Source organism: Lytechinus pictus, chromosome 1, assembly GCF_037042905.1.
Source record: "Lytechinus pictus isolate F3 Inbred chromosome 1, Lp3.0, whole genome shotgun sequence".
NCBI classification, from domain to species: Eukaryota; Metazoa; Echinodermata; class Echinoidea; order Temnopleuroida; family Toxopneustidae; genus Lytechinus; species Lytechinus pictus.
Window position 1 is genome coordinate 14750422 of NC_087245.1, and position 131380 is coordinate 14881801.

At 35.8% G+C, this 131380-nt stretch overlaps 8 protein-coding genes across 11 annotated transcripts; 5 read left to right on the forward strand and 3 right to left on the reverse strand.

Moving 5' to 3' along the window:
• The first annotated feature begins 5686 nt into the window (after window positions 1-5686).
• LOC129257969 (stromal cell-derived factor 2-like) lies at window positions 5687-21127 on the forward strand. Its single transcript, XM_054896422.2, has 6 exons — window positions 5687-6156; window positions 9629-9744; window positions 11744-11826; window positions 14253-14392; window positions 16688-16769; window positions 17499-21127. Exons 1-6 carry the CDS (start codon window positions 6066-6068, stop codon window positions 17644-17646), a joined length of 660 nt encoding a protein of 219 aa, XP_054752397.2. The 5' UTR covers window positions 5687-6065; the 3' UTR covers window positions 17647-21127.
• A 1622-nt stretch (window positions 21128-22749) lies between these two features.
• LOC129257978 (tau-tubulin kinase 1-like) lies at window positions 22750-31304 on the forward strand. 3 transcript variants are annotated; one of them, XR_010293034.1, is made up of 9 exons: window positions 22767-23072; window positions 23767-23884; window positions 24591-24714; window positions 25270-25348; window positions 26404-26486; window positions 27183-27239; window positions 27895-28032; window positions 28720-30321; window positions 30505-31304. XR_010293034.1 is itself a non-coding variant. In XM_054896439.2 (8 exons), the coding sequence occupies exons 1-8, from the start codon at window positions 23049-23051 to the stop codon at window positions 28934-28936; spliced, it is 837 nt and encodes a 278-aa protein (XP_054752414.2). In that variant the 5' UTR covers window positions 22750-23048; the 3' UTR covers window positions 28937-29959. The 3 variants fall into 3 exon arrangements, 1 of the variants encoding a protein (XP_054752414.2); XR_010293036.1 differs by having other exon boundaries at window positions 22769-23072; window positions 23770-23884; XM_054896439.2 differs by lacking the exon at window positions 30505-31304 and having other exon boundaries at window positions 22750-23072; window positions 23770-23884; window positions 28720-29959.
• Window positions 31305-32081: 777 nt separating this feature from the next.
• On the reverse strand, window positions 32082-37772 carry LOC129262187 (nuclear factor 7, brain-like). The gene has a single exon (XM_064096830.1). It carries the CDS (start codon window positions 37344-37346, stop codon window positions 36570-36572), a length of 777 nt encoding a protein of 258 aa, XP_063952900.1. The 5' UTR covers window positions 37347-37772; the 3' UTR covers window positions 32082-36569.
• A 1327-nt stretch (window positions 37773-39099) lies between these two features.
• Window positions 39100-50005, reverse strand: LOC129258015 (monocarboxylate transporter 4-like). Its single transcript, XM_054896473.2, has 5 exons — window positions 49662-50005; window positions 48926-49149; window positions 47142-47288; window positions 44532-45446; window positions 39100-42184 (listed from the first exon to the last, which is right to left on the reverse strand). Exons 2-5 carry the CDS (start codon window positions 49137-49139, stop codon window positions 42042-42044), a joined length of 1419 nt encoding a protein of 472 aa, XP_054752448.2. The 5' UTR covers window positions 49140-49149; window positions 49662-50005; the 3' UTR covers window positions 39100-42041.
• LOC129258025 (uncharacterized) lies at window positions 39328-56784 on the forward strand. Its single transcript, XM_054896483.2, has 7 exons — window positions 39328-39534; window positions 48933-49099; window positions 53245-53345; window positions 53584-53854; window positions 54257-54343; window positions 54827-54964; window positions 55218-56784. Exons 3-7 carry the CDS (start codon window positions 53265-53267, stop codon window positions 55487-55489), a joined length of 849 nt encoding a protein of 282 aa, XP_054752458.2. The 5' UTR covers window positions 39328-39534; window positions 48933-49099; window positions 53245-53264; the 3' UTR covers window positions 55490-56784.
• Window positions 56221-103358, reverse strand: LOC129258005 (gamma-2-syntrophin-like). Of its 2 annotated transcripts, none has more exons than XM_064096840.1 (18): window positions 100423-103358; window positions 92905-93045; window positions 84274-84303; window positions 83882-83938; window positions 79406-79463; window positions 78763-78806; window positions 71927-71968; window positions 68666-68750; window positions 67292-67374; window positions 66804-66952; window positions 65968-66097; window positions 65651-65689; window positions 64923-65039; window positions 64474-64545; window positions 64032-64184; window positions 63168-63260; window positions 62281-62391; window positions 56221-61567 (listed from the first exon to the last, which is right to left on the reverse strand). In XM_064096840.1, exons 1-18 carry the CDS (start codon window positions 100639-100641, stop codon window positions 61445-61447), a joined length of 1746 nt encoding a protein of 581 aa, XP_063952910.1. In that variant the 5' UTR covers window positions 100642-103358; the 3' UTR covers window positions 56221-61444. The 2 variants fall into 2 exon arrangements, with proteins under 2 accessions (XP_063952910.1, XP_054752440.1); XM_054896465.2 differs by lacking the exon at window positions 100423-103358 and adding an exon at window positions 95767-95992.
• On the forward strand, window positions 72443-73796 carry LOC135153580 (uncharacterized). The gene has a single exon (XM_064096859.1). It carries the CDS (start codon window positions 72495-72497, stop codon window positions 73707-73709), a length of 1215 nt encoding a protein of 404 aa, XP_063952929.1. The 5' UTR covers window positions 72443-72494; the 3' UTR covers window positions 73710-73796.
• Window positions 74747-75549, forward strand: LOC135153582 (uncharacterized). Its single transcript, XM_064096872.1, has one exon. The coding sequence runs from the start codon at window positions 74831-74833 to the stop codon at window positions 75464-75466; it is 636 nt and encodes a 211-aa protein (XP_063952942.1). The 5' UTR covers window positions 74747-74830; the 3' UTR covers window positions 75467-75549.
• Window positions 103359-131380: the final 28022 nt, after the last annotated feature.

The window sequence follows — 131380 nt, forward strand, 5'->3', positions numbered from 1 at the left end:
CGACCAGTTGCTTGATCTCGCCACTGATGCGCTCCCCCGCCATCTGACCTCGTATGGCCGTCATCGAACCTTCCATGGGACGGGCATAGTTGGGGTCGTCTTTGTCCAGCTTCGCCCTGGTCGACGCCCCCGCCCATTCTGAGAATGGGTTGATGAGTTGTTTGTTCTTGTGCTCGTTCTCAACGTTTTTCCATTTGGCTATCCTACTGCTCAAGCTCCCACCCGACTCTCGATCTACCCCGTCGTTTATGTCGAGATCCATGTTTAGATCAGCAATCTAGCTCCTTTTGATGCGTAATACTATCTGCCAATGATTAGAAATTTGAAGAAATACATATTTAATGAAGAAAATAAAACTACAATCGAGGGAGCCTCTAGGGAAGGCACAAAACCAGGCAGATTTTCATAGGCGGATCCAGGGGGCGCCGACCCCCCCCCCCCTATTGGCGGAGCAAAAAAAAGGGGGGGGGGAGAAAAAGAAGGGGAAAGAGGGGAGAAAAAAGAAGAGGTAAAATAAGACGAGGAAGACGAGTGAATAAAATAAGGTCAGGGGAAGACTTGGAAAAAAAAAATAATGTCACTATAAAATTTTCGCTCGCGCTTCGTGCTCGCATTGCCTGTTCGATGAAAAACATATCTGCTCAATAAGCTGATATGGAGCCCCGGGTACGGAGCTTAAGATATTAGTTTTGAAATCAATATACAAAACATATTTCAGCTCAGATATCGAGATTTCATTATTTTGTTTGCTTTGTAAAATGTCCGTTTTATGGTGTAAATATCAACATTTTCAGCTTGCGCTATGCGCTCGCGTTATTTGATTTGCCAAGTAACTATTGTCTTTGTGTATTCCACAAAGTCCTCAAAATATCCCTTTTCAGGTGTCTGATTGTCAAAACGTAGACCTATGAGCTTGCGCTAGCTGTTCGCTTGCATTTTGATTGGTGAGTTGACGTCTATATTAATTCTCAACTACTTAAAATCCCCTTTTTTATGGCAGTTTATCAAAAATTTTGGCTCACGGTTTGCGCTCGCATTAATTTTTAACAATATATTAACCCATGCATCCTATTCAAAATTACAAAAGTGCTTAAAATGTCCAGTTTTCAGGCCTCAATATCAAAAAATTTCACGATCTCATTAGGCTTATATTAGATTAATAAACATAACATGTTCATGAATTCCTAATAACTAAATTGTCTCTTATTCAGAATGGAATATCGACAAGTTTCAGCTCGCGCTTAGGAAGAGAAATAGGAAAATATTCGTCGCATTATTAATGCAAGAAGATACCAAATTACGCATCCTTTTCCGTGATTTATAAAACATGAATAGAGTGTCCAGTTTTTAGGTCTGAAATCTTTTTTTTTTCCGCTCGCGCTTCGCGCTTGCATCAACAATTATTATTGTTTAGTTATATACCCATCCCGTTCATGATTACAAAAAGTGCTTATAATGTCAATTTATCAACAAAAAATCGGAATATCAAAAATTTTCAGCTCGCCCTTCGATCGCGCTCGCATTATTAATCGTTGAAACGTGTATCGTCTTATAATGTCGAACTACATGCAAAAAGTCCTTAACAGGTCCCTTTTCGATCAGACCAGAACGAATATTAAAAATTTCTGCTTGCACTTCGTGCTCGCAGTAATTATTAGTTACATACGCATCTTGTTCAGGATCACAAACATTGCCCAAAATGTTTAATTTTCAGGACAAAATACATGAAATTTTTCCCATACTATCTTTTTTTAAAATAGGGCTCATGAGATTTGTACACCTTTTTATTGTTTTATAAGAATAATAAAGTTAAAGAAGTAACTGTTAGGACTACCCCTTCAAAGAAACAATCAAAAATCAACTTTGAGCGGCCGATCGCGGAACATATGCTGGGTGAAAAAAAAAATCGGCCGCCCTAATTGCATGTATGGTGCCGCCCCGTGAACATAATACATAAATGTATACTTTAACTACCCTGCATTCACAGTACAGCTGGACTTCACGTGTTTTGTTGAAATCATGCAAGTTTATGATCACTATAAAAGGGCACCAAATTTCATTTTCATTATCACCATTATATATTGCTTTCATTATCCTTGTAATATTTTATAATTATTATTATCATTATCAATATTATTATTATCATCATCATAATATCATCATCATCTATCATCATTTTGATTACCATCATCATCATAGGGCCTAATCATCATCATCACCATAATCATATAATTATCATCATTTATTTGTCATTATGATAACCAATATATTATCCTCATATATTACCCCCTTTATTATGATGATCATTGTTTTTAGTTCGAATCAAGGCTCTAAATTAATCATCACCCATAGTCATTTTATTAGTGTTATTTTATCATATTTTGACCTATACTATATGCAGACATTATTAGGCCTATCCCAGGATTAATGGTAATTATCACTCCAATATCACTAATCACTTCAGTTCAAATTCATTATTGCGTTCTTAATTTTAGTCTTATATTCTCGCATCTCGGGCCTAAACGTCAAACTGGCTACACATCGATCACAATATTGCAGTATTATAGGCATACGATGGCTCATTGGCATATTTATCCCTACCAACTATTTTTGTCCGAGGCAACTTAACTCCACTGACTGTGTCTAACAACACGGAAACAAACATTGACCTATCTATCGACTGGATCGAAAATTTCACAAACAAAATAACGCGCTACATGGCTTCTTATAGTTAACCCAAGCCAGTGAAGTGTCAGCTGTGAACCAGTGAGAACTGGTTTTCTAACAGAACAATAAAACTAAGAATACGTACCGTATAAGGGGGCGTGTCATGTCGTCGATGATGACGAAATAAGCAAACATACACAGCAGAACGAAACATTGGCAATCTAAAGTTTGACGATTGCTTGTGAATTTTTTTGTTTTTAGTAGTATACAAAATGATATATTTTTGCTATTTGATAATTGTAATAACATTTTTGACTTCATAATATTTATTTTGTTATTCTTCAATATATTTAAAAGTTACAATATCCCTTAATCATAATGATCATTATTCAGTATTATTCTTCCTCAGATTGTTCGTCGATGAATACACGACCTTGGTGACGAATGAGAAAATGCGTGTACGATAAACGAGAGAATATCACCGCTAACTATGTTGGCACGATTTTTCTTCCCACCATAGATCGTAACATGAGGACGGGTGAATGCCACTTCTAAATTCCGACTCCCACCCCCTTTCTGGATCAAATTGCGATATACTTGTAGGCATACTGACCTCCCCCCCCCCCCCCCCGTGAATCAGAGGCCCCGAAAAAGGTCTCTCTCTCTCTTTCGTAAAAAGGGTGATATATCGTGTCTTATACTCCCCTTACAACAGCGAAAGTCGTATTGGCAAACCCATGCAACCATATCGGTTTGCCAGACCTGTGATAAATCATTGTGGGGACGCTGAAACGGGCCTAACGGGGCCGGGGCGGGAGCCGGGGGTGGCTGGATGGGCTTCAGCCCCTTTTTTCCAAAACCGTGTACAAAAATGTAAAAATTACCATCATTGTTTGCATGGTCAGAAGCCCCCCCCCCCCCCACACTTTTATAACCGTTCCGCGTTGTGTTTAGGGCACACTTTGATTCATTTTTGTCAGAATATTATAGCGCGAACCCCGAATTGAACTTTTACGACCGTATACCCTACTCCTTGGTCATACAAAGACACATTAAATTCTGAGTGTTTGTGGGCAATCCTACAATAATGGCAATGCGCTAGTTACGGTACAGATCGACCTGCATGGGCCCCGGCTCAAAAATCATTAGATAATTATTACTTGTATCATGTACTTATTTTTGTCACCTTATACTCTTGATGAACTTGTTTGCTTTGCCAAACATTATTCCTACAAGAGTCTTATAGCTTGGTATCATACGAGAAAGCAAAGCGAAACAAATAGCGTAGACCAATTTGTCGTTTGTGACAAAAATGATCGCCACCCAAAACCCGCATAGCAATGGAGAAAATGTGACTTTTAATTGCCCTTATTACGTGACATTGAAGTTAAATTTTGGGGGAATCTTGAGACGGCGGCCCAAAAGCCCGCAAAGTGTGGTGCTCATTCAATTGAATTATCGAAACCTAACGGACATCAAATCCACTGTGATTTTAGAATTTGTGTATATTTTCCCATAAAGAGCCATACGTTTTAGTTTTAAGAAATACAGTTTTTTCCATATAGAAAGTCACATATCCATTAAGTTACCGGCCTAAACCCTATATCGAGGCCGGGGTATTTTGGGATCATAATTATGGCTGGCGGGGGGGGGGGGGGGCTCCCCCCTCCCTCCCCACCTTGAGATTTCTATACCATCGATCGCGCAGTCGCGCCGAGGATTGGCACGCAGGTTGCCTGGGACATAATCTACAAAATTCTATATTAATTTATTTCATACGAGGAGAATAATATTGATTATGCTAATTTATGCGTAATATGCAATCATACTTTTCCCCTCTAATCATCCCTAAATAAAGCTCCAAATGTTCTAATATTTGGTGTAGAAACTCTTTGTGATGTTCAAATGAACGTGAAAAATATCGATATCAGAAAGTCAATTTCTTGTATTGTATTGGGTTATATGTATTTTTCAAATTATTTCTTTGTTTTTGGACCTTTTGTTTTTCATTGTTTTTCGATGAACACTTTGTCGGGGACTCTTTTGAGATCATAAACAGCATAAAATAAATCAATTTAAACCAGCAAAACTAGAAATAATCATACATTTATGATTTTTTGTTGAAAAGGCACAAAGTGCATTGACTTTGTAAACGAAATCACGTTTTTGAGCAATTTTTGGTCTGACATTAATTACAAAATGTTGCGTAATTTCGGAACCGCCGCGTACCCGGGCGTCGCAATTTGGTCTCAAAGAATGCACAAGGCTTGAGAGTAAAAAGTCAAAAAATTTCGCGCGGCTAAACTATTACGCAAATCGTTGAGGGGGGGGGGCTCCAAGGCCCCACCCCCGGCCTAGATAGAGTTAAATGAGTAGGCCTACCTCGGGGCCTATACCCCTTCCCCAACCCTCTCAATGCCCAAGGGTCACGATCGTCATTTTTTTACTGCTTCAGATAATGACATATTATTTCATTTCCATTTCAGTTCACCACCGACCGTGGGGGTCATGAAAGGTCGGGCCCCGTCTCGGCCCTGATTGATTTTATGACAGTAGTACATCAACTGGCATGTTCCATCACTACAGATCAGTGGTCCCACTCATGATGTACAGATGGAAATTGGGCTTGGGGCCACGCCCCCTGGGCCCCACCGCCCCTTCCCGCAATAATGATGCGATGACGAATAAAGAAAAGGGAGAGAAAATAAAGATTAGGAAAGGGAAGCAAGAAGTATATTATTTTCTAAACATTAATTGTGTCAAATTTTATCAGTATTAGATTTTGTGTTTAAAAGGGATCTTTTTTTTTAGTGTTCCTCTTAGTCCTAGCTTGCAAGCATAGGTGGCGGAAGCGGGGGGGGGGGGCGGGGGGACGTGTCCCCCCTAAATTTTAGGTGGGGGGACGATCCCCCCCTAAATTTTTTGTTGATAACCTTTTTTTTTTTTTTTTTGCTTGTCAATTTTTTTTTCCTGCGTCTCCCTAAAATTTTTGGTTAATAACCTTTTTTTTTTTTGGCTTGTCAAAAAAATTGTGTGGTCCCCCCTAAAATTGTTGGCTTCCGCCGCCAATGCTTGCGAGGGCATTCTTCTAATTTTGCGGGAATTTAGATGCCCAATGATTTAAAACCGTTATCACTCTCTTCTCCCCAATCTCTGGTAGGAAAAGAAATTGGTCATAAACCGGCCTGCCAAATCCGGAAATGTACGTACAGCTGTTTCATTGGTCGGATCAAGGGGCTGGTCAATAATACACATGTGTGTATCGGACTGACTCGGTTGCGAACTCACCGCGATCTCCTGACATCTCTCGCCTGACCTGGCCGCCTAGCCTGCACCTGAGCAAGCCAGTACTCTCTGGACTGCAATAGGGGCAATTCGGGTTCCGATATTCGAGAACGATGGCGCCGTCTTTAACAGATATTCTCCGCAGTGTGCTAACTGTATTTTGTTTGTTTTCAACAGAAAATAGCAGATCATGGACAGAAGCAGGTAATGAGATAGAGAAAGATGAATAACAATGAATCTGTGAGTGTGAATGTAGGCCTAGCCCTAGGCTAATTTGTAAAAAAAATTGGTGATGCCGATGGATGGCTGGTGTACTGACTGTTGACTTGTTGTCGATGTTGGTGGGCCCTGCTTGGCGTACGTCTTAAGTATGATCATGATGATTTATGAATTGAAGTATGATAGTTTAGTTTACTCCAAGTTCCAACGATGTTGTAGGACTAAGCCTGTTCATCGATCGAAAGTAGAATGTCTATTGCTGCTCTCCTTCAGACAAAATTAGATGCGCTACTTATGTGGCAGGAGTAGGCCTAGGCCCTAGACAGGAATAACCGTCGTTTCTGGGGATTTATTCAACAATTTCTGACATTTTACTGTAATCCCCATTTACCGACGGTAGGGTGTACGTGTGGGCTCGCATGTGTTCTCATTCCCTCCCTTTTGTCAATTCACAGTCCAAAGTTTGATGTAATTTTACACATCGAATTTACAATCTAAGGATGTATAAACAACAAACTTTTAAAATTTGATATTCCATTAACAAAATACTTTAAACGATATAGATGAAAAAGGCATGAAAAATATACTTTACCGATGTTTAATTGGGTTGAACACGATAAAAATGGTCAAAATGGCAGCCAAACTATAAAATATTTACAAACGAACGTCAACAATCACGAATGTGATATCGATATTGCTTTCGATATTATACGATCTGCTCCATATGCGATCGAAACCGAAGATAAACGATACTAGTTATACTAGTACTAGTACTAGTTATAATCGCGATATATCGATTCGAGACATTAAGTTAATAACGATAATGACGTCATTCAAGATGGCAACTTGCAAGAAAAACCGTCAGGTCAGGTGAAAATGTCTTAGATGACAGATTTCTCAATCATCCAGAGGATTTTTTTCAATAACTCCGGCCCAAGGTATGCAATTACTTAAGTTTTTTATATTTCCCTGATAATGGAAACCATGAAACTTTCAATTTTGCTTAAAAAACAGTTTTAAATCGCGATCTATAAAACGCTAGTTCACTATACGTTGGCTGTAGGTACGGGGCCCCATCCCCTTCAGTCTATGTATGGTGAGTGGAGCCAACGTAGTTCAGCGGAACAACCAAAATACAGAGACTGAAGCTTTTGGTCTAGAGTAGGCCTAGACAGCTGGCAGCCGTCTGTTTCGAGGAGTTTTTTAACATTTTTTTTTTTTTTAATTTCTCCTCATACACAGACGGCTCGCTAGCGTGCAGCCACCATTAGGGAACTTGCAATGCAAAATCCCCCCGTCGGGGCTCTGCAATTTTTGTCTTTAATGAGTAAAAATTTTGAAAATTCACGCGACCAAAATGCAAATTAATATTCCCTCTTGGCATCAATTGCCAAAAAACCGAGAAAAATCAAGTTAAAAGGAACAAAAACAGTGACTTACCTCGGCTGTCGCGCAAATTCACTTCCCCGTTTTATCCGATCTTAAGTACATAAACATATGGCCATTGAGTCCCCTGTACAGATCGCGCTAGAACTTTGGTCTCTGTATTTGGTGAGTGAAGCCAACGGAGTTCAGCTGAACAACCAAAATTAACAGAGACCGAAGCTTTTGGTCTAGAGTAGGCCTATCGTACTCGTACTCGTAGACACTAAGTCTAAGACAGCAAAAAATTCCATGAAAAGACACGAGAATGGAAAATCACTCAAAATCATAGGCAATCTTCTCCCAATGCTTATCCAGTCTAGGCCTATTCTTAAATGCAATCACTGAACAAGCAGTAACTACATTTTCTGGGAGACTGTTCCACACATCTATCACTCGAGTCTCGGTTAGCAAAGAAAAACTTACGCACATCAAGACGCGAATATCTTTTCTCTAGGCTAGCTTTAAGGAATGACCATGTGTTTTACCACCATTTCTCAGACAGAAAAGCTCAGAACTTGTATCATAGTAACCATGCAGATATTTGATTGAATATGAAGTGGCGAATGATATTGCTTGCTAGAAGTAGAATACATGTACTATCACTACTATGTCTATGTAGATGCTTGGCGATGTCAGGGCTGTCAATATTGCATAATAGGTTGAGTGTGAGACTGATCAGACACCCATCATAGGTCAATGATATTTATAATTTAGGCAGGGGTCAAAATGGTTGAGACTTGGTCTTGAGAGACATAAGAAAGGCATACCAACATGGCCAAGGAAACAAAATTTTAGAGTAAGAAAGGACCAAAATGAATGAGATGAGAATGAGGCCTTGAGGGTGTGTTCAATGTCGGTTTCTAAATAAAAACTGCAACTTGAATCATCAGATCATGATTGCAAACGCTGTCGCTACAAAACACGGATATAACAAAGGGTGTGTTCAACAATGTCCTCCATTCCCTGTTTTAAAAGTAAATGTCTTTCAAGTCACTAAAGTGACTAAACCCTATTTATATTTGGAAGAAGATTTAACAGTTAGATCTAAATGAAAAAAGATACGATTGGATATGCGATCAGCTCAGATTTTACGACCTTCAGCATCGTGAATGTGACATTGAGTGATTGAGAGCAAAGTGGCTCAGTCGGTAAAGCATCTGCCTGTCGAACCACGATAGCGAGCCGTCTGTGTACGAGGAGAAATTTAAAATAAATAAAAAATGTTTAAAAACTCCTCGAAACAGACGGCTGCCAGCTGTCTACATAGACGCGTGCTATGTCACACTTACAGTGGAAAACACTCCGTCCCTTGGATAGGACGTTAAATGGAGGCCCCGTGTAGAGGAGAGTCGCCACCTTTGCACGTTAAGAACCCACTGCACTATTCGTATAAGAGTATTAAAAAGGAAAGTTGATTTTGAACTTTCGCCTTTTTGGACATGTTGGTTGGCGTTGTCTGCTCTCTGAGTGGCAGCTTTAACCTGAAGCTGATGAAGCCTCCTGGCTATGGCTAGGTGTCACATAATAATCTAACACTTTGCTGAACAGCCTGCAGGTTATGGCTGTCTTTGCTTTTTATGCTAAATGTCAGTAAAAAGACTGCAAAGAACATGTAACCACTGCCTATTGATACACTCAGTCTTGTGCTAATTCTTTTTTTTTTTTTACAAATGTCCAGTTGCAATTTTTCATAACGAAGAACCCGCAGCGAATCCTGGTTGACAAAAAAGCAACAAGAACAAGGGGTGACACAAGAATACTTACATACATTTTTAACCATTTTTTGCATTTGGTCCCTTGCTCTAGATGCAAGATTTCTGGCATTTATGTTGTAGACGTACATCCGACTTGCACCATACTGTTGATGGGAGTTTAACAAAATTTCTGAGACAAAGTAGGGGGGGGTAATTTTTTAATATGTCAGTGCCAGTTAACGAGTTCATTGAAAGAGTGATGGTTTGCCCAATATCTCCAAACGTTCGTTCTTTTGAGCTCTTTTTGAATAGTGTTTTTTTTAAATCTCTCTTTACAGCACAAATGGAATACGAGTATGTGACCTGTGGATCAATAGTAAAGCTTATCAACCAAAAATATGGTGCCAGATTACATTCACATGATATACATTATGGTTCTGGAAGTGGTCAACAAGTAAGTATGATAACCTGAAAATTATTTTGGTGACTGAGGTGGGAATGACATTCTAAATCAATTTCCAAAGTGATCTCTGGATTTAATTTGAAGGACAAGTCCACCCCACTGAAAAGTTGATTTGAATAAGAAGATAAAAATATACGAGCATAACACTGACAATTTCTTCAAAATCGCATGTAAAATAAGAAAGTTATGACATTTTAAAGTTTTGCTTAATTTCACAAAACAGTAATGTGCACATCTTGGTCGGTATGCAAATGAGACTGAGTGATGACGTCATCCAGTCACTATTTCTTTTGTATTTTATTATATGAAATGTTAAATGTTCTAATTTTCTCATTGTCAAGTGAAACAAAGATTAATTCCTCCCTGAACATCTTGAATTAGCATTATTCTAATATGGTTCAGTCAAGTTGGCCTTTAATGTCAAATCTGTAAAAAATGAAATATTTTGTAATTCAGACAATTAAAAAAATGAAATAGTGAGGGACATCGTTGACTGTCTCATTTGCATGTCACTGAGTTATGCATAACTGTTTTGTTAAAAATAAGAGTAACTTTAAAATGTCAAAAGTTTCTTATTTTACATCAGATTTTGATGAAATTTTCAGCAATATGCTTGTTTTATTTTTCTCTATTTATTCAAATAAATATTTTTCTGGGATTGACTTGACCTTTAAAGAAGATACATGTACTACATATAGGTTGGACATTCCAGCTTTTGATATTGTTAAACGTGACAATATTAGCAGACCTGGCGCCTAGTATTTGTTTTTAGGTGCAGTGGTGTTGCTGTCCATCAGACATGTAGTGTCTTAAATTTAAGAAACAAAATAAAATATGGGACAACAGCACCACATAACAATACATGTATGAATCTACATTTTAAAATATCACATAGTATTATAACTTGATTGATTGAATTTACAAATAAAAATAAGTTTTATTTCATAAATTATGATTGTTTAGCATGGGTAGAGAAATCACAAAGTCGATGATAGTATGCATGCCTCATTTATTTTCTATTGTGCATCTGAAAACATCACTTTAACACATAACAGAACTGAATAAGTCAGAAGTACAGTTCATCTCATGATTAATTCTTTAAGTAGAATTGTAGAATATAAATCTAAAAGTGTTATGAACATAGTGCAGCCTGTCTTTAATGGCTTTAATATACTATCTGAAAATTACTTTCCTGTCTTTCATAAATGTTAGCATAGCATGGCTAGAGGAAGCAAATTTCTTTATGATATCTAATTTTGTTTATTTCCTGAAACAAAATGTCTATTTTATTTTGTTTACATTATATATTTGAAACCATCATTTATACACAACAGTACTCAGTCCTGTCACACTATATGTACAGTACAGTTCATCATTAGATTAATTTCAACCACCCGTAGCAAGATTCTTGATTTATGTGGAATATAGATTAAAAATATGTTATGAACATAATACAGCCTATGAAGCACTTGAGGCATGTGTATGTTCTATCATTATTTCCTGTTATGAATGGCTTGTCTTATTGAAAATGAAATGTGTTTGTCAAAATAATTCAATTAGCTGTAAATATGAATTGAATCTACATGTATAAAGGAAACATATCCTCTATTTCCTACATGAAATCAATATGAAACGACTTTGCCATAAGCCTAATCAATAGATTGGCTGTATGTGGCATGTATTTTAGTTCTTTATTGAGCCATTAACTGAGCACACAATGTGTAGGTGAGAGTGTGTTTAATAGGTTAATGATTAATTCCATCATTGTGCAGCTTCAAAGTTAATTAACCATTTAAAAAAAAGAGTTGACCCCCTTGTTGATCTGATAATTATTTTCTCGCTGTTTAGTTGTTAAATGTATTTTCCTTTCCCTTGTAGTTGTACAAATATTTACTTGCACATAATTTTGCAGCCTGTAGGTAGCCATGATTGCTGTTCTGCTTTTCCACAGATCTAATCTAAATGTTTCTGTCCTATTTTCTTCTTGTAGTCTGTTACAGCTGTCGATTCAACTACTGATCAAAATAGTTATTGGCAAATAAAAGGCAAACTTGATAAGAATTGTGTTAGAGGGTAAGTAGTTATGGAGTATTTTCTTTTCAGTTTAACTTTTTAGATTTTTATTGTGATTTAAACCCTTTTTTAAATTCATGTTCCCTTTTTCTTCAAATTAAAGATATTTATTTCTGCAGTTCACTAGGTTATGATATGAATGACTTGTATGAATGCTGAACTACACGTAGATCTATATTAATCTCATTTGGGTATTTGGGGGGATGGAAACTTAAAACTCTTCCTCTGAGTGTTTCTTATTATTTGGCAATGTTTTTGTATTAATATCAGTACGTTGAAAGGGTCTACAAATTAGGATTATTTGATGTTGAGAGAAAGAAAAGTGGATGTAGGAGCTTTAAAAAAGCATTGAAATTTAGACAAATTTCAAGAAAAAAACAAGGAAATAAATGTAGGAGAAAAGAGATACTAGGCCTGCATGCATCATAGTGTTTAGTGCATAATCTGCACATCAAGTTCAACCCAGAATATTTTAATTTTCTTTCATTTGGTGTGTTGTAACTTCATTTAAAACCCAAGTGTTATCTTCCGAAATCTACAGACACCTTTTCTTAACTGTGAAGTTATAGGAAAAAATTTGGAATGTGATGATCAACGCAACAAAATTCAAAGCTTAGACAAAATAGAAAGAGGCTGTTTGGGTTTTCAAGGATCAGAAGTTCAATCTTTCAGGGAGAAGTGATTTACCTTAGAATAAGCCTCTTTCCTAGGATAAATTCTGTCTTCCTGTAGTTCTTGGGTCCATGAGTTCACTCAGGTCAAATGTCTGCTACATGTCGTTGATATTACCAGTGAGGTTTAGCTTTACATGTATATCGTTAATGACTGTCGGGTATGATGCTCTTAGAGCCCTTCAATTTTTACCCTGGCTTTAGCATCTATAGCTGCTAATTGATGTACCTTACTTTTGATTTTCAAGGAATAAATTCCTGCCAAGGTCCCCTTTCACCTTGGTTACGTGTAATAAATGGAGGTCAATCATGCCTTGCCAAAGTGCATGTGAATTCTGTACCTTGTGATCTATGTTCTAGTGACCTACGTGATAGGGCCATGATAACAGATATATGGTATGACCAATACCAAATGATAAATATCAAGTGACCTGTACAAACACACTCCTCGATCTCATCTTGGGACAAACACTGTTCATAGGGTCTGAAGCCTTTGAATGACCCCCCACTGAATAAGGCACAATAGCACCTATGATAATAGGCATTGTCTGGGTTCCTTTGTGTTATCTTGCTCCTATTTTGGAGGATGGTCACATGTACCTCCATGAGTGTAGTAGACATGAAACCTTTTATGCGCACCTGGACCAGGAGTGTAAACATACATGTAAATGTATGCACACACATGTGAGTGTATGTGCATGTAGATCAGGGATTCACACATGTTATTGATAGGGCGAAATGTACAAGGATAGTGGATAATAGCTCTTTCTGTATTGGCTGTGTTACATAATACATGTATACATACCAAGAAAAATCTGCTATTATCATCTCTAGGGTTGCATAATATTTGTGATGGGCAAATAGTGATAAGGGATTAAAAGTCTAGTCTTCATGGTTGTAAAGTCATGTAGGGCCTTTTCACACGTGAATCTTGAATCATCTTTTTTGTAATGATTATTGTAATTGTTAAAGTGATTAGCGTTCGTTATTCTAATCATGTTCTAGTTTGGTTTCACACGTGCTAAATATTTGATATTAAAGTGATTGGTTAACATTGGTTTGACTTTTAAAAAATCTGAGCTAGAAGGTCACACTTGTCACCTGTGTCTGTGATATGTTACAAAAATGAAGCCCAGAAAAAATTGCATTCGAAAAAAATTATTTAGTGCTTCAAAAATTGAAATATAAAGTGACCGAATCATTCAAATTCTGATTTTTTTTTACCTTGTGAAAGGGCAGTTAGTGAACCTTCTGATCATAGATATGAAGGGGCAGAGAATGTTTCTCTAAAAAAGTTTGATCTGCTCGATGTTAAAACTAGAAAAGATGGGGGGGGTGGTATAAGAAAAGGTAGACACAGGTAGCACAGTATTGAAAATCTTAATTGAATGGAAAGGTTACACTGTCACACACATGAAAGCAGAAAAGGGAGACCTAGTCTATCTCAAGTTTTAAATGAGATATGAAGTATTCAATGATAATATTTGGATTCAATTCAAGAAATGGAATTAAAATTCATGATAATTGATTATTTACCATACGAAATTAACCATGTTCCATCTGTGTTTATTTGCTGCACAATCAAGAGTCTCCTCCTGTTTTATGTATCTTTATTTCAAAGCAATATGATGTCAAGTTTTTGTTTAAATCATAAATCTGTAGCTATTAAAGCCGTTGCTTTTCATGTGGAGGTATAGAATATTAACCATATTATCATCCTAACCGTTTCTCCCTCTTTATTGTATCATTGATCAGAGAACCAGTTAAATGTGGAAGCACGATACGACTTCAACACATAGCAACCAAACGCAATCTTCACAGTCATCATTTCCAGTCACCGCTTTCATCAAACCAGGAGGTTAGCTGCTTTGGAGAAAATGGGAATGGAGATGAAGGTATGCCTAATTAAGACCTCATGAAAAAATCTGAATGAAATTTAAGAAATAGACATAGATGAGTGTTCCAATGATCTTATATTGCACATTTGACGAAAAATAAATGAGGGAGCAAAAGAATTTGAGGAGAAAGAAAGGTAGTATGGTGCCCTATCAGATTTACTCTATAGCTTTATATTAATAACAAAGATAGCGACAGATATTCCAATACTCGCGATTCCATTGTTTCTTGAAAATGTCATCTACTGATGGCATCTAGCAACCCAAATCTTCCAGGGTCTTAGGTGGGACCTGGACACTGGCCATAAGGGTTGAGCTGTCCATGCTCGATGTCACTTGCAAATGCTCCCTGATTCTAATTTCCAAAAGTATGCATCTCTCTATAAAGATGACCGGAGTTTGTGGGAAAAGATAACTATGCCTAAATGACATGTACATGTAGTTGATACTAACAGACATTCAATTTTCATTTGCATGATACCAATTTGGCAGTGCAATCGAATAGAAAAGAAAACTTGTCCATACCCTTCCAATGTTTGGTTGTTTCATAACCATATTCTGTTTGGAGAACCATGGAGAGATCCATTTCTGTTTTGTCTGAATAATTTTATTAAAAATCCATCATGTGCAGAATGAAAGTTCAATTATTTTTTGAATAATCATTAATGTTTTCCAAAACATTGCTTTATTATATAAAACTGTTGTCAAAACTCGACATTACAGGGCCTGACCTTTACTTTTTTCTTAGGGAGCCAGCCGGGCTCCTCAAGCACTTTTTTAGGGAGCCCGCATGGGTTTTAAGGAGCCCAAGTTTATCCCTTTTTTTGGAATAATACTGGTCATTACCTATTAAAATATTAAAGCACACCATCACGATACGTTTTTTGTTTAATAATCACCAGCACCAGTTGTATTTATTCAGGGTAAATCAGATTTTGACACCCCAACACACTTAGACACCGGTCACAAACACATAAGTCAATGACTTTTTTTTTTAATTTTTAATGCCCCCCCCCCTCAAAAAAAAAAAAAAAAAAAAAAAAAAAGGAAATAAATTAAATACATAAACAAAATTGATTTTTTTTTCATGCTGAATCATGGATGTGGGTTGGTGTGTGTTTGTGTGGGTGTGACTGTGCGGTGGACTTGGATATACATGTATATGTTAAAAAAATTAATTCATCATCTAATTTCTACTCCAAATATTGTGTTTATATCAGTACAAAAACCACACAGGCTAAGTATGTCACATGTAGGCACATGTTACATGTACATGCATGTACCCTAACTTTTCCTGCAGTTCTTTGAAAACGCAGATCTCCACGAAAATTGCATTTTTCTATGGGGGAGTCTAAATTCGGTGAAAAAGTATTCATCAATAACTTAAATATATATCACAATGAAGAAACCATCCAACTTTATTGGTAGTTTAAAAAAAAAAACCTGAAATGTAAACTCTATCTGAAACAGAAAATCACCATCATTGAGGCCTTTACTGACCGAATTGTCCCCCAGAGCTCAGGCAGAGAGAGAGAGCTCCGACTTGCACAAGTGTCAGTGCGTGCGTGAGTAAAATCCGACGGCCTCCTAAAATCAGATGTTGCCATGTTTGATGATTTACTGTCTGATATTTACCCCCTCCCTTGAAAAAATTAAACAAAAGATTTTTCAGGAATAATTCACTACCGAGGTAAGTTATTTTGGATGTTAATAGGCGCCCTTTTGACAAGCAGAGCCGAAGTCTACATGACACAGAATCGTGATATCCCTAAGGGAAATGTGTGCATTGGAAATTACACACGGCGTAAATGATAATGGACCCCTGTACATGCAACTGTTTCTCGCACCGGTGTAGCCCGATTCTTTTTTCCATAGGTACCATGTGTGTGGAAAAACGTGGTACAGAAAAAAAGACGCAGCTAAGCAATTTGAAACTCGCTATTTTCGCTATTTTCAAGGTTTTTTATGATTTTGAAAACATAATTTAGACTTATAAAGCATGGATTAGTGTGCTGGTAAGAAATTGCTTTTTTGGTGGCTGGTACTAGAAAATCTTAGGGAGCCCACCGGGCTTTTTCAATTACTTTCTAAGGAGCCCGCAGAGGTTTTAGGGAGCCTTTTGCCACCGGGCTCCCGCTAAAATCGAGCCCTGCATTATCACTGATCATAGAGGTAGAACTTGAGAAATTGCACCTATATTAGCTTTCTCAGCTACAATGTAAACACAAAAGAGATTTTTTTTTAATGAAAATTATTGATTGATATATGTATTTCTTGTGTATTCATGTCTTGTAGGTGACAACTGGGCAGTGGTATGTTCTACGTCAAGCTGGAAGAGGAATGAACTAGTTAGATTCAAACATGTAGCCACAGAAATGTAAGTTGTTGTTTTTTCTACTTATCATAGGGTTCCATTGTAAATAAATTTTATACATACCACCAGAAAAGCTGCAAAAGACTTCAAAGGGTGTGGAGATATTTTTTAAAATAAAAATGCTTGTCAGTTTTAATTGAATTTCAGCACTTTTAAGAAACACTGACCTGTAATGCTCAGAACAGTGTGTTTGATTATTGGCATTATGTTTTTTGGTAGAACTAAATCAGGAAAGATATTCATGTAAAGCATGTGCATTTATTGAGAGGTTTTTCTGGTTTCCCCTCAAATATACTTTACACACACACATGTACTTACATTATCATCAAGCCTCTTCAGACAATTTCCTGTGTTACCATTGGAAAAAAATAAATAACCGGACCTACATTCCAAGGAAGCCAATCACAAATTGTGTGTACTGTCAGAGACTCATGTATTTTTTATTGATAGTCTTGATTCATATATCTTTTTCTACAGCAGTGATACAATTTTCAATCATTTTCAGGCCATATGTTTCAGCTTTATGTGTACATCTGGGATGATTTTGAGTAGTTTAGGGACTTCAGCTGATGTCAATCAAAGTGGCTGCGGCACTTTGGTTTTCATTTTGGAGTGCCACCATTTACAAAGGTCATTCTTCTTAGGTGACCTCCAGTGAGCAGCCTATATATACATGTATATACAGCTTAATCTGTATTTTAATACAGAGTTTATTCTTCTTTCAATCTCCAGTTATCTCAGTATGTCAGGGCAAGTCTATGGTAGACCCATCCATGGCCAGAAAGAGATATGTGCTTTATCATCACTGAGCAATGCCAACCAATGGAAGGTTGGGGAAGGCATCTTTGTCAAGCCATCAGAAAGTTTCAGAGCGAGCTAATGGATATCACAGATTCTATTCAAAAGACTATTGGCATTGTAAGAATTATTTGGGTCAAGAAATTTGATTTCTTTGATGAACAAACTGTCTTTAGATTCATAAGGGCATGAATTCTATTTATGTACTCTTAACCTAAAAATGTGATTAAATCTAAACATGCCAAACTTACAATTTGACGCTACATAACAAGGATTTGAAACAAGGATTTTTGGTGAGGGAGGAAAAAAATTCTTGAAATTGAATGTATACAATTGACTTTGCAAAAACTGTGGCATTTGAGGAATGACCTCTGGATTCAGGTTAACATTTCAGATCAATGGATCCTAAAGATTTTGTCTTTTATTTAATCAGGGTCATGGGAATATTATGAATTTATAGAACATCTCAATACTGGTGCTTTATGTACACAGCATTCTCTTCTTCTTTACCCCGCCCCCCCCCCCTCTTATGTATTACTCTGCTGCATTTACAACATTTGCACAACTTATGGTTGCAGGGATAGAAAGTTTACATTTTTGTTTTTTCATAGCATTTTAAGCTATAATGAATTGTTTCCTAGTTTAATACAGAGAACCAGGTCATTTTTAGAAAAATTATGTGGTTTTGATTATTAGGAGTGAGAAAAATATTATCTCTCTGGTTGGCAAGCCAACACCCTTATGCCAAATAAACAGTAAGTGGATACATGTACTGTATGTTGTCTATGGAGAAGTTGTCCCCATGGTTTATGTCTGGCTGTCTCCAGTTTTCATTGGAAGTACTAGTAGAAACAAAACCTGCTTCATGGTGAACCCTTCTGATGGTGTTGAAATCCTAATGAAAACTGACACTAGAGAGTAAACCGTATATAAGAGGAGTATGATTGTTAATGATTCAACAATATATGTGTTAGGTTACCAGATGTCATTCAACATTCGACATTCCTTATCTCGTAAAATTTCTATTCACCACACATTACTTATTTTTAATGTTCATTATATTCTTAGCTCCTTTGATTATTCAATATTGTCAGGGTCTTTTCGAAAACTTTTGACATCCATTCCATAGAGAGTAGCTGTTATTTTGCAAACAAATGACATCTGGGCTAGTGTACAGAAAAAAATGATTCAACCACTTTTCCTGTCTTTTGACCTGAAAATGGTATCTTTCATTCCTTTCATATGTCATTTTAATTCATTGATTTCAAATATTTTACTACTTTTCCGAATTGAATGCTAACGTGTAAATATTCACATTAGTCAAGTTTCTTTCTTCCGAAGGCTTTACTACATTATTAAAGTTTAAGTATGTCCTATGTATTACATCCCGACTCCCCATCTCTCGCTAGTTATATAGGAATACATTATTATTGATAATAATAATCTCAAGTCCTTCTATTTCTCAGAATGTTTAAAAAACAGGAGAAAATGTACTTCACGATCAATTAGCCAATCAAAATGAAGGTTGCCACTGTTTGCCACATGTAGTTAACATCGTTTGCAAAATGACAGTTTTGTGAAACTGGTCTCTGAATTGTCCCTTGTCCCTGATTGGTCACTGGTGAGATATATGGTGTAAACGTGAATCGTAAAGTTTTTACTAAATTACTGTTGCAATTTGAAAGATCAAATTTGATTACTAAGGTAAATTAATGTATGAAAATTGTTTCACCTATTTATATAGCAAAATATTCAACTTGATTCTGTTCTCATAATCACATTCACTTTTGCCTTCAAATCTTGCATAATTCATGTTGATTTGGTTATATTTCTTGTCTATCAACGAACCAGAAGTCTACATACTTAGCACAGTGTGTCAGGTGATGAGATTGAGAATGGTGTTAATGCACTGTTCAGTAAGAAGGGTGTTCAGGTTCGTGTAATTATGTTGTGTAAATATCACTGTATATGCTAGGCACAAAATATAAAGGTTGGTGTAAAGGTAAACACTGATGTTTGACTCCATGATCTTCTGTGTTTTAGCTCTATGAAAGGTGTTAACAAGTGTTGTACTTTGATTCTCTCTCAAGCATGAAAAAGATGAAGCAAAAGGATATGAACACATAAATCTAAACTCTGGTGCTTCAGTGTGATGTTAAAGTTTGTGTCACTTGTGTGATGAATTTTCAATGCTTGTATGGAACTGTGAAGAGATGTATGGTACGGTACTGGAGGAAGTCTTTTAATTTCTTAACCAGATGTAAGAAACATGCTATTTAGTAAATTAAATATGATTTCTCATTTTCAGTCCATAAAGTCATTTCAAATACACCATTCCTAGCATAACTATTTTCTGCATTAGATGTACATGTTATTTATGCTTGACAGTAATGTCTGTACATTGTACTTTGTAGAGTGTAAATTACTTTATTTAACCTCTGTCATATTATTTTGCCAAGGAAGATGAACGTTATTCGGACAACACTTTGTGTACCCAGATGATACCCTTGAAAGTATGAACTAATAATTTGTTAAACATTTTATTTCAACAATTTGGTTCATCACATTGGATATGTATCAGTATAATTATGTCAGTTATCACCATTTTTGTACATGTATGTGGTAACAAATGAACATTAGCAGTAAAAATTGAAGCCATGGGGGGTTGTCTATAAGCAGTGACTATCAAGGGGCATTCACGCATTGCCGGTTTAGATGGCGGGGAACGGCATTTTGTTCGAGTTGGCCAGTTTGTTTTACAATGGGTTACATGGTATGTATTGCTATGTTAGGCAAGCACAAGTCAAAAGAGATTGCAAAACTTTGTAAACCACCAAAAGCGAATTGGCCAAACTCTTTAATTAAATACTCCTATTGCATCCAACTTTAAGGGGGCATCCCGCCATGAATCGCCATCTAGACCGGACATGTCTGATCGACACTAAAGAATATGAAAACCCTAAAGGATATGAAGAGTAAAGTCTACATGGACTTTTGTATTGTAAAATTCCTTACATTTATTTTTTAACAGATAATATTCAAGATTTCTATCAGTGTGAGCCCTTTGCTTTATTTATTTATGCATAAGCTGAATGATTAAGAATTTATTCATTAAGAAAATTTTTGTCAAGACAATGTAGGAAAGGAATGTATGGAATACAAAAGACCATTTACAGCTTCTCATCATTGAAAAGGCATTTCATCATGTGAAATAAAAGGAACATTTGAACGTGTTGCTATATGATTCACCTTTTTTCGCAAGTATGCTGTATTGTAGAAAGTATTTTAAAGTGTTATTTAGAATCACTTATGTTGGAGGGTTTCTTATAAATATTAAATCACTTTCATAGGGCATAGTGCCAGATATATGCTATCAGTTATGGATGATGTTTCAGTACATAATGAACACTTGTCTATCTTGAATTTATATAAAAATGGGGGATTATGAAGTTATTTTATTGTTATTGTGCCTTCAATGTGATAAATTTTGTCTATTTGTTTCAATGATTTTTATTACTGCAAAGATAATTACATTAAATCATTAACACGTCACATGAAGAAAAGTATTAAATCTTTTTTGTTTTGTGATGGTAAACATTGTTATTCGGAAGGGGGAGTGCTTAATAATGTGTGATGTGATTGCTCAGGAATTGTAATGGTTTCAGTCACAGGAGAGATGTCATGGGATAGTAAAAAGAAGGTGTAAAATTGAGGATAATCAGAGAAAGCATTACTATAGGAACCTTTTTGCTTTTCATGTTAACAATGTTAGTGGATTGCTATGGAAGTACATCATTAAACTTCTCAATGTTCACTTAATACAAAGTTGGGGGAAAGAGATAAGGTTAAATTTCATAATTGCACGAAATATTTATGAATACGAAAATGAGAGAAAGTGAATTCATAAAGCAACAGGATTTAAAGAACAAGAGTGATAATGAATGATGAGGATTATTCCTTTACATCATTAATCTTTCCTGAAAGTGACCTTTCTAATACTCTGCTCTATTTCATTACAACATGGTGAGGGCACTTTCTTTAGTCGTCGATCCTAATATAAAATATTGACGAAGCCAGTGTTTTCAATGAACAAAACTCCAATTACTAGGAATGTTACTGCAAAGGACAGACTAGAATCATCTATAAGACCTATACACGTAAAGAAAATACTTTTATATTAACTAATGGTTTCAGCTTAAAATTCCAAACAAATAAAATAATGAATTACCTGGTGGGCATTTCATAAAGCTGTTAGCAAGATATGAACGACTTTACGAATGACTGGTGACCCTAACATCAGAGATTTGGTTTACCGGTATATCATAATAAAGAGTCATCAGTCGTTCGTAAAGTCGCTCATAACTTACGAACAACTTTGTGAAACACCTGCCAGACCAAAATTCTTCAGAAAATTATCTTAAAGGGAAAAAAAAATAAGAAAAAATGTTGGTGAAAGTTTGAGGAAAATCAAATTAAAAAAAAAAATTAGTAGAATTTGTGACATCATATGCGAACAGCTTCCCATGTAACGTGAATTAAAAAGTCAACTAAAGTAATTTTATCAAAAAATGAAAATGGGTTTTATTGTATCTTCATTATATCAATAAGCAAATTATTTCACACCCTCAACTGAAAGAAGAAAATTTTCAGTCATCATGAACCATTAAAAAAAATTATTTTATATGACATAACATATGGGGCAGCTGCTCGTATATGATGTCATAAATCAAATAACCTAAAATTTTAATAACTCTTAATCTTTATGGATTTTCCTCAAATCTTCAGCAATATATTTTTTCTGGTATTTTTCTAACAAACTTATCGCCAGTAGGGTAAAATTCCCCTTTAAGAGACACAGATCCGAAGCTTCCTGTTTGAAGATGATTGATAGATACGATTGAAGATGAACCATTTATCATATTAATGGGCTGCTTATTAAAAGAAAGTTAAAGGGGAGGTTCACCCTGACAAAAGTTTATTGTAAAAATAATGAATAGCAGAAAAAGTAACAAAAATATTGGTAAAGGCTTGACGAAAATCCATTGATTAAATACACAAAAGACTTTTATATATATTATGTATGACACCACACTGATAGCAAATTGAGTGTGAGTGTCAACTAATTAACTGTAAATGCACACCGAAAACGTTATTAATATATGCAGACGATCGTGGGACCCTCGACAGTGCGGGTGAACGTACGTGAGTGCGTGGTAATGATTTGTTGGAAGCTCAATCAAGCACCTGTTTCACGATCCGGCTGAAATCAATACTGCGTTGCTATGGCGCGCTACCAACCCTATTGTTTACGTAGCACACACGCGCTGAATCCACCAGCCTGACTTACCGTACAACAACACACAGCACAGGCTAAGGAAAAGACACGCACAACAGACAGAAAAACACCGGAAAATCCTTCGCGAAGTACATAAATTGGGGGAGATATCTATTAATTTCTGAAACTTTAGAACACTAAGTGTAAATATGGCCGACCAAGAGCAAGAAGAGGTATGTATTAACTTTTACAGTGAGTTTTCTTACGTACAAAAAGCAAGTCTTGAAAGAAAGAAATAAGTTATTGAAGAAGAAATTACTCATTTACTTATAAAATATAGTGTTACATGTACTAGTTGTCTAGTAGTATATACAAGTAATCTCAGGTATACTATTGCTGAATACTCCGCTGCTTCTTATACTCAGACAGATATTCATCTCCAAAGAGAATAAACCTCAATTTTGAAGAAATATAGATCTACAAGCAGTAGGATCGATCTGTATTCCAATATATATGCTTCCGAATAATTTGAATATACTTCTGTAAATAAGCTCGGAATAGGTTTGGTGTTCCTTGAAATACATGTGTAGAGATCTACATGCAGGCTATTTTGAGATGAAATGTATGGAAACTGGCAGATTTGTAAAATAGTCCTGAATACAGACTTGCATTTAACAATTGTATATTCTCGCACATTTCCTTAATACAACACATTCTTTTTAAACATACCTAGAGGTCTACTTATTTTATCTTACACCATTAAAATGCAAATATAATATAAATAGATACTTGAATTCCATTCATATTCTTAGGATTTTATTGAGATGAATCAATTCAAACATAGTCCATGAAATATTCCCATAAATCTAGTTCCTTTGTGTTGTATAGTAGTATGAAAATTTATATCCTTTTTTTTTACTTACCAAGCAGGTTAGTCAACAACAAGAAGAAAAAGAAGAACAAAAAGAAGAAGAAAAGAAAGAAGAAAAAGAAGAACAAACAGAAGAAGAAAAGAAAGAAGAAAAGAAAAAAGACAAAAACAAAGGTAAAGAAATCAACTGTGTTTTCATGGGCGTCAGTGCAGAGGATTATCTTCTTTTTTTTGGGGGGGGGGACGCATTAATAGATGTTCCCCATAAAAAAAAAAAAGGTAATCCTTTGCACTGACTTCCATTAGTGTTCTGCATTTCCATGGTAGAAATTAATGTTCATTTTAAGATGTAAGGTACTGAACATTAATTTGAAACTTACAGTGGATAAGAAAACTAGATATATTAAAGGAAAGTGTCCACTGTCAAGTTAATACATTTATATGTTTGGCAAATTACTACAAAGGTTTTTTTTCTGAAGTTCTGTTATTGCTGATTTTGTCCGTTTCTAAACTCATGGGTATAGATCCAAAATGCCATAGAACAAGATGAAAATTAAGTGAATTAAAGCATACTTCTCACCAGTCAAATGAAAAAAAAACTAGATTTAAAAAAGTAGAACTAATGCAAGTATTTCCCACAGAAAAAAAGGAGGAAATTTGTTATTACCGGTAATACAAAAAGCTGAATCTCTTTTCGCAAGAGGTATATACATGTAGGTACGCTGACAAGGTGGACAGATGGTGGTGGTGGGGGGGGGGGGGGGGGTACATACATGTATTCCACTGGATACCTTGCTTGCAGTGTGATGTCTTTTATTTCTAGCACTTGCACTTGCAGTATAGGTTTAACATGGAGATTCCTTTTATTTCTTTATTTCAGAGGGAGGAAGTGATAAAGGATTAAGCCCGAGAGATAAGAGAAACAAAGCTTTCATTGCCGCTGAGTTCAATAGGTTGAGAGAGAGTTTGGATGTAGAGAAGACTAGAATAACAAAACCAGAATGGTGAGTTGTTTTATTTCAAATTTTATCTACCCATCAGAAGTATTATATCAGTATTTATATCTGTATTTGTAAAGTTGCTGAATTTGTAAATGCTTTGAAAATGAAATGATATTCATTTTAGTTAATACCCTATTTTTGCATGTCTCTGATTAGAAACAATAGAATTGAACATTAAGCAAATTTCAAATTGTTATTTTAGTTTATCATAGTAAATGTTTGAAAATACAAAGATTTCTGTTGTTAGCAATGAATTTAAAACACTATATTAAAAATGTAGCTTTATGAATGAAGTTGGTCTATAAGAATGGATTCTCGTACCAGTTTCTATCTTGTTTAAAACACAAGAAATATGTGTAAGCTATAATTCACCATCATGGGTGTAGTGTTACATTTGCTTTAAAAATTTGTTTAAGAAAAATTACTGCTCTTTAAACTAGCATAAAACAATGTCTTGGGTCATGTAGACTTACATGTACATGTATGATTTTGCTAATCAGATGTTTTTCTTGATGGGTTGACTTATTATTAATTTTTGTTTCTAATTTACTCCTACAGCAAAGAATATTCCCCTTTTATCTGGACAAGTTTAGAACCTTACCACAATACATACACAGTCAACTATCTTTTAGATTATGTAAGTATCCCTTATCTTCCATCTTTTCTAAGATAAAGTAATATACACCTGTAAAGGTCTTTGAATAGGTCTCTAATTCTTGCCCAACATAAATATTTTGATATTAAGGCACAGTAACATAAGCTGTGTCATTAATTAGCAGGAATTCTACTTGGCATCTTTTCTTAACAACTTTTCTGCATTCCCCATTATTGTCAATTGATGCTGAAATGGGAGAAATTACAATGATGTGAGTGGAGTCGGTTTCTTGTACAAAGATGTTGCTTTGACTTTCATAAGGAGCTGAGGTGTATTTGAACAGGTCGCTTTGCAGTATTACAATAAAAATCAGAATCATATTGAAGCCAATGCATGTTTGAAATACAGATTTTTGCACATATCATTACTGTACATTTATATTGTGAATCTTTAAATGTCAGTTTATTTGTTTTGCTTATTTATGTGTGTTTGAACATACAAGCTCAAAGTTTGCATTGCCAATAATTCATGAAATATATGAACACGAAATTTCAGCTCACTCAATGAAGAAGAAAAGTTAGTGAAAGAACTTACATAAGACATAGGCAGATGCTAAAACCTTGCATCTACATAAAAAAGATTAAATTATCAGGAGAGTAAAAAAAAATGACTGCAATATGTCATGGCCCTGGGAAGCAGGGGTGCTGTGTGTATTATTTTCTATAGGCAACACCCCCATGAATTCTTGGTATTTTTTTTTGCCTGTCAAATTTACATCAGCACCCCCAGTTAAAAAATTGTCCATAGGGCCCTGCAATATGTGTAACACGTATAGAATTAGGATAGTCTGCCCTTTGACTTGAGGATATACATGTCACATGTACATGTAGTCAGGATATGGATAGGACATTGATTCAAAATAATAATTTTTACCAATTGTGAAAAAGATCGATCATTAAAAATCAAGCTTATATTAACCCATCAACAATGAATAAAATCAATTTCTACACTGCAATGAGAGTCATCGGTATACATGTTGCTATATCAAGTTTCCCAAAGATTTAAACTGTTTTCTATTTTGAATTCCCTTCTGATAGCCTGAGCATGTTCAACATGGGTACATCACGCGGAAGACAGCCATTGGCATCGTCGACCCTGAAGTCTCTCATAACATGGATGTGTAAGTCTGCAACTATTCAGTTTCTTAGATGGCATATTTTTTGTGTTGAAGTATTTCATACTTATCTCTTTCCATTCCCCTGATACATCAAAATTCTTTAAACGCTTTTTTCCGTAAACTTGTGTTTTAAGCTTCGTGTAGGAGAGTTAAAAGATTAATACCTTTGTTTTGCATTGTTATTCAGGAGGCTAAAATATGTAACCTCTGTACTTAGCCAGGGGGTGATACCCTTGCCCATGCCATAAGTGTTTCTGGGATATGACCATACTACCCACAATTTCATCTTTTTCTATGCTCAAAATCTTTCAATTTCACTTAAGAAATTCAAAAGCACCCTAATGACAAGCTCAGTCGCTTTGCTGTTCACTCACTTTCGAGTTTCTTCAAATTTTTTTACAGGTCTTGCCCGTCCCCCCGCTCCCAGGAAAAGAATTCTGCCTATGGCCATGTTTTGATGGTACATGTATTTACACATGTCAGGACACACAGAATGTTAGAAGAATGATAATGCCATTGTCATGCAGTCAGTATTTTTACATGTTTTTAATAATCTGAATTACATGTATGTTTAAAATTGTTATGCTACTGTACTTGTAAATGATAACTACATTATTTTGTATGTAGATGTATTTTTTCACTTCAATTAGTTTGATTGTTGGTGATTTTTAAAATTTATTTATTTATTTCTTCCAATAGATCATTAGATGAGGTTCCAAAGTCCAGTCCAAGATCACCAAGGGAAGAGTATGATGTGTAAGTATCATGTCCAGTGCCAGGAATGTCTATGCATGTTACGGATGGGGGAGGGGTGGAAAATGATGAAAAAAAGTCCAAAATAATATTCTCATGCCAAGTTTAGTGTTTATATTGTTTTCCAATGCTTTTTAAAACATTTATATGCATTGCATGTTATGAATTTTTTAAGTTGTCCAAATTTTTAAGGAGGGGGGAGGGTAGAAGTAGTAGTAGTAGTAGTAGTAGTAGGAACAGTATTAGTAGTAGTAGTAGTAGTAGTAGTAGCAGTAGCAGTAGCAGTAGCAGTAGCAGTAGTAGGAGCAGTAGTAGCAGTAGTAGTAGTAGTAGTAGTAGTAGTAGGAGGAGGAGCAGCAGAAGCAGCAGTAGTAGTAGAAATGTAGGAAGAAGGGAGGAGCAGGAAACATTCTTCATAATAGTGGTGGTTGTTGCTGTCACAGTAGCATTAGTAGTAGAAGAAGCTGCCATTGTAGCAGTTCATGGTCATATGAGTCATAGTTGGTGTTGGTCATGGTCATCGTACAAGCAGTTATAGTAGGAGGAGTAACAGCAGTGCTGTAGTAACACAGTAGTATTGGATGTGGTGATGGTAATTGTCTTTAGATCTGTTCTAGTTTACTTCATGTAATATGTCTTATATTTTCATTAATTCCAGACCAAAGATCCAAAGAGGAGAGAAGGCCAAGGCAGCCAAGGGAAGTACCAGATTACCCCAGTGGCCGGTCGTCAAGTATAACAGACCATCTATGGCCAACGAGAGGCAACTGAATTGGGGCGATGTTCCCAAATTAAGGTAAGCCTACAACATCATTCGTTTTTTGATGGATCCTAACGGCAGTGGATCCAGCAGTTTCACACGACTATTTCATGGCCCATATTGTTTGTGCACACTGGTAGGCCTTGCAAATGTGTTGTGTCTAATCAGGTTGGATCTGCTTCTGCTGTCAATATTTTATTCCACAAATAAGTACAGTGAAATTATATTGAATTTTGTTCATATTTTTCTTGCAAATTTTGTATTTATTTTTCTTGCAAGAAGTTAAAATTATTGCATTGCATGATCAGGAGAATTATGAATATATCTTAGGAAATGAAATGTACATGTATGGTCCTTGCATGTGAGAAATGTCTGTTTTTAGATCTCTTCTAACTAAATCTGATATATCTTATTGGCTCAAATGTCTTTCTTTGAATGTTTTTTTATGCTATTTTACTGCATGTTTGTTGTCTTGCCTGACTGCCAGATTGTAATGTCCATCTCAAGACTGATATTTATCCCCTGATAACTGTAAAAGTCCAACTGAACAGATTTTATGGAAGATTTTGTAAAATATAAAAGTGACAAATTTCTTTTTTTTTCTAAACTGCATGTAGGATGTATGTATGTATCCCATCATATTTGCTAATGCACAAAATCATTATAAGTTTGCAGTATGGCATGATAGACTAAGTTTGTGTATTCATTGATTTATCATTTTAGAGAGGACCTGCACACGAAGTACAGCAGTAACGCCCAGGACAGAATGAAATATGACTCTAAGCGGACCAAGCATGACTGGTATCGGATGGATTTAGCAGAACTCAAAGACATCAATGAAGTCAGCCGTAGCCACATGAAAATAACCTGCCACGCCTACCTAGGGACCTCAGCGGGCTCCAAGAAAGCCATCGCCTCATTGGCTAAAGTCCTTGAATGAAACTCTGATCGGCCAATCACACGAGCTGTTTTATATATATAAAGACTCTTTTAAAATCCTGTAAATAGCTGGAATATTTTATTAAAGGATTGTATTTTGATGTCTCTTCCAAATCTTGTTTCTTACCTCAAAGGTGTCTTCATGTTTCTGGCCGACTGAAACGCATTAGAGAACACTAGTGGATCCAGGATATGGGGAATGGGGCAAATTAGCTGCGATTCTAAATTTGATGAAGCTTTATGAAACGCATTCTCAAAGCTCATCCCTAATTTACTCTCCTTTCACCAATAGATGCCATTTTCTCTCTTTGCTATGGGCGTGTCAATCGGGGGGAAATTCTTTGACCTGGATCCACCTCATGTGAATCAAAATTGGGGTATACATGAGATTGAGGCTTCAATATATAGATATCAAGGTCAGAAGTGTGGTCTCACAGCAATTCAAAGAGCCTATGTGACACTGGTTGTCAGCAGTACAAGTCTTCTGCTCCAACCAACTGATAAATGCCTTGCGTGAGGATCTCTTGTTTGGAACCATCACGATACTCCAGTTCAGTACTGTATAGGAATCCTGTTTCACCTATGCATACCAAAACCTGGCTAGTGCTTGCCAGACAGACAAAATTTCTATTTGGTATACTGTATTCATTTATGTAAGACTATGCAACTTTTCTACATGTGTAGAACAATAATTGTACGGATATTCTGTATTGTCTTCAATTCTTATGATTTTTGCTTTAATTTTTTTTTTGGGGGGTGCCTGGAATTGTTTTAGTGTTGGCAATCGTGAGTGTGCTGGTAAAACTTGCCCAAAGTGATGTCGTAAGTGATTTTTTTTTTCCTTTCAGAGAAGCAAACTACAGTCTCAATCTCACCGGAGAGCTGCATGCAATGTCAAGGAAATCATATCACTTTGAATGCTACAACCACCTAGTATGTTGTCAAAATGGGACTTTGTAAGAAACTCCCAGTTTGTATTCAAGTGTTTTTGTTCTTTCTTTTTTTCTTCTGGTGGGGGGGGGGGCTCAAATTGACTCATAATGGGTCATAAAACAGCAGCTGATCAACAGAATTCACAGCTTATTTTAAGGTTGATAATATTAGTGGATAAATAATCTTTTCTTCTGTGGAAATTTTAGAGATGTCTTAGAGTAGTTGCAGCCACTTCAGGATCTTGATGCAGTGTTGCACATATTTCAGATGACAATGAAACATATATGCTTCCTTGGCAAGGTAACATTAAACATACAATTGTGTGTAATCACAAAAAGTCTGTAGCAAACAAGCATTTACGATCAATTATAAATGTTAATTGTATATCTTTATTTTACAGGGTCCAGGGGGCCAAGGAATTGTCTCAAGTTTTATTTTCATTTCAAATATGGCGTACCTGGGATTTTTCACAGGGGGGGCAAAACCGTCCGCCAAAAAATTTGACAAGCCCAAAAAAAAAAAAAAAAAAAAAGGTCTTCAATCTCGTCAGGGGGGGCAGGGATACGTCCTTTGCATGGGTTGTGGCTCGTGAGGGGGGCAGACTGCCCCCTCTGCCCCCTCCCCCCCCCCCCGTAGGTACGCTGAAAATTCTGAAAAATTTGTTTTTTAACACATTTCAGAAACATATTAATTTTAAACACATTTGTGTATCAAACAATTTAATTTAAAGGCATTTTATATATTTCATGCACCTGATTTTTGCAAACCCCTCCCCAGTGTGTGAATCTATAAAATTCTCAAGTGTTCTTTTTTAGAGAATCATTCACAGCACATTAAATTATGTGTATGGTGCTTTATATGACATGGGGCTTGTAATTTGATTTCTTCCAGTTGAAAAATATATTTGTTTTGGAATTTTCTTCTCTAAGTTTTCTTCCATTATATTCATTTTTGTTTAAGTTTGAATGTCAGTGTTTTTAAGCAATATTGATAATACACTGGTGTCTTCAAATTGAAATCCTGTGTTTTCCTTTTTATTATCATGTATAATACTAGAAAGACACATTCCCATCCAAACCATTGTTCTTACTACATTGTTTTGCTTTTTTTTTTATTACACTTATAGCTTTCATTCCAGATCTTGTGTATAATTATGTTCCTGTATTTTTTTTTTACTTCAATTTTTGTGATTCTTGAAAATGTATCATCCCATGTATGAACTCCGTCCATTTCATATTTGGGTCTTATGTCACAATATTATCATGTGGTTAACACCGTCCATACTGTTTGTACTGGTATTCAAGATGTATAATGTTTTAGAAATTGTTTGCTAAATATGTAATGTGAATCGATGAAGTATTGATGTAGCATATTATATGAATCCATATTTAAATATCATGTTTGTTGGTAAATTCAATTTGAAAAAGATTTTGAAATTGATTTATTCTTTTCTTTTGTTGTTGAAACATTGTGTACTTTACAAAGATTTGGTTGTTGGGTTGGTAAAGCTGCTTGAAGAGAGAGCTTGAATGATACTGCAAGAAAAGAAAAGGAAGTTGGAGATGCAAGAGATTAAGAAAATGTCTTGTGCTTATGTGTGATAGAGATACCGAGAATGTAATTGTTCTGTAGAAACGGAGGGCGCTAAACGACGGAGATACAAAGATTTGATAAAGTAAGGGGAGGGAGAAGGGCAGTGGGTAATATTCATCAGATAAAGAAACCAGAGAAAAAAAAGGTCAGAACTTACAACGAAAATCTAAAAAGTGTGCCAGCAATTTATGCCATTGGCCTAAAAAGAAGAAGACCAACGCCCATTATCACAGGGGCACTTGTTGACCAGTGTAAGCAGGTTGTCGGATGACTCGGTCTTGTATCATCAAAATAAATACAACGAATTTCTTTGAATATCTGACCAACTGTACCTTGTAATATATTATCTACTTCAGTTTGTGTGTGTATATATATAAATATATATTGTTTTTTTTTGGTATATTACACCTTATCGAGGAATGTACTTTTCAAAGATTTTTCTTTCTATGCCAAGAAGAAAAGAATGATTTAACAATATTGATATATTATACCATCGTCAATGGAATCATTAATACATTTTATGTGCGATTCCTGTGATGTTTGGTCATGTAGGGGACACAATATATGATAAGAAGAATTAGGAAACAGAAAATCAAATAATACAACTCTAATAATGAAGGAAGAGAAAAAAAGGAAACCCTTTATTATGTATCACTAATTTTTACATGTTCATAGTTATTTTCTTGAGTAATTATGTAATATTAAATCTCCGTGAGTGCAAAATAGATAATGAAAACGATAATAACAACACAAAGTATAATAATAGATAATAATGATAGTAATTATTATCATAATTATAATATGATGAACCCGTCAACTTACTATAACTATATACAAATTCTATCGTTTGAACATGATCAATAATTTATTATCATACCAAAATATAATTTAATTCAAATCAAACGTATTAGGCTCAGTTATTATTATACAAGTATCAACTTTATCAAACACTATATACAGTGGATTATTACTATCATTAATTTAAAAACAAAAATCAAGATACCAAATGAATTGAAATATTCATAAGATGATAAAAGGCATACAATCACCAAAGTTTTATAATAAAACTGTAAAGATAACGAACAACAAGTTTTTCAAAATGAGTATATATGCATATATATATATAGACATTAAATACAAAGACCACCCGACAACAAGATCATATTGATACACAGATAAAATCAAATAAAAGCGTTCCACTAAAAATAATTAAATCTCATGAAAATATAAAAGAAAGTTCTGACATTTAAAGGATTATTATCATACAAAATGGTTTAAAGCGCAACATATGTGCAAACGAGAGAGAGTATATAAATGAGACCACACGCTCGCTTTTTCATTTCATTTATAATGAATTTCATTTTTTTATATTTTGTACATCTCGATTGACTGATAACTAGTTGAAGTATAATGGTAAGTTCGCCTATTCACAGAGCGGTCAAAACCATATTTTACATCGAATAAAGAAAAACTAAACTATTTCATACCATAGAATACAAAAGGAATATTAAGCGTTTGCGCCAACTGTTCTCTCATTTCCTATTACCGCCAGAGTTATGCAAATTAGGCAAAATGTCATAACTTTCTTATTACATCCGAATTGGAAGATATTATATTGAGCTTGATCAATTTGTTCTATTTTTATTCCGATAGCTGTTGGGGTGGACTTGCCCTGTAAAAAGCATAATGAAATAGAGTTTATGATGGACACACATTTTCTGAATACATATTCAAACACATGGGTCAAAATACAGACGATAATCTCATGATGCAACAAATAATAAAGTTTATTGATCTAATACAAAACAACACACGAAAGAAATGAAAACGTTGAAACCAAAGAAAAGTGAAGTGTATTTTTATGTAAATGTGAATTTGATGTTTGTTTAATTGTATATTTACATGGAGTGTTTAGAAAAACAACTATATTATTCTGAATCATTTTAGAAATGGTTTGATCAAAATCTACATTCATATTTCTGCAATGTATTTTGCATTTAGAATGGAGCAAATTTGTATTACTAAATAGAAATAATTACGATATCATATACATATCTTTTTTTAATCGCAAGGCAAGCCTGGTGACTCACTTTAGTTATTGAAAGCTCTTATTGATATATCTTGAATAAGGCTATTTGTTAGGAACATAAATATATATGCCCGTATTCTAAAGTCGGGTTTTACTTAAACCCAGGTTTAAAGTTGTGGTTTAACTATGGAAAGCCATTTGTTACATAAATCTATAAGACTAGAGGTTCAATGTATCAGCTCATTTGACTCCCAAAACATTATTAACTGCCTGGAAAGGATAAGTATGACAGTTGTCTTCACCATTAAATAATTAGTAAAGAACACAGTAAACATGAGAAGCATTCACTGTAAAAATTTTTTTGAAACGTTTGCCTTCCCATAATTTTAGCACAGAGTTAGACCACGGTCTAAGTTAAACCCGACTTTAGAATAAGGGCCATATAGAGTTGAAGCGCAAACAAATAAAATACAAATGTCTAAGAATGCCAATCTTTTTTATATCACCATTGGCCAGTCACCGTTACGATCAAATGCAACTCCCAATATCACTTGCAAATCAATTTTCAACCAATTATTAAATGCACGCATAAACTACCTGCTCTTGAATTTTTTTACTTACGTTATACATCTTCCTATATACAACGGGCCCTATAGGGCATCATCTTACAGACAGTTACGATAGATTAAAACAAATTCAAATTGACAATTTTATCCATTCCTAATACATCGGTCACATTTGTTCTACGGCGGCCGTACGGCGCGGCGAGTCGAAAACAGTCGTTATAACATTTTTTGTACCAGCTAAATATAGGTGGTTTGAATAAAAATGAATAAAACGGCTGTTTTCGACTCGCCGTACGGCCGCCGTAGAGCAAATGTGACCAAGGTATTAGTGTTCACTAAACAATTATTTGTGATCCATCCCAGCATTTGAGTTTGATTTGATACGCCAGAACTCTTGGTGAGACAGGCACATTGATCACCATAATCATTAAATACTAACTTGTAAACTTTCTCAGCAGCCATATCTACATTCTATTTCATATGCTAATTCTATCAAGCATAGCATGCAGTTTATATACATTAGTGCTGTAATTAAATTTTTTTTAAAGTACTTAGTTGTAAATCTTTACAATCTTCAATCTTGAAACAATCAAGTATTGGCATTACATATAACGTTACAGAACAGATGAATATACAAGTTATTTTTGTATTTTTACAAGTAATTCAAGTCTATATCCATGCGTGTTAATCGGTGTTTTTTCGGGGGGGGGGCTAACACAAACTCTTTTCTCTGTAAGGGATTTTTTTTAAGTTTAGGAAGGGGACAATACTAATGAGTAAAAAAAAATTAAGGGGGGCAGATATGACGTAGAGGGCAAATTTATTTTTAAAAGGTTTTAAAGCTGCGAGCGAGCTGTCTATATCAAATGTACATTAATTAACTAGCCTTCGCCGTAAAGTATTAAACCTTTTGCTCATGCACAAGGGCCAACAAATTTGAATATTCATTTATATCCAAATTTACTACTATGCTAGGAAGAAAATGCAAAGAGTGCCTGCTCCCCGTTATTAATTTTACTTTAAGGGACTCGTATTCCTATTATTGTAAGTCTATATGGACAATGCAAACATTAAATTCTTTTCTTTCTTTTTTTTTACTATTAGAGTACTTATTTAAATTTTTAAAATGTCAGTTAATCCTTTAAGATGAATTGTTGACGAGCACTCAAATATATTCTGCGAGATTCTTTCTTGTCATTTGATAGGTTGAGTCATAATTAAAAATGATCCGAAACATATAAGGAAAAAAAATGTTTCTCAAATTCGGGGGTTGTGTTATTATGTAATATTGGAGATAGTCACCTGACCATTTCCAATCAAATGTCAATTATCTTGCTGTATGCACTGGACTGAGTCTCGGTTCATAAGATTTGTCATCAGAATGTTGTGTTATAAACAATGAAAATAACTGGTATCAACCAATCACATTTAAACATTTCAGTAGCTTTCAACAGAGAAATCGGTACGATGTTCAAGTCAGTCACGACCTCAGGGGCGGCGATCCTGGGGGGGGGGGGGGGGGCGAGGGCACATTCCCCCAACTTTTTGAAGCACTGAAAAAGTGCCTTTTTACACAAGAAAAATGTCCCCTCATAAACGTGTACTGTGCCCCTTTCACCTGAGAAGGACCAGATTTATATGTTAGCAAGTGCCATTTCTCGTATCTGCAAATTTTTACCCCAAAATGCCCCCTCAGGAACGTAATTTCTTCCGCTTTTACCCGAGAAAGTGAGAGAAAGTGCCAAATTTTTCTCGTTAGTGCCCTTTCTCGAATCAGTGCCCCTTTTTACCCAAGAAATTACCCCTTTACCTAAAAAGGACCCGTTTTATGTTTGAGCAAGTGCACCTTGCCTTCTTGTAAGTGCCCTTTCTCGTATCAGTGCCCCTTTTTAACCAAGAAAAGTGCCCCTCACGAACGTGTTCTGCACCCCTTTTGTACTTGAGAAGGACCCGTTTTATGCCGTTTGCAAGTGCCCCTTGTCTTCTTATAGGTGCCCTTTCTCATATTTTCACCTGACAAGGGCCCATTTTTAACGAGTGCCCCTTTGAAACAAGAAAACAATATTCTAATTTTTATATTTTACTACTTATGAAGGAAAAAAAACTTGTAAGGAAAATCCTACGTGCCTTATTAAAGTTTCATGAGTCATGTGAGTGGGGTAGATAAACATTGGCGTACATACGGGGGGGGGGTCTTGGGAGGCTCTTGCCCCTCTCCAAATTTTTCACGACCAGGACAAAAAAAAAGAGAATAGGAAAGAGAAATGGGTGAAATATGATATTATTTTCTGAATATTAGTTGTCAAAATCGATCACAAAATTGGATTTTCGTTATTAAAATGTCAACATTTTTGCTCGCTCGCTCGCAACCTCTCATAAATTTACGTGATACGACATATCTAGCCCCCTAATTTTTTTTAGCTCATTACACCACTGTAGATAATTCATTTTTTCTTTGTTTCAAGTGTCTTTTTCGAAAGAAAAGGTGCCCTTTTTCCCTGTGCCCCCCACTTTTAAGTTCGCTCCGCCGCCCCTGAGTCACGTTCCTCGCAAGCAAGTTCAACATCTTCAATAGCTTTGAGTAACTTGGTCAGACTCTCCTGATTCTCATTTATCTGCTTTTCTTTGGCATCATAGGCTTGTTTAGTCTCCTCCTGGACCTTATCCAGGGCCGCGTGGACACGAGCACGATGCTCTTCGATGTTCTTAATCCCGTTCGGGTTTTCCTTAATTTTGGCCATCGTGGCCCTGAACTGCTGCATGATGTCACCCACCTTCAGCCGCATGTCTTCCTCGATATCATCCACCGAAGGATTAACAAAGTTGATATTCTTGAGGAGCTCGTTCAACAGTTGTATCTCGTGGTCCATATACCCGGACTTCTTCTGATGGCTCTCCAAGCATTGCTTACACATGAACTTCTCACAATTTCTGCAGAGATACTTCGCCAGTACCTCAAGCTCGCAAGTATCGCATTTGACAGTCCGCTGCTGAGGTCGTCGCGACGGCCCTCCAGATTTTCCGTAGAGGCCGTATATGAAATCATTAAGGGCGTGGTTGGACAAGAGTGCATCCACTCGCTTCCTCTTCCAAGGTGTGAGCTTCCTACAGACCGGACACACAATGTGATTGAGTTGATAGTTGGCCATGTCGTATCTTTTCAGACATCTTCGACAAAAGCTGTGACCACAACCGGTTAGGAGCGTGGCGTCTTTGAAGATATCAAGGCACAGTGGACACGTCAGTCCCTTCGTATAGCTATCACTAGAACCCTGTTTGCGTTCCGCCATGATGTATATACACGCTGTAACAACTTCTACTATATATTCAGGTGTTCAGATAGAAACACTGTTTTTACTATGAATCAGGGAATTCCCTGTTTGTGATTGCACAATCCAGATACGAACTTCACAGTGAAATACCTATAAACCTCAATAATAACTTATGAGAGATCACTCCGTCAATACTCTTCAGTATGTCCGACCGGGTAAACAGATAATGTATCAACAATGAAAGATCAGTGAATCGAAATCAAATATGCTGTTGAATAGGCCTTTTTTTCAACGAGAACACACATAAACAACCTTGAGTTATATTCTCCTGTATATACGTACTGCGCAATGTTGAACTTGTGAAATATACATTGAATGGTATGCGCACTTGACCCGGATCTGAATCTCATCGCTCGGGGATTCCCCTAAATTTCAATCGCACTGAACAGTGAACATATATATTTATATATAACTCACGGTATGTATTGGCAATTCGAGTTTTCACTTCATGCGTGAAATTTATGTTTCAATAATGATAATGATGATAATAATGTTTATAAAAAAAACACAATCAGTGATGATGATGATGATGAAGATGGTGATGATAAATGAGTAAATTATACTTAGAGTAAAGATATCTTTTAAAATTTACAGCTTTTTACTGCAGTATGTAAATCCACGATTTATGTCTTCATTTACTTGGATAAAATTAATAACGTTAGATTGTTTAAAACTACATTAAAGTAAGATATCAATTATTAAGTATAATCAATTCTTTTTTTAAAATATAATTTACGTTATAATATAGCTAGCATATAAAAACTGATAGTAATGACATTTATTTTACCACCGCATATGATATTAGGACGGGTTGTTTTGTCCTTCACCAAACTGTATATTTTTTATTACTTTGTATTTATTTTGTGAGTATTTCCCTCTCATTTATTCATTCTTTTTTCATTTGATTATCTGTATTTATACTTTGTTATTTTGTTATTTGTTGTGTTATCTATTTCTTGAGGGGCCCACATTGTACAAGCATTGCTTTTTAGTGGGTCCCTCCATTTCCATCTAAATTTAATTTCTATTGAAAAATAGTATATATATTTAAAACCTACAATGTGTTGCCCAAATCGTCTAAGTGTTTTTTTTTTTTTCACTACATATGTATAATTAATTTTGTTTGCAACGGATACAAATATTTATGTTTTATATATGGTATACAATTTGTTTTTGTTTGATGGAAGTGAAATAAATGAATTTGAATTTGAATTTGAATATTGATTGCATGGAAGAACAGTGCAATAATGGGAAAGCGGTATTTTTTTAATTCATAATTAGCAAATAAACACTGTTGATTATCAACAATTATGCAGGGCAAATATAATACCAAGGTATTGGTATGTTTTGCATAAATCAACAACATTCTCTCCCTGTCTTTCTCTCTTTTCACTCTCTCTCTCCTTTTGTCACTTTTATTCCCTTTATTTACCCTTTTCCTTCCCTCTTCTTTACATTTTTTTTTCTCTCTCTTACCCCGTCCCCCCTCTCTCTCTCTCTCTCTCTCTCTCTCTCTTCTCCCCACCCATTCCCTTCAATTCTCTTATTACTCAATTACATTTAATCACCTTGTAAAAATATGGTAGATAGATAAAACATTTCTGTTTAAGTACCACCCCCCCCCCCCGAATATCAGCACCACTGGTATAAGATATATTTCCAATTCATTTGTAATTGCAAATTATTCTACAAATAATCACACCCTGCTTTTCAGTCGAGTTTCCCAGTTTATTAGGAGATATTCGAGATTGGATGAGCGACTCCTTTCTCATCACCTAAGGATACTTATTGACAGTTTCATTGTTAGACCAGCTGAATGTTCTCATTAAGATTTACTTAATCGGCATTGGATCTTGATTCAATCAAAATCGCATGGAATGTCCATCTATTATAAGACCTTGCTTCAGGTACGCCAACAAAAGATGATATATGCACTGACATAGTAACGCATCTGGCTCGTTGCACAATCCATCGTAATTGCTTTCGTACTTCTTTTTAAGCCCCCACCTCCCAGTTACGGCCGCCATTACCTATATAGTGCACTGAAGTAAAATTCATCCAGAGTCGAAGCGCCATGGTGTTGTTGATTCTCTTCTCTTAATCAGAGAATAATTATTGTTGGTTCGATTTCTGCTCAAGGAATAAGGTAAAGCCTCTTTTTCATTTCGCAAAATGATGTTATTGCTTTGTCAGTTGATGGGAGGGTTTAGCTAAATTGAAATGCAGTTTTACGTTAATTTTCGTTTACCGTCTTGTGAAACAGTTTAAAAAAACGTCTTGAGTTGATTTCCGTTGTACCTGCAGTAAGTACACAGGGTTCCACAGATATTTTGTAAATACTTTTTCATCTTTTAATCAGTTTTGTTAATACACAACTTTGCATTGATGTGCTGTTATGTTAAACCCCTTTGATCTTTAATCAGATTTGTTCATACACAATAGACCAGTTCGTAGTTACTTCATGGACAATTTAGGTCAAATGACTTTTCATTTCTTTCATTATGATAGGCAGATTTCAAAGCAAGTTATTACGTAAGCATGCCTTACATAGCAGGATGAAGAAATTGAATAGACCAGATGACTAGAATAGCACTTCAATGAACACTTTATGAAAGTATTTGTTGCATTTCTACTTTGAATGCATATTATAGCATGTTGTACAATGTACCTGGCAAACTGTTTACCAGTCGTTCGTGGACACATTGTTTGTTTGTGGATGTAAATGAAAAACACAACTCAAAAGAATATATGAATAATCAAGACATAAAAGTTGGTGCTTATCTCATTAAATTTTAAACCACCATGTCACTTTAGTACCAACGGCCTTCCTTTTATGATATTGCATTGCACTTCAAATTGCCGTTTTACATGTATGTCACATAATGACACAGTGGTTGCTAGACTTTGTGTCAATTGAAAGTTGAAAAAAGTGCAGCATAAAGTAGAGAAACTATCATGTATGCCAAGCGGCGAGTAACAAGATAAAAAGATACTGAATTAAACGTCGTGTATTATCAAATACATAATTTATACATATGCAAATGTGAGTTAAATATCGAAATATGCAATGAAATGGGGGGGGGGGGGACTAATTCCCGAACGGAGTTTCAGCGAAAGATCATGTATGGTTTACGGTGTAGGCCTATACTTGATTGACCAGATAATCAAAACTACTAAGCTGGCATTTCTTATAAATATGCCTATACAGCTTTAACCAAACCATATTTCTGACAGTAAACTATTTATAAATGTACATGGAATCATCTTAGCAGTTGAAAACATCATTATCAAATTTGATATGCTTTGAAAACTTTGAAATGTAACAATTGAATTCGTAATCGTTATTGAACAAACAACATCTTCTATCCCTTCAAATTTAAATTATACTACTCGTTGAATTAAATGAATTATTTCATTCAAAATTATTTCCTTCATGCCTACCTAAGTGAAATATAGTGCAATATGTTCACATTTTTACAACTTGAATTTTTAATCAAATGTTGAAATGTCATCTACCATCTTTTCTATAAAAAAAATCATACAAAATATAGTATGTCTATTTTATGACTCCATATTATTGTGTTATCGAAGTTTCTTTTTTTTTCTCGAAAAACTGATAATTTCAATTTGGTAATATAGTTAGGGCCTAGTTAGTGTTCTTGACTCACCAAACAATCCAAGCGTCACTTATACCTCGTCTTCAATGTATTAGGTAACCTCAATTCATCCTTGTTAGTATCATAATGATAAAGATCTAACACTAATTTTGATTGCATTGTAAGTGTAGAATGTGAAATAATAGTTTTGAAATAAAAAAAAATGAGGGTTTGAAAGTTCAAATTAATTATTTCAGAACTTTGTATTTATAGTGAACAGATCATAAGTCGTAGAGTCCATTACACCACACAAAAACATTAATTTGTTTTACGACGTCAAATTACTATGATGAAATCTATCTAGGTTTTCACATCTTTAATTTGATGTGACCTGCTTCGAACCTATGGAAAAAATGTCATAATCAGAATAACAACAATGCTATGAAATAATAATCTAACTTAAAAATAATACTTCGATATTGGATATTTCAATATTGATCACGTTACAATAAAGAGATCTATGCCGCCGTATGACTACACCAGATGACCAATTGAATTTAGTTTCATTGAGGATAATAGTATATTCTCCCTTATAGGTATAAAACCGAAATAATAATAAACTGGACAAAGATCGCGCCAAATCCAATACATACGTGGAGGTGCCGTGACCGAGTGGTCAAAGGCGCCCTGAAAGTCCGCGGTTCAGTCCCCGGCCACAGGCCCACAGCACCTATGCCCTTGAGCAAGGAATTTATACGACAGTGCTCTTTCATCCTCTTTTTAGTTGAAATGCTTTATGCATTCTTGGTAACTAGGTATGCTCATTGGTTTTTTTTAGAATAAAATATATTTAGAGAAAGTATTCGTAGCGACAGCATAGCAGTCATACGACAGTCCACAACAATCAGTATACTAAATTGCCTTTCCCCCGAACTGGAGGCTATTATTAAAGATAATTCATTATCAGTTTAATGTTCATCTCAAGTTAAAAACATAAAAAAATAAAACACATGATTTCCCAAATCAAGATGTACAACGTGTGCGGTTGCTATCCATTTCAATCTCCGCTCGACGAGTTTGCGGCCATTCTCCTGCGATAGGCGACATAAAACATCGATGTAGTCATCGTGTTTAGGACGAATACACCTCCTAAAACTAGAAACACGGTAGTGAAGGATCGACTGGCATCTTTTATGAACCCTGCATGTAAAGTGAAGTGACATTAGAAGTGTAAGATTGTTATTCAAAGGGGAAATTTATTTAAATCTATTTATCTCCCCCCCCATCTTTTACCATTTCTTTTACCAGTGTTATGGAAGCAGGAAAATACAAAAGGAGCAAATTCTGAAAATTCTGGATTATGGTTTTGATAGATGGTATTATTATATTTTCTTATTTGGCGATTTTATATGGTTTATGGCAAAGGCCGTCAACTCTGAACTTTCTTCAGTTTCACTGTACGTGGACAAAAACATCAATCCATTTCCTCATATTTTCTTTTTCTCATGTGTATTTCATTCGAGGGTACTTAATATGTTGTGATGGTGATTGTAGTGATGTTTTACCTGCTTGCTAAGAAATCAAGACTGCTTGTAAGCAAGCAACCAAAGGACAGAAAGCGTATTATCCTCTCTGAGTGATATGATAATGAGGGTAAATGCTTTATCAAATGACACAAGCGCATCAAGAAGGATCGAGCCCGGGTAACCAGATACCAAATGAGCTATCACGCCTTCTTAACCTAGAATTGGTGCGCTGTAGGAACTAGGTAACACTGATTCATGAGAAATTAAAAATAATGAATATCAGTAATTTGGGTTACTGGGATTGCGTGATTATATTTTCATCTTCTTATTAAAAAGATAAGATGACAAGGTTTGAGGATTTATGAATTTCAGCTTCTTCCTCAAAGGATATTGGATGACGAGATATATGACATCTTTTAATTTCATCTTCTTAAATCAAAAGAAATAGGATGCCGATATTTAAGATTTTCGAATATCATCTTTTTCCTCAAAAGAAATTGCATTACGAAAGTTGATATTTAGGAATTTCATCTTCTTAATTCAAATGAAATTGAATGACGAGATTGAGATATTTGCATACTATCTTCTTAATTAAAAGAAAATTGAGTGACGAGATTTTAGATCATTGAAATTCATCTTCTTAAATCTAAGGAAATTGGGGGACAAGATTTTAGATCTTTGAATGGCATCTTTCTAAATGAAAGGAAACCGAATGACGAGAGCTTAGATCTTTGGAATTTATCTCCTCGAATCATATGTTATTGAAGGACAAGATTGTAGGTCTCTAAATGTTCATTGAATGTCGAGATTTGAGATCTTTAAAATTCATCTTTTGGCTCAAAAGATATGGGATGGCGAGATCTGAGACCTTTTAATTTAATCTTTATCCTCAAAGGAAACTGGATGGCGAGATCTGAGATTTTTAATTTCATCTTCTTCCTCAAATATAAGTGGATGGCGAGATTTAAGATCTATGAATTTCATCTTCCTCAAAAGAAATTGGATGACGAGATTTAAGATCAATGAATTTCATTTTTCTTCCTCAAAGGAAAATTGATGACGGAATTTGTGAGCTTTGAATTTCATCTTCTTCCTCAAAAGAAATTGGATAACAATATTTTATGTTTTCGAATATCATTTCCCGCACAGGAAATTGGATGACGAGATTTTGAGACCTTTGAATTTAATTTTCTTCCTCAAAGAAATTGGATGACGAGATTTTTTATCTTTGAATTTCATTTTTTTTTCAAAGAAAATTGGATAACAATATTTTAGGTTTTCGAATGTCATATCCCTCAGAGGAAATTGGATGACGAGATTTGTGATCTTTGAATTTCATCTCCTTTCTCAAAGGAAATCTAATAACAATATTTTAGGTTTTCGAATGTCATCTCCCTCAAAGGAAATTGGATGACGAGATTTGAGATATTTGAATTTCATCTTCTTCCTCATATGAAATTGGATTGCAAGATTTGAGGTCTCTTCCTCAAATGAAATTTGATTGCAAGATTTGAGGTCTCTTTCTCAAATGAAATTGGATTGCAAGATTTGAGGTCTATGAATTTCATCTTCTTCCTCCAAATAAATTGGATGACGAGATTTGAGATCTTTGAATTTCATCCTCTTCCTCAAATGAAATTGGATGATGAGATTTGAGATTTTTTAATTTCATCTTCTTCCTCAAATGAAATTGGGTGACGAAATTTGAGATCTTTGAATTTCAAATTTTTTATATCATCTTTTTCCTCAAAAGAAATTGCATTACGAAATATGATATCTAGGAATTTCATCATCTTAATTCAAATAAAATTGAATGACGGGATTGAGATCTCTGCATGTTATCTTCTTAATCCAAATTGAATTAAGTGACGAGATTTTAGATCATCAAAATTCATCTTCTTGAATCTAAGGAAATTGAATGACGAGATTTGTGATCTTTGTATTTCATCCTCTTTCTCAAAAAAAATTGGATAACAATAAAGTAGCATGTGAGCATATCATAATATCATCAGAGGATTTACCTGACATGAAACCGCCAATCATTCCTCCCATTCCAGCCAACAAACCCTGAAGACCAGCTGCGAAAGTAAAGTTTTCGGGAGCGACAGCATACTTTGGATAGGCAGACGTCGAAACGAGACAGGTAAAGAGACACCAACCTTGAACAAATGCCACAGCGCCCATCTTGGGAAAGGTATTAATAAGCGGATCAAGCAGAAATGTAATTGCTGTGATGATGTTGAAGGCGAGCGATATGACTATGGCGTTGCAACCAGAGTAGATCAACGCGATGTAAACCAACCGTCCCACGATACCCCCTGCACCGGCTAGAGTTGATAAGAACACCGCCTTTGAGCCTGGGATACCATGCCATTCGGCCCTCGGCACCAAGAACAGAACCCAAGAAGTCAGTCCATACATGGTCAAGAAAATGGAAGGAGAAGAAACGCACATGAGAGGTTCTTTTATGACTATGCAGCTCTGAAGCCATGATCTGAATTTCTCTCTGGTTGTATCGTGACTATTTTCAAGGTCCGCTTCAGGAATTAGATGTCGGTCGTCTCCATCTTCCATTATTTTACGATAAGAGTGTGTCCGCTTTCTTGACTTCGAGGAATAACTTGTAGATGGCATTTCTTCTATCAGAATCACTGTAGGCATCTCCTCTGCCTCCTCATTTCGATTCTCTTCTATACCATCTGTGCGATTTCTTAAAGCAATGCTCGCTGGAATGGCGTGCAAACTAAGACCACCTAAAATGACCATAGCTCCGACGTAGCCATATGCGCTAAGAGCCCTCTCCACAATGTAAGGTGCAATAAGGGCGCCGGTAGTGTTACCCATGTTGGCGATTCCAGCAGCCAAAACGTAACTCTCTTTGAAATATTCGTTCAGCATGATTTTCGACGACAGGTAACCCATGGACAACCCAGTGCCTGGATAAGAAAAAATGAAAGTTAGGTAGTTTTAAGTAGACATTATCGAACAGGATACACAGTTGTCATTGGGACCACTTAGATTCTGAAAATAAAATATTTCAGGCATGCTTTAAGACGGCTTAGAAGCGTTAAGGGAGATAATGGTATTATTAATATTCGTCCAGTAAAGTTTAAATTTGTCATTCTGTCATCCATAAAATACACATTTTTATCATCACATCTTTCAGATCGATATCATGATATACCCCTTGGCCCAATAAATGAAGAGTTTAGTTGCAAAAGGGGTTAGGTCCACTTTGGACCATTCCGAGAAAAAAACATGTTTTTTATTCTCACTTATTGCAATATTCTTATGAGAAACTAAATTGTCATGATGTACTACCCTATCATGTGAACATAAAATTGGGTATAAAAGAAATCTACCTGTCATCAATTTTTTTCTATATATTAAAAATACATCATTGTGGACCTAACCCCTTTTGCAAGTAAACTGAAATGAATCCAATCTCTTTTGATTAAAAACAAAGATTTTTCTTTGCCACTTTCATTCACGTTTTCATTTGAATTTCAAATTGTCTTTGGTATCATCAGAGTGACAAAAAATTTAGAGGTTTAGAGACAGAAAACAATAAAATATATGAAAAATTTACCTAACCCCTTCTGACAAATGAGTTCTTCAGAAGAGATTAGTTGCAAAAGGGGTTAGGTCCACTCCAAAAAATCATTTTTTTAATTCTCCCATATTGCAATATTCTTATGCGAAACTGAATTTTCATGATGCCCTAGCATGAGAACATAAAATTGGGTATAAGAGAAATCTACCTGTCTTCATATTTTTTATGATATTCTTCTCCAAAAAAAATCTGTGTGGACCTAACCCCTTTTTGCAAATAAACTGAAATGGACCTAACCCCTTTTGAAAAAAAAGGGATTTTTCTTTGCGATTTTAGTTCACTTTTTAATAGGAATTTCAACTTTTCTTTGGTTTCATCTTATAGAGCTACTAAAAATCTATACATTAAGACATAAAAATTAAATTTGATGAAAAATGGACCTAACCCCTTTTACAAGTGAGCTCTTCAAATACATCTATTGCCGCAGAGTAAAACAAAAAATCTGTTCGTATTACAACTAGTTGCCGGATCTCATCGACATAAAATGATATACTGGTACCCATGATTGGAATCCGTTCATCTACAAGATCTAATGTTAGAAGAATCTCTTACATCGTTAAATGGGTTAGATAGAATATGGGATAGAACCTCTTTGTATTTTTTTCACTAGAGTAGTTATTGTTCTTGCCTTATGCAGTATATATGTTTTTTATAATTTTACTGTAACCATGTCAATCTGCCTTCAATTAAAATGTTACATGTGGGAAGCAGTGCTATAGTCATATCTGACTGAATTTTAGAAAGAGTTTACACACAACAGCCTGGTTTCAGAAGGTTTCAAGCATCAATAGACAAGCCATTGAGTAGCAAGAAAGGTTCGCCTTTCCAACCCCTTGCCTTTTTCAAATTTTTTTCGACGCTACCGTTTGTGGGTACCACTGAACATGCCTAAGAATGCTTGAGCAGACACGGGATTTGAGAAACAATCCACCGTGTGGTGGCAATGGCTTGCCCTCTCCAGCCCATTGTCCTAAACATTCCGACGCCATTGTCGATATGCAAAGATGGGAGGACCTACCTGTGATTGCAAGACTCAAAGCAAGTGCTGGAATGGATGAGATCATCCCACCGGTCACAAGACAAGCGGATGAGAAGATTGCACCGAGCAGAGCGCACATCCGTGGTGACATCCAACCCTTATTCAAGGTATAGGCAACGATCGGACCTGTGATATCGTGAACATACGCAGCGATTGGATGTTAACTCATAGAAAAAGAGCAAATTGTCAGCTCAAACTTCACTCTTAAAATCAACCAATGTTTTGGTGAAATTGTGTCTGACCATCATCATGATCATGGGGGAATCGCCAAGACTCAAGATCAACCCATTGTCGTGTTAACCAACAGGCTGGTAATAATGACCATCATATTGGCCATGCAAATGTTGTCAAGTCGGAAAATATAACACTTTCGTAATTTTGTCCAAACCATTGTAAGAGTATAGCCTAAATAATGGGCGACGTCTGAGTATTTGCTCGGGGGAAACGGACATATGTGACGAATTTTTTTCTTCAATGGCATGATAAGGGTATTAAAAAATATTCACGACCAAACCTTCTTCTTCGTTTTTCTTCCTCCTTTTCCTTTTCTTATCCCTTTCCCTTTTTTTATACTACTTGATATATCGTATGGGTTTTTACCCCCTTCCTATCACTTCGAAGAAACCCTTTGCGCCTGGTATTTGGATGGGGAGAAAAGAATACCACTGTCCAACAGGTCACTAAGTATCATTCTCAGATAAAAAAAGTATCGCTGTTGTATTGTTGCAAAACAAGGCCATACATAATTTTCATGGTCTTCAAAAAAATATCTTAAACAATTGAAATAATTTGACTACATCATGGAGACATCGTCCCTGACCTCCCCCCCCCCCCCCCGATGTTAGTAACTGCAAGAAGAGGAGTGACTCTTTTATGATCCTATTGTCAATCTTTATTTTTCAAATATTTCGAGTTGAGAGAAAGACACATCTTGATATTCTTTTCTGATTTGTTTCGGTCGCATTTCCCCATATACTTCTTCGTTTCCTTTTATGAAACGGCTTACCTTTGTTTTCACCTTTATTTACCTTAATGTTTTTTGTATCGTTGCTGCATTTTCTTATATTTTACTCTGTTCTCGCCCTTCCATCATTTTCCTGTATTACTGTAAATCTAGTTTTCTGTCGTGTGCATTTTTAACATTTTGATAAAGAGTGGTAAACCCTGTCTACTAACGCTAGAAATAAAATAAAATATAAAAATGGAGAACAAAAGCACACCTTAGTGTGTTTGTGTGCACTACGCGTGCTACTTCTTGCCCAAGACGATAACTTAAATAAATGATCTCATTTGTCTATATTTTTTTACAGAAAATTAAAAAAGAAGGGCTCTGTGCTGGGAAAACCTTCCATAATTATGCCACCACTTTTGTTAAGATATGCTTGGGTAATTTTATTGTTTAATATGATATTGTGGTTGATGCTAGCGCCAAATAATAGGCCTATTCACCTTCTGAAGTTCTGAATGAAAATCTCAATGGGTGCTTTTTTCTTTGAAAATATACTTCCAATATTGAGCATTGCTTTGTGATATCACGCTCTCCAGGCCACCCCTTTCTTTGTCTGTCTGTCTTTCTTTCTGTCTTTCTCCCTCTCATCCCCTCCTCCTCTCTCCCTTTCTCTTTATGTCTGCCTCACCCCTCTCTTATTTCAGTGAAAACTTTTGTAATTCAGTTATACAAGCCGCTATCATATTATCAAAACCTCAACAAATCAATTAGAATTAACTTGAATCGAATTTAATTGAACTGAATTTATACTCACTGGCCAGATATATGAGAGATGACGGGAGACTGCACACGAAACCCAACGTTTTTGCATCGGTTTGAAGAACCACTACCATGACAGGAATCATAACTCCGAATGATTTGGAGATCGAGACATCTATACAGCTAAATGTAAACTTACTGAGGAGAATGGCGTACCTCCATTTGTCACGTGAGTCTTCCATTTCTCTCCCCGTCTTCCTTCCAAACATACACACAGAGCTATGGTGAACAGAAAATAGATCATAAACAGTATACAAATATCATAAATACTTATACTTTCGTTATCATTCTAACTCCTCTTCCTCCTTCCCCTCTTCCTCCTCCTCATCCTACTACTACTACTACTACTACTACTACTAATTCTACTCTACTACTACTACTACTACTACTACTACTACTACTACTACTACTACTACTACTACTACTACTACTACTACTACTACTACTTCTACTATACTACTACTACTACTACTACTACTACTACTACTACTACTACTACTACTACTACTACTACTACTACTACTACTACTACTACTACTACTACTACTACTACTACTACTACTGAAACAACATATATTGCTACTTGCTACTATCACTAAATCTTCCATTTGAACTCGATTGCTCACAAGCAGTTTTTAAGGAATACTTATCGGAACTGAATTAAACTAAATGAAAACCAATCAAATGATAGGAAATAATCAATCCAAGTTAAATCTCAAAATTCAACTTACCAATTGCTGACTTGATCAATATATACCAATGAAGTATTCGTCTAACACAAAAACCACCTTAATATACACCACCATAATACACGTGTCTTTTCAATACTACACCAGCATCTCTACAAATCTTTATTCAAACAGGTGGGCGTAGATGTTGAACTGTTCAAATAAGAATATATTTAGTCACACAACCGGCACGAAGCTATAAATTCATGATATTTCTTTCATAAAAACTGAGTATTTGACCCTAGGCTGTGTCCTTGTCTGGTTGTGGTTACCATATATAATAGGTAAATATTCATGGAGCTGCGTCAAAGCTCTATGCCTTTATTAATATTTGTTGTATTGTGAATGACGAATACACGAGATTTGAGGGTGGAATTTGTTAGACTAACTCTAGACTGACTAATCTACAAATCTCGTGTTTTTGTCATTCAAAATACCACGATATTCATGCTAATTAGGTGGTCTGTCTATGACAGATCACCTCTTATGTTTGTCCGAATTTTCTTTCTTTATTTTTTATTTCTTATTTTTATTTCCTCCATTTCTTGTGGACAGCAAATCACAGAAAGTTCATATTCAATAATCATCAAAATATCACCACATATCAACATCAATAAGACCTCAATTCTGCAAGAATCTTAATGTCATGACGTCATCATGACGTCATCTAGACGCCATTTTGTAAAATCACATTATCAATCATATCTCCATTATCAATTATCAAAAATAAATCAAATTCACATGACATAAACTTCAGATCAAGGGTCATCAGGTCATGTCATCAAAGGTCACCTGAAGGTCACGACGCGCGCGTATGCGCGCGTCAAAATTTTAAAATGCTAAAAATCACTTTTTGACCAAAACAGAGTACGTTTTACGTCATTTTAAGCATTTCAAAAAATTGCGCGCGCAAACGTATGCGCGCGCGTTTCCGCGCGTAACGCCTTGAATGCAACTCAGAAACACCGTTTTTTTTATTTCATTGCATTGATCATATAATTTTGAGCAATTTGATACCTTGATCAACCTTCTACGACCATTAATAAGGAAACTAACACCCGTTAAAGTTTGCAGCACGTGTGCGCGCGAGCTCTCACTATAGGCCATATATGGGCAAAAACATGCCTATAGAAAATCCGCTGTAGCTCTTCAGAACGCATGGGGACCCCCAATTTTTTTTTCATATTTTGATAGAGTATGAACTAGAGATATAATTTCATGTCTCATTTGACCCTCAATTATATTATGACGTCATCAAAATGGCGTCGGAATTCAAAAAATCCATTTTGCCTATTATGACGTCATTATAATTATGCAAATCTTGCTCTAACTCCGTGAATATTGGTCAATTTTCACCCAATTTTTGATATGTTGTAGCTTAGTTCTTACTCTTTCTGAGTTATTGCCTTTATTTTTCATTTTGATAGACAAATCATCCTCAAAAATTGCAAATAATAATGGCATGTCATTTTTACTCATTTTGCGTGTAATCTCTATGGGACATGACTTTTTCTCAAAACTAGATTCTACATTCTTCTATTTCGTAAGCCATATCTCCAATTTTTGTTGCTAGTTATCCCTGAGCTTTTAGTATGTTGTAGCTGAGATTCTAAGCTTTCGGTTGCGTTTCCTTCATTTTCCGATCAGATGTCGGGATCATGCCCGTAATTCACTTGCAAGATTGGATTTGAGATTCTGGTGTTTTGCTTACGTGTTAAGTCTATGGGAAATATTCTAGCTCAATCGGTTAGGCGTCAGACTTACTTCTCATTCCATCATGCAGGCAGGGGTTCGAGTCCGCGGGTGAACATGATTTTTTTTTTTTTTTTTTTTTTTTAGCTATCTTGCCCACGATCAATTATAAGAATTCTAACAAATAATAGCTAAAATATTGCAAAATAAAACAGATTATAATTACTTTTTTATATCATATCTATTTATCTGTCTGTCTATCTACCTACATGACATATCTATCTCTCTGTCTAATATATATCTATCTGTTTGAATATGTCCCTCTCTCTCTATCTATCCATATGTCTGTCTGTCTATCAACCTACATTGTATATCTATCTGTCTGTTTATCTCTCTCTCTCTCTCTCTGTCTAATATATATGTATCTATCTGTTTAGATATGTCTATCTATCTATCCATCCATCTGCCTGTCTCTATCTATCTATCTATCTATATATCTATCTATCTATCTGTCTGTCTGTCTCTCTATCTATCTATCTATCTGTCTATCTATCTATCTATCTATCTATATGTCTGTCTCTCTATTCATCTATATGTCTGTCTCTCTATCTATCTCTGTCTCGATCTCTATCAATCTATATGTCTGTCTCTGTATCTATCTATATGTCTATCTATCTATCTATCTATCTATCTATCTATCTATCTATCTATCTATATATCTATCTATATGTCTGTCTCTCTATCTATCTATATTTCTGTCTCTCTGTCTATCTATATGTTTGTCTATCTATATGTCTGTCTATCTATCCATGAAGCTATCACGAGAAGGAGAACCATCTTCCAATTTCTCTCTTAATCCTTTGTTATCGCTTCCTTCGGGCGAAGGAACGATATCTAACATCAATTGGCGAGCCGCCAGGCGAAAGTTAGAGCCCGCTTACATAACGCGATAGGACCACGCAGCATGAAGCTATTACGAGATAGCTCGTAATAGCTTCATGATATGTCTGTCTCTCTATCTATATATATGTCTGTCTATCTATCTGTCTATCTATCTATCTGTCTGTCTCTCTTTCTATCTATATGTTTATATATGTTTTATTAATATAACCACCAATCATCTCTCTATCTATCTATATATCTATATATCTATCAATCTATCTCTCTATCTATAAGTCTGTCTCTCTATCTATCTATATGTCTGTCTCTCTATCTATATGTCTGTCTCTCTATATCTATCTATATATGTCTATGTTTTATTAATATAACCACCTATAATTTATCTCTCCATCCATCACTCCATCCATCTAATATAATTATCTTTCTTGTATGTATCTGTTTGATTATGTAAATCTGTTTGTCTATCTATTTTTCAATCTAATATCTGTTTAAATATTTTTTTCCTGTTTATCTATCTATACGACAGACCACCTAATTCGTCCGCATGACGAATTAAAATCTAGTTGTAAATTCATTCCTAACTTTACGATCAGTTTTTGTGAAATACATCCCGATGAGCTAGACGCCTATTATATTCACTGACGTATTTCTTCACCTGACCCATCACCCCTTTCCATACAAAAGAGAATGTTTGTTTAATCATCACCTAATGAGGTATTTTTTTTTGTTAGCAAAAATATTGCAAAGAAACACAAAGGCGTCACTTCATTGTTCACAAGCTTGCTTTTGTCTCATGTTTTGAATTGAAACCTGCTACCTTAGATGGTACGGGAAATACACACGAAACATTTATACTATGACCTTGTTTCCGAAATCATTTTCAATAGTTATACCAAGTTTTAATAGTTATAGGTCTAGCTAGACAATTAGCAGGGGAATAAGAAATAAATAGCCCGTATGTGTCTTTTTTGGTTTTTGAACCTTTCTTAAATAGCACTAAAGTGAATCATTACCATGATTTGGGACGATAAAAAAGGAATTCCTGCAAAAATATCTGACAACGGAGAAGAGGAAAGATTGGACAAAACAAACATGGTAAGTGTTTCATCTGTATTCAATCTGTTTCGTACCCAGTTATGCAGGTGTATTAGTTTTTGTGTGATTTATCAGAGATTTTATTTGAAATAAATAAATTGTTGTCTGTTTTCTAATTGCCAACACTTGTAAGGATGCTCATAATTCTTGATCGTGAAAGTGAACGCAGAGACAAAGAGAATCAAACTAAGAAATAACCCTTTCCAACCCCCCAAAAAACATCACCCCCCCTCAACAGGACTTACGTCATCAGCGAAGCACCGATCCTGAGAGCATCTCATCCATCGAGGTAATAGGTATGGCGTCGATGATAAGTCATAGGGGCTTGAAATCATGGGACACGACATCATCGTACAGCGTTAGTGTGGTCAACGGTAATGATGATGACGTCGAAAGGGAACATGATAAGTGTAATTCGTTGACAAGAAGACGAATTCCTCGGTGGGTTTTCTGCAGTGCTCTGATTGTTACATCGCTTCTTGTTGCAACTCTTCTTGTTACTCTCTCGGGTAAATATTGTATTTCAGGTCATCCTAAAATTCATCACTGAGACTTATCAATTTCTAATCAAACTAATAAAAATTCATCATAAAGAAATTCATCAGTTTGGGCAGAAAATAGCAAGGGGATTGATTCATGATTATTTTCCGAAATACCCCCCTATTTTTCTGTATCTTTGAATGTAACTTACCTCCCCCCCCCTGCATGGGGGATTCATGGTCTTTTATAATTAGTGGGGTTTATGGAGAACTCAAGAAAATTAGAATAATGTGGTATACTAAGCATTGAATACATCAGCATATCTTATTATTATTTTATTTAAAGGGGTTTACTTAATGGCACTTTTGTTTTTGAAAATTTTGAATTTTGAAGTATTACTTTTGTTCATGAGTATTATTGATATGTTTCAGTAATACCGATGCTTGGACTTGAAACAACAACGATGATGACAATGACGACGCTGAACTCGATTAATACTCCAGCCGCCATTGTAACAGGTATGCGTATTGACTTAAACTATAAGACCTTGATGCTGATCTCACTTCATTTCATTCAAATGTATGAAATAATGATACATTATAATATATTTAATATATATATTTAATCGTAGAATTCAATATTCATACAATAACATTACATGATCGTGACAGTAAAACACGGGGAGGAATCAAATGCAAGGTGCCGCTAAAAGGCGCTAAATACATTTTGAAACTGAATCCAATGTTACTACCTGATTTTGAAAATTTAAGTCCTACCGAATGTTTGAGAGGAACTGCATATTTTGGTTTGTATATTTTCGCAAAGACTATTATTATGGCAATGTCTAATGCAGGCGGGGGTAGCTGCATCGTTGGTAGAAGCCTATATACAGATAGGTCCAATTTTTTGGTGTGATATACAGATTGTTTTACTGGTAATTATGAATGTCATGATAAGATATGGTACAATGTTTGCTGTGTAACTCCATATTTCTTTCTTAGATGAAGAAGCAAACGCTTGTTTATCCGGCGAGTTCTGGTGTGGTGATGATACTAACATACCCGAGTGTATACCAGGCGAATGGCGATGTGATGGAGAGATCGATTGCACAACTGGACGAGACGAAAAATATTGTGAAGGTAATGTAGAACCAATTTCTTGCTCTCGCACTTCGGGCCCCTAAAGCATTGTTTTATTATTCATATCATCACCCATTTACAATTAAATAGAAGGGGAATGTTTCACCAAGTTCTTCTTGTATCACAGTCAAGTCGCTCTGTGTTTGATCTCAGATATATCATTCTCTAGCCCCCCTCCCCCATACACCCCTCCACATCTCTCTCTCTCTCTCGCTCCTTCCCCTAATTCCAACACTTTCTGTTCTGATTTCAGATTCTTCTGTGATCACCAACACGACTAAGGAGCCACGCCCATGCGTCGCATGGCAACAAACTTTCAACGAATCGTGTGGAGGGCAGAACTCATCGGCGGGATGCGTGTACATCCCTCAATGCCATGCCGACGGTTCGCGATGGACAATCACCCAGTGTACGTCGGATCGACGGTCGTGTTGGTGTGTAGACCAAAACGATGGGCGTACTATAGCTGAGACATTCACTGGGGTAGATGTGTTAATTGATGGAGAAGTTCTGGATTGTCCGTGATTTAAATTAATAACATTGAGGGACAAGTGAGCCTGACTTCTGACTTTACCTTAAGACCTTAAAATTCGTATCTCATATATCATCCATAATAATAAGTCTGGTTTACCTTCTAGAGACCCCCCCCCCTCCACACACACACACACACGAAGATCTCATGATACCTAGGAGAAAAAAGTTCCATGTAAAGATTACTTTCAATAAGGGATAACTCTTTAAAAAAAAAATCATCCTGTCACAAGGCAACTGTCATAGCTAGGTCACTAGTTCAGAAACATCAATCCATGTAAGAAAATGTAAGTGTTGATATGTAGGTTTGCTAGGACTTCAAGCATTGTCCCCCATCCTCTATGGAGTGAAGAGGACGTTTCTCAGGAAACCACTTGTCAGCTTTAGAGATTTCAATCCCTCATTTTAGCAGTTGGGGAATTTTCATTTTGATTTTGCTTTTCACCATTACATTTTAAACTTGGCCTACCATTTTGAAAAAACTCTGGATTTACCACTAGTCTTGCCAAACCACCAACGGTCCCATCACAAGTCAATTCATAATCATAGGGCTAAATATTGAAATGGTAAGGGGGAAGGAAGACATTTCTTAACCATTATGGCACACCTTGCTTTTATCTATCCCCAACTCTCAGATTTCTTGCCAATGTATTTTTTCCTTCAAATAACACAACACAATCTTCCATTAAATCAAATTCATCATTAATAGTCATTGTCAAACAAGCTTAAAAGTTTCTTCCATTTTTATTACAATGAAAAGTGATTTACAGATCTATAGCTGTATTATCCATTGCATCTTCTTGGTGCATCCTTCACAATATATTCATCAGTGTTTATAAGTTTAAAAATACAAACATACCTGCATTTTCTCATAAAACAGCGATTTCTCAGAGCAAAATTTTCACACCTACATAGTGCATGGTTTATTTCCTACAAATCGTGGCCATGATTTACGCAACAGCAAATATAAATTTAAGCTTACTAATAGTTCACAAGCCAATAACACATATTTGAATGTGAAAAATCTGGTGTAAAATGTGATTTAAAAGACAAAGTGAGTAACATCAATGTGGATAATTGTGGGAACTTCATAAAAAGTAAATGACTTTTTCATGGTTGTCAAAGTAGATCAAATTTGAGTGCAACATGCATTCCACCAGATACAATAGACCAGTCTTCATGGAAGCTGATAAGTAGCTAGAAAATGTGGCAGAAAGGAAGACAGGGAGGGGGGAGACGAGAGAAGGATGGAGAAATTAAATTACAAATTGTGGGGGGGGGGTATTGTTTCGTAGACAGAAAACGAAATGAATTGGAAACAATTTTAACAGGAAAGCATATCAACAAAAAAGACAAAATGAGTTTTTTAAATGTTGAGTTGTTAGCAGAAAATTGAAAAAGAGAAATCTGAATTTAAAAATTTATATTCAATGGTTGAAACTTGCAAGATACTTCAAGTGTTATTCAAACAAGCAGAATACGTGTGAAAATTTGAGAGAAAGAGAGAGACAGGGAGGGGTGGGGTTGGAGGTGAGGAAGAGAGCTGCCTTTGCATTGTATTCATTCAACAGAAAATTTGCATTGCCGATACATAAAAACATTTGATTTTTACTCCATTGAAGAGATTAGAAGTTGTGACACAAGTTTGTTGAGGTATGTATGCAAATAAATTATTGAAAATATTTAAGGAACCAAAACTTTTGACAAATAAAGAATACAATAACATAAACACATATATACACAATGTCATTTAACATAAAGAAGCATGATGTATGAGAATACATTTCTATGAAAGCTACATATAAATATATATATAAAATAATTTGTAACATAAAACTAAAGGTAGCAATGAAGCCTAACATACATCAAACTAAATAGGTGGGAACATACATCCATACTTACAAACATACATATAGCTAAAACATAATAACTTAGCACACTTTAAAAAGTCCAGTAGAGAAAAGCACTATTATTGGTAGATATACATCTGTCCCTGACAATATATTCCTACTTTCTGTATATAATCATTCCGTAATTATACAGATAGTAAAACCTTTCTATTGAATATTCACAAGCTTTAAGTAAGCTGCCTCATAATTTTTCAATGCTAAATGCAATGAGATTTATAAGAGTGGTAGTAACTAATTAGGATATCTAATTTTGATTATCAATATCGCCTTCCTATATTAATTTTGTTATACTTGTGATAATCATGAAAACTTAGTTAAGTACCAGTATGAATATTTCAAGCTTTTATCAGTTGCTAATGTGAATTTTCAAGTCTATTATTTTAAATGGGATAGTACTGCGGAATATATATAAAGTAATGTTAACATCACTTTTTCCCTTCTCAATATTCTGTTAATTTCCTTACAAATCGGTAGTTTAATGACCTTCAAGAAATTAGTAACCAACTGGGCCCATTTAAATAGAAATTTAATTAATATTACAACTTATTACATTTTTTGCATGCAGTCTGCCATAGATTTATAAGAGGGCCCATCAATATTAATCCACAGATTGGAGTATTCTCATTATCTTCATAATCCTGCAAAAGCTTTAAAACGTTTAAGTATCCATACCTAGATTGAACAATTCAAGTTGTGATAACAAACATAAAATGAACTCAAGAAGAACCAATGGAATGACTTCACAAAAGCTTAATAATAATAACGGTATATTTACCCAGGGTAGCCATTTCAGTTCTGAAAACTGTTCTCCCAGCTGGCCCTGCAATTATTATTACCCGGCTAAGCTAGGCTACCGATTCAGGTGCACACAGTTTTTTGAGGAATTACTTCCTGCTGGTACCCATTTACCTCACCTGGGTTGAGTTCAGCAGTGTGGATAAATTTCTTGCTGAAGGAAAACACGCCACGGCTAGGATTCGCACCTAAGACCCTCTGTTTGAAAGGCGAGAGTCAGAACCACTAGACCACGATGCACCCACTGCTTGTATCTAGAAATTAGAAATATGTGCCAAAGAGTTCTGGTAGGAACAAAATAAATTAAGTGTTTGGTACATGTAGATGAGTCGTTTTTAATTATAAACGTGCCCACATGTGCTCATCTGTGTTTGCTATATTCAGCATACTGGCGGTCAAGCTATATATCATTATTTTAAGTAATTTAATTCTTCTAAATTCATTAATACCAAAAATATATAAATCACATTCAGTCAAATCAAGCCACTAGATAAACAAATCCCTCAAATTATCCTGCAACACACGTCCAATTGTGAACTAGATACACGGCGACCTACATGTGCTTCAAGACTTAAAGTGTCAGACAGTTCATTAAAACCACTTTGGTGAAATAACATTCTTCTGTACAGTGAATAGTATCAAAACAATGAATCAACTTTCAAATAAGATCACATTCACATGATCCTCAAATGTTACAAGTGTGCATATCAGTAAAGATACCGTGAATAACATGTCGCAAAATATGGTGGTCTTGTTGAGAAAACACTAATTATTGCAATGAATTTCATGATACAAACATTCCAGAAAAACCAAGTGCAAAACATGTACTTGATATTGTACAATGAAATGACGAAAACATGATCACATTGAAATTCTTAAATTTCTTTACAGTTCATGTACGTGCATACTAAGAAATAAGTTTGCACACTGATTTCTTCGTGTGCACTTGAATCCAAGGCGCTGCTTTCTAAAATTGCATCTTCAAAAAATCTTGTGTGAGTTTGTAAATATAATGCACAATATAGAACAAAACACTGGGGCATACTAGAAATATTCCATGTCACAGAAGCTGTGTTTCAAATCTAAAGCTACCTGTTATGTGGCATTGACTAGCAACTTGGCATGTCAAGTGTTGATAATGATATGGAAACTTGACCCCTAAATATAATTCCTGAACTACAGTTTCACTTTGAAATTAACAGAATTCACAAGATCTTCAATTTTCATGAAAGATTAAGAGTGAAGATCCCCTTTAACCCTGTTTATCTACCTTTAATTTTGACAAAACATTGTATTGGTGCTTTCAGAAATTTACTTTACTGTGTAAACACAAAAGAATATTACAATACAATATAAACAGTACATATTCAATTATGAAATACAAATGAAAAATTGTCATTCTATTATATCTGAGTGCATAATAAATTCTATGATTATATACAACGTCCAAAATATATAAATATACATTCAAATCAGTCAATAAATTTGAAAGAGGTTTGTCAAAAATGTCTTTGTCAGTATTTTAAATCAAGAATCCACATAACTTTGGGGTAATGGAAGAAAAAGAACTTAAAAAGATACAGATTATTATTCTTTTTAGAAATCTTGTTTTGAGTACACAAAATGGACTATTTTTTTCCAAATAAAATCTTGATGGTTTGTTATCAATGGTGGCAGTATCTCAGTATTGAACAATGTATTTTGAACCAGCATTAATGTCAATGACATGAGTTCCTGATTTGACGGATCTGGCATGAAATAAGACATCATTATGGTCGGAATAAAAAAAGAATTAAGTAGTTTTTCGTAAAATAAATAAAAAGGTATATTAATTACAGGTGCCTTTGAATAAAGTAAAAACATGGAATACAGAGTATATAAGATGGAATACTGCTTTAACAATGTTAAATGGTTCCTTGAACCACAAATTACAAAGAAATCATATGATCTTCAATATTACATGAAAAAAAAAAGAAAAAAAAAAATTAGTAATGATGAACAATTTGGCAAATTAGAAAATATGTGACAAAAATACATTGAGAATAGTTTGTAAGAACAATTAATAACTACACATTATTGAATTATGGGTGAAAAGGATGGAGAATGGCTGTTCAAATCCTCTTTAGAAATCTTAGAAATATTTCAAATTTTAGAAACGCAAATTAATTTTTATTATTTTTTCAGATGTAAAGCAGCAGCAATCCTAAACCAGCCTCAATATAGCAACAAAAAGAAAATATATTAAATTCATAAGACCCTTTCTGTCCTTTTACCTTGTGTTACATGACAAAGCATCAGGATAGAAAGGTTTATGTATTCCATCCACCTATTAAAAGAATTACAAAGTCAGAAAGCAAAATACAAACAATGCATTGCTCGGTAGGGCAATTCATTTTTTTTTTCATCTCGCAACTGACTGATTTTTGTGCTCTTCTGGTGATCCAAGTACAACAAATGTTGCAATATTTTCATATGAGCTATTAAGTGTTGGGCCAGCAAAGGTTTATCTGATTGGTCATAATATTCATTTTTGCGCATTTGACTTTTGAGATGCCATTAATGCATTATATGTGACAATATAAGATTCTTATTAAACATTTTTGAAGTTTGAAATAGTCTTTCAATCCATGATCTTACATATAATGTATTTTGTTTGGTCAAGTAGCACACAGTTGTAGTTGTTTAAAACCTCAGCACATAATAAAAAAATTAAGTTCTGGATTGACCATTTGGAGTTGCAATGACAACCATCTTATACTGTAACCGGCAGATAAAAAAAAAGGAGCCAAAAGCAAATTCAGCTGGCACACATATATGAGTTGCGCTTATTTGAGGTAAAAGTAGAGTAAAAAAATTGCTTGAAAAGGAAATTTTTACAAACTAAACATTCTATCTTGTCTGTTATCATTTCTAGTAGGAGAGGTGTAGACATATTGGAAAGAAGAAGATAAAAAAAGAAGAGGAAAAGGGGAGAGAGATGGTAGCAAGATAATCAGAGAGACTGAAAAATGTGAACAAAGAATTGAAGGACGAGAGAAAGAGAGAGGGGAGAAGGGGAAAACAGACAAAAAGAAAGGGAGAATAAGAGCTATGGAAATGATAGTGACAAAGAAAAAAGGATTGAGACAAAGACAATGTAAAAGGAAGAGTCAAGAAGAAAACGAGAGGAAACATTACATCTTAAAAAGTATGAATAGCATATTCACAATATGTTAAATTGATTAATAGGTTGTCTTGCACACTGTCATGAGTCGCATGGGAGTTGAGTTGTGCTTCGGAGGAAAATGGGGTCGATGGCTGCAAGCTTACTTGCTAGGAAGGCATGCATACAATGAAGAAGTTTCCGCAGGTTCGGACATTCGAGCTCCTGAAAGGGAAAATCAGAAAGGATTTAAAAACAAATCTTATTTGTTTACAAAATTGATTTTAAGATTAATGAACATCTTTGATTTTAAGATTAATGAACATCTTTGGGATGATTAAAATCATGTTTTACATTATTGAAATGGAATATGACATAATGGATTTGGCAATAATAACAATTCTTTTATATTCAGAGGGGTTCATTTATGAAATAGATCAAATTTAAGATTGGTGAAATACCCTTAAGAGGAGTCAAACCATGTTTTGAATTATTGAAGAAAATATAACAAACAATAGCTGGATTCTAACAACGCTTTTTGCCTGAGGATACAAAGCGCTGGTATCATTACCCGGATAATAGCCGTGCTGCCTAAAGGTGCTGTGGCATTCAAGGAATTTCTTCTAACTGGGTACACATTTACCTCAACTGGGTTGAGTGCAGCACAATGTGGGAAATTTCTTGCTGAAGGAAAACACGCCATGGCTGGGAATCCAACCCACGTCCCTCAGAGATTGAAACACAACAGTCAAGAAATAGATTTTGCTATGAGAATGAATCAATTTCACTAATCATTATCAAATATTTATAAACTGATTTTGATCCAATTGCAATTCATATACAGATTGTGATCCATCTTATGAATTTGAATTCTGATGGGGTTTTTCCCTTCTTCTCTCTTCAACATATTTTATATTCTAATTCATATGAATCTTTACCTGCATTTCAAGCTGACCGGTGTTGGCATTAGTGAATTGGAGTTTGACTTTTGCATTGCCATCATCCGAGGAATTCTTAAGTTGTGAGAAACGATACCGCCACAGCAGAGCCTGTATTGAATAAGAATAAATGAACATTTTCATGCAAAACTTCCGATTAAATTATTTGTCTTGAGATGACAAAAACCTAAATCTTACAATTGTTCTGGTTCCCATTTTATAAAGATTTGATATAATAACAAATGCATCATTTCTACACAAATTCACTGACAACCAATCATATTGAAGGATTTCAGTAGCTTTTAACTATTGCAAAATTATAACATCTTGTATGAAACATGCCCCAGGAAAGTGAACAGGCATGGCTGCTAAACTACTAAGAGAAAATCCTCTTAGAAATGGCTTAACTTAATTCTTTTTAAGGATCCAGAAATGGAGATTTAGACAGAAAATCACTGAATATATTATGTAATCATTAAGGAAAAGTAATACATGAGGTTTAAAAAAGAATAGAAACAATATACTCTACAATATGATACAGATATCATCTACAATGAGTGACTTTCCCCACACTTTCCATGATTTGTTATATGATTCTGAAGTTGTCTTCTTTTGTAGCAATGAAAATGTACACCAGTGGATGTTTAGCAAAGATGCACTCACAAAACTAATGAAAAGAAAAGAAAAAAGAAAAAACACTGAAAATTTCAGCTAATACAGCTGCATTTATTGAATCAGTGTTGTTCTCAATACTATGAAAACTTATCCACATGCACATATAATAAAATGAAGGAAGACCATTTTATACTAAAAGTCACAAATTCCTACTCTTATCATACGTTTTCATGTCGGTTCTCACTATTGTGTAAATTGGTGATGTCAGTTACCTTGTTATGAGCATCGAACAGAGTGAAACCAGTTTCTAGGTCAAGGGTCAAACCTACGACCCTCTTCCTCCACGTGCATCCATATGTCTTGGTCTATTGGTGAGAGAGGAAACAGACAAAAATCAGGGTGATTCAAACATTGAATAATCAACTCACTTGAACTAATTGTGTAAAAGTATTTTTTCTTTAGAAGAAATTGATATTGAGTTCAGTTGAAAGTTGAAACACACAACTTTTCACATATCTAAGGAGGGTGTTGGAAGAACCTATCACTCATTACAAATTTTTTTTTTTCAGTCCAAAAATCAATAAGTTCCATGATTAAAATGCAAATTTGCAATCAATTGCTGGATCCCGTAAAACAAAAGTTCGCAATTCATCGTACGCTTGATTTTCACGATTGATTGTACATTGTAGTCAATGGAATCAATCGTAGAAAAATGTTCCACGATCATTGCTAAGTTTTGTTACGGGCCCCTGGTCTGTTATTTGTGATGAAAATTTGCGATTCATTGCAAATAAGTTTAATTTTGCCTGTATAATGACCTTTGACCTACAGTCTCCAAATTCAAAATTGAGCTGCATTTATTGAGTGTTCTACTTCCATAGTATATGAAAATCTTATCTTAAGGTTCCTTATTGTAGGTTTTGAGGTGGAGGGTGACATATGAGGGGCAAACAAGTACAGCACTTAAAACCCCGTCCAGACTTTGTCTGCATGGGAATTTTAAAATGAAAGAGAGAGAGAAAGAGAAAGAAAGAGAGAAGGGGGGGGGGGAGGCGGAGAGAAAAGGGATATGAAAAAAGTGGGTGTAAAAAGTGACATCTAAGCAGAATAAAAGAACATCCCAAAATTAAACTTACACCAAGTTTACTGACTGATGCATGAGTTGCTCTGAGGACCGCACTCTGCCAGACGTTTAATTCACTCCTGTTCTCTACGCTAAGATAATGACAGTCGTCTGCTCCGGACTGAAGGAGGAAGCAATGGGCTCGGTCATCTTGGAGTTCAGAATCCTGTAATCATTTCAAATAATAGTTTAAGTTACAATATTGAAGTAGTTTCTGTTTTTAATCTATTTTTGAATTGTTTTAGAACTTGATATCTAGCCCTTCCATTCCATTTTTTTTTTTAATTTGGTTTCTGGTTACCAGTGCTGATCTCTCAAAATTTCAATGGTTTAAATCTAGCTATCTACATTTTTCACCACTATTCAATCAATTGCAAATAGTGTATCTCTTTACACTACTTTCTTAAGTGGACATCCTTCTCATGAGTTAAAAACAAAATATGTATCAAACATACCTTGAATATTCTTGAAACAACTTCAAAAAGTTTGTAACTTCTCTCACACCTAATCCAGTCTCTAGGGTTAACCTGTAGAAATAACAAACAAGATATTGTATCATCGATGCTTCAAAGAAATATCTACAGCAATGATGACTTGTGGAAATACGTTAATATGATCTTTGAAAGATTGCAATGTCTTCACTAGCAAAGCAGAAACTAATTGAGAACATCTTTCTTCACACCAGTAACATCAGCCTAACATCTGCCTGCTTGCCTCCTAAATTGGAGTAATGGACAGCATCCATTTGATGATGTATTATTAGATGTGAAATGGTTAGAGTAAGATGATGAAGTATGCTTGGATTGTGATAAAAACAGAATGTTTCCTAATGTTATAACATCAATCAAAATAAAGATCTTCTGTCAATCATGTTGTTAATATATTATAACTTTGGTTAACTTACTGGTGGTGATTCAAAGATGAGGGCATCGGCCCCTCTTATTGCCAGGAATTTAGGCTTCCATATGTTGTGATGTGAGTTGCTTGCAAGTCTCTCTTCTACCCAACCAAAGTGCATGATCTACGATAGAAAGAGATAATTAAGAATTAGGAGTACTGTTATACAGAAGGAGTAAAAAGAGGAAGAGAGGGTAGACGAGATATGGAGGGGAAGAATCAAGGAGTGAATGACAGGAATTAAGAGAGAGGGGGGATGAGAGAGAAAAAGTTAACACCTTTTGCATCTAACAAGGTAGATACATGCATTTTATAAATCCTATATTATATATTTATTTAACAAAGAGATTGTGCAGAAGAGAGAGAGAGGAGAGTAAAGTGAGAGATGAAAGAGATGAGACCAGGGAGGAAAGAGATGAGAAAAGATGTGAGGAGGAAGAAAAGAAGGAGGCATGGGTGAGGGATGTACAGGAAATTGAAGAAGTTTGGAAGTGAGTACAGGCATCATCATCATCAACATCATGGATGTTTCCATTATCATTATCATTGATACTACAAATAAAAACTATCAACATAATCACCAGCATGAACATAATCATCAGCATCATCATTATAATAAATATTATTATCATTACAGAAACTTATTATTATAATTATGGTAATCATCTTTGTTGACATCATCATCATAATCATCATCATAACCACTATTGAAAATCAAAACTTGTCCAAACTTACTTGATCTACTGGAGGTAAGAGATCATTTGACAGCTTCATCTACGATGGATTAAGAAAAGAAATATTAAATAATGAAATTACTTTACATGTTTGCATCCTAGATGCTTTCTTTAGTCATGACCAATTCAAAACTTAAACCTCAATCTTGATTTTGAACTCAAACTCATGGTCTAAATTAAACTTGAATAAAAATATCAAATGTAAATTAAGATTTAAAGTCATATTCCATTCCAACTAAACATTTAATCCCTTTAAATCTCAACATCAAACCAGAACCCATTTCAACATAAACTTCCCATTAAAGTGTCTGTACTCACTGACTGGGCATTGAGGGTTGCTACACTTGAGTTGATAACTTTGAGCCAGTCTAAGAGCTCTGTTGAACTCTGGCAAAGGAGAGTCCCTGAAGACGTTCCATCAACACCTATCACCTCAAACGTATTCGGCCTACAAAACGTAAGATGGGTACACACATTGTTTTGTTGTCAGAATGTACAAATACACAAGTTGGATCAGCCTTGACAGGTGTTCTCTGATCTCCCCCCATAAACTGCATTTCAATTGTCTTTTCCCAATTATATATCTGTATCCATTCTTTTGTATCAGTTTCAATTTCATACGTACAAGTATAAATAATGGGTTTCTCTGGATATGAATGTAGAATTGAATTTCTTTGAGGTAAGAGAGAATAGTCCTTGTCTTTACGTAACATTCATTATACTATTTGAGAATTGCCACAGAATGAATGATAAATACTGGTGAGTTCGGTTTTGCAAAACCTCATGGGTAAACTTAGAGGTCTATGGTTTTATACCCTGTGGGTTGATCTAAAATGGACTTACCATTTGATTGGTAAAATACACAAATATAAATAGATGAAAAATTAAAGGGATGGATAGGTCATTGAGAACCAACAAGTAGTATAAGGGAAGTATGGATTTTCCAAGACTTGTGAATGTTTTGAAAGGGTCTCAAGATTTACCGTCATTATTGAAAGGACAGGAATTTCTTAACACTGACATACTTTCTGTACAGCACTAGACTAAAATGGTGTATTTATTTCACCTCATTTCTAAATAATTCTTAAGAGCAAATGTGTATGTGGCATACATAAAGAATATATAAAAAGCTTTGATATTGAAAATAATCTCACCTGATTTTATCTGTTCCACTTGAATATCTTGTAACTCTCGCCATGAGTAATGATATTGAGAGCATATCAACCCATCTCGTCTGCAACTTTGGCTGTGGCCTTGGGGATTGGTTGTGAACGGTTGCTGTTGTGGATGAGGCATTTCTCGTCTGCCAAACAACGAGAATTATCAATAATAATAACCATCTAGAACACAGAAAACTGTCAAGTTTATGACATAAAAAAAGGCCTAAAGAATGAAACATGATAAAATAATCAGATTTCTTTTTGTTTTTGCAGGCAACGAATGTGAATTTCAATAAATTTCCTGAAATTACATTACATCTTGTGCAATAATCATCTGACTTCACTAACGTTGCCATTTTTCAACAAATTATAATTTTCCCTACCCAAAAGCGGATGAAAAATCCTCTTTAATATATCAAAACTATTTATTTTGCTGCCAATAACAACAAGGATTGTCACCAAAACATAAGAAATCAACTAACCTGCCAGCCTTCACCACCATTTGTCAAACTGTTTTCTGTTGTGTTGTTATTATCTGGAGACTTCCCTCTGTCTGCTAACTTAGCTGAGAGGCAAAGAAGGAGAGCAAGGTAGAGAATGGGAGAGCAAGAGAGAGAGGGAGAGAGAAGGGGGAAGAAAGAGGCAGACACACAGAGACATAGACATAGACAGAGAGAAACAGAAAGGAAGGAGTGGAAAGACCCCCACACAACAAATCAGACACAGAAATAAAGGGAAGAAAATGGAAAAGTAAGAGAGGAGAAAAGATAAGACAGGAAAGGGGGTCAAGAGAAAAATAAATGAGAGAGAAGAGGAGAGAGGAAAGAGAGAGGGGGGGGGGGGATAGAAAAGATCAGATAAGAGGGAGAGGGGGAGAAGGGATGAAGACTAAATTACACAATTAAAATAATATACACGTTATAAACACATCGTACCGAAATGCATTAGCTATAATTTGTTAGAATATATTCAACAGCAGAAAACAAATTGAAATGAAATTGACAACCAATAACATAATTTTGCAAATGATAAAGATTGACAATGCCGAAATACAAAGTACATCTCAAAAGAATTTTGAACACAGCTGATATGAATTATTGATATATGAGCTGCTGATACATTTTCTCATTCTAAAGCCCTTTGGAGTTGAAGCAACCTTCTTCCTGATGCATGAAATAATATTAAAAAAGTAATTGATTTGTCTATCTGTCTGTCTGTCTGGCATTGGTTGATGGAAGTTGATCATTTTATTTTTCTTTCACATTAAGAGACCTTGTAGGTTGAGACAACCTTTCCTTTTACTGCTATCAAAATGCAAGCAGAATAATAATGTAATTAAAACACAAATTGATTTAAGATGAAAATATACAAATTTGTTATAATTTAGCACAAAACATACTTCCTCCTCTATGTTTGGGACCCCGTACCCCACGGATAGTTAAAAATGAAAAACATTCTCACACACAAATTCAAAGAGAGAGAAAAAAAATTACTATTTTCAATGACAGATCACAATACAATACAGTTTCATTGGTTGGAAGTTATCACTTAGGTGAACAATTTTCACAGAATCAGGCATTTGTGGTTTGGCAGATGAAATACAAACCTGGCTATTGATTAAAAAATGTTGTTTACAAATAAAAATCACCACCAATACTAATATCACTTGAAGGCTCCCAAGGCCCTTGGTAGACAAATTACGTACTCGTATACAGGTAAGTCAGAAAATGATGACTTGGTTGATAAAATTCAGGTAGAGCGCTTTATGGATATCTTTTGGATAAATTAAATGCTGTATTAAAGTACATCAACCAATGACCCAACAAGACAAAAGATGTTTCTAAAGCTTTGCTAACCTGCTTGTTTGAGGTATGGCGTTGCTGCTCTGAAATGCCTGACTGTCAGTTGAACTTCGTTACCAGCATTCTTTAGTGCTATCACCTGCAAGAAATTAATTTTTGGTCTTAATAAAAAAAAAAACTGGCCTGTACTTGGCAAGATGTACACAGTAAGCTACACCACTCTCATTCAAATATAGGAAATCAGGACCACGTCTTACAAAGACTTGCGACATATTCAAATCAAAACCGAATTGAGATTGATATATCTATTATCTACATAATTGACATCAATCACAGTTTCTTTCACAATTCTGTGTAAGACAGGCCCAAAGTGTGAGAGCTTTGTTTAAAATGTTTTATTCTTTAATTTATGTTTTACTGGAATTATCTCAGTTTTACCCCAAAAGCAAGGGAACACCCCCTCCCACCTGTGACATGGATAAAAAACACCCTTTTTAAAGGAGAATGAAACTCTTGGAGCAAGTTAGCTTTTGTGAAAGCAGAAAAATCAAAGAATAAGATCAACAAAAGTTTGAGTAAAATAGGACTAGCAATAGAAGAGTTATGAGCATTTGAATGTCGAGATCACTAATGCTATGGAGATCCTCCTATTGGCAATGCGACCAAGATCTATGATGTCACAGATGAACAACTCTCCCCTTTTGGACACTGAAAATATACCCCAAAACATCTCTTTTTGTTCATTCTAATCATATGACAAACGATTCATCAATGATATAATTTTGTGAAACCTCTGTACTTGTCCTATCATAAAGAGAACATCTCACCTTGTGATAGACTCTATAAAAGTGAGAATATAAGTGAAATAAGTACTAAAGTAATGAGGGAGTTGTACGTGTGTGACATCACAGATCTCGGTCGCATTGCCAATGGGAGGATCTACATGGCATTAGTGATCTCAATATTCAAATGCTCATAACTTTCTTATTATTCATTCAATCTTCCTCAAACTTTCAACAATATGTTTCTTTGATTTTTCTCTTTGATGTGGATTCAGCTGGTTTCAAGGGTTTCATTCTCCTTTAAGGAGAATGAAACCTTTGGAACAAGATAGCTTGTGTGAAAATACAAAAATCAAAGAAACAGATCAACGAAAGTTTGAGAAAAATCGGACAAATAATGAGAAAGTTATGAGCATTTGAATATTGCGATTACTAATGCTATGGAGATCCTCAAATTGGCAATGCGACAAAGATGTGTGATGTCACTTGTGAACAACTCTCCCATTACTTTAGTATATATTTCACTTAAATTGCCTCTTTTATCACTTCTATCAGTAGATCATGTGTTCTTTCTATGGGAGGGCATGTAATACAGTATTTTAAAGAATACATCATGGATAAAGAGTTTGTATCCCCACAAGAAAAAGCAGAAAGAGACATTTTGAGGGTATTTCATAGTCCATCAAAGGGAAAGTTGTTCACATGTGACATCACACATCCTTGTCGCATTGCCAATGGGAGGATCTCCATAGCATTAGTGATTGCAATATTCAAATGCTCATAACTTTCTCATTATTTGTCCAATTTTTCTCAAACTTTCTTTGTTCTCATTCTTTGATTTTTCTGTTCCGACACAAGCCTACTTATTCCAAATGTTTCATTTTCCTTTAACTCAAATCACACAACACAAAGTGGGGCTGGTAAGCAAGAATTTGGAATGCTTCCAGACATGTTAGATACCCTCTACATATGACTCCATTATTGTTGTGTTTTCACTACTTTCATTACACAGAAATAAATACAATGCTTTAGATAATGTCAAGGACAGTGCATACATCTTATACTGTAAAGATAATGGAATGTTCCCATTACCTGCACAGTTTGCTGCAGTACCGAACCATTGTGCACAACCAAGCTAAACATCTCCCATAATGTACTATAGCTGTCAAAATGCTTGTTTTGTGTAAAGGCTGATTGCATGTTTGGTATAAACACATCTTGAGTAGCACAACATAATTTGTCATGCTGCATTGCAATGAAATGTTTTGCTCTACTCTTTTATAACGTTTTCCTGATAAGAGGCCCATTAGCTTGCACAAAACATCGCAAGGACCTCCCAATGGAACTAAAATCTGATCAAGGCATCCATTCATTTCCTCCAAACCGTGTAATTTGTGCTTTATGTTGACTATTTGCTGCAGCTTTACAGAACATCAAACAAGACACTAAGGTGCAGTTGGGCATGTGGAAAACAACATCACATGGACATGGATAGAATGTTCTAGACACAACTCTTTTGTGTTCACTGGACAGGAACTCCTGTTCATGTTTTATTCCATGTTTACCAAGCGGTCCCCCATCGTGAGCTGTACACATTCAATCATGTTGAAGAAGTAGTTTATGAAAATTCTGACCACTTCAGAGGCCAAGACTGTTTCATAAAGCTCTTGGTACGTCATCTACAAGAGATCTTCCGAATGATTGGAATTATCAAGTGCCACAATATAAGCTCAATATTTGTAAGACCATTTTTCTACGGATGTGGATGATTTAACTAAGTGTGATATATTTGAATGTTAGCCGTCTACATACTCTACAATGAAAAATTTAAATGTTAATCAATATATGTATATTTCAACTTTAGGTGAATACATGTAGGTTTTAACTTGTTTGGCTTATTCTACACCATTCATTCGTTAAGTCAAACTTCACGAACAACTCGTCATAAATCCCCTGGATCGTGTGAACGGACCAGTTACAATGCAGCCCCATGGAGAATGCAATTTCCTCTCTCCATTCTACAAACCAGTTGAAAGGAGGGTTGGCGGTATCTTCAATTGGGGAAGGCATATGCTTTCTTTGTTCCTACATACTACATAATTCAATTCTACCTTTTCACTGCATAGGGGAGAGCCTAAATAAAAGATGTCTTATTATCAGGGCGGGAATATGACAACAATAGAAGCCACTCTCTTGAAAATTGTCATCATTTGATTGAAGATAGTGATGTGTGCTGTGATTCAAGTGCCTATGGATGTCTGATTGAATAGGACTGAATTATTCACAACATAACCACTACACTGGGGAATTTTATTTTGGGAAATAATGAGCAGTTCTTTGCATCCTAAACAATCTGAGATAATTTTTTTTGTCAATATTTTGAAGAGAATATATGAGAGAGAAAAAAACAATGACAAACTGGTAGTAGTGCATTGAATGGTTTGTTCATTATAAGAATTAAAAAAAAACTTTGTCAGTCTAATGATACTTTGTTAGCTCTCATCAGAATATCATATGAAATATGAGCACTTACTGCTTCATCATGAGTTGCTCTTTCTATTGAAAGTCCATTGACCTGTGTGAATAGACAAAAAAAGGGGGGTGAAAAAAAGATAAGGATTAAAAATGAAATAGAGAAGGAAATGAGGAAGAGGAGTAGGGGTAGGAGGGGGAGGAGGTAGTAAAAGTAGATATATTCCTCTCCATGAAACCAGATACATTCTGAAAATGTTCAACGTCATTTATAAAACATTTAAGAATTGTATTCTATAAAAGGTAATGATCATTTTCAGTGATCAGTAAATTTTTGAGAGAAACAAGTGTTAGGTTCATAGAGGAATATAATGTGTAAAACTCCAAATCGATACAGATTGTGCATGTGATCACTAACCGGATAACATGTGATCTAATCACAGCGGGAAACATGTGCGTTGTGGAATATACTAGTAACGTGTGCACGTAATAAAGCCATTGCAGTCTGAAATTCCTTCGAGGCAACAAATTTATTAGGAGGTCGCAACGTTTTTGTTTTCCCCAATGACGGAATAGCGATATTTGTCTTCTATTTTAGTCATTCCATAATCGAACAGAATCGGAAAACAATGGGGAAGAGGAGAAAGGCCACCACTGAACCGGCTCAGACGCGTTCTCGGGCAAAACGAGGTAGAAGTCGAGGCACCCGCCAGACAAAAACGACAGCTGCCTCACACGCAACTCGGACGGTAGCTCCACCGGGAAGCGGTAGGCCTACGAGTACGACGGGAAATGAGCCCGGACAAGCCCCCGCAGCCACTGCAGTAGGAGCAGCGCCAGAACCCATTGACGTTGAGCAGGGTCGTTCATCCGGCCGTTCACCCAGCCGTCCAGCTAATAAGAGGCCAGCAGCTTCACAAGGGCCTGTGCTGCAATTACCATCCACTCAGGGTCAGACTCAGAGTTGTCCCAGGCCCAGCACTAGTAATAATACCGCAGGTGAGCCTTCTCGACCTGAATACATGTCAGTACAAATACAAGATCATACAGATTCGTTCTACGTACCTGGCCATACTAATAATAACATTACAGGTCACGAATCGCACAATATTAGAGAACGAAGTCAGTCTGGGATGGTACGAGAGACCCCATTCACATCATCCTTCCCCGCAATTGTACCTCCTAGTGTTCAGATAAGAACTGACCTAACTCAAAATTCACACTGTGTCCATGATAATGAGGCCACAGGGCCAAATAACCAAACCATAATCAATACAGAACGTAGACCTAACACAGAGAACATGAATAGAGGCTATCACCACCCTCACCATTCCCCGTTAAACCCTGTAGGTGACACACTGGGTGTATCTATTCCCCAAAGCATAAAAGAAAAGATTTGGAAGGGGGAGTATGTGAATCTAAATCTGTTAGTTAACGCCCAAGATGTAGCCTCCCACACACTGCGCGAAGCAGCAGAACAGAGAACTAATCTGGCAATAGCCGAGGAGGAAGGAAAATGGGTGTTAAAGCCCTACAATGCCCCCTCCAAAAACAAAATCATGTCCATTGAAATTTGGACAAATGCCTTCCTAATATACATGAGCGTCTATCTGGCAGCAAATCCACGACACACTCATGAAATTCTGAAGTACTGTCACCTCATTCGTTCTGCTGCTTCACGCTACTACGGATATGGTTGGAGGGACTACGATATAGAATTTCGGCACCGATTTCATGCCACAGGGGGTTCCTGGGCGGAGATAAACGGGGAGTTGTGGCTCCTCCACGTAGTAGGGGGTGGTGTTCGGCAAGGGGCCCTGCCCCCATTCATCAACAGTGGGTAAACAAAGAGGGCAAACGCCCAGGCGTGCCGGCTGCAAATCTCGAGGTATGAGTCAATGTTTCAAGCAGCATTTTGTTGGCTTTCTTTGGCTTCTTGAGGGTTGGATAATTCACGGTTCAGAGTCAGAGTGATGATGGGAGGAAGATATTGGCTATAGATGATATCCAATGGGGTCAGGAAGAAAATTCACAATTCATGTTGGTACAGATTAGATTTTCAAAGACAGACCAATACGGGAGGGGTACCACGCTTAAAATCAAAGAAAATAAGACAGAGGGCACATGCCCTGTCAAGGCTATGGAGACGTACTTACGGGTACGGCCTAAAGGGAGAGGGCCACTTTTCTGCTATATGAATGGCTCCCCCCTTTCCAGGTATCAGTTCAATGCAGTATTGAAGAAGGCACTGTTTGTGTCGGGGGTCGGGGGTAACCAATATGGAACACACTCCTTTCGCATTGGGGCAGCCACAATGGCAGCCCTAAAGGGTATACCTCCCGAGCAAATTATGACCATGGGTAGATGGCGTAGTGATGCCTATCTACGTTACATAAGGTGACCTATTGCGACATTGTACCACAGCTAACTATGTGGGAAGGTTATGTAAGCTATGGGCAAACAATTATGGATGGTTCCTGTGGTTACTACTCAGGAAGCATACTTATAATTCGCTATACTTGGTCGCAGTTTCATCCACGTATTATTACATTTATTCATAACTATACAATAATAATAAAGGTAGAATCCAGTTAGCCGAGTAGTGGGTTTCTACATGGGGAGCACATTTGTAATTTGTCTAAACATGTATGTAAGCAGAAGTAACACAATAATAATAAAGATATATCTAGCCGGCTAATAACAATGTAGACAATTGGATACTGCATAGGGTGCATATTTGTAATTACCCTTTGCGTGTGAACGGATATCCAAGTTCATGATGACAATAATGAGTAATAATTCAATATTCATATAGTGCCTTTTAAACTTTCTCAAAGCTCTTTACATAATACATCCTAACCTACTTATCAACTTAACTACAATCAGTTGTCAAAGTACAATAACAGAGATAATAGCCAATCAGCTATAAATGTAATATGACAAGAAAGATGTCAGTGCACTGGGCATGTGTACATGTGTAGAACATGTTACTTCCGGGAACTCTCATTTTTTTATTGCAGAGGGGACTGGAAACTGGATCTGGATTGTAGGGGATAGCCTGGTCAGAAGAGCAAAAGAACGAGCTTCACAACGCAACTATCAGCAATTTGGAGAGCGAGGTATCGTGGTCCGCTGGCATGGGCAAGGCGGCACCACGCTCCAGGATCTCCCCAGGATGGTCTCTAACCGGCTGAGATGCGGCACTCCTCCTGCATTAGCTATTGTCCACTTAGGATCAAATGACATCGGACAGTATGATGTCTGCCGGTGCAGGATGGCAATTGACACAGCCATCCAAGATCTACGCACGAGAATGCCGCACACCCATATCACCTGGTCTGGTATTTTACCGCGGCTCTTCTACTATGGTCGCAAGCAAGGCTCTAATTCACAGGAGGCCTTGGATGGAGTTCGTAAGTCTCTTAACAAATACGCTAGGAGGAAACTAGCCAGGATGTCGGATACCACCATCATCAAACATGAATTTGACCCCACAATCCACAGCCTCTTCAATAGAGATAGAGTGCACCTCTCTGATTCGGGTTCAGACATTCTCATTGACAGTTTCAGAACTGCAGCAAGGGAAGCAGGATTTGTTTAGATATGGAGAGGAGAGGAGCTTGAGAAACATTTTGGGAACTCGAGGCTTCTGGCAAGGTTTTTTTTTTTTGTAATGTATCTTAGTGTTATTACGTTTATTGTTTCTAGTCGTTTATGTACATACTTCATTTTACGGGCTTTGTGAAGGGCACCGTCGACAGTACTACCTTGCCATTATCAATAATGATATGCACGTGTCTGGATTGAGGATAATAACACTTGGAAGTAAAAAGAAAGAAAGAACAACTGAATAGAATGAATAGATAGACGAACAATTCTTTTTTATTCTTCATATTTTAGGGGTGAGAAGCAGGGACTGCACGGGAGAGTGTATAGGTCAATTATGACAAACCAATTCTTTCGAATGAATCAGCTTGGTAAAGCTTATTAAGTTTATTGTAGTAGTACAATACATTATTTACTCTTGGAATTGCTTAGTTGATCAGAAATCGCAAGACGGGGCTGTCCCTGTGGTGACGTGCATAAATTTGAGAACCGAAAACGAACTGGGAAAGAAAGGACGATAATTAAGACAGGAGAGCAAAATATACTGTTTTGTTTATACTCTTTGAAAGGATACTGATGGTCTTTGGAAGGTTTTGCTGTAAGGGCTACATGATAATGTTTGTAAATGGTGTGTAATACTAATGCCTTATCCAGGCCATTGTGCTCAGTATCCTCCATCTTATATGCATTTAGTCCTGAGATGATTATATCAACTAGAAGTTGCTTTAGTTTACCCTAGAAAGAACGTCCTTTTATAGGCATTTTGCATCTATTCATGTGAGGTTAAGTGTTTAATGCAGCTCCATGCCAATATATTAGGTAGCTTTATTTGCAAGCATGACAAGTTCATGTATGCTCCAGAATCATGCGACTTATGACGGGGCAAAAAAAAAAAAAAAAAAAATTATTAATTGGGTGGAAGGTTTTTGTTCAGAAACAATTTGTTTGAAACCTGACAGATCACCAATATTGATATCAAAGTATATGCTCCAAAGATGTTGTTTACCAAGATTTAGGGAAACACCCGTGGGAACTACTATCCTGCGGGTGGGTCACGTGATCAACAGTCCCAGGGAGGAGTTACTACCCTTCCTGGCGATCACGTGACCATATCTTTCAGTAAGATTAATAGGATGCCACAGATGTAGTTTTTCGTTATGTCTTACGACATTGTTCAGACTGTTTTGAGGTTTATCACCTCTTATGTTATTTAGGCATATTGCCTCTGTGTTTTGATGCCTCGTACGGAATTAAACGGCGAGCAATGGCATATCATTTGTCCACGTGTTTTCTTCTCAAAAGGTAATGATCATTTTCAGTGATCAGTAAATTTTTGAGAGAAACAAGTGTTAGGTTCATAGAGGAATATAATGTGTAAAACTCCAAATCGATACAGATTGTGCATGTGATCACTAACCGGATAACATGTGATCTAATCACAGCGGGAAACATGTGCGTTGTGGAATATACTAGTAACGTGTGCACGTAATAAAGCCATTGCAGTCTGAAATTCCTTCGAGGCAACAAATTTTTCCCCTCCACTCCCACCCAGGTACATTGGTAATATATTATCGGGATGGGAGGACCTGGCGTCAATACAGAATTTAGTCACGGGATCGTTAAGGAGGTTGCATATTTCTGAGGCAATGCAGTGTAGCGGTGACTTTAGCACATATGTTACCATACAAGCTGATATCTTAGTCCATGCGTAGAGCTGAATTACTGTTGAGAATTACCGTGTGTAGGACATTTTGTGTATCACGATTTATGATATTCTTATTAAACATCTCATGGTTGGGAGGTTGGGCAGAGTTACGACAGTAGATCAGCATGGTTGGTAGGTTGGAAAGACATGGATTTCTGCATTAAGGCTGGGAGGTTGGGCAGAATTTAGACAGTCAGTCATCATGGTTGGGAGGTTGGGCAGAGTTACGACAGTAGATCAGCATGGTTGGTAGGTTGGAAAGACATTGATTTCTGCATTAAGGCTGGGAGGTTGGGCAGAATTTAGACAGTCATTCATCATGGTTGGGAGGTTGGGAGAGATATTGAATTATTTTATGATTTTATGTTTTAGATTAGGAACAAGGACATCTGGAGGTAACTTATTGGCCTGCATAAGGTTGGAAGGTTGGGCAGGGCACTTACGAGTTTATCAAGAAGGCAGATATACAACATTGTTGAATAGATGGCCATAGGATAGAGGTATACTTTTATATGTCATACATATTATATTCTCAGGTTTAAAGAAGTCCACTGTCCAGATAGTCATATTAAAGTGACTATGCCTACAATATGGCTGGGAGGTTGGGTAGGACTTAAGGACAGGCAGCATAGAGCATTATATGGCTAATTATGACTTTTATATGTAAATGGTAAGGAGGAGCATGTCATGATACATTGCTTTAGAAGTGTAGAAGGTTTTTGTTCAGAAACAATTTGTTTGAAACCTGACAGATCACCAATATTGATATCAAAGTATATGCTCCAAAGATGTTGTTTACCAAGATTTAGGGAAACACCCGTGGGAACTACTATCCTGCGGGTGGGTCACGTGATCAACAGTCCCAGGGAGGAGTTACTACCCTTCCTGGCGATCACGTGACCATATCTTTCAGTAAGATTAATAGGATGCCACAGATGTAGTTTTTCGTTATGTCTTACGACATTGTTCAGACTGTTTTGAGGTTTATCACCTCTTATGTTATTTAGGCATATTGCCTCTGTGTTTTGATGCCTCGTACGGAATTAAACGGCGAGCAATGGCATATCATTTGTCCACGTGTTTTCTTCTCAAAATATGTTCATAACTATATTGACATGGGCATCATTATCTCAATATATTTTTACTTATTCAATGCTACTGATAATTGCTACAACTGCTACAAGTGCTGTAAGAATTTGATAAAACAATTAGAAGATTTAGAAATTTTTCTAGTGCGCTGTATACACATCTGAAAGATTTATATACTCCCATTTTCCAATATACTGCAAGTCTAAAAATGATTTCAAATGGATATTTACCCCTTTGGGACTTTCCTCATTTATCAGACCCATTCAGTATTTTAGTACGGTACTAAACATTATTTTAAAACTGCATTTCCATTACAATAATGAAAGCTATATTGGAAATAAGGATAACAAAAACTCATGTGTAGCAAAATTACTCAATAAGAATATTTAAAAAAAATATTTTTTCACATCGAGAGTCTTAACATCTAGATCAAAATTTGATAATAGTATTTTCAACAGACCCTAGCCTGAGACAAATGCTAAATGAGTTAAACTTACCTTTAAAATTGCATCACCAACATATAGTTCACCGGTCTGATCAGCTGGGGGAAAAGGCATAAAGGTAGGAAATATTTAAGTTTCAGATGAAACACATTACAAATTGGAAATAATCATTTTACTTAAAAAAACATGCGTAAGCAGGCATGTCTGCTTCTGATATAAAAATCCACTGGAATACATCTCCATTTTTTTTTTTTTTAAATGAACACCTCAATACATAGGATACCATCCCTTTCAGAGAATTGATCTGAACATACACCTGTATCACATTAAGACAACAGCACAGCAACGAACCTCAACAGCATTTTATGTACAAACTAAATGGGACATGAGGTATTTAAAAAATGTTGCACGATATTTTTATGTCAAAGGTACACAAAACAAATTGTGAACCAATCAACTTATTTAAAAAGAGATAAGTTCTGATATTTCTCCTATATAAATGAATCATGACCTCATAACACAGTATTGATCATGATGATGTTTTCAGTTCACCCAAGTAACATTTCTTTTAGACTTCAAGCATGAAGAGCATGAGTATTAGAATAAGAGGGGCAATTCATCTCACCAAGTCTCAACACTATGACAAAGATGCTAATTAAAATGAAAGATTTTATTTTTTCTTTCTTTTTGTATATACCTGCTTGGTCTTTGAATATCCTTGATACAAGAATGGGTATATTGTGCTCTGCTCCTCCCTAATAACATGATGGAATACAGGAGAGTGATGGAGGAAAGATGGGAGAGAAGAAGTGAGAAACAGAGAGAGACAGAGAAAGATATAGAGACAGAGACAACCAGAAAAGGGTTAAGGGAGAGAGGGGATAAGGAGGGAAGAGAGGATGAGAGAGGTGTGTGAAATGGTAGGAGAAAGAGAGAGGGGGAATAAGAGAGAAGGGAGAAATAAAAGTACAAAGTTAATATCTTTAATCAAAATAAAAGTTCATACATATAAATTAAATGTCATTTGTAATTGCATATCTGGACTATGTAATTGATATTTCTCAATGATTTTGAGTAAACAAAACTTCAGATATGACCACATAAGAGAAATAAATATGAATTATCCATTCAGCCAACAAACGAGGCAACAATTTCAAAATCGGGAGCTGCTATTTATATTTCTTACATCACTTTGCTGTTCACAGTGAAAACGTGTAAGTTTGCAACATGCAACTTGCAACTTTATACCCTGTGTGACATTTTAAACGGGATGACGATTAAATGTTTCAGCTTAAATTACACTCTAGGCTTCTTAAAGCCTAGTAAAGATGGCTGAAAGGCAATTGCTTGCCATTGCTGCTTAGAGTCAAGTTATATCTCCAAGTTTAAAGGTAGAATCAGGAATCTTGCTGAAACATCACTCCCTGTTTCAAGATTTTCTTATAATCGCTTCTTGGTATAATAATTATCAGGCCCTGTACAATAATGATCACATTGATATTTATGAATTGAAGAAAAAAAAATCGAAAATCCAGATTTTATTGTTTGAAACAGAAATCCTTAGAAAACTTGTTTTGCCCAATTAATCATGTGCTCGGCAGTTACTGTGCAGCGCCAAATCGACTTAGCTCTATCTCTTGTAATGTTGAATATCAAATGGAGTAGCAGCAACTCACATCTTTTAACGTCTTTTGGTCTGACGCGGCCTGTTACAACCGATAATGTCGCAGCAAATGTCGCTGTGACATTATGCGTTGCAACATGTGATGTTACGCATCGGTAATTTGTTGCGACATTATACGTTGCAACGTGTGATATTATGCGTTACTAATTTGCTTCAACATTATGCATTGCGACATGTGACGTTATGCGTTGGACGATCATCGCATAACGTCACACTCTGCGACATTATGCGTTGGTGTGACATCATACGTTGCTGCAATATTATCGGTTGTAACATGGCCAAGGTTTGACCTCCCTAACTCCTGGTTGAAAGACGGACGCTCTACCAACTGAGCCAATATACCGGTTCTATGACTGAATTTTTATTCTATGATTAAATTTTTTCCCCATATTTTTCCACAGACTTGAACTTGCACTGAAATGCACAATTGATTACATTGTTTATCTTATTGGAAACTGGTTGTAGCATGTATCATCAGGAAACTAGTTGTGGCATGGTCATCATGTAGCTACCTAAACTCTTTTAAACAAAAATGCAAGTCAAGCTTGCTATCCACTTATAGTTGCTAATTTTTTTCTACAATATCTGTACATGCATATTTTATATTCCTACTCCATCCTTGCTTGAAAGGAAAAGGTCAGAACCACTAGACCAAAATGCTTCGAAGAGGATTCGTGAAGCAATGACTGACAAACTCATCAAAATGGAGGAATCTAGCTTTAAAACATCCAGTCCATCTGCCATGTTTACATTTGACCAAAGGACTTCCTTCTGATGTTTACAAAAGGACAATTACCAAGCATATATTTTGAAAACCGCTGTAATATATCACATGCCAGAAAAGCGGTTATACTGTAATAGAAGATCAGAGAAAGAGAGATGACGATCACAGAGAAAGACCTGGGTGAGAAAGGAAAAAAAAAGAGAGGAGATAGAGACTAAGCAAGGGAGATTAGGGGGAGGGGGAAAAGAGAGGAGGGGGGGGGGGGGGTAAGTGAGTGAGCACGTGTGTGAGAGAGTCAGAAACTGAGAAGGTGAGGGAAAGAGAGAGTCAGAAACTGAGGAGGCGAGGGAAAGAAAGAATCTGTCAGAGACAAACAAACCTAGGAAAGACAGAGAGAAGAAAACTACAAAATAATTACTTAGCAAAAGGATGAAAAGGGAGAACAGAAAGGAGGGGAGTCAAAGGTAATACAGTCTCTTTTTTTAGGGGGGGGGTGCCTGTTCCTTTATTCGAGAAATGGGAACAACTTTCTATGTTTTCTAGAAAAAAATAATACTGAAATAAAAAGACTGAGCATCTCTGAGGTAAAATAAATGCTCCAGCTATCAGCCAGGTGATTTTGACAGATTCAAAGGGACTAGCTTTCATCAAAGTCAATCTCTGTATTTGATACTTTGATCTCTATACACAAACACCATCACCATGATAGGGGCTTTTCATGTCATCTTTGTTACTCATCCCTTTCTCAACATAATAGCCTCATCCCAAGCCACTCTTCTTCGTTTCAATGATTGATATAACCTGTCCTTAAACAAGTTGATTTTGAGAGATATTTCTTTTTTTACCATTGTTCTGAGCAGGAAGAGCATCCTATATGTTGCAATACTTAAGTAAAGAGGGAAATGAATTGGATATTCTAATGTTCTTCCCCAGCTAAAACCACTCTTCAACTTTTATTCAGTTTCTAAATTAAAGTGTACATTAAACTTGCCAAATTCCAAGCTTGGAAGAATGAAGTTTATAGTGACCCATCCAAAAAAGTATTTTTTCTTTGTATCAACAAGATACCATATTAAACATTTACATTTTCATACATATCTAAGTATATTATTAGAGATATTAAGAGAAAATTTAGTAATGAATACTGATAAGAAATGTTGAGAATGGTCCAGTGAGACTGGAAGCAATTACACTCTGGAGCAGCTTCAAGAGAGACTAACCTGGATAGCCATTCCTCATCTATGACTGATCTCTGTTCGCTTTAATCAAAGCTATGGGTCCATTATCAACAAACAGGTACAGAAGATCATGATTCCATCAACAGTAGGAGCTTGGACACATAAGGACAATATATTATATAATTTAGAGGAGAATTTACATCCTTCTTGCTCTCACTGGTCAGTATCACCCTATGACATTGGTGATGACTTCGGCACCATCCAATGCTAACCTTTGTCAAGTTTTGGTAGACCCAGTTTGATGAAGGTATAAACTGGAATCAAAGCATGATTCACGGTAGACCGATAAATAGGTATATTTCTGTCAGGGATATGCTCCGCTGAGACTTCATCTAGCTCCGCGGCATCCCCTCTGTCAATAGACCGATGACGGCCATTGGGATCGTAATGGTGGAGCAAACGCCCACCACTTAACAACGTCTATGGAGAAAGGGTGCACTTTTGCACCCTCCTCAAATACTCCTAAATTTTGCTTTTTGACAGGGTAAAAGTATTGTATTTGATATAAATTCATCTTTATTATTTCTTCCTTTTTCCCCCTGTCAAAAAGCGAAATTTAGGAGTAATCGAGGAAGGTGCAAAATCACACCCTTTCTCCATAGATGCTGTAGTTAAGCGGCGTTTGTTTGTTCCACCATTATGAGCCCAATGGCCGTCATCTGTCTGTTTACGAGCAGGACCAAAAAAATCAGAATATGTTGAAAACCTCCTCCGAAACAGCGGTTGTATCAGTCTAGATTCACGGAAGACTGTCAAATACTGTACCTAATTCGCAAGGCCAGTATCACAACTTTAGAGCTTGATTGTAGAGAAGATAGTTTACAATTGATTACAACTAATGTGCCATCAACTGTATGATCAATCGCTAAGCTTTATGTTACGGGTTCCAGGGGTATAACTTAGGACATTTTCATTTCTGAGTAGTTTTCCAACAGAGAAGTCTGACCCAAAGGTAATAGGTAGCTTTTGACAATAGAACTGTTCACATATAGCAGACTGAAGATTCAATAATCTCCACAGTTTGCTATGTCCTAAATTATCTTAGGCAAGAATTTGTGCAGATGAATTCTCATCTGAATCTTTTATCCACTGGGCCTTTCATCAGGTCTTGGAAAGCTCCCTAATATAACATTTTGTGACATGCTGTATCCCTGACAAAATAAAGACTTGAATCCTTTACATGGTTCAACATGGAAATTGCAAGTATGAAGTTGTATTTATATTTTTCATTCAGTCTGACTTAATTGGACTTAAATTCCTGCCCTCAATTCCTCCCTTGCGATAGACAGCATAGTGGGGATCGCCCGTAATGCGCCACTCCCAAGTCATCACCAATTGCAATAGATTGCAATAGGGAACCATTCATTCAGACATCACCACTTGCAATTGGCAATACATTTCTTTTCCTCATCAGCAGTATTTTAACATATATAATGAGTCACAATACACAATGAGCAATCTCCATGGTGACAAATAATATGTCACAATAGCAAAAGAAGTTTACTTACTGCATGTGATCTTATTTACCTTTATACTAAGTCCAAGACCTCCAACCTTTTGCCTTCTTATCGTGATAACTCTCTCCTAAATGGGGAAGTAAAAATAAGAACTTCTTGTAAATGATCTAGTAATTAAAAGAAAAAGACAGAGGTATATCACATGTTCACAGTTTGCAGAAAGAAATGCTACTGCTTTTGTCAAATATAACCATTCATTTTTTAGACTGAATTGTCATGAATTCTTCTGTCATAATTTCCTGAGAAAAAAAAATAGTAAATTTTTTTTTTCTTTTTGCTATTGCTGTATTAAATATTAATGTATTCAATGTATTTTTAACAGTATTCAGAGACACAAGATAATGTTTTATCCTAATGACTGAAAAAATAAAGTTCCTATATACAATAAAATTTAACACTCACCCTTGCTGAGTCCACTTCTGTTCCATTTGTCTGAAATACAGGAAATAGAGAGAAAAGAAACCCAAAATATTAAAAGGTTGCAAGGAGCACTGGGAAAATGTGTGTTTTCTAGAGAAATACTAGAAACTTGCTGAAAAGTCTACATAATGAATTTCTAGTCAATAAGATATCTACTCTATTTCATTCATAGAAAACTTTCAAATTACTTAAACAAGGCTGTGCAAGATACTTCTGACTGGTTCATACTAAAACATGTTTTGATATTTTTTTAATCTTGACTATTGGAAGAAGAGATTCTGCAAAAAAGAAAGAATCTAGCACTCTTATGACTTATCAACATCCTCATCAAAAAAGAAATTGTACTATCCAACTATCAACCTGTTCTCAAACTGGCCAACCCACTTCATTACTACTACCCCAATAGTGAGATAGTATGTGCTAATTCATGAGATCATGATACCATTGATTGATAAAGAGCATGCTTATAGGGTGTGAAACTAATTAATGAATTTCATTTCCGCACCTGCTTCAACTGCTTTTGAACAATATGAGAGCTGGATGGTAGGTCTGGGGATAACTCATGAATGTTAGATTATGAGGTAAGATGTGAGAAGTCTGGAGCATGTTATCAACTCAGATGCGCTCTCCAATCAAAAACACATTCTGATGTATCCATATGGGATATGAATTTCTGTGGGTGGTGATGGGATATAGTGTTTTACGAAAGTTTTATGAACATCCCTTATAGCAAGTACAAGAATAACCCACTAACTAATGGATCAGCCTATTTCCATGTTCATGGGGGCCACCTGGTTCAATTAGCCAGTGGTTGAATACCTTAAAACAGTGGACTTACATGTATAAAGAAATTCTTAAAAAGCCTATTGAGGTTCAATCTTTAGTTGAACCTCATATACGATGGTCTGCAAATGAATAATATGAGCCAGAACCAACGTTCTTCTAACTTTAAACATACAATATGCTCTGAAGATGGAACTCAAAACAAAACTTCCAAAGCAACAAAGTCTCTTTGCCTCTCCCCATTTTGTCTAGCAAGCCACAGTAGGGTTACCAGAGGGCATCCGACGGTAACAAAAACTTGCTGGAAGATGAAATGTTGCTAATCCCCACAATTGGATGAAGACACGTCTAAAACAGCTGCTCGTTGGTGATCAGGGAGGTGAAAATGAAATTAGCTAGTCTCGAGTGAGAGTGATTCCTACCAAGCCTTGGGTTACACGGTAAATTGGACTTAATAGGATCGACGATGAATTCTAACCTCGTTGATTTGTAGAAAAGCAAAAAATGAAAAACAGAGGTAGGAAGAACATGGATCTACAAAGAAAGAAGAAGATGTTACCCCAGTACATAAAAGGAAAACAGTTTTGGTCTTCGGCTTTGGCAATCATCGCCAAACTCAACAGAGTTCGCAAACAACCTAAAATCAAATACCTGGAGAATAAAATTAAAAATTCTGCAGGAAATATTCTGATATGTCATCAAAAAGGATCAAAATGAGACATAACATTTATTTCTGTACTATAGTGACATGACAATGGAAAAATGAAAACGGGGAATACAAAGAAATAGTAAATAAAATACAAGGCAAATACTAGTAATGTGTTATTCATTACCTATATGCCATGTGTTGTTCTCTTGATTCAAATTTGGAATGATAGATATGAGGTTTTATCCCCTGTTCCTATTCCTATATGTAACAGAACTTCTATCATCTGATGGATGTACACTCACAAGAGTATTTGACCACTAACAGTAGGGGAGGATTATATAAAAAACTTTACAGAACTAGAACACTACAGGATATTTCTGGGAAAGAGAGAGAAAGAAGGAGAGAGTGATGGCAAAGAATGGAAGCAGAGAGCGGCACCCAAAGAAGAAAAAACACAAAAATATCAATAAGAGCTTGGTGTAATCTGTGCGCCCCATTTCCCCCTGAAGGAATTGAAATAGTTTTGTGAAGAGGTAGAACATTGCCGACAGCGCGGATAGCGCTGGTATGAAAAGTGCAATTACGTGGGACCTTTTCTTGAAAGGGATGGCAAAGATTTGCTTGAAATGAGGGCATTTTGCTTCAGGTTGTTGAACTTCCGATGGAGTAATGACTCAGAAGTGATCTGGTTTCTACACCTTCTGTTTTTATAACAAGCAGTGTTGGCTCAGAAACATTTTTGGGGACAGTGGTACCTGCTAGGAATATACTCCAGGGAAGCGTTTCATGAAAGGGCTTGTCGGACGTTTTATCCGACAAGCCCTGTTTTATCCGACATTTACCATAGCAACAGTGACTATCAGCCAATCAGAATCAAGGAAAGTTGTCAGATCTGACAACTTGTCAGACAAAAATGTTGATGAAACGCTCCCCTGGTACCTTGTACAGCTATTGAGATCCCTGGTACATCTGGCTCTGTATTCCCAATTTCAAAGAGACCCAATACTACATGTACACACTATAATCTATGACTTGAGGTATACCCTCATTTTATTCCCACATACCATCATGTTGTAGATAATTTCCATTTTATATTTGAATGAATGTATGGATTCATATTACAATGATCTGCATAATCACATTATGCCATTGATGTTTTGACACTACATATTGATGAAATTTGTTTTTTTTTTGTGATTGAAATATACAGTGAAACTTTCTCTTTTAGTCAATACATGTACCCTCCTAAATCACACAAAAAATAATTCAACAATGGACCACACATCTACATGTAACCTAAAAACTTACAATTTAACATCAAATTTGCTAGGGACAACACATTTGTTCAAATGAAATATAAATTTCCCAGTGCAGAAAGAAAGTAGACTGATGCTCACAAACTGAAAACACCATTTAATGGTTTACACTGTATTCTAAATTATAAACTTTTCAATATTCATATTTCAATATCAGAAGCATCAATATTGCTCTACAGCATTTTCATTTATTTGCAACTTTATGAAGAAAAAAAAGATAAAATCCAAGATGTTATTGCAGACAAGGGCCTGTGGGCAAATTGGATATCAAATTTCAAAAGACATATTTAAGGTTATTGAACTGATGCCTAAGATAAAGGTATATTATTAGCATTTCTTTGTGTCTGATCTGGGAGTATACTGTACTTCATGATACATGACATGCATAATAATGTGACTCTTGAGTAGCATAAACATGTTTGTATAAGGGAGGTGAATACCCTCTATATTTCACCCATTTCATAAAGTATTAGATGCATGTAAAGCGTGAAAGGTATGCCTACCCCTTCCCCATGCCATCTTCACCCTCGGCAACTGACGAATCTGCCTCCATAAAACATGGATGCTTTAGGCAACATCTGAACAAACAGTGATTTGCATTTGATTGCTAAAAAGTAAAAGGGGATCCTGCACTTTCATTGAATTTTAAATTTCATGAAATTGTATTATTTGTGTTTTCCGTAAAATGACTTTCTAAAACAGCATGACCTTTTTTACCCTTCTTCATTAGATTCAAAGAACAGTTTACTAGTGTTTCTAGTAGGGCCTGTTCTGGAAAGAGTTGCAAACAACTAATTCCCAATAAGAGATCCTGATTGGTTCAAAATCAAGTTGTATTTGATTTTGGAATTGTTTGTACATTCTCCTGCAAAAGGCCCTTGTTTGACTGTTTAATTTGCATCAGCTGTTTAAACAATAATTGGAAGCAATATGTGTGTTCACATCTTCATTAGATTTCTCTGAAGTATTTGAGATCTAGTCTCATAAAGACTCACAATTATGGTAAACTTTGAAGTTCATTTATTTTCTTTATTAAAAACTCAAGTTAAGGCAAATATACATGCTAAATTTATAAACAAAATTGAAAGGACTCCCCCCCCCAAAAAAAATCCAAACAAACAAAGTAACCCCACCTAGTCTGCTGTGAAGACCCTCAGTCAGGTTAAAGGGTCTTAAATGCATAGCATACAATGACTTGTGTACTGAAGGCCCTATCATTCCATTTTTAAATGAGCTAGTCTTCTGTGAAGACCCACTTGTTGATTAAAGTTTCAATCAGGGCCTGTGCCTGAAGACTAACCACTGCCTACACACTTTTGTGTTGCCATTATCATTACCATTTTTTATTCTGCTGAGCCCTGTCGTGGGGGGGGGGGTGGGAGGAGGAGGGATGCAAAACAGTGTACAAAAATATAAAAAGTGGAACGCCTCTGGCAGACTCGCCTGCGTTATGCAATTCGATATAGCAGCAGTGCTAACTTTGGAAACAGCTAATGAATAATTATTCACAGAAGAAAACACTAATATGATAATAAAACATTATGTCCATTGATCCAACATGACTTTGACCATGATCATGTGAACTAAGATATGTGCAAAACAATCATTCATACTTAAAGGTCAAGTCCACCCCAGAAAAATTTTGATTTCAATCAATATAGAAAAATCAAACAAGCAATGCTGAAAATGTCACTAAAATCGGATGTAAAGTAAGAAAGTTATGACATTTTAAAGTTTCGCTTATCTTTCAAAAAACAGTTATATGCACAACTCAGTGACATGCAAATGAGAGAGTCGATGATGTCCATCACTCACTATTTCTTTTGTTATTTATTGTTTGAATTATACGATATTTCAATTTTTAACAATTTGACATTAAGGACCAACTAACTGAGCCATAAGATGTTATAACAATGGCAATACCACATGTTTAGGGAGGAATAAAACTTTGTCTCACAGGACAATGAGAAAATTTGAATAATTCATATTTCATATAATAAAATACAAAAGAAATAGTGAGTGATGTCATCAGTTCCCTCATTTGCATACCGACCAGGATGTGCATAAAACTGTTTTGTGAAATTAAGCGACACTTAAAAATGTCATAGTTCTTTCTTATTTTACATCTGATTTTGATGAAATTTTTGGTGTTATGCTTGTTGGATTTTTCTCTTATTATTCAAATCAACTTTTTGCTGGGGTGGACTTGTCCTTTAATTATGTTGATGTTTCATGGACTAGATCCATAAACTTTTAACGTTACATGTATGATGACAATTCCACAAATACCCCCAACATTACAAAAGTTTTGTTTATTCCAAATGACCTTTGACCTTGGTCATGTGACCTGAAACTCGCACAGGATGTTCAAGGATACTTTATTGCTCTTACGTCCACGTTTCATAAACTACCTGTAGATCCATAAAATTTCAAAGTTATGATGACAATTCCTCAAATACCCCAACATAACCAAAGTTCGTTGACCCTAAGTGACCTTTGACCTTGGTCATGTGACCTGAAACTCGCACATGATATTAAGGGACACATGGATGCTCTTATGTCCAAGTTTCATGAACTAGATCCATAAACTTTAAGTTATGATAATTCCTCAAATAACACCAACATGGCCAAAGTTCATTGACCGTAAGTGACCTTTGACCTTAATCATGTGACCTGAAAATCAAGCAAGATCTTCAGTGATACACTATTGCCATTATGTCTCAGTATTATGAACTAGGTCCATATACTTTCTTAGTTATGATGACATTTCAAAAACTTAACCTTGGTTAAGATTACAATGTTGATGCCGTCGCTCTGCTATGCAGGCACAACAAAAACTATTATCTGATTGTCATTTTTTGCATGGTCAGCCCCCCCCCCCCCACTTTCAAAACCATTCCATGTCCCAAACCTGTTACCATGGTAGTTAGAAATGGATCTTGAACGTGTCAAACTGTGTTCCAATTACATGTAGTGTAGTGCTGTTAGCCAGTCAGGGCTTTTAGCCAGACAGGGTTTTGATTCATGATAACACCACTAGGTTGAAGATGCAGATGGATATCTTTGTTTTTAAGCTAATCTACAGTGGGTGTGAACCAACCACCATCCATACACTCCTATCTTGCTTAAGTCATTTTCTTCTTATAAGCGTAGATGTAGTGCAGGTTTTTGTACCAAAAGCTACCATCCTACATTCATCAATTAAAAAAGAAAACAATGACTACACTCACTACAGCATTGTTGCATCCTCCACCTACATGTAGATTATATGCTACATTAGTCTAAATCCTAAGTATGTATCGGTACTTGATAATTTATCAAATATTGAAAAGCTAATGGGCAGACAATCGTAGAGGAACTGTAAATGGAGAGTACTGTAATGGGGTGGACTATTCTCGGAAAAAAAGTTGTTGTAATTTCTTGTTGTTACAACACAAATATATTCAATATTAAAATGCTAAAGCACTGGCTCATTGGGGTATAAGAGTCTAGAAGTACAAAACAGTGTTGCATTCAATCCGATTAAATTGTAAGGGCAATATATTTAATGTTGAGAATGATTTGACCTTCCAAAATCCAAATCTTTGATAGATTAGGATATTTTGGCACCACTGAATGTAATCATCTTTGCCTTGGTGTAACTGCTCTGTAATTATTGTGAGAGGGTAATTTTTAGCAATCAATTCAACCTTTGACCATCTTCTACAACTGTGTTAACAATAGCTACAGAATAAAATCACATATTTTGCGTTATTTTTGTTTGGAGTACATCTCAATAAATATCACACTTACATAATGTGTTTGACCATGGATCCATGGTATGACCCAGTGCTTGCACTTATCAGATCCAACTGATTATTAAAGGTTAGTTTGGATATTAAAAGAGAATAAATCTCTATTAAAGGTTCATCATGTGTAATACTCGACCCACGTACTACGAACTGGATCTTAATTCAGATCTACAGAGCATTTGACTCTAACCTCTAATTGGCCATTCCCATTAGCCGCATTCCCGGCAATTAAAGGTCATGTGATATCTGTCTGGGGAGTCCTTGCATCATAGTCTTATTGTTCAGTCTTCTACTCAAATGGGAGATTGTACAATTTTCTTTTGAATAACTGAATGTATGATCATTTCTCACAAATAAGCATGACATATAAACCATTTCAATCCCATTCCCCAATTTTGAAGGTCAATGCATGATATACAAGTTCAACCCCAAAATAGACTATAAGTCCTATCCAATTTCTTTTTATTGAGAGCATGTAAAAGGAAGGAAGTTGGTTAATAAATTCAAGTATGTATGTATGTATGTATATATATATATATATATATATATATATATATATAAATCAAAGTCTAAAAGTTAGAGTTACTATATCCTTTGAATTTCAAAGTAATCTGTTTTCATACACAAAATGGCAAGTAAATAAACTTTGACCTCTCATTCATTCAATTCATAGAAAATTAATTTCTATCACTAAATCATAACCAAGACAACACAATTTTGGACAACTCTAAATGACAAGTAGGAGATATTTAGAAAATTATGGCCAATTTGTATAACATTGACATAACAGTGTCACATCACAAAGTTCCCCATTTTCAACAAGCACTTTCACTAATAATGATTTCCTGGTTTAATTCATTCAAAGATTTTCATATCTAGGGTAGATTCCCCTATGATTTACATGTTAACAGAAGTAACACAGCTGTGGTTCTAAATAAACAAAGACAGGGAAAGAAAGAGATGTATATAAACACAGACTAACTTGACAAAGTTTGCCCTCCTACAGTCTAACTAATCTAAATGAGAAGTTCAGGGGATCTCAAATCATAGTGCTACCTTATTTTAGTTGAGGCAGAGAGAATTGACTTTTAATGAGTGTGCTATAAATTTCAACTCCTTGTCTTATCAATTCATTTGTTCATTCATATTCCTCATGAGCAGATGTTCATTGAAACTCTTACCATGTGTAACAGATATTGCAAGTGTATGGGATTTAATGAATGTGTATGTTTGACATCAGTTTGTGACTTTTGCACTTTAAGTGTTAAAACTCTCATTTCTTCCTGGTCTGTCCTTTTTCATACATGTACTACCTCATAATCTATTAAACATTTCTCATGTTGAATTACATTTATCAATCTCATTAATATTTTGTAGTCAGTTATATAAATTAAAACAAAAGTTCTTATGTCTGTCATTACGATAATGGTCCATGGATGTTCCTCAAAAGATGACTTGAATTTCACAGATCACCTATTTTAGTTGCATCTATGCTTACTTTGCAACCAGATAATAAATTCACTAATAACCAAATGGTGACTCAACAAACTTAACTATAACATGGAATCTATTTTTGAAATGTAAGTGGATCACATTTTTTTGCCAGGTGTTTGCATTTTTTTTTCAATTGTATGAGCCTTAAAAAACAAGAAGGGGACTTCAACCAAGATTTAAAATGATTCTCAGACAACTTCCCTGGTGACTACAAGTATTTTCAAAAGAGTTGTCATTTGGGTAAAGTGTCCTCCTGGGAGATTTGCCCTCTCTAGGGTCCTGTAACATAAACTTAGCATGACATAACTTTGATTGTGGGAATGATTTGTACCATTGATCACACTGATTACTGTGAATATGATCAATCATTCCAATCAGTCTTAAGATCGATTGTGAAGCTTTATGTCACCGGGTCCAGAAGGCTCTCTTCTGTTGGAGATATGTGACAGGGTATCTTTCCTGGTGGAATCATGTCCAAGGAAAGTGTCCTTTCAGCAGAGTTGTCTCGTTTCTTTTTCAAACCTCCAATGCATATACCCTCCCTGATCAAAAAATAAATGGAACATGAATTCAAACTCACTTCATGACCCCCATGCGGATCAACTGGATTGACTACGAATGATTCTTCTTTCTGGAGAGTTATGGTTTCGGTTGAGAGTTGGACGCGGACTCGCTGGGCATTCTTAGGACCGTTACAGATGCTCAGGAACCCCGTCTTCACCTGCAATCATCAGATAGAGAAAAAAAGAACAAAAAAATCTTTATTGACAATAACGAACAAAGATGATAAAGATTGAAGGATAAAGATTATATAATGTTTATTTGTCATTGAAATCTTTCCATTCCTTGATGGATAAGTGCCCTGAATGGTGTCAAATTCTGCATGAAAGGTGACTATAATCACTTTAAATGACAACTGATGCTACTGGCCACAATTCTACAGTGTCACAGCTTTTGACTGAACATTACACATTTTACATTTAAATCCTACGATATCAACCAATTCAATATACATGTACCTGTTGGTTTTTAAATCCCCCTAAAACTTCCGGAAGGGATTATGAAGGATTTAGAGCAGTGTTGTAAAGCTGAATCTCCACCCAAATAAACTGAATATGTTTTTTATTACACTGATGAGGCATGAAATCTTTTCCTTTTACCCGTTCACAAAACAGGATCGATTAGCGACCATAAAAACTAAAAAGGTCGTTTTGCCTCAACAGTAGATCTTATGACTTTCTTGCAGGCAGCCACTAAAATGCATGCTAGCTTGTAATTAAAAACATGAAGGCATGTCCCAATAAAAATAATCAATTAGTACTCAATTCATGGTTTCAATAATTGATCATCTTTCTTGTGAGGCATGCATCATACATATACACTAATCATGTACAATTTAAGCATAATATGAAATACATTGTAAACCACACATGTGCATTATTGGCAAGCAATAATGTCTCAAATAGATACAGCAGTCTAATTGGAAAGTCCCTTACACCAGTATTGCTTGCGATGGAAGTCTTCAGATACAATCTTAGGCAACATTTATTACATTACAAATATGTGTAGCAGGATACATGTAAGCATACAGTGAATTTCCATTTCAGGGAAATTATTTTTTTCTGAAATATTTTCAGATCATGTCAAGAGGCTTACGTTTACAAATAAACACATTTAAAAAGAAAGATAACAAAACATGAAAAAAGACAGGTACATGTACTTTAATAATGAAAATGTATGTGCTGAAAATGATCCACACTTTTCCTTTCAGGGATACAAAGAACACCTGCAAACCTTTACCCACATACTCATACACAATACAGTAGGCACTGATCACACAATGAAAATAGAGGCTTATCTCACACAAATTACCAAAAGTAGGCCATAAATTCAAAATAAAGACTACATAATTGATCAATCAAGTCATAAATACCAAATGCTATTGGCATGTCTTTTGGGTTATCTTTATCTGATAATGGGGTAAATGGGATTTCACCAAGGAAATGGCCCCCCATTTGATATGCGGTGGGTAGTCTATCGATCTTCTTGATGGGTTAAATTACATTTCTTATATTACACACCCCAGCATAAAAAATAGGTCTCAAAATCTACATAGAAAGAAAAATAATTTGTGGCTATATGGAACTAGATAACATTGTTATTAACATACATTCTAGTTTAAGCTCCCCCGTATCCTTATAATGTAAAAAGCACTAGAACTTTAATAGATATAAAGGAGATCTTCCATAGTCATTTAATTTAAGAGAACAAAATGAAAAAAAAATCATTCATTTTTTAAATGCACACATCCTACCAAGTAGCGATTGTGATATGGTTGAGTCAAGTCAGAATCTTTTCTATTCAGATTTTGATGGCATATCAACCAATCAGAATCCAGTGTTAAGAGAAAAATAACATTCTGATGACACCTGAGAATTTCTAATTCAGAACACTTAAATAACACAAGAATAAGAGAACTAAAGATAATTATCACGAGGATACAATGTGTTGTTTTATTTACCAATTATAGCCACTTGTTAATAAACTTCTTCCAGCAGGCCCTTGCATAACATAAAGTATGCTGAGTGCCTTGCTTGAAGACAGAAGGTCTCATTTTGTTAAATCTTTGGAGTGACTCGGCTGGGATTGAACCCAAGACCTCCTATTAATGAGGTCTCATGGCCCTGTTGCATAAAAGTTACCATTATGGCAGCGCGCGACACTAACCCACTGGTCCGACGGTCCCAGACCAGTAAAAATTGCTGTCGGGCCAGTCACTTTTCAGAAAAAGCCAGATTTACTGGTCGGACATGACCAGTAAGATTATATCTAACTGATACAAAGTATATTTTCTTCTCTATTGTAAATTATAAAAATGGCTCTAGCATATCTGAAAATGGCTCTCATGAATTATAAATGCGTGTACTGTTTGTTTGTTGTTGTTCTTTTTTTTTGGGGGGGGGGTAACAATAAGCAATAAAAGACAGCAAAATAAACTTGAAGTCTTTTTTATATTTTTCTTTATTTTGGGGGACCAGTAAATTTCAGGTTTGGTCCAGTAACATATTGAAAAACTGGGTATGTACTGATCTGACATGATCAGGTCGCACCAGTAGAAAAAAGGGTTAGTGTGGAGCCCTGCATTATGGAAACTTTGCCATGCAAAGGTAACTTGCATGGAATCCTTGATTTTCATAAGCTGTTGATCAGCATTACCATGGTGTAGTTACCAATGGATGGCAAAGGTACTATAAGATTAATTTTAATGTGACGGGGACCTGATCAAGAGGAACATTGGCTAAATTAGCACTTATTATTGTTTCCGTAGCTCTGTAGACCTATATACAGTATAGAGTTTTATTCCACAGGTAGTTTCATCCCTCAAACATGAAAAACAAACTTTAAACGGCCAACAAAATTATGAATTATTCTCAATACTCACCACAACCATTTTATTATTGTTTGCAGGAGATACAATCCTAAAGACCTGTTTAAGATGTCACAAATTATTTCAACGTGAATGAAAAGTCAAACTTGATTCCTGCCCAAATTCTGCTATTTCCTTCATTATTCAAAATTACAAGGCACCAACAGAGAACACTTCCCTGCCCCAAGTATCAATCACTGTATAAATCCAGTCTTGTTTTAAAGAAGTGATTCAGCTGAGCGAACATCAGCAAGAAAACCCTAAACAAATACTTAACATCCACTTCACGAAACCAAAGGTGGTATTGTGGACATTGTCAGATGAAGAATATAAATGAAGGACCTCGATCCTATCTACATTCCTTACTAAGGCCTAGGCAACGTTTACATAATCAAGCCCCAAAAGACCTTCCGTCATAGAATATGTTTCATTCTCTCTTCAGGTAAAGATGCTCTTTCGTCCTTCAGTAGGTGAAAGGGATGGACAAAAGGCATAACTACTTAAAAAGAATATCCACATTGGACACAAAAAATAAAAGAAAAAAACCTACCAATTTTTACATGCTTGGTGAGTCGAATAACAACAATAACAGAGGTGATTTGGATTTCTAGATTTCCTAAAGATACCCCATCTAAAGACAAATTTTAGAGTGCTAAAAGTGATACCATGACATTTGCTCAAAATCTAATTTCTCCTCTGGAAATCTGCACCCCCCCCCCCTTAACCTAAGACCTAACCATAAACAAGGAAATGTTAGTGATATAAATGATACATACCCTATGTAACCCTAATCTATTCCTTATAATATTCTGAAGAATATAAAACCTATCACAATTCTATTAACTCTAACATTATCATTTGCATCTTTCTGAGAATTTATTAGAGTTAAGAGATAGAGTAAATATTACATTGTAATGTAAGTTACTGTTAAATTTACTTGACTCCGGGCCCATTAAAGAAATAATAAAGAATAATAATGATTGTTCTTTAGTCACCTTTCCTGATGTTCTTTGAGTCTTGCTTTTCTCCCTCATTGCACCACTGAATACTTGACTGTAATTATTCCATCTATGATACTTGATCTCAAGCACTATGACATTTGATATTTTCTCTTGTAGAGAGGCGACATAGAACACTAATGATTACTAACTGATGCTGGATTGAAATGAATATGTGCATACGAAATGTGAAATATTGAAACAGCATTGAAGAGTGCAGTTTTAAGAGTCCTTGACAGGCATGTTACTTGGAACTTGAGAAATAAGAAAGTCATTTGTCAATTCTGTCTCTTTTTTTTTGGGGGGGGGGGGTCCTATCACCAAAATAAATTGATGGTTCTTTTCATCCACCATTCCATGCATGGCATTTCCATTTGAAAATGCCATTATTCAGATATCTTTTGCAACAGAATGGTGAATAATTTATAATATTTTTTTTTTAATGTATGGAACTTAACAGATATCGTGGACCGAGTCCAGGGGCCCGTCTTACGAAGAGTTGCGATTGATCTGACCAATCGCAACTATGGAAAGCCAGCAAAGTCAATGCATGTTTGTTCAAAAGATTTTCTAGATATGAATGTATATCCATGAATTCATTGATTTCTTGACAATTTGGTGTGTTCTCCTTTATTTACAAAGGACATTTTGCAAATTTCCTGTAGAAAAAAATATGGCACTGATGGATTTCCATAGAGTTACGATTGATTGGATCAATCGTAACTCTTATTAAGACGGGGCCCAGACTAAACACTGACTCAACACAAAGTATAAACACAGCCTCTGTGAAAAGGAGAGAGGTGGGGGGGGGGGGTTGAGGGGCTGTTGAAATTGTTACACAATAGGGAGGGTAATAGAAGAGAAAGAAAGAGAAAGAGGCCTGTACATGTACCCCCATCACATTTAGAGCCTTTTGACCAGCAAAAAAATTTGGCCTGGACTGAGAGGTGATACTGGTTCGACCAAGGTCAGCATAACCCCAGATTGGAAAGGGTACAGAGCTTTTGGTCAATTCTCAAGGTCACACATGCGTGCCTGTGAGTGTGTACATGTATTTGTGACAAAAGTTTGTAACTTGTTACAACCACTTTTGGCGAGCCCAAATCTTGGTAATGCAGATGACTTTCGTACTTCACAAAATTTGCACTGACCACTTAAGGGCCGTCTGCACCAGCCCGAGTTTTCAAATTAGCGTGCTATTTCTGATCCGGCAAATTATCCTGATCTGAACAATCTCTAGATTATTTGTAATGGAGATGAAATAATTGCGCTAGTTCGCTGGATTAATTTCGAGATTGCAATCCCAAGTCAACTTCGGATTATTTGCAAAATAGCGCGCTATTTTATGAATAAAGCAGGTGCAGACGCACTCAGGATTATTTATTCACGGTGTCAGACCAGAATGCATCGATGCCTTGCTCGAGCACTAATCGCTCTTCTTGCGATGGTTGAGACGGTGTTTCTTGAATCTCGAGATTAATCGCTAAGAGATCTTATCAGGCTAAAATCTAACGATCGAGCAAACTCGGGCTGGTGCAGCACCTTCTTTTGAGCTGGATGAGAAAGAAATATATATACATCCATGCCCCATCATAATCTTCACTAATCTTGTCAATTAATTTACCAACCCCCAATCTTACAATGAAAAGATCTTTGCCCAATTCAAGACATCGATCGCTCCTCTCATAAAAGATCCCTTTATGTGCACTTTCTATTTAGCCAGCATTATTCTTCTGTCAACAATACTCTTTAAATAGTTGCTATTGTAAATTTAGTGAATTCATATACTTCTTTATTGTTAGATCAAGGATATTTAGATGATAGTAGGAGGTAATTATAGGCAGAGCTCACCTTTTAAAAGGTATCTACTATACATTCCATGTTTTTAGTATGAGCTTCATGAAATTCTATTATTTATTAGACTGTGATACAGATATTTATTTGACCAGTAATTTATATTACAACCTTTTTTCTACTGACAACAAAATAATCCTGTGTGTCACTGTCAACCAGTACCTTCAAATTTTATTTGAATTTATGCAATTAGCTCCATTGATGAATACTTCATTCAAGTGGGTAGATATGCGTATGATTGCCTAATATACATTTCATATTTTCATTTCTCTGCATATATCATCTCCTTATTCTATCACTGCTTCTCCTAAATTAAAAAAAAGTTTGATGTAATGATTTTCCTTGTTCATGTATTAACAGTACATCAATGCAAGCTACAATCAGAGACAAATTCAAGAACATACGAGAGTATGGGGGTACATTTTCCCCTTCCAATAATAAATATATATATATATATATATATATATATCCAGTATACATGAATGCATGCACATATGAAAATGTACAATGTAGCTAAGTATGTTGCCAAATTCATGTATAAACAGAAAGATGAATATTGAGGGTAACCCCACTCTGAAACAAGAAGACAAAGTAACTTTATAGCCTGTATGCTCAAGTGGCAGTAATCATTGCATTCTCCTGCCCATTGCTACATTACATCAACATATCATGTTGAAATCTGAATTGCTCCAGATCTTTGCGATACAATATGAGGTTGCCATGGCAACCTACCATTGTTAGTCTTGGTACGAATTCAGGCATCAGATTGCCAATCGATGCTAAGAGAAATCGGAAGCGAAGTATGCCCTGGGTCGTAAGCTCATACACTTGCTCCATAATCAGTGACATTATGAAAAGCTTGGCTCATAAAAATGCACCTTGCTCTAATGTGCAATATGAATTAAACTAATCCTCATGAAAACATGGTTCATATAGCACCAAGGTATGGAATAATTTCTGACTTCATATTCAAATATATTACAAAAGTCTCTTAGGGGCACTTTGCCAGAACTTAAAATAAAATCTTATATTACAACCTTTTTTTTTTCTATTCACAAAAAAATCATGGACCAGTTCTTTCGATTTCAATTTTAACATGCAATAAGTACTCATGATGAGCTCGGTTTACTTCAATCCCTTGCAAACATACACCCTGTACTATACAAATGCATCTTTTTGAACATCTACAGTATAGTATTATTTAATTCTCCCTCCCATTCCCAAGAAAAATCCTGCTTATAACTGCCTTTATAAATTTCATCTATATTAAAATTTTAATTTCTCTTCAATCATCTTATTCTATCACTGTTTCCCCATTGACTTTAACTGAAAAAAAAAGCATAAAGTCCTTCGCATACACGTAAAAATCAAAATTGTCAAAATTAAAACACTATCTCCAATTATCAAAATATCAATTGAGCTGAAATTTGAAACACAAACACAGTATTCCATACTCAGGTTTAACTTTAATAGACCTTGGTCTGAGTCTGTGCTAAAATTATGGAAGCCAAAAATGTCAAAACTTTCCTTACATTGTATGTTTGTTATCTTTAATTGGTTCTTTCTTAACTCTTCGAAGGTGAATAAAGCTATTTATCCTTCCGAAACAGTTGAGAATGATTTGAGAAAAAAATTAGTTGATAATTTAAGTTTCACTGTAAAGATTTATGCCACTAGTGACTATTGGCTATCCATAATTAAACCACAACTTTAAAACCTGACTTTAGAATACGGGCTCAAGACATAACAATTCTGAGGAAAAGAACTGTTCTGATCTGTTTGGAAACCCAAGAGGGAACCTATATTTCTTAAACCTTACCCCATGTGTGTGCCACAGAGGCTGTCTTGGCTCTTGTCTCACGATAGGCAAATCTCTGCTGAGGCGAAGGACGTATGGCTCCAGTCCAACCGACAGAATCAAATTGTCAAACCAAAGCGTCATTGGCAATGGGGCGGGCACTTCGTCCGAATTGCGAAAGATTTTGTGGCGGCGGCGTCTCTGCTTTTTACGGATCCAAAGAAGCTCGCCGATTCTCATCCTTTTGTTTTTAACCTAGCGCTCTGGTCACTCACGCTTGGAATTGATCAGGGAGCATATTTCCGGTTAGTACATGTCATGTGACCACTTCTTGTAATATTGCTATGGAAACGCTGAATTCCTGATGTGGAACCTCTGCTATAAGTCATCATGATGATGCAATGAATCCATATAATATGTCACTTCCATCAAAATATGCAACAATTCAGAAAAATATGGTTTCAAATAGAGTGTTTCCTAAAGTAAAAACACATACCATATGCAATGATCAATTCTTCCAAGAAGCTTCTTTTTGAAGTTCCTTGATTCTTCACGATGGCTATCAGTCAGTTTGGGATAAAGCTATTGTAAACAGGAAAGAATGCATCAAAAGCCCATCTGAGTGTCATTTCCACATTGGGAGTCATACATGATGTTCTGAAGCAGTCTCCATGCCAATTACCAGATAAACAAGATATACCTCGAGTGGGGAAAACTTAAGGCTAAATAATTTCCTCAGCTAGTCTCCAAAAGTAAATTTGATTGTTATTCCTTCATATCAAATCAAAAGAGCTGGTCTCAAAGAATAATTGGTCAGGTAGTTAAAGCGTTGTAAATGCATAGTGTGAATGTGTGAACATGAGTAACACTCAATAACTTAGATTTAAAAAATTGTTTTACTATCAATAGAACCTCATTCAATATCGCTGCCGAAAAGGATTCTTCAATTCAGAGAGAAGCACTTTAAAATAAAAAGCAAACAACTTTCACAGATATGCTATCAGTATTGTGGTTCCTCAATGCAAAGACATACTCCAGGGTACATTTCTGGATCACCCGTGACGAGACCGGATAGAACGAAGGCTCTTAGAAATTTGGGAAAACAAAAAGAGCATCTCAAATTTACGAAATTGACCTGTCATCAGATGGGGACAACAAGACAAAGCAACTGACCGAAGAAGACGTATCACATGACCAAAGCCTCTTGACAGTCCGATGGCTGGATAATAACATTAGGGTTGGAAGTGTCAGGTAACATGGGATGTAATGACCACCTATGGTAAGGGAAATAGATTTCTTTGAATAGCGTCAAGGGATGAAGAAGGGGGCAATGATACAGTATTGTCATAATGTCAGAAACTTACGGGTACAGGAAAAGGTCTGGGGGCCATTCCACAAAGATTTAAGTGTGACTTACATGTAGATTCAGATTTGCATGCTGCATTACAGCATTGGTCAGATCATGGTCAAGGGGCATGCCTACAACACAACGATCAATATTCATATTTTTTACATTCTAAAACTCTGCCATTATTTGTCTCTACGGGACCATTTCAACAACTCTTGTCTTCTGACAACTTTCCATGATTTTAATTGACTGAGAAGCACAGTTCCTACATGTATGGTATCTGTCAGATAAAACAAGATCTTTATGAAATGCCCCCCCAACAGTTGAACAAGAGAAAATAGGCCCTGTCACACAATGCCACCTGACTAAACTGTCTGAGAAACAAGTACAAACATTTATTTGACTTTTTGAGTTTGTTCTTCAGCTGGTTCATAGACACATCAAGTCATCGACACACTTGGATTTTTGTGTGTGTCTTTAATATTGAGAATATTCAAAGAGACTTTACTACCATCTGATGAACATCCTAAGATGGAAGTAGACAGTACTTTAAGCCGGCTGCATGTGACAGGGCCTGATCTATATTAGAAGGCTGTTAGACAAAACAATCTAGCTGATATCAACACAGGCTTATCAAGCGACGAAAGACGGGTATCCAGGGACCAACGGCATGGGCATGGCAGGCATAATATGGGATGGTGGTGTATGAATCAGCATGAAGATGAAATATTGTTGAGCATTTTGAGGAAGCAGGAAGATCTGAGCCCATGGAGAGGCTGAACAAGCAGTTAGAGAGAACATGATATGAAAAACATAGAGAGAGGGAGGAGACAGAGGGAGAGAGAGAGAGAGAGACATAAAAAGAGAGAGACTGACAGAGAAGAAGAGGAAAACTACTGCTACCCTGGTGAAGGTAATACTAACAGCGCCCGAGGGGAGGGACGGAGATGTAGGAGACTAGAACAACCCATCCAGTGATATCCCAGCGAGAGGGGGAAAAATGATTGATCAAAGTGGTAATCTGGACCAGAGAATAGATCAATGCATGTATAGCATTGAATATCTTCCTTACCAAGCCACTTCAGTGTTGATTTCCACTAAGTTTGGCTACCGGTGTGAATAATATATCTAATCATTGACTTGAGATATGTTTATGCTCTTGAAACATTTTAAAGAAAAGGGATTTCAGCAATGCATCTTCTCCCTCATTTTTTTCTGTCAAGAGCGCTGATTATAAATTCATAAACAGTTGCATGTAGTTGCTATTTACATGCAACTGATAATTCACTTATACTGTTAACATCCAGAAATATTGCGCAACATTGGTTCTCAAAGTAGCTCAGTAGACCAGCGTTACATGAGCATATACAAAATTATAAGGGGAAAAGCATGTATGAAAATAATTAACAAGACCAGTTTTCATAACAAGTCAACACTTTTAATGTGTCTTCATAAGGACGGAGTCCCATCAACCATTTGAACAGTTCCCAAAAGTTTGGATCTTGTGCATGCATTCAGTAACGTTCATGTTGAGAATCCTCAGACAAGTTTTTGAGGTTATGTATAAATATGTATGTGATTATAGCAAACAGTCTATTAATCTGCCCCCTTACTCCCTTTTCTTCACTACCATTTTTTCTCCCCTCCCCATCTTCTCTTCCCCCTTCTCCAACTACATTATATTTCTTCCATTCTATCTCCCTCTCTTTATCCACCTTCTCTTTTTCTATGTCTTTTACTCTGTCTGTTTTTCCCTCATTCTCCACCTCTCCCCCATTTATCCCCACTCATTTCCAGTCACTCTCGATTAATTGAAATGTCCTAAATTGCTCCTTTTTATCTCTCTTTTGTTTTCCCCCTTTTCTCCTATTTACCTTCCCTCATCTAACCTAATCCAACTTCCCATCCAGAACCTCTGCATAACAAACACTCTCTCTTTCCGACTCTCCTTCTATTCATTTGAATTCAATAGGCTTCCCAATCTCATAAAGTGGTCTCTGCAATTGAAAATGGAAATTAAAACACAAACAATTACAGTCAAGGTTGCCAGACAGAAAAGGCCAGAGAAAGGACTCTTTCCAGTTACGATGTTGACCGAGTCAACTAAAAGGCAAGCGCAGACCTGCCAACCTCTGGGAATGAAAAATTGTATTATGTGAAGAAAAAAAAAACTGTATTTTTCCCCAAAAAAGTGTATTTCATAATAAAATGTGTGGCGCACTCGCTCATCGCGGCGCTCAAGCTGCAAACCCATTGAAACATGTGTATATCTCACCCTGGTTTTAACAAAATGATTGAGAAAAAAACAAGTTACCTGAAATTACATTGATCTAATAACCATATTTGTGATTGTTTACAAAAACATATTTTTAAAAGAAAAAACGTACTGCCCTATTTTGGTTGTAAAAACGTAGTAAATACGCCAAAAACGTACTGGTTGGCAGGTCTGCAAGCGCTCACAACTTGTTTTCCAACTTGGAGTACAGGAATGCAAACAGACTATCGCAAATATTAGTTAGGTATTAAGATTGATAACTGATGTAACCCATTCACAAGAAAGTCACCATCATATTATGTGTTTTTAGCCTCTTAACTTTTGATACAGAGCCTTACAATGCACTTAAAACACATCCATGATAAAAGTTACATTAAAATGCATGAATTATGCCTACATGTACGTTACATTTATTTTTGTTCAGTGCTACAAATGTTCATAAGAAAATAAATCAACCAAATTATTCAAATTGGCAATAAGATGAAATTATCAAATATTGAATCAAATGCAAATTTCCAGCTTCAAATGATTTATTTCTGGTCCATAAATATTAAAAACGGAAAATTCAGCAATGAAAGTTGCGAACTTGAAGAATGAAAGCTGATCAACAAAAGCTTAAACAATTCACCATCCAACAAAAATTCAAAAATGGAAACAACTTTGTGTGAGATAAAAAAATAGTACAATACAATACAATATTAGCAGTTTTATAGTGCTCTTGTCTTACAATGGGTGAAATCACAATGCATGGATGGGAGCTTTACTATCTGACAATGAGTGAATAAAATGTCGGGGAAGATTGCATGCCTCAATATGTAGATAGATAAGGTGTTGGCCTCTCATTGACTTTAAGATTAATTGGATATGTTAGCTTAGAAGCTCAACATGTGTAGCCCATTATTCACACTGTCAGGTGAATTAAACAAGCAATATCAATCAGAAAACAGAGTGCAACTATAAACAAGCTGCAATGCATCTTGGGTAGATATCATCCCTCAGCGTGAGGTCTAGGTGAATGAACACTGTCTATTTCGACTGACTTACGAGTGCTCCTACGACAATCACTCATGTATCCGTATCTCAGTAGTTAGGCCTATAGGGTTAAGATTAGGGTAATGATTCGGTTTTGGGTCGGAATACAGTGACGATTGGGATAATTAGACTTGAGGTCATATTTGAAGTTTGGCCGTTTGTGCAGACATTGAAGTAATTGTCAACGGTAAAGATGCCACAGAACCCTGTTTTCCTAGATATGAAAATTAACAACCTACTTGAAACCTAAATGAGGCATGCAATTAAATAATGGTTCATCAACATAAAAAAGGACTTTAACAAGTTTGAATGATATCCTGAACAAAATGTTGTAACAAAGAAATTAATGATTATGTATGCATGTATATGAAGAGGTCCATAGAAGCAATATGTTTAAAGTCTCAGGAAATAAAAATACCAATTACTATTGAAGGATTTTTTTTCACACATGCATTCTCACTGTAGACCTTACTATTAAAAGAAGAAAAAAAGAAAGCAACTCAGCTTTGAAAAACATGTCATGAAGACACAATCACTAAATAACAATTGTATGGCTGGAACTGGCATCTATAAAACTAAAAGTACTGAATTTACACTCATCAACATTAAATATGGCCAAACATTAGTATGGAAACAAGTGGGCAAAGGCTTTTAGAGAGTGCTCTATCACCATAGCAACCAATTGGCGGAGCTGGCTAACCCATATTTTCCATCAATATCGAAATTACATTATATAGGTGGAAACATTTCAGATGACAGGTAACTATATAGATATAGAACAGATCACTTGTATGGGTATATTACAGTGAGATGAAGTTGTTAGATAGGAATTCATAGGCAGGAGTTCAATTTGAGTTTATACCTAATGGCCATCCACTAACTCAAGTGGGTTAATTTTTCAAAGCGCATATTGCAGACTGACAGATTTTCAAATATAGCTCTTAAGTTTTGTTATATCCCCCAAGATTTTGGTACTATTCCACTTTACTCTGCTACCATTATGGTATGGAGAATGAAATATATGTGTTTAAGTAGATGAATTCTACTACTTTGAATTTAAAAAATATCTTGACCAAAATGAAAACAACTGTGTTGCTCTTCTTTCTTTTTTTTTTTTTTTTCTTTTTTGGGGGGGGGGGGTGGGTATTAAACCAATTATACTTCTCATTCTGGGTAATTAAATTTAGCTCTGGATAGAATGGATATCAATTCTACCCATTGTTTTTTTTAATCACTTTGACATAAATTGCATCAATCCGTTCAGTCAATGCAAATTCTGGGTTAAATTAATTTTGAAATCCTAAAAATCTTAGTCACTTTAACTTGAAACAAGAGTTGTTGACTAACTGAAGTCTTTTTGAGTGCAATTTGACTACTTGAAGAAAAAAGTACAATGCCCTTTGGTACGGAATTAATGCTTAAATACCATGTCCCTAGGAAAAAACTTTCGGTCATTTGTCCTCTGTGCTTACTTTGGGCATTTATGTTTTCCCAAAGGCACAGTCAGGTAAAAATAAAAATGTTGGAAAAGGTGAATGTTGCCAAATATCTCAATGTGAGGCTACATTCATTTAAGTTGAGCGGCATGGATATCAATCTTTAAGACTAGAGAGGCATGGTAAATCTAAATTCAAGTCTCATCAAACAAACAAAACCAACACTGAAACAGTGTCATGTAATACTATACTATGTACAAGAAAGATGCAATACATTCATTCAAACTGATTCCTTTTTGTATTAAAAAAAAGTTGTTAAGTCATAAAATAGAGTGGTTATCTTGCAAGTCGAATCTACTGAAGATATTGAACTATCAAGCATACAATTTTCAAGTCAATACAATTCTTGGAACAGATTTTAAGTAAAAGAAGCATCCACTATGTGATGTAAAATGTGGAATGCTCATGTATACCACTTGTTAAACTACCAATATTATTTCGGGTAAAGTGCTTTATGGGTGTAAGATGAATCTACTGCTGATATGAAACTACCAAATCCTTCAAACCTATTTTATAATTGTCAATAAATTCATCATTACTTGAAAATAAATCTAATATGGATTTTCAGTGAACACACAACCAAAGAAGATTCATTTTTACCCTATTTTACTAATGCAATCAATGAATGTACAACTGGATCAAATGAAGCTTGATCACACACATGGTACCTCTATAAGATCCTGTAAATTTGATAGAATATGTATCTTATAGACCAATTCCATTTTCTCATATATATATCACCTTAAAAATCCTAACATATCCATTCACATATACCTTCCCAAACAGTTATTTCAGTAGCCTGCCTGCACACAGAACAATTGCCTCAACCATTCAATAATTTCCCCTTTAAAAAACCCCAAACTGTATCCACAAATCACATTATTCTGCTGGTGCATAAATTATTTGACAGACCAAATTTACTTTTTATTTACAGCAGATTCTCCCATGTATGACATAAGAAGTGTAAACACCAATATGGCAGTCTCATTATTTCACAGTATGCTTACTGAAACATATAACAAAATGAAATGGTTCAGAATGAAAATTCAGAAAATTGTGAAAACAGACAGAAAAAAAAATACAGTACAAAGTAGTATTCCATTCATCTGTGATTTATTTGTGATCAAAGCAAAATAGCAACCCTTTTTTTTTTTGGGGGGGGAAGGTCTTGAGTTTATGAAAGTGTGTAAAAATTGGCTGATGATCATATCCTGACAATTACTTTATGTCTTAATATCCAAAATATTACCAAAAACATACAAAATGTTGGGACTGAACATCTGTGTGTATGCATCTCTGTGTGCTTTGCATATCATTCATATGAAATGTAAATCTTAGTTACATTTGATTGTAAATTCTTTCGTTATACACAAATTCTTGAGTGCATTTCATTTTAATCAATATTTTGTCATCATTAGGAAGGGGCTTTTTTTTCATTTTAGTCTCATATCCGAGATTCATCTTTACCTTTAAAAAATTACTTTGCAACATACTAATGCTAGAAATCATAATAGATAGCAAAAAATATTTTAAAAATCTACAAACACGAAAATTATTAAAACAATGGAAAAATAGAATATTATTTTTGTATGTGCAATCATCAACTTTACACCATAAGAAGGAAAATAATGATGGCTATATCAAAGTAACAAAAATGCATCACTTCTTAATATCACACATCTTGTCTTGAGGACATAAAGTGCAAGACAGACTTAATTGTTTACCTTAAAAGAAGAATATCATCTCTCTTTTGGAGGTGATAATCACAAAACATAAAGAGGCTCGCATGGGGAAAAAAGTAAAGAATGTTTTTTTACCAAAGATGAATTGGGAAATTTTACACACCGTGACAAAGTACTGTGTACATGTTATTGAATAAATAAACATCCTGCAACTGGGATGGGATTTGGTGAATTTGGACAAACTTCACTGGATACAATAACATGCAGGAAGAAAGGTTGTATACTCAGTCATAATGACGCAATATCCCTTATATTTAGAAAAAAATCACAGTGCAAATCAAACTCACAAAATGTGCAGGAAAATCACTTTAAGACACTTGCTGGGCTACATTTGAACCATACTTCCTTTAGAGTTTCACAAACTCATTACTTCAACAAGTGGAACGCCTCTGGCAGTCTCGCCTGCATTACGCAATTTAATATAGCAGCAGTGCTAACTTTGAAAACTACTATAAAATAATCATTCACAAAAACATAATTTATATAATGACATGATACCACGTTCATTGACCATAAATGACATTTGAACGGAGACTTAAGACTGTCGACTACACCCATGTCCACATTTCATTCACTCTATCCATAAACTTTCAAAGTTATGATGGCACTTCAACAATTACCCCAACATGGCCTAAGTTTATTGACCTTAACTGACCTTTGACTTGGTTTTGTGACCTGAAACTCACAGGGGATGTTCAGTGATGCTTGATTACTCTTATATCCCAATTTTCCATAAACATTCAGAGTTAGGATGGTAATTCAACAAATACCCCCAACACGGCCAAAGTTCATTGACCTTTAATGACCTTTGACCATGGTCATGTGACCTGAAACTCGTACAGGATGTTCAGTGATACTTGATTACTCTTATGTCCAAGTTTTATGAACTAGATCCATAAACTTTCAGAGTTAGGATGGTAATTTAACAAATACCCCCAACTTGACCAAAGTTCATTGACCTTAAATGACCATTGACCATGGTCATGTGACCTGAAACTCGCACAGGATATTCAGTGGTACTTGATTAACCTAATGTCTAAGTTTCATGAACTAGATCCATAAATTTTCAAAGTTATGATGGTAATTCAACAAATACCCCCAACTTGGCCAAAGTTCATTGACCTTGGTCATGTGACCTGAAACTCAGGCAGGATTTTCACTAATACTTGATTAACCTTATGTCCAAGTTTCATGGACTAGATCCATAAATTTTCAAAGTTATGATAGTAATTCAACAAATACCCCCAACTTGACCAAAGTTCATTGACCCTAAATGACCTTTGACCTTGGTCACGTGACCTGAAACTCGAGCAGGATGTTCACTAATACTTGATTAACCTTATGCCCAAGTTTCATGAACTAGGTCCATATACTTTCTAAGTTATGATGTCATTTCAAAAACTTAACCTTCGGTTAAGATTTTGAAAATAATTTTCCCAAAATGGTCTAAGTTCATTGACCCTAAAATGACCTTTGACCTTGGTCATGTGACCTGAAACTAAGGCAGGATGTTTAGTAATACCTGATTAACCTTATGTCCAAGTTTCATGAACTAGGTCCATATACTTTCAAAGTTATGATAGTAATTCAACAAATACCCCCAACTTGACCAAAGTTCATTGACCCTAAATGACCTTTGACCTTGGTCACGTGACCTGAAACTCGAGCAGGATGTTCACTAATACTTGATTAACCTTATGCCCAAGTTTCATGAACTAGGTCCATATACTTTCTAAGTTATGATGTCATTTCAAAAACTTAACCTTCGGTTAAGATTTTGAAAATAATTTTCCCAAAATGGTCTAAGTTCATTGACCCTAAATGACCTTTGACCTTGGTCATGTGACCTGAAACTAAGGCAGGATGTTTAGTAATACCTGATTAACCTTATGTCCAAGTTTCATGAACTAGGTCCATATACTTTCTAAGTTATGATGTCATTTCAAAAACTTAACCTTAGGTTAAGATTTGATGTTGACGCCGTCGCCGCCGCCGTCGGAAAAGCAGCGCCTATAGTCTCGCTCTGCTATTCAAGCGAGACAAAAATTCAAACAGAAATCGGATGGGTTATGTACAAACTTATGAGATACATTAATCTTGGACATGTGAAGAAAAAAAAAGAATCTCTTTGGAAACTTCTTTCAGCACTGCTATTCTATTACTGCATTGGGTTTCACAAAGAGTCTTTAGCGCTTGGAAAGAAACAAAACCTCCCTGGCATACTGGAGTAAGAATATGGATGAAACATTTAAAGAGAAATCCTTCCTCCTCCTCATGAAACTTTAAGAGAAAACCCTCCTTCCTCTTCCATATCATCATAAATGGATGAAACCTTTTTTTTTATATTAATGGAAGACCTTCCTCCTGAGCTGGTTCCTGAACCCCCCCCCCCCCCCCCCCCACCTTCCCTCTTTCTAATACATAGACATTAATGGGAAGAAATGTTACTCTCAATATAAAACTGGTAACAATAAACCATTAACCAAGTCACTATTTAAATAGACACAATAAAAAGCAAGAATGAATCATTGAGTTAAATGAATGGATAAACCAAGGAGGTATCACTTACATATATCTCCTTAATGCAACTCGTTCAATTATTGTTGAGATGTCCAGTTTTTTAGATAACTAGTCAAAATAAATGTTGATATTTCTTTTGAAAGAGGACAAGATATATTAGCTTGAATAATTGTTGAGATGAGTCGAAATACTACATTAAAGATATATATTTTTCTGATTACAAACAGAAATCAAAAGTGTGTATCCAATAAAAACTACATGCCTTAAACACATTATTCCCAAGCACAACATATATCAAGCATATTTGTTTCTGCAGATCTGTGTCAAAAGCCAAATCTAATATATTTGTCAATATATCATTCCATGCATTTTCATGATGAAATCACAAGCCAGTCAGTGATGTAGATTCATAACCACACCAACTGTATGTGGAAAGGTCAACATATCTCATATTCTAGATTGGGCCTGACCATAGATATATGAACAGGTTGATATATTGGTACGTACGGAGGATAACATATGGATATATGTCATAGAAAAACCCATTTCAATAAAGTGTCTGTGTTTGCCGAGTAAATTTGCAATATACCTATTAGATAGCTGGGTAAGGGATTTATCATTGCCCATTCTTTTGCGAGATGATTCATAACTAAATATTGCTTTCCCTAGGAATATTTATAAAATATATATATTTATAAAATATATAAAATTTGTACCATGGGAAACTGTTTTCAATATATACTATTACTATGCATGTAATTACAGTTCTATCTTTATAAACATTTATCTTTATTTATTTGACTACATCATATATGTTGAACGTCTTGTTTGAATTTTTTGTATTGTAACTGTAAACCCTGAAATAGCATGAAAAACATGTATCCTGGAATTGTATCCTTTTTAAACTTATTGTTGAAAGTAAAGGATTTAACAAAATAATATGACGTAATTATATGCATCATCTCATAACGATGACTGAGAATCTAAGAGTTAAAGGCAAGCCTATAATTTTATTAGTGTAAAGTTATAAATATGCTCAATATATCTCCTATTGCTTTCAAGAATTTAAATTCTGGTGTAAATCTTTGTTCAAAATCAGTGCCAGAACTCCGCAGTCCCTTTAAGAAAAGTGTTTCCTGTCTTGGAGTGTCCATTACGCAGTGTTAATGGCATTCTTTCATTAAGGAAGAATGTGGGCTAAATGATGCGATCCGACGTGCTTGGCGGTAGGTTGCTGTGAAGCACTTGGAGAGAAAGTGAATTAGTTCTAAACCGAGCAATGGAGTAAGATCATTATGCCCTTTCATGAGCAGCGTGTATGGTTTCAGCTTTTGTTGTTACACATCATTTTAAGTAAGATGAAAGATTGATATGTATATGTCTAACAGGACCTGGGATTTTGGGAGAGACATTACACGGTGATATCTTTCAGTATCTCTGTATCGTACAGCATCAAGAAAATTCAGGAGAGTCAAATTCCCAGCTTTATTGCATTTCCCTTTATTTGGAAATCACCAAGTGAATATTTCCACGATTTCATTCCCCCAAATTAACAGGATGAAAACATAAACTAATGTTCTTGTTGGATATTGTCTCTTCACTATCCAAACCAGAATGTTCCAAGTGCATGAAAATATTTATTTCACATCTTGCTTTTTTGTTCTTGATACATATTACTTTATATATGTTTCATTGACTAGCCCCCCTCCCCAAAAAAAAAAAAAATGCCCTAATGGCAAAAGTGCCTGTAGATTGCCCTCAAGATCGATACAAAATGTATTATAAAAATGTTTTTAAAAATAGGAAAAGTAGCACCTCACAAAAAAAAATTCTCCCAAAAGTTTACGCAGAATCAAAAAGCCAATACTTGATTGCACTCATGCCTAAATTGCCTATATTTTGATCCTTGAATATCAACTAGAAAGTGAAACAGTCATTGATTTTTAGGGTAAAATCAAGTGCAAAAATCCCAAGCCGGAGAGACAACATCAAAACAAACGACATCCTTAGAAGCATAATCTGATTAGGTTTAACCGTATAGGCTCATGGACTCGTCTCCCATCCCTGGGGCGTTCTCTAGACATCTAAAACCACTGCGCTCTTCGTTTACGCTCTCAAGACCTCTTCAACTCTTTGCTACTCCACAAGCCGTCTGCCATCTCCAAATTGAAAAGAACTACAGTTTCGCTGGCACAAGCGGAAGCTAATGAGCAAAAGGTGCCGTTACCTAATATGAATCAAAACAGAAGGCAAATTCCTTTTCTCTGCCTCTCTCTTCTTCACCCCTACACCTACACCACCCTCTCCTGCCACCTCAATCTCTCATCTTCTCTCTTCCCTCTATAGTCCATTGCATATCTAAGTGCAGCCAATGCATAATGTGTCACATTCCTCTCTTCAGCTCCACCTTCACTTTGAAATTGAAACATAATACATTTGTAAGCTTTTAAGTTAGATCTACAACACATGAATGTACGCATGCCCCCACTGCCATAACAAAAGCGTGAGCCTGCCAAAGTCATTTCCACGCAAGTAGCCTACATACCTGATTATTTTCATAGTGGGGCCACTCTGTTTTAGTTAGGTCCATGCTTATACAAATACATTTAGCAGGTCCTGATGTAAACAGAGTGTGTCTGGCACTAAAAACAAAAGTAAAAAGATGTATATGGGACTGGTCTGATTCTGTCGTTGTCTTGTATGTCGAGAGGTCTGATTCATCCTTGTTAAGTTTCTGCAGTCTGTGAGTCTATAGCATATCAACTGCCAAATGTATATAAATATACCAATTTGAACTCATAAATTATGGCTTCCATCTTCTACCCTACCGTTAGAAAATTGAAGCCATGGTATAAATCCCCACACCACATCAAAGGGGACTCCATGCACCATACACATCTAGTACAGAAAGAAATGGCATATTTATCATTTTTACATGACAAATAGTTGAAAGTGTTCTGAAGTACGCATAAATGTACATTCAATTACATAAAACTTTTCAATCAAATGCCACTATAAAACTTAAATGAGCACATTTTAAGTATATGGCTCATCTTAATTGGTTGGAAAGCAGATTGTGTAAACTTGAGTTTTGTTTTCATTTCATATTTCAAGTATTTGATGCTACTTTAATATAACAAACAAACAATCAGCATTTGAATGAATTTATAACGTAAAATTCATCTTTTGATGCTAATTCTGATTCTAAGACCATAATAAATTTCAATATTTATAACAATAAAAAACAATATGCAATGACCAGCATATTCTGGAAACATCAACCTACATGTTAACTGAAGGGGCCAATGAAACAAAATCCTATAATAAAAAAGAAAAGGTACAACTTCACTTCGACTTGGCTTTATCCAGAGCACAGCTCCATCATATAAGTAATGTCAGACAACAGCATATCTCGAGCTACGTCCGGAAGTGAGGATCAAGTAATTGATTGATCTCGATTTCTCGTCCATCCGTTAAAGTAGCCTGGATGTCGGTCAAAGAGTGGTAAGGTCAAGATACCATCCCAAATTCAATGTCCCAGGCTGTGCATCCTATTTCCATTCTTGATTTATGCTGCATCAGAATGGAAAGAGGATTGAATAAGAGATCTCCATTACTGAGAGTATTAGACGTAAATGCCTTGTCAAGTTGCCAACTTGTCTCGCATGGAAAATGAGCCCTTGGAGATAAAAACGGAAGAAATCCATATTAAAGATTTTCCAAATCTCCTTTCAGGTTTGTTCTTAAAGCAGTAATGGGAACAACCCTGGCAAAGTTGGAATTTTATCATCATACACCACAGAATTGTATCGCAACATTTGAACCCAAGAAATTCTGCAATATATGATTAAACTGTTGACCATGGCAAATTTAATTCATACACCAAAAAAAAGTGGAAGAATACAATAAACTTTTTGAAAAAACTACCCCACTGCTGCTGAGAAAATGCATTAACTACATTCATACTATACATGTAGCTCATTATAAATGAGAAAAATTATCTTTTGATAAAAAAAGAAAAAGAGAAAAATAAATTGAACAGTGCCTCTGATCCTCCCACAACTCCAACTGCAAGAGTAAATCCAGTCAATATTTGTCAGGAGAAACATCCTAATTCAGTCCGTGATGCACATGACATCGCATGTTCCACAAGTGTACCGAGCGTGTTTGCAGCTGAAAATTGGACACAAGGCAGCCCTGCGGTGTCAGCGACGCTCTCCCCGCCAATATTTGCAAAGTAAATTCTTGCCATGGAGATGCTAGACTAACTGAATACATGAAGAACAGTGAGACGGGGGGAAGTGTGGAGACAGACCGGGCATCATCGTATTATCAATGGAAACATATGTACATGTACATGTATGGTAGATATGTATGTGAGCATGCTTTGGAGATGTTATGTGTCAGTTTTGAATGGTGTAAGATTGTTTGAAATACAAAAGAAAAAAAGGATGCACTAAAAAAAAGAGAATATTCTGAAAGAAAGAATGAGTCCGGTGGTTTAGAATGAGAAATACCTGCAGAAATAAGACACTACAGATGGGGGCATATTGATCAAGATTGAAAATACAATCCTGCAAAACAAAAACTATGAGCTATCTGATTATCAATAAAAAAGAAAGATGTTTGATGATGGAGAGTAGCAGTCAGCTTCCAAAAATTTATCATTCAAAAATGAAACTTACTTGTAAGTTTGTTTACCCAAGTGTGATTGATATTGATGAACCAAAAAACAAATTCTTTCCCAAGGAAAGTAAAAAGAATGGGCTGAGCAAATGCTAAACCCCAGATTAGAAATGAAGCATTTTCTGTTAGTCTAGACCAAATGCAGTCACGCTGATGAGAACATCTCAACCTGGTTAACAAAAACTTAGTTGACAAGCAACTGCTTATTTTCATGTATGATTACTCATTCAAAGGCTTGAAAAGGTCTACAAAAAGCAAATGCTATGATTTAAATGCATTCAGCCATATGAACAGTTTAAAATTTGACCAGTTTCATTAAAACATGTAAGACTTTTATTGTCCTCGCCAAGACACATCAGACTCATACATATCTTGGGTCAATTTGAATGAAGAACCATGACAAAGTCAGAGTACTTTGGACGGTCCCTGTTCAGATGGTCCCTCCCTTTTCACACAGATTGATTCCTAAGTCCCTCTCCAACTTTCATAACAAGTACATGTAGTACACTTTTCTATGTTCTGGGCCCTAATGGCTTAAGATGGCTCCTCATTTTTTTTTAAATACACCAACTCAAAAGTCACTTACAGCCATGGGTGAAGGCTCAATTTTAATACAGGCCCCTTTTTAAAAGATAGATTGTCCTTTTTTTTTATAGTAACTCCTTTAAGTTGATCTTGAACTATCACATTTGATCTTGGGGGCCCCTGGCTATTACTTCCGCCCCATCCTCTGTCAAGATGGCCCTCCAAATCTTTTTGAATTCCTCAAGAACTTTCCCTTTAATAATATGCATAAGCCTCACTCACAATCCCACTTCACAGACTTTCTCTGCCGCCAACTGCAATTCTCACGACCAATTACTTCCACCTCTTTCCTACTCCTGCAAATAGATGCAGAAATGAGATTCTTGATGCTCCCTGCCTTTCATAAATTCTGCTTTTCAACCTGAAGCAGTCTACTCGAACCCATTGTTTGTCGATATAATTCATGGATGGATTCTCCATTGCTGCAAGGGTGCCGTGCAGACTTGTATGCAAAGCATTTGCTTCGACACACATGCTTTCCTGGTGATTAAACGGGATCTACACAGACAAGTACATGAAAAAAATGATAAAAAATAAAAAATAAATTTCATGCAAGGAAACTGTTTTATCAGTTTAAGTAATGTAGAATAGTCCATGCTATTGTAATAATGTCAGTACATTATCCATACTTCAGTATGTACATGGAAGTTTTTATTCAATCGCGAAATGGATATCTTGCCTGCAGATCCACAAATTTATAATAAGTGAATAAAATATTCCTAAGGCAGCATGTCATGAATACAGTACAAGATAGACAGTGTATGTTCACGAACCTGTTTCCCTTTTCTCTATTTACACCCTCTCTCCATTTTGATTTCTACTTTCTTCAAATTTCTCCCTTTAATCTTCTAATTCTTCACTTGAAATGCCCAATTGATCCATTGTCCATTTATATCAAAGTACATTGACATTTGTTGAAGCAGACCTTGTTTACTCCTGGTCTTCTACCTTCAAGTCATGCAGCATATTGCTCATAATTGTAAAGAGAGTGAGTTAAGCGGCTTTTTTGTAAAAGGGTGGAGAGAGTGCTCTGTTCAGAGGACACGGCAGGCAGTCAAATAATAAGGTGTGCCTGAAAATTGGCTTGGAGAGGAGTTCAAACATATTTGCTTTGCAGGAAAGAACTGATGGCTGACCTTGGAATGGATGATTGCCAGATAAGGACCTGGTTTCACGAGACGCGTTACTGTTACAATGTACTGAAACGATGCAACCTCATTGGAAAAGAGCAAATTTGTTGTAGAAGTTTAGGTTTTCGCAAACAGGACCAAGATGATAATATGAGATGTGAAGGGCAAGGACAGGGAGTCTTCACAGAAAGCAAACCATTAAACAGGTTGAATCTCATGAAACTCAGCAGTCGTACATGGGCACGTGAACGAGAATTGCTTGAATTGACGAATTTTATAGATAACTTAGAGAGAAACATGCACTCTGTTCAAAGAGATTTATAGACAGCTGCAATAGAGCCAAATTCAAATACTTCAATCTATCGGGGGTATTTTCAAATGGATTCATGGAGGCCTCACACCGTCATAGGGGTGCTTTTCCTTCTAGTAGTTTAAATGGCAACAAAGAAATGTCCAAGGTTTGTTGGGGGTGATTTTCACAAAGAAATCAGAGAAAAGCAGAAAATGAAACAAGTCACATTCATGAGAACACATAGGCAAAGCTTCAGCTTCCCCCAGCTCACTGTTATTCATGTATTCAAGCTGAATCTATCAGAGAAGGGTGAATGTTGCCAAAATGTAAAGAGCATCAGAACACACAAAAAAAAGATGGGGGAAATCCCTAAAACGGGTATTGTAATAACTGCTAGAACAGGTGGATGGTTCATTAAGCTGCTCATAGGTTACAAGTGACTTGACGAACAACTGGTGATCCTTTTTTGTGGTAAATGATAGACACCAAATTTTTGCTGATGTTGATTATAGCATCTAAGAGAGGTTTATCGTTTTTTAAGTTCCTCAAAACTGAACAGTTTTATGAAATACCTACCAGGTGTTAAAGTTTTAACTAGATAAGGATGCCATGAACTTGTTCTAAGAAGCTAAAATAATCTTCGAGAAAAATGTACATGTAAAATAGCAGGGTGTTAAGCACTGTACAAACTATGGTGCTAAAACAACACAAGTCAGTGTTCTGACAGGACCACATCCCCATGGGCACACCATAGACATTGTACATAACTCCAATGGGTGTTGCAAAGACACCATAAATTATAAATTTAATACTGGCATAAAATAATTGATGTGGTCCTCTGTTGACAGTGGTGGCATAGTTTTAACAAAACCAGTGTTAGAATTGGCTTGCAAGCAAGAAGGGGGTGTTTGTGTCAATGGTAAGTAGATAATCAGCTGGTGAGCTTCTGTCTCAAGGAATGATGACAGGTTCAAGTGCAGCTCTAAACTGGACAAAGACGCAATGTACTTGTTCCAAGAAGGTCCAACGTGATGTCATTCAGGTGTACGACATTTGGTTGAGCATTGGAGCATGCAAGTCAATCATTCATGCAACTATGGGCATGATGCTTGAAAATCAATGGAATAAGCACATGCTGAGATTCAACAAAAACCTTGTCCCAAGCCTCATATACCTCACTTATAATACATTTGGATGACTCAAAATTGCAGGAAAATTTTAAATTTTTTCCACACTATAAAGAATTTTTTTGGGGGTAAATTTGTTCCCTGTGATAATGCAGTAAATCCATTTTCTGGGAGAATTGACTTTCTATACCTTTTAATAATGAAGTGACAAAACCAGTATAAAAAAAATTAATTAAAAAGATGTGTGGTACTACAAAAATCTCAACAAAAAGGGTGCTGAGTAGAATATGCATAGATTTTTTCTTTCTCATTTCTGTTTAGAAGTACAAGTTGAAAAGCTTCAAGCATTGAAATATGGAATCCATCTTTTTATACTGAAATGTTTATATATATATTTTTTATTGTATGATCTATTCAAATGTTCCCAGAGGAAAAATATTATAAAATAGCATTTTCAATGAGATTTTTTTTCCACAAAAATTGCCTTAACATCCTCCCCAGGTAGCCATTGATCAGGTTATATGCATAAATATGCAGACCTTATTCATGAATAAATGGTCCGATAGCAGGGATAAATCAGAAGGAAACTTGAAATTCCCCTCCAGAGGAAGAATAGATACAGCAATGATCTGTTCACATATTGCTCATCATACAGCTACTATCAGCATAAGATGTGAACTGAGCAAGAAGTAAAATATAAATTACAGTCAATCCCTACTGTGGTTTTGACAACAATTCATCGGATTAGTCACAAATCCTGGTTAACTGTCCGCCTCCATGGCAATATACATCACAATCAACTTCATATGTGTGTCATAATTTTATCCCCAATGAGCAAACCATACAAATACAGTAATGTTCATACATATGTGTACATAAGCTTTCCACCCCACGCCTGGCATATACATATGTACCTACCTATAGCAGAGGGATTTAGTAGAGGACAAGAAAATTAGCTCATTTTGAAGACTATACTAGATAAAATAGATTTAGAAAAAAATGCTCTGAAATTAAACATAGAACGAGTAAATCTGTGAATAACTGTTTAAAGTATTCCCTTGAGCCGGAAACCACAACTCCACGATAATGGCACTATTTTACAATCTAGGATATTTTGTAGTAATAACAAGATGAAATAGCTGAAAACATGTAGCTGTATGTAGAATGAACAATCGCAGTTCAAAGCACAGAGAAAAAAAAAGCCAAGACAAATTTTATAAGATCCTTTGACAGTGGAAGTCTACTCCTGTTCCTGTTCTACAAATTTTAAAGAGAAATTCCAAAAGACTTGACTGAAAGCAAATTGCATGATTCATCCAAAGAAATTCAATAGGTAGTTGATAAGATCCAAACCTCTGATAGCAATAACCAATTTTCCATTCAAACGATTAATAGAGAGCAATTAAATTGCATTTCATGCTACTATTCCACGACGACGGTGGCTCATAATTAATCTTCCAACCGTAAAGCAACACAAAGGATCCAATTTCAAGTGGTGAATAACGGAGTAATATCACATATTCCAAACAGAAGATTTGATGTACTGTTAAGAGAGGTGTTGGACAGGTGAATCCTCGGTGCTCCAAGGAGCTGTCAACACAGCTTTTGATCATCCATCAAACCCGCCGTCGTCGTCGCAACCCCCCTCTCGATCCTTCCCCCGCATCTTTCCCTGCATGCCTACCCACTGGTATCCCTGGCACAAATGAGCCGTGCCTCCAGAATGCCACTCAATGCAGCAGAGCTTGATGCCCTCCGACGTTCGCACGTGAGAAGAGAGCTCCTGTGCAAAATTACCGGTAGGCACTCTGAACGTTGGTATACAGAACAGATCAGAGATAGACCGTATTACAACCTCCCCCACACTTGTCTGATCTCACCTTTCCATGTGTCCTACTTTTTTTTTGTCCTCCTCCTACTCATCTATGTACTAGTATTCATTCATATGATTTGTAAAGCATGTATGTTATTCCCTCCCCTAGTCAGATTCATTTGTATTTTGCCTCAAACAAATTTTTTTGGTGGCAAAAATCCATAATCCTTAGCCTATTTACATGAAGAAAAAAAAAATTGTTCCTATTATTTCTGTTTATAAAGAAGTTTACATAATATGAGATATGAATGGGATTCTATTTCTTTCTTTAAATAACATTTAATTCTTTTTGTTTTACTTTCTCTCCCTCTCTAACACTCACCCTCTTTATCTTTGTCTCTCTACCAATCAGTCTTATTTGTCACTCCCTAGTAGGTCCATGCTGTTAGTAGGCCCCACAACATTTAGTACATGTGCATGAAAATTCCCCTAACCCATACGAATAATGAGCAACCATTTCATTTACTAGTTAAACTAGACTTATCATGAAAGTCTCATTAGCTCCAAAGTTTAATCATCACACTTACAATGTTCATTAAGTTTGAAACTGATAACCACTCACTTCCTCCTAATAAACCATCTCCTTTTCTCAACACCCCCACCCCTCCCCTACAAAGTTGTTGTTTAATTTTTGTCCCTCATAAGTTCATGTATTTTCCTTCCTCCCTATCATATGCAATTAACATTTTTCTATCTTCTGCTCCCATCTATATTCTATAGCTGAATATGATGTACTGTAGAATGTCTCAGAATATTTAACAAATCTCCCCACTTTTGTAATCAGAAAAGACCACCAAAACGAAATCTTAAGCAAATGCAACACCCTGACACATCTCCATTTTGAAACAGATCTTGCTCATTTTTAACTTACACCGTTAGCTATCTGATAGTAATATGCATACTCTAATGACACCAAAATTTGATTGCCGAGAATGCTTTCACGTTCCATTACTCTGAAATCATGAGCGCTTTCTCAACATATTCCTGATCTCTCAGACACCATCGCCGACCTTGATATTTGCTAGAGATCATCATGCATGTCCATCGCTTAGCTGTTGCATGAGGAAAAGAAAAGGCTTAATGAGCACACTCCCTAGTGACTTGTAGCCATGGGGTACCTATAATGCACATCGTAACTTGATTATGTCGTGAAAATATCAGGAACAGATTCAAGAAAACAGTATCTTGCATCTTCCTCATTTTATTAATTCATTCCATCAAATTTCTACCTTGTGAGTTTATCGTTTTGTTCACTATTGTGCAAGTTTTCATTTTATACAAAAATAATTTGGCACACAATTAAACTAGAAAACAAGAAATGATTTTTTTAATTATTATAAATATTTTTCTAGTTTCGTTGTCCAGAAAGTGTTCACAGAATCATTGATAATTTTTAATTTACCACATCACTTTAAAGCTAAAGCGCATTATACATGCATTCAGGATACAAAATTTATTATGAGAATGGTTTGTGAATTTAAAAAAATTTGAAAAAGATTACATGTATTAAATAGGACTGAAGCAAAAATATCTTAAAATGACATTGTATATGATAAGCCTCCCATGTGTTAGAAAAAAAATTGTATTTAAATATAATAAAGAAAACTGGGTGGTTTGGCTATGAAAGGGAAAGTGGCATATTGCTGTAATAGCAATACATCAAATCAAATGAGAAATCAAAGCCATGCCGAGGAACAAGCTTTACAAGGCATAAACAAATTCATTATGACAGTTTATGCTTTTTTATTGCATCAGAGATGCAATGCTATTTTGAGAAAGAGAGAATACTAACACTGATATGCCTTTAAATGCAACCAAATTGTAACTTGAGCTGAAAATACATGACAAATTATTTGAAATGAAGCAATAATGCAACATAATTTTTTTTTACTAAAATGGTATTCGAAGAGACAATCAGTGTTGGTGATTTTTTCAAATGATACTTCTCTGGGGTCTTGAGAAATGCAAATAGATCAATTGTTATTAAATCAAATCAATTCATACTTGTTGATGCAAGAAGCAAACCATCGATCAATTTCAAATTTGCAATAAAATAGATGAATTTCAATTGATGTAAGGACTTAAAATTGACTTGCAATCAATTGCAATTTTCTTGCAACACCCACAAGTTAACAATCATTGCATAATAACTATATTGATTTAGACATCCAAAAGGAAAAAAAAAAGCTTCTGAAAGCCAACAGCAACTCTATTACACCAGTTATTATTGAAGGAGAGGCCCTACAAGAGGTAGAATCTTTCAGGTACCTTGAAAGCATTGCTGACAAACTGGGAGGGACAGATGAAGATGTAAGAACTAGAATCGGTAAAGCAAGGGCAGCATTCATACAACTCAAGAACATTTGGAGTTCCAAGGAGATCAGTAGAGCAACAGAACTGCGTCTATTCAACACAAATGCCAAGTCTGTATTGCTCTATGGCGCAGAAACTTGGAGGACCACCAAAACTATTCTGCACAAGATTCAGACATTTTTCAACACATGTCTGAGGAGAATTCTCGGGATTCATTGGCCAGAGACAATCTCCAACACAGATCTCTGGCAACAACAAAAATCAAAGACCAATGAAAGAGATCCTGAGAAGAAGATGGAGGTGGCTTGGCCACACACTGAGGAAATCAAACAACAACAAAACAAAGCAGGCCCTTACCTGGAATCCTCAGGGGAAGCAACATCGGTCGCGGCAGACCCAGGAATACCTGGAGAAGAGATCTTGATGCCAACATCAAAGAGCTTGGAATGGGGTGGCAAACCGTGGTGAACGCAGCCCAGGACCGAAGACGCTGGCGTGCTGTCGTCAATGGCCTATGCTCCAGTTGGAGTGACGGGCCATAAGTTACGTACGTAAATATATTGAGCCACCATCCCTAAATCAGGTTAAAGGTGTTTGGGGCTTGCTCCTTACATGGTTTATCAATATTCTATAGTGTCAAAACAGTCACTCCATATCAACCTTGCAGTAAATCTGAATCCTGCATACCTATTAAAGGACACGTCCACCCAACAAAAAATTGATTTGATTAAAAAGAGAAAAATCCAACAAGCATAACACTGAAAATTTCACCAAAATCGGACGTAAAATAAGAAAGTTATGACATTTTAAATTTTCGCTTAATTTCACAAAACAGTTAAATGCACATCCTGGTTGGTATGCAAATGAGGAGACTGATGATGTCATCCACTCACTATTTCTTTTGTATTTTATTGTATGAAATATTCTAATTTTCTCCTCATTGTCAAGTGAAACAGTGATTAATTCCTCCCTGTACATGTGGAATTAGCATTGTTTAATACTAAATGATTCAGTCAAGTCGGTCCCTATGGTCATATCTGTAAAAAATGAAATATTGTATAATTCAAACAATAAAAAACAAAAGAAATAGTGAGTGATGGACATCATCGACTGACTCATTTGCATGTCAGAGTTGTGCATATCACTGTTTTATGAAAAATAAGCGAAACTTTAAAATGCCATAACTTTCTTATTTTACATCCGATTTCGATGAAATTTTCAGTGTTATGCTAGTTTGATTTTTCTCTTTTTATTCAAATCAACATTTTGCTGGGGTGGACTTGACCTTTAATGAAACATGTTGAATAAAGGTATTTTGATATTGAGACCTCATTGAAAATGACATGGATTCATAGACAAGGTATCTTGGAATGCAGTATAAGGTCAGCCACTATGACTGATTAACCTAGACGTAAAATGTTCCTATAGGTAATTGAGAATATACCAGCTTGGCGTTTACCAGCAAAAAGCTGTCCTGCCGAGTTCCTATGGGAGTTACCATAAACAGAAACAGAAAAGCAATCAGACCCTTTCTATTCATTTGCGGACATGTTTTGAACATGCAATTGTGTTGATCATATCGTTACACCAATAAAAAAGAATGAACAATCTCTATATGCACTGGCGGATCGGGGGGGGGGGGGGAGCCAGCCCGTGCCCCCCCCCCCCACTTGAGAGGTAAATTACAATTTGTAATGTAAAAATGCTGTTAAAACAAGTGTTCCCCCCCTCCCCTCCTTTCAAAGGACCTTTTTTTTTTGGGGGGGGGCTTGAAAATTTTTCCTCTGGGAAAATGTGCCCCCGTTTTGGAAAATCCTGGAACCGCCCCTGTCTGTATGATTGAAATCTGTTTGATTGGATATCTCAGTCAAAACAATAATGAAAGAATGGAGTAGATTTATCATGTACAGTATGTACTATGTTTTCATCCTAGGAACCATGGCTCATTCTTCCAATAAAGACAAATTGGTCAATGCATCATGGCTTTGTGATCCTGCCCCCACACAAGGATGTTGCCTTCATGTTTTCAATGAAAAATTAAATTTGCACTACATGTACAAGGGTCAGTTCAAGGAGGAGAGCCAGTGGACCCCCTTTTTTGCCCCAAAATGGGTACACTCATTACCAAGCATGCCCCTTTTTTCAGTGCAGTCGTGTGGTCCAGTGGTTAGAGCATTGGACTCATAATCGCAAGGTTGTGAGTTCGAATCCCAACTCTGCCATTGTTTCCACTTTGATAAAAAGGCCCGAGAGTGATATTTGTCGTCTATAAAGTCAGCCACTATGACTGATTAACCTAGACGTAAAATGCTTCTTAGGTAATTGGTTATATACCAGCTTGGCGTTTACCAGCAAAATGCTGTCCAGCCGAGTTCCTACGGGAGTTACCATAAACAGAAACAGAAACAGATGTGAAAACCTTTATCCCATTCTTTTTTATTTGCTTGCCTGGAAAATCTTTACAAAACACTTTTTTTTTTAATATCCCCCTCCTTCATTTATGAGATCCAACATCCACCCATGTAGAGGAGCAAACTGGCTTTATAAAATGAAATGGCATTGAAGATATATGTAGGGGTACACTTACATACTTTCAGGAACATTGTTCTATTGATGTACATACATGTAGTAAATTTTGAAGAGATATTTAAAGGAAAGGAGAGATAATGAAAGCAGCAAAAATCTATTTTGGGAGCCATTATATGAGCTCCTATGAAATCATCCTATAATGAAGGTGGCATGAATAAAACATGTATAATATTCTTTTTAAAAGACAAATGCAAAAAATCAGCCCTAAAACTTGCAAAAAGATAATACATAGTTTTACATGCATATATTTTCCAAATTACTGCCTTCTCATCCCATCAATTATTCCTGATTCTGCCACATCCAAGAAAGTATTTTTTAAATACATAGAATTTGCTGTAATGCACTTATTTTAGAAAATTTAGAAAATTCATAGTACCATGTAAAATTCATAATGTACTAAACTTAAAGTAAAAAACAATGAATATTTAGAAGGAAGAATTTCACAAGTCACTAAACTTGCAGTATTGCTGCAGATATTATACAGCAAGTTTGAAGAATAAAACAATATTTATATATTGATCAAAGGTCATTTGTTCTTGACATATCTTCTTTATGTCCAAGAACTCTTAGATTTCTTAGTTTTCAAATGGCAATGTCTAATCAGAGACCGTCCCACCAAATTGAAGAAAATGAGGATCAAATGTCATCATCAACTCGATGGTACTTAATTTGAGAGAAATTGCAAACAGCTAAGAACAGAAAAAAAAGGTCATCCTTCTATCATGAAGTATCGTAAATGATGTTCTCAGTGAGTTCAAACCTCCAAGATCTTTTTACTAAGGCACTGAAGGCAGGAGAGGGGACAAGCCACAAATAGTCTCTCCTTTATTATGCATTCTTGAGCTTCGGGATTCAATTGATTCTTGCGGTCGGAAGCAGATGTGCTCAAGATGTTTACATCCCACTCTCTACCTAATGACAAATGGAATAAATACAGAAGTGGAAAACCCTTGAATGACAACAGATATATTGATCAAAACTTTATTTCATATTGACAAAAAAATAATATTGTTCAGTGGTATAGGCAGAATTTTTTAAAGGGGTTTTCAAGCTGAAAGAAATGTTGACAACCCCACCAAAAAAGGTCTTCACAACAAATTTTAGGTCGTTTTGTACTCCCCCGCGTACGCCACTGATATGGTTCACTACTTTTTAAATTCACAATGGCATACATGTGTATATGGAGATTGGGATGAAAAGAGAAAGCAGTTTTAATAAGATATTAAAAATTTCTATGATTTGATAACTCAAAATAATGTAAAGCATTTTCTGTAGATGTATGTACACTGTACCTCAGTGTTTCTTTCACTTTTGGTCAACCAAGGATAAAAAAGGAAGGAGTACAAGAAGGCACTGTTTTAACAAACTTAAATTAAATACATGTAGGCCCATAATTTGAGTATCAAATACTCCTCAATACACTATACATTTTGATTATTCATGATCTCTCTAATCATGTAGTTGTTTAGGCTTAAACTCACATACATGGCCCTTCGATGAATTGCCAACAGAAACTGACCAGAAGAATAACTAGAGGAAGATCTCTAAGTGGATGCTATTAACACAAGCAGCTGCTAATACAGGATCCCTGGAGACTCTTTTCTTCAGCTACACCGCCCTATCATAATCACTTATATTGGAATAAGTAAATTCAGTTAGCACTTGGAACTATCTTCCCATGCCCCCCTAGTGGGTCACAAGGGGGTTAACGAACTCCTCCATCCCCAGGGCAGAGAAGGCGTGAGGAGCAATGGTTCAGGTTACTGACCTTTTAATGGAAGATGTGGGAAGTGTGAGGAATTAAATGGGAAATAACCAATGATAATGCTGAAGAAAAGTCAAACTTGTACATGTACAGGTTTGTAGAAAATATAAATCAAATAAAGTACAACTCTCCTTCTACAGTATATGCAATATGCATATTTTTAAACATTGGGCCCCAAAACAAAATTTCAACAGCAAAAATAAAATAATCTTGAAGCTCAAAATCAAATTGTAAAATCAAAATCTTTTGTCACTGTAGAGCTCTTTAAGTGTTGTGTATCTGTAGAGAATAAAACGAATGCAACTTTTTTTAAGAGAATAGTCAAGTGTTGATCTGAGAGCAGTGAGATAAACAACCAGTGGTCAAGAACAAGATCAGAGAGTGAGAAAATCTTGACCTAGAAGTAATATGAGCTACATAAATCATCATCCAATTCACGCAGCGACCTGCAAGCTAAAGCAAAGATTTCAAGTCAGGGCTCACAAGCGTGACAATTGCAATGCAAGCATGATGGTCATGAAATCATTTTAGGCTATGTCACCAAACATTATGTCTTCAGAAACAAACAGTTACCACCCCTTCTATTCCAAAACTAACAAAGAAATTGTATTTTTGTCTCCTGAAGAATAATTAATGTATGCACAAATATCTGAAAGCCTGATCTGATGAGACATTGACAGTAACACTAGGGGTTATAACGAGAGGCACAATTCATACTAATATCTAAATTTGACTGTTTGTCCTCCAATAAAAAAAAACTATTTTATTATAAATTATTTATATTCATAATTAAATTTGCTCAAAATTAAAACTATAAAGTGATATGAGTTTACAACTTTACACCCTCCCCCCTATAAAGGGTAACTTTGCTGCTGTTTATTATGTACACACTTTACACTTTCCATATATGCAAATGAATTATTACTTTCAAATAATTTTTAAAACCATGACCCTTAAACGTTTTTTTTTTCTTTTTTGCATAATGAACCATGGCTGTGTGCAATTGACATAACCCTAAACCTACATGTACAGTAGGACATAGTTTTCAGATCATGCTTAGTTTTGACCACAGGTGTGTTCAAGAGAGTTTTTTTTTTATCTGTCGCAAAGACAAGCATCCTTCAAAACACAGACATGAAACATAAACTGGTGTCACTTTAAAAAAAAAAGATTCTGTAGATGAAGGGTCAGTTAAATGCTTGAAAGTCAAGGTATATGTCAGAACTTCTTCTCATTTGGGCAAGCATTGCATATACTCCAAGATGACCAATACCTCCCATGTCCAGTGGCTTGGCTTGAAATGAAAGAATCAATGTTGATTTTTTTTTAAATGCTTGAATGCTCTCCTACAGTGAATACTAGTATGACTCGTGTTGCAAGATTGTTTTGTGATTCATATTGTTTTTTCTTTTTTAAAAGTTAGTTTAAGAAAACTGACTGTATGCACTCTTCAGAATTTCAAAGATCTTTCAAGACCGTAATACTCAAACCCTTCTGCACCACCAACCCATGCTACTACACCCGTCTGTCACGGTAGATGTGTGAGAGTGGGAGTATAATCAATCGGGTCATATGAAGTGTCCACTTCAATTTGTCATAAACGCTACCACCACGGGGCAAGCGCAAGGACTACTGGGGATTGAGTTTTAAAACTGGTTTTGGTTTCACAAGGAATCCTTCAAGGGGTACTGCTTTGGTCTAAAAAGTAACACATAATTAATGAGGTATATATGTACATGTAGCTAATATAACATGGATTATCCTCAAAAACTCTTAATACATGCAATACCCTCCAGATGTAATTTTGGCAACATACATGTACAGTACATGAACATTTTGCCATCGAATACATGTTTAACGAGAAACCTGCACATAATGGCCATCTACTAATAAAGACAATCTTCAATATTTATCTAAAGAGTGTTCTCTTTGGAGTATGTTTGGGTCCTCTTTTATTAAAGACCATTTCCATGTACAGTACCTGTATTATAAGGCACAATGTTCAAGTATTTACTCCATAGAATCCGACCATAATCATATGTCAAAGGATTTCTCGTGTACTTCAAAATAACCTGTCTATAAGGACCATTTTTCGAGAAAGATCATTCACAGCCCAAATTCGCATGTGAAAGAACTCTCATCTAGGCCTTAAAATATATAATATTAAAGTGCACTTAAAAAAAGTTGGGAGTTTCCTAACCCTTCCTACATGCGGTTCTTTGGGGTATTTCTTTTTTGCACAATCCTGTGTGGAGGCTTTAGAAATATAGGCATTAAAGTAGAAGTATCAGAATTTTGGCTTTAGCTTTATTAATAGTACAAATGCACTTGTCCATGCAGATCTCATGAAGATGTGAACCTATTATTAAGGAAATATGCCACAGCTACATCCAAACTTCATCAGCATAAAAATAATTTCTCTCTATCAAAACTTTAAATACCATTATTGAACTGTGGCTGCCATACTGTTCAATAATCCTAAAGGTCATACAGTATCTCTTATTGAAAGTATTAGTGACACTCAGAACTATATTACTCCTCTCTTTTCAAACAATCTCTACTGACAACTGAGTCCCGTGTCCATCCAAAATCTCCTTCCCCACTTGTTCCCTCAATTTTCCATCACATGATATTATTTTCTTTCTTTATATGTAGTTGTGACCAATTCAATTAAATTGTGTAATTAAATATATGAATTGTAAAATAATGAATAGCTGCGGTACATGTAATTCTCGTCTATGCCCAATCTTGATACCGTACATAACATACAATACATGTATATTGGACTGATGATGGGAACAATATTGGGGCAACCCTGTTTTATGCAAATGATTACTTAACAAGACAAGAAAGCAAGCTCCAAATATATTAGTATGCCTAAATATTCATGTGTTTGCATCATTGCCAGCCAGGCACAGATCAAATTGTCAGTGAAAAGGGGGTCTTCCTCTTGTGCGCCAAGCGAAGGGATGAGAGGCGTGATGATGAACCAGCTAGGGTGAGCACTCGGTGCCCCCACGAGGGCAGTAGGCAGATTAGGTTACTGGCAAGCCTGCTTGGAGATGGCACACAGGTGGGCAGAGACAAAGGCAAGATGAAGATGGTTGTAGATACATGCTAATGACAGGAAACGCAGATGGATAGCGATTACAAGTGGGATGATGAAACACAGTCGTCAGGGAATAATGTGGGTAGACAGATCATGTGCATACGTCTGAGGGGGGGGGGGTAAAAGAGAGGAAGAGATAGACAAACAAACAAAGAGAGGGGGTGCAAGAATTTAAGGAAAGGGGAGAGGGGTTTGAAAATACTAAGAGTAGATTTTAACATATACTGAATTTATTTAGCAAATACATGTGTGAACATACCTAGTAACCTATTTCACATCATAATAAATATATAGCTATAATTCAATCACTGATACAATTACTGTTCAAACATTTCAGGGTTAAAAAGAATAATCCTACCTACCCTCTACCCCCCTCCACATTTTTTGTTGATACAGAAGAATGATAACATTTAGCTGGGAGAAAAGGGTACCATTTCACCCCCCCCCCCAAAAAAAAGGGACATACTTGTATTTAATACACAAATAATAAAAAGAAATGTCTAGGATTGTACATAAATCGCATTTAAGCATGTGAAGTATTACATCCAGCCTCCAATCTCCATATCTCTGATTTTATAGCCTAAGCACAATGCTTTGGATATTTACGAGTCTCTGACTTTCATGATTCAGATATTATGATTGATACATACAACTATCATCTCCACATGGAAGAAGGCCTTAACATCGAATTCCAGGTAGATGGTCACATGTACAATATTCTATAGAATACCTGGAATTTTTTTTAGAGCTTAAGTAGTTTTGATCTAGATGAATAAATAGTTTTAAGCAGAATAAAAATAGGGCTGACATACATACTCTTGCTTTGCCACTAAATTCGAGTAGTAAAAAAAAAAAGCTATTGAGAGACTTTACCTTTACTCAAAGAGATTTTCTTAAGCGCTGAGAATGCACACAAGTACATTTTAGAATAAAGTTGCCAACTGCTCTGGCCTACATGTACTTTGACTGAATGAAGTAGAGAATCTTAACAAAATTTAATTTTGCTCTCTTACAAAAATTACAAAGGAAATGTTTTTTTAATATTGTAAGTATATACACGCTTGCTTTCTTTCTTCTTTTTTTTTGTAAGTAGGGGC

What these genes read in the sequence shown, in the direction of transcription:
- LOC129257969 (XM_054896422.2), top strand. Translation starts at nt 6,066, where the DNA reads ATGGCGCCGTCTTTAACAGATATTCTCCGCAGTGTGCTAACTGTATTT. An exon ending in GTTCTGGAAGTGGTCAACAA is followed by an intron (nt 9,745 to 11,743) that starts GTAAGTATGATA and finishes TTCTTCTTGTAG; the next exon opens with TCTGTTACAGCTGTCGATTC. An exon ending in AAACATGTAGCCACAGAAAT is followed by an intron (nt 16,770 to 17,498) that starts GTAAGTTGTTGT and finishes TTCAATCTCCAG; the next exon opens with TTATCTCAGTATGTCAGGGC.
- LOC129257978 (XM_054896439.2), top strand. Translation starts at nt 23,049, where the DNA reads ATGGCCGACCAAGAGCAAGAAGAG. An exon ending in CCGACCAAGAGCAAGAAGAG is followed by an intron (nt 23,073 to 23,769) that starts GTATGTATTAAC and finishes CTTACCAAGCAG; the next exon opens with GTTAGTCAACAACAAGAAGA. An exon ending in GAAAAAAGACAAAAACAAAG is followed by an intron (nt 23,885 to 24,590) that starts GTAAAGAAATCA and finishes TCTTTATTTCAG; the next exon opens with AGGGAGGAAGTGATAAAGGA.
- LOC129262187 (XM_064096830.1), bottom strand. Translation starts at nt 37,346, where the DNA reads ATGGCGGAACGCAAACAGGGTTCTAGTGATAGCTATACGAAGGGACTG.
- LOC129258015 (XM_054896473.2), bottom strand. Translation starts at nt 49,139, where the DNA reads ATGTTTGGAAGGAAGACGGGGAGAGAAATGGAAGACTCACGTGACAAA. An exon ending in ATCTCTCATATATCTGGCCA is followed by an intron (nt 47,289 to 48,925) that starts GTGAGTATAAAT and finishes ACGATATCACAG; the next exon opens with GTCCGATCGTTGCCTATACC. An exon ending in TTTGAGTCTTGCAATCACAG is followed by an intron (nt 45,447 to 47,141) that starts GTAGGTCCTCCC and finishes TTTCTTATCCAG; the next exon opens with GCACTGGGTTGTCCATGGGT.
- LOC129258025 (XM_054896483.2), top strand. Translation starts at nt 53,265, where the DNA reads ATGATTTGGGACGATAAAAAAGGAATTCCTGCAAAAATATCTGACAAC. An exon ending in GATTGGACAAAACAAACATG is followed by an intron (nt 53,346 to 53,583) that starts GTAAGTGTTTCA and finishes CCCCCTCAACAG; the next exon opens with GACTTACGTCATCAGCGAAG. An exon ending in TCCAGCCGCCATTGTAACAG is followed by an intron (nt 54,344 to 54,826) that starts GTATGCGTATTG and finishes TTTCTTTCTTAG; the next exon opens with ATGAAGAAGCAAACGCTTGT.
- LOC135153580 (XM_064096859.1), top strand. Translation starts at nt 72,495, where the DNA reads ATGGGGAAGAGGAGAAAGGCCACCACTGAACCGGCTCAGACGCGTTCT.
- LOC135153582 (XM_064096872.1), top strand. Translation starts at nt 74,831, where the DNA reads ATGTGTACATGTGTAGAACATGTTACTTCCGGGAACTCTCATTTTTTT.
- LOC129258005 (XM_064096840.1), bottom strand. Translation starts at nt 100,641, where the DNA reads ATGAGAATCGGCGAGCTTCTTTGGATCCGTAAAAAGCAGAGACGCCGC. An exon ending in CAGAAGTGGACTCAGCAAGG is followed by an intron (nt 83,939 to 84,273) that starts GTGAGTGTTAAA and finishes TTCCCCATTTAG; the next exon opens with GAGAGAGTTATCACGATAAG. An exon ending in GAGCAACTCATGATGAAGCA is followed by an intron (nt 68,751 to 71,926) that starts GTAAGTGCTCAT and finishes AATTTCTTGCAG; the next exon opens with GTGATAGCACTAAAGAATGC.